This window comes from Malus domestica, chromosome 10, assembly GCF_042453785.1.
Source record: "Malus domestica chromosome 10, GDT2T_hap1".
Taxonomy (NCBI): Eukaryota; Viridiplantae; Streptophyta; class Magnoliopsida; order Rosales; family Rosaceae; genus Malus; species Malus domestica.
In genome coordinates, this window is record NC_091670.1 from 39273539 (window position 1) to 39414288 (window position 140750).

General features: G+C 38.1%; 16 protein-coding genes, 5 long non-coding RNA genes, 1 other non-coding gene and 2 pseudogenes across 34 annotated transcripts; 8 read left to right on the forward strand and 16 right to left on the reverse strand.

The window, feature by feature from the left end:
• Positions 1–872: 872 nt before the first annotated feature.
• Positions 873–3507, reverse strand: LOC114827474 (serine--tRNA ligase-like; annotated as a pseudogene).
• Positions 3508–3876: 369 nt separating this feature from the next.
• LOC114827771 (uncharacterized) lies at positions 3877–5673 on the forward strand. Its single transcript, XM_029110349.2, has 7 exons — positions 3877–4138; positions 4233–4324; positions 4410–4476; positions 4571–4601; positions 4951–5091; positions 5301–5382; positions 5469–5673. The coding sequence occupies exons 1-7, from the start codon at positions 4001–4003 to the stop codon at positions 5500–5502; spliced, it is 585 nt and encodes a 194-aa protein (XP_028966182.1). The 5' UTR covers positions 3877–4000; the 3' UTR covers positions 5503–5673.
• On the reverse strand, positions 5548–8328 carry LOC114827475 (negative regulator of systemic acquired resistance SNI1-like). 10 transcript variants are annotated; one of them, XR_011572316.1, is made up of 9 exons: positions 8187–8328; positions 7999–8092; positions 7851–7921; positions 7630–7699; positions 7161–7226; positions 6901–7056; positions 6212–6329; positions 6000–6082; positions 5548–5838 (listed from the first exon to the last, which is right to left on the reverse strand). XR_011572316.1 is itself a non-coding variant. In XM_070806978.1 (7 exons), the coding sequence occupies exons 2-7, from the start codon at positions 8017–8019 to the stop codon at positions 6603–6605; spliced, it is 447 nt and encodes a 148-aa protein (XP_070663079.1). In that variant the 5' UTR covers positions 8020–8092; positions 8187–8328; the 3' UTR covers positions 6448–6602. The 10 variants fall into 10 exon arrangements, 3 of the variants coding, with proteins under 3 accessions (XP_070663079.1, XP_070663081.1, XP_070663080.1); XR_011572319.1 differs by having other exon boundaries at positions 6212–6341; XR_011572320.1 differs by having other exon boundaries at positions 6212–6361.
• Positions 8329–8788: 460 nt separating this feature from the next.
• LOC139187614 (uncharacterized) lies at positions 8789–9622 on the reverse strand. Its single transcript, XR_011572323.1, has 4 exons — positions 9419–9622; positions 9243–9323; positions 9066–9152; positions 8789–8860 (listed from the first exon to the last, which is right to left on the reverse strand). It is a non-coding gene; the product is annotated as an uncharacterized lncRNA (long non-coding RNA).
• A 493-nt stretch (positions 9623–10115) lies between these two features.
• TRNAE-CUC (transfer RNA glutamic acid (anticodon CUC)) lies at positions 10116–10188 on the reverse strand. Its single transcript has one exon. It is a non-coding gene; the product is annotated as a tRNA-Glu (tRNA).
• Positions 10189–16337: 6149 nt separating this feature from the next.
• Positions 16338–18438, forward strand: LOC103412431 (GDSL esterase/lipase At5g45950). Its single transcript, XM_070806520.1, has 5 exons — positions 16338–16860; positions 16976–17106; positions 17212–17445; positions 17693–17939; positions 18085–18438. Exons 1-5 carry the CDS (start codon positions 16593–16595, stop codon positions 18273–18275), a joined length of 1071 nt encoding a protein of 356 aa, XP_070662621.1. The 5' UTR covers positions 16338–16592; the 3' UTR covers positions 18276–18438.
• A 9147-nt stretch (positions 18439–27585) lies between these two features.
• Positions 27586–29051, forward strand: LOC103412430 (ethylene-responsive transcription factor ERF091). Its single transcript, XM_008350992.4, has one exon. It carries the CDS (start codon positions 28102–28104, stop codon positions 28903–28905), a length of 804 nt encoding a protein of 267 aa, XP_008349214.1. The 5' UTR covers positions 27586–28101; the 3' UTR covers positions 28906–29051.
• Positions 29052–32855: 3804 nt separating this feature from the next.
• LOC103412429 (pathogenesis-related genes transcriptional activator PTI5-like) lies at positions 32856–33896 on the reverse strand. Its single transcript, XM_008350991.4, has one exon. It carries the CDS (start codon positions 33756–33758, stop codon positions 33144–33146), a length of 615 nt encoding a protein of 204 aa, XP_008349213.1. The 5' UTR covers positions 33759–33896; the 3' UTR covers positions 32856–33143.
• A 12613-nt stretch (positions 33897–46509) lies between these two features.
• Positions 46510–47477, reverse strand: LOC139188421 (uncharacterized). The gene is made up of 2 exons (XR_011571829.1): positions 47340–47477; positions 46510–46742 (listed from the first exon to the last, which is right to left on the reverse strand). It is a non-coding gene; the product is annotated as an uncharacterized lncRNA (long non-coding RNA).
• Positions 47478–47497: 20 nt separating this feature from the next.
• On the reverse strand, positions 47498–48420 carry LOC103446528 (LOB domain-containing protein 2-like). Its single transcript, XM_008385666.1, has 2 exons — positions 47738–48420; positions 47498–47531 (listed from the first exon to the last, which is right to left on the reverse strand). Exons 1-2 carry the CDS (start codon positions 48418–48420, stop codon positions 47498–47500), a joined length of 717 nt encoding a protein of 238 aa, XP_008383888.1.
• A 15526-nt stretch (positions 48421–63946) lies between these two features.
• LOC103446354 (WUSCHEL-related homeobox 9-like) lies at positions 63947–67773 on the forward strand. Of its 2 annotated transcripts, XM_070807344.1 has the most exons (5): positions 63947–64217; positions 64808–65119; positions 65367–66206; positions 66808–67025; positions 67559–67773. In XM_070807344.1, exons 2-5 carry the CDS (start codon positions 64984–64986, stop codon positions 67562–67564), a joined length of 1200 nt encoding a protein of 399 aa, XP_070663445.1. In that variant the 5' UTR covers positions 63947–64217; positions 64808–64983; the 3' UTR covers positions 67565–67773. The 2 variants fall into 2 exon arrangements, with proteins under 2 accessions (XP_070663445.1, XP_028966185.1); XM_029110352.2 differs by lacking the exon at positions 63947–64217 and having other exon boundaries at positions 64577–65119.
• Positions 67774–78271: 10498 nt separating this feature from the next.
• Positions 78272–80846, forward strand: LOC103446355 (ras-related protein RABA1f). Its single transcript, XM_008385445.4, has 2 exons — positions 78272–78898; positions 80121–80846. The coding sequence occupies exons 1-2, from the start codon at positions 78678–78680 to the stop codon at positions 80551–80553; spliced, it is 654 nt and encodes a 217-aa protein (XP_008383667.3). The 5' UTR covers positions 78272–78677; the 3' UTR covers positions 80554–80846.
• Positions 80847–81053: 207 nt separating this feature from the next.
• LOC139188455 (uncharacterized) lies at positions 81054–82419 on the reverse strand. Its single transcript, XR_011571881.1, has 2 exons — positions 81895–82419; positions 81054–81257 (listed from the first exon to the last, which is right to left on the reverse strand). It is a non-coding gene; the product is annotated as an uncharacterized lncRNA (long non-coding RNA).
• A 725-nt stretch (positions 82420–83144) lies between these two features.
• LOC103446357 (uncharacterized) lies at positions 83145–85405 on the reverse strand. Its single transcript, XM_008385447.4, has 8 exons — positions 85049–85405; positions 84606–84643; positions 84431–84517; positions 84219–84302; positions 84098–84132; positions 83923–84008; positions 83503–83568; positions 83145–83372 (listed from the first exon to the last, which is right to left on the reverse strand). Exons 1-8 carry the CDS (start codon positions 85113–85115, stop codon positions 83338–83340), a joined length of 498 nt encoding a protein of 165 aa, XP_008383669.1. The 5' UTR covers positions 85116–85405; the 3' UTR covers positions 83145–83337.
• A 1598-nt stretch (positions 85406–87003) lies between these two features.
• Positions 87004–89062, reverse strand: LOC139188832 (protein pleiotropic regulatory locus 1-like). 2 transcript variants are annotated; one of them, XR_011572175.1, is made up of 4 exons: positions 88465–89062; positions 88288–88338; positions 88058–88175; positions 87004–87899 (listed from the first exon to the last, which is right to left on the reverse strand). XR_011572175.1 is itself a non-coding variant. In XM_070806730.1 (4 exons), exons 1-4 carry the CDS (start codon positions 88599–88601, stop codon positions 87826–87828), a joined length of 354 nt encoding a protein of 117 aa, XP_070662831.1. In that variant the 5' UTR covers positions 88602–89062; the 3' UTR covers positions 87004–87825. The 2 variants fall into 2 exon arrangements, 1 of the variants encoding a protein (XP_070662831.1); XM_070806730.1 differs by having other exon boundaries at positions 88314–88338.
• Positions 89063–99795: 10733 nt separating this feature from the next.
• Positions 99796–105318, reverse strand: LOC103412432 (cyanidin 3-O-galactoside 2''-O-xylosyltransferase FGGT1-like; annotated as a pseudogene).
• LOC139188371 (uncharacterized) lies at positions 101753–104098 on the reverse strand. The gene is made up of 3 exons (XM_070805675.1): positions 102936–104098; positions 102445–102861; positions 101753–102353 (listed from the first exon to the last, which is right to left on the reverse strand). The coding sequence occupies exons 1-3, from the start codon at positions 104096–104098 to the stop codon at positions 101753–101755; spliced, it is 2181 nt and encodes a 726-aa protein (XP_070661776.1).
• Positions 104362–105319, forward strand: LOC139188456 (uncharacterized). The gene is made up of 2 exons (XR_011571882.1): positions 104362–104646; positions 104779–105319. It is a non-coding gene; the product is annotated as an uncharacterized lncRNA (long non-coding RNA).
• An 8121-nt stretch (positions 105320–113440) lies between these two features.
• On the forward strand, positions 113441–114577 carry LOC139188721 (uncharacterized mitochondrial protein AtMg00810-like). Its single transcript, XM_070806407.1, has one exon. The coding sequence runs from the start codon at positions 113441–113443 to the stop codon at positions 114575–114577; it is 1137 nt and encodes a 378-aa protein (XP_070662508.1).
• Positions 114578–115151: 574 nt separating this feature from the next.
• Positions 115152–116881, reverse strand: LOC103446358 (cyanidin 3-O-galactoside 2''-O-xylosyltransferase FGGT1-like). Its single transcript, XM_008385448.4, has one exon. It carries the CDS (start codon positions 116739–116741, stop codon positions 115326–115328), a length of 1416 nt encoding a protein of 471 aa, XP_008383670.1. The 5' UTR covers positions 116742–116881; the 3' UTR covers positions 115152–115325.
• A 3300-nt stretch (positions 116882–120181) lies between these two features.
• LOC139188984 (uncharacterized) lies at positions 120182–122155 on the reverse strand. The gene is made up of 4 exons (XR_011572442.1): positions 122012–122155; positions 121799–121928; positions 121319–121385; positions 120182–120373 (listed from the first exon to the last, which is right to left on the reverse strand). It is a non-coding gene; the product is annotated as an uncharacterized lncRNA (long non-coding RNA).
• Positions 122156–126874: 4719 nt separating this feature from the next.
• On the reverse strand, positions 126875–129869 carry LOC103446359 (transcription factor VOZ1). 2 transcript variants are annotated; one of them, XM_008385450.4, is made up of 5 exons: positions 129641–129869; positions 128944–129195; positions 128635–128784; positions 127917–128439; positions 126875–127808 (listed from the first exon to the last, which is right to left on the reverse strand). In XM_008385450.4, the coding sequence occupies exons 2-5, from the start codon at positions 129169–129171 to the stop codon at positions 127255–127257; spliced, it is 1455 nt and encodes a 484-aa protein (XP_008383672.1). In that variant the 5' UTR covers positions 129172–129195; positions 129641–129869; the 3' UTR covers positions 126875–127254. The 2 variants fall into 2 exon arrangements, with proteins under 2 accessions (XP_008383672.1, XP_008383671.1); XM_008385449.4 differs by having other exon boundaries at positions 129436–129807.
• Positions 129870–131384: 1515 nt separating this feature from the next.
• LOC103446360 (OPA3-like protein) lies at positions 131385–134263 on the reverse strand. The gene is made up of 4 exons (XM_008385451.4): positions 133792–134263; positions 133126–133260; positions 132454–132540; positions 131385–131812 (listed from the first exon to the last, which is right to left on the reverse strand). Exons 1-4 carry the CDS (start codon positions 133918–133920, stop codon positions 131654–131656), a joined length of 510 nt encoding a protein of 169 aa, XP_008383673.1. The 5' UTR covers positions 133921–134263; the 3' UTR covers positions 131385–131653.
• Positions 134264–139976: 5713 nt separating this feature from the next.
• LOC103446361 (histone H3.2) lies at positions 139977–140745 on the forward strand. The gene has a single exon (XM_008385452.4). The coding sequence runs from the start codon at positions 140154–140156 to the stop codon at positions 140562–140564; it is 411 nt and encodes a 136-aa protein (XP_008383674.1). The 5' UTR covers positions 139977–140153; the 3' UTR covers positions 140565–140745.
• Positions 140746–140750: the final 5 nt, after the last annotated feature.

Below are 140750 nucleotides of genomic sequence, written 5' to 3' on the forward strand. Positions count from 1 at the left end.
CGACACAAATGGCCTAATTCGACTTCAACCATTGGAGCTCAAAAGACGCTTCCTTAACTTCTTCAAGTTCTGCTAACAACACTGATGAATCTTCGCTATAGAGCGCTGACGATTGATCTTCAAAGCTTTTGATCTTACTGGACTTCAAGTAATGCCGCCAACATTTGATGCTGGTGTCTCTGCAGCATTGGGGATTTTCTTCGCTACACATCAACTCCTCATATCTGAGCTGCGACTCGCAGAAGCCATTAATATACAACAAAAGAGCATGTTACAGATATATTAGTATGATATAACGAAATTGTCCCTAATTAAATTGACCATTCTTACCACAAATATGGCAAAATTTTTTGTTTACGATTTCCACCAGTTGGGTCACCATAAGAGATAGGACGCTGATCAACATCGAAACGAAATTGAGAGGTTGGTAGTGAGTTCCATAAATCTTACCAAGTCCTGGACACAAAGCTCATACGGATGGCATCTTCCGCAAGCCAAAGAAAATTTGCAGCATGATTGGTTCCGGTAACTGAGATATTCGGTCCATATCGCAGATTACAAGGATTCTACGTCTGTATCTTTGGAAACCCTAGCGGCTTAGGATGATATATAAGGACTCGTTTCTTTTCTGTGGACGCTGTTTAAGGTGTAGGATTCTAGCCTTCTAGGGCTTCCCTTCGGCCATGGCCTAATGGAGCTTGGGCTAGGCATTCATTTTCGTAATTGTGCTTCTCCTTAAGTCTGAAAAGAGTGCTTAAAGATGACAATATTTATGATAATATGTGACAGGTGATATATCAATAACCTAATCATGTAAATAAAAGTAAAACCCAAGTTCTAAATTTTATACAGAAGAAAAACCACTTTATAAATTAGACAAGCTTTCCTTCCCTTTGATTCTTTCGTTTGACATCAGCGGCTGGTTTGTCCTTGAAATGTAGGAAGGTCTTTCCCCCCATATAATTTTGCAAAGCTTTCGGTATCTCAACACCATGTTCCCTCTGGTAGTTCTCGAGAATGCAGCACATGGTTCTGGTAGTGGCTGTAAGAGTGGAGTTCAACAAGTGAACGTATTGCTTTGTCTGCGTCTGATCATTGCCCTTTCCCTGCTCCCCGTATTGAATTTCTAGTTTTCTCGACTGGAAGTCTGTACAGTTTGAACATGCGACCAGTTCTCTGTATGTCTGAGATGCCGGAAACCACCCTTCTAGATCGTACTTCTTTGCCGCCGCACCATTCAAAGCCCCCGAAACAACAGCCACAACACGATAGGTGTTAAACTGTCCCACATCGGTGGGGTGAAGAAAACTAAACAAGTTTAAATAGTATTACCCCACTCTAATTAATACCGAGGCCTTTTGTGATAAAACCCCACACCTGAGGATTGTGCAGGTGGTTAAGTGGGGACACTATCAGTGTTGTTAGAGTGGGACGGGCCCGGCGATCCAACAATTCCAACATGGTATCAGAGCCCACGGTTGCGGGCCCGTGCAAGCCAACGAGCTTGTGCTCAAGCCAATGAGCTTGTCACCACCCGGAAGGAAACAAGTCTAAACTCTTAATATAGAAACGACCGCTGAGTTCCAATTGAAAACAAGTGGGCCCAACGTGAGCCGACCTCTGAGTTTCAATTACTGATGTGGATCTTCACGTGTGAACCACTAAATGAGGTTACACGTGAGGGGGAGTGTTAAACTGTCCCACATCGGTGGGGTGAAGAAAACTAAAGAAGTTTAAATAGTATTACCCCACTCTAACTAATACCGAGGCCTTTTGTGATAAAACCCCACACCTGAGGATTGTGCAGATGGTTAAGTGGGGACAGTATCGGTGTTGTTAGAGTGGGACGGGCCCAGCGATCCAACAATTCCAACAATAGGGTAGGTCTAGCACTATAAAACTCCTCCGCATTTTTTAATATCTCCTCATGCATGTCCCAAGAGTCATTTCCATTTGGAGATGTAATGCAGAACTGTTCAACTTTGGCAAACTGATGGTTCCGAAATAGTCCCAATGTATCTTACCATGTGAACCGGCTTCTGTTCCTGAAGCAATTTGAAAATCCAGCGTATTTTATCGGTAGCTGGGATGGATGGATATACTGGCCTGCATGATATGCACAAAGTGGCTGTTCATGTAGCTATCAGATACTTGTCGTCTCCTTCCCCGGTTACCTTGTAAAGTTCCTCGTCAAATTCGTGTAACTGAGCACACTTTGCCATCATACCCTTTCTCATAAAAAGTGGAGGCTCCAATTCCTCATATCCCCTTTTCTCAAGAAAATCAAGAGCAAAGGTTATGAGAGGTAGATTGAGGCCCATGCCGACGCGTTTTAGGTAAAAACCCCTGCCTCCAGCCTCTTCAGCTCCTCTTTCAAAGTCCACAACCCCTAGGAGCTTTACAAGCTCAACGAGATTTTTCAACACTGGCTCCTGCATCCGTTTTTCGCCCCATGATCTAGATCACGGCATTGTTTGCCTCGTCATCACTGATGGGAACCGAAGGATGCACAATGTTTCCAATTTCTTCCATCTTTGCATTCAACAATTTTAAAGCCTCCCCAACTTCAGCTTCTTTCTCTGCCACCAGCCTCCTGTTTTCCTCAGTGTTCTTAATCAACTCAGTCGCATCTCCGCCCGCCTCCCGAAAAATCAATTCTGATATTCAGTTATACAAATAACAAAACCAAGATTTCGACATAGATCAACTTACAAGCTTAACGAAAAATTCAAGTTAACCGAACCTATTCTAAATAAGCATAAAATGTTGATCGGCTTAATCCTAGTATCGAAAATATTTCTTTTCCTAGTATCTAAAATTTAAAAAAAATAAGAACATAATCAAAGAAAAAATATTTCTTATCCTTCGTCAACACGGAGACAATACTATATATGAAATTTACATATACAAATATAGGACTAAAAAATATTTTAGAATGGTGTAAGGGCAACACTTCTCTTCATTACTGTAGTAGAGAGCCACTTACATAGAATTACGCTAAATCAAGAATTTGATTCTTTCCGGCCGACCCTCACTATAGCAAAAAAGTAAATCAATTTGAGTCCAAAGTGAAAGTTAAAATCCATGTTTGTACAACAAAATGAGAGAGGCTTTTTATGGAACAAATACGTCGTTACCATGACTTCTTCAGCTACTAATATAAAGCCATTTACAGAATGTTTTATACATAATCTTGTTTTAATTATTGGGGATTCCATAGTTACAATGAACCTATTCACCTAAGCTCTTCTAGAAACAATGGATTGAATCCTAGTCTAACTCAGACGATTTTTTTTATTTTTTATTTTTTTTATCAAATTATCTAAATTTTCTATAAAGAAATATATTGGAGTTTTCTTTTAAATACGAGCGCTATTTCTACTTCAAGTTTATCCTACGGCCTTAGTATGACTGAATGTGATACCTATACAAAAATTAGGTAGTCTGGAATTGATACTAATAATGCTATTGTGACAATAGTGTGAGTTCAATACTGTCAAGAGTCATACTTTAGAGCCTACTAATTTATGAGTATCACACTCATGAGTTTAATATATTAAACTCATAAATTGGTATTAGACCATGTACGGGGCTTGACGCTTGCCTAGTGCCATATGGTCAAGGAACTTGGTGACATATTGACAAGGGAGCCGGCAACTGAAGCCCTTGTGAAAGCGACCGTAACTATAATGATCATAAAGTAACGAAATTTCTTATCGGGTAAGTTCTGACCCGCACAACAAACGTAATGGTTATTTCAAAGAGAGACTCGATGAAATAAACATATATTTGAAGATGAGGTCTTATCACACTCAAATTTTTCTGCCTCGTGAAAATTACACTCCTATATGAGCTCAAGATATTGAGACCACGCTCACTTTTCCGGACCAACTGTGGAATATCTAAAAGATCGCTTACACCTACTGTAGACTTTATTACACGAATAAAAATTCAAAAAGAAAAAAAAGAAAAAAAAAACCTATAACAAAAAAGCAGAAACATGTACTGCCTGCCGCTGCCAGTGCCTCACTATTGCAAGCACACGCACCAATCCCACAACTTTCGCTCCCGATCCAACCCTAAACCAATCAAAGCCATGAGAGCCGTCGTCCAGCGCGTCGCCTCCGCCAGCGTCGAGGTCAGTCAGTCCACATTCACCCCTAATTTCGATCTGGTATACTGTATATTATTTATTATCCGACGCCTCAACTGCGTAAGATAGCAAATTGCAGGTGGAAGGGCGCATCGTGTCGGAGATTGGGCCGGGCCTCCTCGTCCTCGTCGGCCTCCACGACTCCGATTCCACCTCCGACGCCGACTACATGTCCGTACTCGCTACTAAACTAATTTTTCTCTCAATTTTTATTTATTTTATTTTATTGGAAAATTAATTGGTGAAAATTTTTCAGATGCCGGAAGGTCTTGAATATGAGGTTGTTCCCAAATGAAAGCACCGGCAGAGGATGGGACCAAAACGTAATTTCTCCCTTTTTAGCATTACCCTTAACTGAATTAACGGTTCCTATGCTGCTTTTTATTTATTTACTATATTTCTTATTTACGTTTTCAGGTAATGCAGAGAAACTATGAAGTCCTACTTGGTAATTCAGCTAAAAGTTTTATTTTATTTTATTTTAGAAACATATAAATTACAATTTTTCAATCGATTATTTTCGAGAGGCGAGCCTTGACGCAACAGAAAGGTTGCTCCTTTGTGACCGAAATGTCACGGGTTCGAGTCGTGAAAACAACGTCTTTACAAAACAAGGGTAAGACTACATAGAATAGACGTTCTCCCGACCATCGCAAAGCAGGGAGCCTTGTTGGCTTGGTAACGCCGGTTTTAGATTCGAAGTTAAAGTGAAAATTGAGCGATGCTGGACCAAACGGTCATATGTTATCCATATATGTGTACTTGTGAACTCTAATGCTGTAGTGAGAATGTGACAGTGAGTCAGTTTACATTGTACGGAATCTTGAAGGGCAACAAGCCGGATTTTCATGTGGCGATGCCGCCTCAGAAAGCGAAGCCCTTTTATGCTTCTGTGGTTGAGAGCTTCAGAAAATCCTACAAACCAGATGCAGTCAAAGGTGATGTCTTGTAACTCGAAAGTTGTGATGTAAGTTTGATGTATTGCATACATTGTCAAATAAACAGCTTGATCTGGCTAAACAGTAATGAAGAACTCTGTTTCCGCTGCATTCCGTTATCTTTGGTTCAGAATTTTCGAGTTTTGGCTCTTTTGCTTTGAATGTGTTCGATTTGTTGATCTCTTTTGTTTCTTTGATTGGATGTGCAGATGGTGTGTTTGGAGCAATGATGAAGGTTAATTTGGTGAATGATGGACCAGTCACAATGCAGATCGACTCACAGTCCCCCAAGTGAGCGTACTCCCCTGGTATTTCCGGTGTTTTCCATCACCGTGTTTGCATTCGACTGAACTTAATTTTGCTAACAATCATCTCAGGAACTCGAATGATGTGAGCGAAGAACAATCATGATTTCGTCGATTGGCTCAAGTGAAGATTTAGCAATGGACACAGGAATTTGAATATCTGGGATGTAACATTTGACTTTCTTGATTGAAATGTTAATTTTCAGGCAGAATATATGGATCGATACATCAAAAGGTGGCATTCCTATTAATGTTTATACATTCTTGGTTTTCTGTTTGATCTCTGTCGAATGATCTCACTACAATTCTACAGCCTGACACGGATTTATCCTAGAACAAAAGTAGGCGGAAATGAAGGTTTAGGACCGACCATAAAACACAAAGCGCGCGGCACATTCCTTAGTTCTTGTTAAGCTTTCACTGGATGCTGTTTGCAGCTGACCTGAAAAACGCGGAAACAAGCAAAGCTCAGATATCGGTTCTTCAGATAAAAAATTACAGTTGCCGTAGGTTAGGATCAGAATCTTTCCCGATAAACAGACGTGTTCAAGATTCAAGTTTAGCCAATACGCGTATAAATACTAGAGCTTTGAATCAGGTTACCTGTAACATACTATGACTCTGCTGATACCATCGTAGCTGCCGTAAATAGTGCTTCCTTTCCAATTGACGAGATCTCCATGCGCCTAAACCATGTTTTGGTAATAATACGAGGTTAAAAGTGAACAGTACCGGGAGTGTTTCGTTAAAACTCCCTATGTGCGAAGGAAATAAAGAAACAAACAAGTAAAAACCGATTCTGATTCGGAGCTTACTTGTCTGCTGCCTTCATATTTTTTAATGCTGACATTATATTATTTGAACAAGTGAGCCACTCCTTGTTTCTTCATCGGAAGTAGAGGCGTTTCCAACCAGACAGTTCTCACATGGCAGCTACAAATGAGCCTGAAATAGACTTAGAAAGTCTACGAAACTTACGGTTAAAGTGTAAGACATGCTACTATAATTGACTTAACATCGTTAGTCTCATAGCATAAGATAAAAAGCCAATTGGTGTGTTGATTTATCATAGGATTAAATACGGGTGCGTGCTCGTGCACACATACACATACATAGTATGTCTTCTTAGCCATCCAATCGGATATAAATGTATATCGACTCATCCCAGTTGTCCAACTGTCATCCAACTGGGAAACAAGTTTACATCTAAGGCCTTTTCAGACAATTTTGGGTCATTTCGCTTGCATAATGCCCTCTAAACGCCATCGACTGCATTAACACCATGTAATCAATGGCACATAATGATAGGCAATGTTCGGTAGTCCCACAAGAAAAGACAAGCTATATCTACGTGCTACATACCGTCCATAGACGAACACTTCTGTAACCAATGCACACAGACATATACACAGGCGCACACACAATAAGAATGTTGCGGAAGACATCACATCCTTTGAAGAATCAACCAAAACATCGCACTAGAATGAATAAAGAGAATAATCACCTGAAATCCATGTGCTAAAAGCAACTGTACTACTTCTGTCCTAATCTTCTTTATGGTACTTTTTGCGCTGGTGATATTTGAAAAGCACTTCAACGCTCCGTTGAAAGATGCATCATCATCTGGAGGACCATTTGACCTATGAGTGCGAATGGAAGGCTACGACATGTAGAATACGATTAAGTGAGGACATTAACAGACAACAGGTAATATAAAAAATAAAAGTAATGCCAGGACAATATAAACGCACTCTGGAAACTTACCTTACCAATAAATTTCCACAAGTACTGAACAACCATCTTAAGCTTCCATTTAGGTTCATCAAAAACCTGCAAATGCAACCTCATAAAATAAACTGGTAGAAGAATAAGACCTAGTGGCCAACTTATCAAAAATTGTTACAAATTAATACTTAAGGTTAGTAATTAATGAGATATAAGACACTTAAGAAACAAAAAGAAATTGCTAATGATGCACCAAGTGCATATGAACCCGATTACACTTGAAAACAGAACGGCGGCCACACTATAAGCACCAAGAACAATGTTTCTAAAGCATCAGATTTCAGTAAACAGTTATACAAATGAACTCCCCCTGTCAAAATTTAACAGATGAATGTAACTCCTTAGGTGTGAAGTCAACGGTACTGGCTGTCACCTATGGTAGGGATACAGAAACATAGAAAACCACAAATGGGAGAGGGTGAGGGATAGCAACTAAAACAATTTGAACCTGGAGAAATGGGTCAAGAATCTCTTTATTGTACGTTAGTTCCTCCAAAATCATCTCCAACAGAGGAGTTCTGCACCAAATGTGAAAAGTGTTTTTGCATAGAAAAAATATTAAAATAAAAGGTGATATATAAGCACACAGAGAGAGAGAGAGAGAGAGAGAGAGAGAGAGAGAGTAAGTGAGCTAGCAACTATCGTTCAATCAAGAAAACAAACTAGTACCTGATGCTATCATCTCTGGTAGTAGAACCTTGCGTATCTGCACTCTGCTTGGATACATCAAGCTCCATTATCTGAAAAGTCCAAAATGAGTGACAACTCTGAAATTCATTATACAAAACCTCCATCAAAACATTTCTAAGGGGCTTACAATTACTAGAAACTTCTGCATGGCTATGCAGGTATTCTTTCCTATCTTGCAGCAGCAGCATCAAAACTTTCAGCAGGTTGTGCCACAGAGTTCTCTGAACATATCAGATCATCGGTGAATCCAGCATGGGTTTAATACAGGTTACACATAATGGTCAAGCAATCTTTCATCAAGCTTTTGTGGTTTACCTTCCTTGATACCTTCAAAAGATACTTTTGAGGGTAAGAGTTGTGGTATAAGAATCAATTAATGTATCAGCAATGTGAAACGGGCTCTTCAGTATTCATGGCTTGAAAGAGAGGGAATACCAGAAGCATGTTGAGTAATGACTCTCTCAGAACTACCCAGTTCATGGTTTCTGCATACAATAAGGAGCAACTTAAAACTTCCAGAAAGCTAGAGGTACATAACATAACAGATAAGAAGATATCAATTTACCTTTATAGATACGGGTACGTGGTAGAAAATCCCATTCCAAAACATTAAATAGGTATAGAAACAATAGCATCTTTGCCAAGGACTGCAACAAAAGATCAAATAAGACCAAAAAAAGATGGGCAAATTCGCTTACCCAGGGAAGCAAGACTAAGCAGGTTAAGTAAGTCTATATCATTAAACTACCAAAAACATGTAACTCAATCAAAACCCAAAACCACAGATTGAATGAAAGCTCATGAATGATACGGTCATATTATGCTCTCTGATCATTTTATCAGACATATTCAAAGACTATGCGAATTCAAAATCTTCTCTTATACCTTTTCTATGATCTTACTGCAAGTAAACTAACCTTTGTTTCTGATGCTTGGAAGTTTGCTTCACCAGTTGCATCAACAAGTTCTTGTATCAAAAGTTGGAAACTCTGCAGTTGGCAAGAGAACACTTCAATCAAGGTGAAATTGCAAGAGATGAGCTTACCAAAACGAAGATAAGATTCCAACGGGAGCTCCAAAACAAAAAATATAAAATCAGGTGGAAATATCATCAATCACTAGGATCTTAAACATAATAAAGTGAACTAGCTTTTCACACAACAATTATAATTATGAACCAAAAATCTAACTCACATATGAGTCAACTGGTCTCCCGGAGTAGTTAGCAGCTCCCTTTTCGTTACTAGCGATTTCAGAGCTGAAGGCAAATGGAAACCAAGCCTAACAAGCACACAGAAATGGCGTTTAATTGATACAATATGAGTCAGTACAACATATCAAACAGATGGGGAGAAGATAAAACCTTAGTACCTCTTCAACCACGATTAATTCAGGCACGCTACTGGATGATTTTGATTTATCTGCATCAGAAGACTATACTCGAGGGAAACGCTAAAAAAAATACAGGAAAAGTAAATTTGTAAGAAACTTTGCACCATCTGATTGTATAAAAATATAAATTGAAGACTAACGTTAGCATTGGGCACCTTATCTAAATGGAGAAGATTACAAAAAAAATTCATCTTTTCGGAAAATTTATGCCTATAAATCTATAAACAAGGTAATTTCCTCCAAAGATCCAATATTTTCCCTTCTTTTTGAATTTAAACAGAGAGAGAGAGAGAGAGAGAGAGAGAGAGAGAGAGAGAGAGAGAGGTGGAGTTCCATCTTTCGGTACAATGGAAGCAGCACGAACGGCTTCGAGAAAAGTGATTCCTGTTCACCAATTTCCAAATAAACAAGTAACGATTGAAAAACGCCCAAAAATGTTGGAAGAAACAATACAGATAAAACGGTGCAATTCCCTTTATAATATAGAACAGAGTTGAAGCAACTGATAGAGGAACCAATTTTAGTTCCCCAACTTCATTTTCTTGACGAATTTTCTCAGCAGCCAAACAGGAAATTATCAACAAAAAGGGAACAGCAGAATTAAGACTTACTATCCTCGTAGGCGTCCTGATTGTCTTTAGCTTCGGAAGAACCGAGGATCGCTAATATGTTCTCTTCGATTCCTCCCACGTTTCTCGTACTGCCGGGCTTCCCCATCTTTCCTCTGCCAGAATTTCGAAACCCTAACCTGCATTGGGTTTATGTTCCCGCCAAAAAAATCCAGGCAGACGGAGACGGACTGACGCCGTTTGTGTTTGGAACGAAAGAGAAATTTAAAAAAAAAAAAATGAATTCCGTTGCCGGGACTTGAACCCGGGTCTTTCGGGTGAGAGCCGAATATCCTGACCAACTAGACTACAACGGAGGACTTGGTAGTTCTTTTAAAGAATTATTTTTAGAATTAAGACAAATTTTGGATCTTTGGTGCTCTGCTTGTATAGAAACTTTACTTCGTAAAGACTATGTTGTTCATGTGTTTCATATTTTTCTTTCTATTTTACCAACCAAAGTTTAAATTCTTTCTTTTATAGCTAATTTCCCTGAAGACTGATAACCCTTTTTTTTCATGTTCTAATTTAAGACTAGAAAATATAGCCACAAGAGCACTCGAGATCAAGAAATATAGTCATGCTCAAACCTACCTCAAGTGGCTTAAATCTTACAAGTCTACAAATTTGGGTTAATGGTTTGAGTGTTTTTGCAATTCAGCTATTTTTCAAATTTTCTGCGTAAAAGAGGAGCAATGGAGGGAGGAGGATAGAAGAAACATCGAGAAAGTAAACTTGAATGTGAAAATAACTTAAAACTTCTGTTTTTTTTTTTTAGTTTTTCTCCATATATATTTCTTCTTTACCCCCTCTTACTACCATTTTTCCACACCCTTTTTCATCTCATTTATTTTCTCTTGCCTTTATCATTATCAAAAAAAAAAAAAAAAACCCAGACGAGCCTTAGTTAAGTTTACTAGCCTTCATGCACGCGTCATGCGCGTGTATAATGCATTTTTTGAATCACGACGTATTACTCACGACTTACACGTTTTAAATGTATTTATATGCGTAAATTAATAAAAGAAAAGTCAAATATTTGAAGTAAATAAATAATCTTAGATCATGCTAGAAAAAACTCCTCATAAACCAATTAAAGCAACTGAATTCATGTAATAAAATCGGTCTCTATTGAATTTATATTAAGAATATAGAAAATAATATTTAATAAACAACTAATTGAGTCATATTATTGTTAGCCCATTGTAAGGCTAAGCCTACCTCCCCTCCCACTTAATGTAGATAATATCGTTTGTTCAAAAAAAACATCATTTGACAACTAATTTAATCACATTATTATCCACGTACGAAAGACTTTTTTTTTATAACTGGCATTACACGTCTCTCTTAAGATGTTTTGAACGTGTTTAAAAATAGATAAAATAATATTTAATGGATATCTGATTGAATCACATTATTGCTAGCCTATTGTGAGATTTTACTTATTAAAAAAAAACTGTACAAAAAAATTAATTATAAAAAAACACGGTTAAAATGATGAAAATACCCTTGCCACATTTGATGCATTATTTTGGGTTGCTTTTGAAGTTTTTTTGTTTAAGGGACATTTTTGACACACCCCGTCCCGAAGGAGGGCATGCTGGCCGTCACGTGAGAGTGACGTAACCATTTGCACAGTACGGAAGCTTTAAGATACAATTTATAAGTTGATACACCCGAAGGTGAGTCCTAATTTTGTCCAATCTGTCAGAACACCGTCGAATTCCTCGTAGTCACCACACCTTTGTGATTCCTGAACCTGGAGGGGCGCAAAACCAAAATTGAGTGGGTCAGTAAAACAATTCTTTTCCAAATCCAAACATTTCTCAAAACGTTGTAACCCCTCTCCGTAAAACTTGTATACTTTCCCAGAAATGTAAAATATAAATATACATATATATTCTCAAAACTTCATTTTTACTATCTCAACATTTTTCTTTATCAATCATGCCATGCCATGTCTAATTCAACAGTTAAGTATGGATGCATCAACAATAATCATATCAGGTGCAAGAAAGTAATCAACCGGAGGCCCTCTAATAGCCTTGTACGGTTGAACCTAGAGCTCAAAATCTATCACTCTCACTCTGCCGGAGTCACCTCTGTGACCTGTCCGGCCTTCTGCACACAAGTTACGCTCTAGTGCTTTCTCATCAATCATCTGTGCACATAATCTAAGGTCACCCACCAGTCGAAATCTCACTAACACTCTACGACTGGCCCGTCGCACCCACTCCGCGTGGACTATGCGACCAGCATCTACTTGGATCCAAGGCGAGCGTGCGATGCGGTGAATACTATAAGCACTAAACCATGGTGCAGGATTTGAGCTCAATATACATCAACATCATCATAACAGTATTTAAATACTCACCTGTGCGTCCGCCGCACCAATTCATACATATGCATCATATATCAATTCATATCATTTCATGCATGGCAATTCGATTCACATTTTTCATATAATTCTATATACTTTTCGCATACTTCTATGCATGGCATTTCAACTAATATATCTCATATACTTTTATACATTTTCATTTAAAGCATAATTTCATGCATTTTCAATTTCTGGGAAAACGGCAAGTATATATGTATACGGAAAACAAAACTGCCCACTCACAGAATACATCGACGTGTCGAAGGTCCCTGAGCCTCCCTTAGCCATGCCCAACGTCCGTATAATCCTCGCCTATACGAGAAGTAACCAATTTGACGTTATTTAACGCATAATCCCACTCTTAGCTAATAACTCCTCATATATTGATCAAATTGGGTATATGAATATACCACTGTGACCTACACAACCTCAGGATCATCCCCATATTTTTAAAATAATTTTTGGAGGTTTCACGCGCCCCCACGCGCCTGACGTGGCACGGACCTACGCGCCCCCACGCGCGGCCACGTGCAACGCATGCTGACGGCGTCAGTTAACGCCGTCAGGAATATTCCGTTAAAACCCCGGAATATTCCGTTAAACTTAACTGGATACCGTTACTGCCGTTAGGATATTCCGTTAAAATTAACGGAATATTCCAGTCTCTTCTCCGACGGTCCTTCGCCGGACTCCGGTCGCCGGAAACTGGGTAATTTTTCAAATCCACTATTCTCCTTCGTTTTTCAACCATTTTTCATGTAATTTATACCAAATTGAAGCCCTAAACACCTACTATCACGTTGGACTAGTTTTAGGGCCTAAAAACTACGAGATCAAACTTTTCAAAAATTCAAGAATTCGGCCAAACTTACAAATCGTGATCCTGACGTCCAATTCATGCCAACGAAGCACTCCGAGCTTCCTTGGGACTTCCTTAAGCTCACTGTGAGCTTGGTTTCACCTAAAACAAAGCCAATTCGAAGTTCGTGAACAGTGCTCTTCACGGGAACTTTGAAACTAGGGTTTTTCCGAAGCAAAACTTACCTGAAATGGATACCATCGTGATCGTGGAGGTTTCAGGAGTTTGATGGTGGTCTTAACTCCGTCGTTGGTAGAAGTTTAGGGTGGTTTTGTGGTTGGTTTGGTTCGAACGGAGAAGAAGAGTGACAGAGAGAGTGAGAGAGTCGTGAGGGAAGAGAGAGAGAGACAGCATGCAGAAAATAGGGAGAGGATTGAGGGGTGTGGGGATGTCCTTTTCCAATCCCCAACTCCAAACCGCAAAATTTTAACCTAAAAATCTAAGTTCCATCCTTATTAAATTCCATTTTATTTTCAAAACTTAGGAACCTAGATAATTATCAACTTGAGCTTCACATACTTAGTATTTCTTAAGGGCAATTTCGTCCATTCACAGCCACGAATGTAATATTTTGGAACGGGCTGTGACAATTTTTGTTAAACTATTTTTGTAAAGCTTGTGACACAAAAAACACTGTTCATTTGGCCCTTGGCTCTATATATAAAGATGATTGATTTAAGCAAGTAAATGACTCCAGCATTCCTCAAAATAAATATCGTGAACTGCGCAGAACACAATATATATGAAAGAAAACTTATGTGTTTTATCTGTCGTTCAAAGGCTCTTTGGTAACTACATTTTCTAGTACATGAGATAAGATAGGAATAATAATACAGTGGAGCAATGGAGGAAGGAGGAGATGGAAGAAAGAAGGAAAAATGTAAACTTGAAAGTGAAACAACTTAAACATTCTTTCAATTTTTTGGTTTTTAGTTTTTAGGCATATACATTTCTTATTCACCCGTCCTACTACCAGACGAGCCTCAATTAAGTTAGGTTTATGATCGATTTAAGCACTTAAATAATGCCTGGTCTTTTGAGCTGAGCCATCCTAACTTCCTCCAAGTTGGGTACAAGCAGAACCCAAATCTTTATGATCAATGACAATGATGTTTACCACCTTAAACCGCATTAAAAGAAAGCAATTTCTGGGCAGAGAAATGATGCGATCGAATAAAGTAATCTGTATATTACTACTTCCTCAAAAAAAAGAAATATACGTGCATTACTACCTTCAGCAGCTACAAGATTAATCAATGAGTTTCTTTTGGGTCAAATCAATCAATGAATTATTGAATATTTAAAATTGCACTACCTACTTTCTCTTCAACCACTAAATATGCTAGCTTTATATATTCTCGATCCGATATCATCGGCCAACACATGCAAGATAAAACCCTACAACGTATATATATCACAATATCAATTGGGTTTCGAGTTCTGGCAGACCCAATTTCTTGACCTTATCTTTAAAGATTTGCCGAAAATTATTGAAGCATTTAATTCTGTCCAGCAATAAAGCTGTATTGTTTCACCGCCAAAGGAGCTTAATTATTGGATGCAGCTCTGCTTAATTAGTTTGTTCAGCCTTTCTGTAATTAGGGTTTCTTACAGGAGACACTATGGTCCATGGATGCATATTTTGCATCTGGAAATAAGTAATACACAGAAGTGTGCGGAAGAATATTTGAGAACGGTCCATGGATGCATATTTTGCATCTGGAAATAAGCAATACTCCAACTTGTTCCTAACTTTGTTGGTTAGGCAGGCTAGCCGACCGACTGCATATGCGTGGTCCAGTTTATGCTATTTATGAATTTGTTGCTTAAAACACCGAGACCCGGCTACTGTTTCTTGCTAATTATAGATATATCTCACTTAGAATACATATCCTGTGGTCCATGCACAAAATCGGATCAACATAAGCAAGACTCATAATCACACAAATATTGTGTTTGTGTGTGGTTCAATTTGAATTGGGCTACGTCTACGTATATAGTAGTTTATAATTCACTGTAAATATAATTGTACATTTTACATTCAAGCCTTTGAGAAAGTAAAACCTCGAGAGAAAGAGATAATATGGTGTTGCATATAAGTCCCCGGAGAATTGAGAAAATAAAATACAAGTATATAAGCATATAGTTTCATCCTAATAACATTGAGACCTTGTGATAAAACCCAACGCCTGGCAAATAGGTAGGTGTGCAACTTGGGCAGGTTAGATGGTAACCCAACCCTAACCCAACATTCCTAATTCGGGTTTGGGTTCAGGTTAATTTGGGTTCGGGTTTGCCCAACCTTATCAATTTCTATCTTGTAACACATTATTTATAAGATAAATCTCAAATTTTGAACCAAATAGCATCATAAATATTTTAAAATCAATTTTACATAGACAATACCAACGTTTTAACAAAAGGAAATGTAAAATCAACACAATCATTTATTGCTTCAAATGAAAACCAAACAACAAACTTCGAGTAGCTTATATAATATGAAATGGGATGGGTAATATGTACATGAGCAATTTGGGCTAGCAATGGGGTTGGGTTTAGGTTAGCATGGATGGGCAAAGCATCAACCCAACTCAACCCAATAATTAATTGGGTTGAGGCCGGGCTAGGTTTGGGTTGGTATTTACTTTATTTTAAACCACTCTATTGAGTTTGAAATCGGGTTGGCATGGGCAGATTCGGGTTAACCCAACCCAAGTTGCACCCTTAACAATGAGTGATTAAGTTGGAATAATATTGGTATGGTTAGGAACTGAAGATTTGACATGCTGTAATTGGAAGGTAGAAGCCTCCTTATATATAGAAAAAATGGGTGGGTAAAATCATTATTTGTTGTACATGAAACAGAGACGCTAACTAATGGTCTACAATGTGTGTTAACTTCCATATATGTGTCAAATAATTAATTTTGGACACCCTACAACCCGTTGATATATATCCCTATTTCACTTCAGGTAAGTCCTTCTCTTATTTGTGGAGTTCATGTATGAAGAGAACTGGGCCAACTCGACCAACGCATATGTTAAGAGATTAGTGTTGTTATCATTTTTAACCTTGGTTTAGCAATAACTTTCATGTGCATTTTGCAGGTTCCGCCATGTCCACATTTATGTTTCACATCTGCTTCAGTCGCTAGCATTGAATTCTCTTCCCATTATTGCAAGCCACCCATTTGACAACATATATATGCAACCATCAATGAGAACACTGTCGACGAGTCATAGGGAGATAAAATTTCTAGATCAAATTTTGTAAACTACATGACATGGAAGTTGATGATTGAATTATTACTTAGTATTGATTAACATGATTAATTCTTATTGGTGATATATTATTTAGTCTACAAATTTAGTCTACGCAATCTTACTCAATCAACAATATCAGTCATTTAATTATCACCGGCCTATTAAAGGAGAGGTGAAGGGTGGCAAAAATTCCACAGAAAAACATTAACGCATTAAAAAATGGTGGCGATGGGTGTGCTGATCGTAACGTTGGGTTTGCTGCTTCCTTTGCTCTCAGGAGCAGTCGACATTGGCCGAGTGAGGGAAGTCGCTGCTCGGAACAACGTGACATGTGTCTTAGTGTTTGGAGATTCAAGTGTTGATCCTGGCAACAACAATGTTCTACCGACCTTCCTGAAGGGCAACTTCCTTCCTTATGGGAAGGACTTCTTCAATGGCCGCCCTACTGGAAGGTTCTCTAATGGAAGACTTGCCACAGATTTTATTGGTACGTAACACAGTTTTAATTCATAATTAGTCACATTATGACTAATTTACTCGTATTTGATACGTTGTGTTTATTCAATTAACTTGCATGTTTCCAATTTATGATTAATTACCAGCGGATGCCCTTGGCCACACAAAGATAATCCCAGCATTTCTCGACCCCAATTTGAAGTTGCAAGATCTGCCGCATGGTGTTAGTTTCGCATCAGCTGGTTCCGGCTATGATGATTTGACCGCCAACATTTCGGTAACTGACTATGGAATACTTTTTAACGAGAAATTTTAGTGTGACGGTCACATAATCACAAGTGAAAACTAATGTATATCAATTTTCTTTTTGTTGATTAAACAGAGTGTATTGTCTCTTCCCAGACAACTGAAGTATTTTTTGCATTACAAAGTCAAGCTGATAAAATTGGTAGGTCAGAAGAAGGCTGAGGATATTATTAGAACTGCTGTACTCATATTGAGTATGGGCACAAATGACTTTGTCCAAAATTACTACTTGGACCCAACTCGACCCAAGCAGTTCAGTGTTGAAGAGTACCAAAATTACTTGGTCTCTTGCATGGCCAATGGCATCCAGGTCCTCTTCTTTAATCTCCTAATCTTTGGCCCTAACTAAAATGTTTGAATCCATAAAATCCCTACGAAATGGTTTCGACACACCTGTTTTCTCCTTCTGCATACATTTCTTTTTATCTTGGCCTTTGAATTCAATCAGTCAAGGTAAAGTAAGAGACACAAAGAGAAGTGTGCAAAACGAGAAAAATTGCATACACATATCTGTAATCTGTATTGTTAAACATTTTTTAGGTTTATTTTTGGTGCAGCAAATGGAGAGGATAGGAGCGACAAGATTGGTTGTGGTTGGGGTTCCACCATTGGGGTGCATGCCACTAGTGAAAACGCTAATGGACGTGACAGCTTGTGCTGAAAATTACAACAAAGTGGCATTCTCGTTGAGTTCCAGGATACAAAAGAAATTGGAGGCCATAACCAAAACATCCAGAATGAAAATTGGTTTTGTTGATGCTTATGGTATTATGCAAAATGCCATAAATAACCCAAAATTATATGGTCAGTCAATTTTTCTGCTTACTATTTATTCATAAATTTATTAAAAATAAGTAATTCGTATCTGATTTGACACTATATAATGGAGACAAGTCCAAATTCTGTGTTATAACTAAAAGAAACTAAAATTTTTTGTGAAAACTGGCAGATTTGGCTGAAACTTCAAAAGGATGCTGCGGGACTGGAGCCATGGAAATAGGAGATTCATGCAGGGGACTAGAAACATGCACTGACCCAGCAAAGTACGTATTTTGGGATGCGGTTCATCCAACTGAAAAAATGTACAAAATCATTGCTGACAAGGCTGTCGAAACTCTTTCCGAAACACTCTTTGTATAAGAGAATTTGGATCGGGGTACGCAGTGATATATGTACAAGCAATCGGTTGGTGATTCTTAAATTGTATCGATTGCTGTCAAAAGAATTTAAGTACCATTTGAAGGTTCAACTAATTTGTGTTACACGTGAGTAATTGTAATAATCATTTCCTGGTCCAACATAACGCAATTTTTTCACTATATAACTGTGACACGTATGCTTGCATTTTATTTTGCACACTTGGGTTATAAGATCTTCATGAACGACTATAGTAATTGATCAATTATAGTCCTTGATGATACGACCAATTACAGAGCGGAATGCTAATTTAAACAAGTTCTAACTTGTATGTTTTCTGGGTAGGGTGCAGTGAAGGCCAAAAAACATACTTATCTGGATTTGAGACATACAAATGCACTGAAATTGTACAAATAGAACAATTTTTTTTTTCATTCTTTGTTTGTGGATAAATAGATAATATATCATTAATGAGATTAATATTCATGCTTTACATATCAATTTGCAATTTTAATGTGAGGTAAAAAAAAAAAATTGTAATCTAACACAATGTGCTGGTCTATTATTGCCATTGGAGAGAATTGCCAGCACCATCCTACGCATAAGCTGATGTGCATAACTGTACTATATATAGCTGCACAAACTTATTTGCTATATTTTAGGCTTTCCAAATTAACCAGTGACCACTCTCTCCTCTGTGAGAGCTATTCTCTCCTCCGTGAGAGCCCCTCCTCTGTGTGGGTACTGAAGCTACTTTCAGGTGTTCTTCAAATTCTTTTTATCAGATCTCAGTTTTTTTCACCCTCCTAATTTCCCAACACCCTTTTTCTCTTTAAAGTCATTGCGGAACCCATCCCTGGCATTTAAGTTACCTAAACCAAACAAACCTTTCCCTTCCCCATACCAGTTATTGCTCTCAACAAAATCGATCCTAAATCCCCCTTCCTTGTCAGATAATTCCTGGTAGGGTCAAGATCTGGGCAGTCTATTCCGGTTTGTTCTAAGAGCAACTCCACCCATGGAGCCCTCCCCCTGGCAATCCACTATTCAATCCACCCTATTGAATAGTAACTGCCTTAAATGAATAGTAACTACCATTAATGAACAGTAATTGCTATTTACATCTCCACCCTTGGAACCCTCCCCCTGGCAATAAGCAATTAAAATAATAGTTTTTTTGGTTTGTTTAAATAATAAAAAATTGCAAAAGCTCCGGTCCCCCTCTCTCTCTCTCTCTCTCTCTCTCTCTCTCTGCGACACAAAAAAAATAAAAAATTGCAAAGCCCTTGGGCCACAGGCCCGTCGACTCCCCACCCCCCTTCGCTCGGGCTCCCACCATCGCTCGGCCTCCACACGGCTGGACCTCTCTCCACTGGGCCTCCGGCCCCTTCTTCTCCACTGTCCCCCGAGCAACCCACATGGGTGGAGTTGCTCTAATGGCAGGAAGAAGTGAAAGGGGGTTTATTCCTACCCGTCATAAATGCTCGAAGCAACTAAAGGTGCAGGGCAGATCTATCATTCATGAAGGTGGTCCCAATAATAAATGCAGACAACCAAAATCAGGCGAGAAAGTAAATCTAAATCTTCCTCAGTCCTCTCATGCATTTAGAGCCTAGGCCAACCACCCAGCAATATTCAATTCTGATAGTAATGTAGAGGTAAGTTCTCTTGGGTGGAAAAAAATGCTGGTTAATTTGTCAGTGGGTTGTTGGTATTTCCAATTGGTGTTGAAGGGTTGGGAGGTCAATAGGAGAGCCAAGGAAAAAGGTAGTAAGATTGGGAGGATAATCCCTATTGTCTATCTATTGTATACTGTGTACAAACTGGTTTGTGGTTTCTATCGATTTAGGAGTCAGATGGCTGGGGCGAAAGTGGAGGAACTTGTAGTGCACTTAGAGAAAAAAATGGAGCTTTTTACTATGGAACACGGTGTAAAGCTAGTGGGTACAGCTTTGGTAAATAAGATCCTTAACAAATGGGGAGTTCGAAATGTTCTTAGATCCTTATGGAAAGAGATGGGGGAGATAGAAATTAAGTGGGTTAAGGACAATACTTTCATCATCATTGTTCCGGATGAGAGCACAGCCACAAAGATCATTGATCAGGTTCCTTGGGGGGTAATGAAGCAGAACTTTTCTGTTAAAAAATGGCCACCGGATTTAGCCTTGGAGGAAGTCAATGTGGAAGTAGTCACGTTTTGGATACAAATTAGGGGTGTCCCGTTTAATTTGAGTTTAGAAGAAAATGTCAGGTGTCTGGTCTCTACAATAGGAAAGTGGAGGAAGTAGAAGATCCAAAAAGGGCTAGGGGTTTTTTGAGAGTCAAAGTTGCGGTCGATACTTCGAAGCCCCTTGTTACCGGTTGTTGGCTCCCGCGGGAAAACAAAGAGGAGACGTGGATTGAAGTTAGATATGAAAGACTTCAAGATTTTTGTTATAGATGTGGAAGAATCGGGCATGCCAACAATGAATGCAATTTCGAAGCTGTGAAGGGAGGTATGGCAGGGTATGGGGAATGGACAAAAGCGGCACCAGTGCGAGCCTTTATGGAAAGGCCAAGACCTGTGGTCATCAATATGGGAGAGAGAAGAAGTACGGGGATAAGAAGGAGGGGAACAAGAGGTAGTATTGGGGTGCATAATGAGTCAAGTGCATCTAGGGAGGGTGCTTCCAAACAACCTGTACCTCAGCAAGGATTAGGAAACAATTTAAGGAAATGGCACAGGATGAATAGAATGAGAGATGGACTGTTTCTTAACCTGGCCCAATGGATCAGGGATAGTTGTGGGCTGATGGGGCAGAACCGCTTTGTATTGGGTTTTCAACCGGGGGTGGATCCAAATGAGTATGGAAGAATACCATTTATCGTGATAGAGGAACTAGTGGAACCAAACCATGCACCTAATGGGAATGGAATAGTGGAGCTGTATAATCAAGGTCACTATTCAAGGGAACTGCACAGAAGAGATCCAAGTATGAAACAAACAGAAATAGCGACGGATTCAGATCATGAGTCGAAAAGGGGAATGAGTAAGAGTAAAAGGGATTTGGAAGGGGTAAGTAATGAGGGGGGTCTATCATCCTAGAAAAAAAATGAAAACTGGCGATGATAGAAGCAAAGTAAGAGGAAAAGATGAGAGAGCTGCTGCTAGATTGGGTAAGATGCCTATAAGTGACAGACACTTGTTAATGGAAAAGGAGAGCTATACGGAAGAGATCTTACAGGAGGTCCCGATAGAAAAGCAGGAAATTGGGGAATTTATACAGATGACCCCTGATGGTGAGAATAAGGTAGAGAGGTCTAAAAAAATGGGGTTTTCATCCCGAGGTGGTGGCGGCTGGCCTTACTCAGCTGCAAGATCGCCATGATACACCTGTTTTGGAACTGCCGTGGTCTAGGGTCGGACACAGTGGTTCGTGCCTTACATGGGCAAATAAGGGAACACAGACCCTCGATGATTTTTCTTTCAGAAACCAAAATGAAAGATCATCGAATAGCTGGAGTAAGAAGGCGGATGGGGTACTCGAATGGTTTTGATGTAGCTCCGATCGGGAGAGCTAGAGGGCTTAGCCTTTGGTGGGAGGACTCTGTCCAAGTGGAGGTGATGGAATTTTCTAAGCATTTTATTGATGCTAGATGTGGGTTGGTTGACTCGCAAGTTAAATTTCGGTTTACCGGAGTTTACGCGACATCGTACAGGATGGAGAAAGAGGCATTTTGGAGGGGTATGATTCAGAATTTCAGCCCAGATAATATGTCATGGATTTGTGGTAGGGACTTTAACGAAGTCTTATGGGATCATGAAAAATCTGGGGGAGCGGAAGTGAGATACAACCGTCCTAGATACCTGGAGGAGTTTAGGTGCAAGGTGGAGGTTATGGATTTGGCATTTAATGGACCCAAATTTACTTGGAGGGGGACTCGAAATGGGCAGCTGGTGGAGGCTAGGCTGGATAGGGGATTGGTGAATGCTTGTTGGCAATCCACTTGGCCTAATACGTCGGTTAAAATCAGAACGTCTCTAGGGTCTGACCATAGTCATGTGGTGGTAATTTGTGAGCCTAAGAGTAATAAATCGAAGAAGATGTTTCACTTTGAGGCCTTTTAGGCTAAGGACGGGGAGTGCAGGGACATCGTGAGAAATGCTTGGAATCAATCCAGGGAGGGGAGTCCTATTGAGATATGGAATCATAAAATCAATATTTGTCGTGCCAAATTAATCAACTGGAGCAGGGGAAAATTCAGTAACCGTGGAAGGCAAATTAAAGAGATGTTGGAATGTCTGGGTCGGCTCCAACAGAATTGGAAGGAGAATGAGAAGGAAATTGTGGCTCTTTCCAACAATCTTGATCAATTATGGAGGCAGGATGAGTGTTACTGGCAGCAAAGATCCTGGGTGAAATGGCTAAACGAGGGAGACGCCAACACCAAATTCTTTCATCAGTCTACCCTTCAAAGAAGACGAAGAAATAAGGTGGTGACTTTAAAAAATAGCAGCGGAGAGTGGATTGAAAGCCCAAGTCTGATTAGGAGTTTGGTGGATGATCATTTCATGGAGTTATTCAAATCGTCTGGGCACAGGGAGTGGGGAGAAATCCTCGATTGTGTGCTTCCAAAGGTTACCAATGAAATGAATGCTACCCTTATGGGTACGGTCTCGGTTGATGAAGTGAAATATGCTGTTTTACAAATGAGTGGGATGAAGGCCCCTGGTCCCGATGACTTCCTGGGGATTTTCTATCAGGCTCATTGGGACATTCTTACTGTGGATGTGAATGAAATTATTGGAGAATTTATGCATGGTTTAGAAAATCCCATGAGAATCAATGCTACTCATTTGGTTCTGATACCGAAAGTTCAAAACCCAGAATCCGTTTCTCAATTTCGGCCTATCAGTTTATGCAACTATTCTTATAAGGTTATTTCGAAGGTTTTGGCGAATCGTCTCAAGCCGTTTCTTCCGGAGTTAATTTCCCCTACCCAAAATGCCTTTGTGGCAAGAAGGCAAATCTAAGACAATATTGGAATTGCGCATGAATTATTCCATTTTCTTAAATTGAGGAAAGCAAAATGCAAATTCGAGTTGGGCATTAAACTGGATATGCATAAGGCCTACGATCGGGTGGAATGGGATTTTTTAATGGTAGTGATGGAGAAATTGGGGTTTGACAGTAAGTGGAAAAGCTTGATCCTGAGATGCATTTCTTCTGTGAATTTTGCAATCATTCTGAATGGTCTTCTTGGAACTAAGTTTGTGCCTTCTAGGGGGCTCAGACAAGGAGATCCGCTTTCCCCCTACCTATTCTTGTTGGTTAGTGAAGTGTTATCACTTCGCATCCAGCACGCTAGTGATAGAGGTTGGATCAGAGGAGTCCAAATGAACAAGCCTGGCCCGACAATATCCCATATTTTCTTTGCTGACGATACTCTAATTTTCCTGAGAGCTGAGGAGGAGAACTGTCAGAAATTATCCTAAGTCATTGATGATTATTGGTTGGCGTCGGGTCAAAAAGTTAATAAGTCAAAGTCAAGCGTATTTTTTGGTAACAATATGCCTGAGTCTTTATCACTTCATTTGGCGAACATACTGGGTATGGAGAAGGTTGGAGATCCAGGTGTCTACCTGGGGGTTCCCGCTATTTGGGGTCGTTCGAAAAAAAGTGGGCTAGCCTACGTTAAAGAAAGATTACTGGGTAAGCTCAGGGGATGGAAGAAAGCCGCTCTCTCTCAAGCGGGGCAGGAGGTCCTCATAAAAGAGGTGGCGCAAGCAATCCCTGCATATCCTATGAACTTATTCAAGTTTCCTACTTCTCTATGCAATGAGTTGGATGCCATGTGGGGGCAAAAAGATGGTGAACAACGTATTCATTGGGTTTCTAGAGAGAAGTTGGGATGGGCGAAGGATATGGGCGGGTTAGGTCTTAGGAGTTTCGAGGTGTTCAACGATGCCCTGTTGGCTAAGCAGTGTTGGAGATTAATTGAGGAGCCGAATTCTTTGTGGGGTTTGGTGCTTAAGGCACGGTATTTCCCTAATTGTTCATTCATGGATGCTAAAAGGGGTGGGAGAGCCTCTTGGGCCTGGTCTAGCCTCCTCACTGGAAGGGACATTTTACGTAATGGAGCTTATTGGAAGATTCTGAGTGGAAATGAGGTTAGGGTGTGGGTTGGTAGATGGATCCCATCTATTCCAATGGGAAGACCTTCTCAATCGGGGACGGTACAGGTTTCTAATAATTTGGTGGTTAATTAGCTGATTTGCTCTGAGAATAGAATGTGGGATATAGATTTTCTAAAGCCATTCCTGGAAAGGTCCGAGTTTGATGCTATCCTTGAGACCCATATTGGAGACCCTTTGTTACGTGATCGTTTGGTTTAGCCCCTAGATAAAAAAAGGGTATATTCAGTTAAATCCAGATATAAATGGGTGGTTGGTCGGAATCTGCCCCATGGGGGTATTAATATTAGATCCTCGGTCACCATTCCTGCCCATCTATGGAAGTGTGTGTGGAAACTTGAGGCTTCTCCAAAAATCAGATGCTTTTTATGGAAGACCCTTCAGGAAGCTATGGCTACTATGTCAAACCTCTTCCGAAGAAGATCTTCCCCATCTCCGTTATGCCCGATTTGTAAGAATCAGGATGAAACAATTGTACATCTATTTTTGCAATGCCCGTGGGTGGAGGCTGTTTGGTTCGGGGGAAGCTTGGGTATGACGATTAATCAGACGGATACTTCTTCTTGGGCAGGCTGGTTGTTACAGAGGTTTGATTCAGCGAAGGGATCAATTGAGGTGAGAAACAATATGCTCTCATATATCGCTTTCACTTGTTGGCATATATGGAAAGCCCGATGTAATATGCAATTCAACCAGCAACCAATTCATACTAGGCAGGTTATTTTGGCCATTTCTGTATCGGTCTCTACATTCAAAGAAGCCTGGGGTGGTCCTCGGACTACGCCTCCACCTCGTGGCCTGGTTTAATTGGTTTATGTTTGTTGGTCTCCTCTGTGTACGGGTTTCGTTAAGATAAATGTGGATGCTAGCTGGGGGTCCTGTGATGGACGGGGATTCACGGGTATTGTTGCACGGGATGAGGAATGGAGGTTTCTTGCTGCTAGTAGATCAGGTGTGAAGGCTACTAGTGTGGCTATGGGAAAGGCTATGGCAATCTTGCACGGGTGTATGCTTGGCAAGATGATGAGATGGAATAAGATTATTTTAGAGTCCGACTCGTTGGAATCGATTTCTTGCCTTAGGGACATGGCTAAGAAAGGCGGTTGGGATGCCTTCCCCTCTTTTCTGAATTGTGTTAGATTGGGAAAGGAGTTTCTTGATTGCCGCTGGTCTTGGGTTCCAAGACTGGCCAATTCAACAGCGGACCATTTGGCGTCGCGAAGTAGTAGGGAAGTATGTGATCATGTGTGGGTTGATAGACCCCTATCTTCCTTGGTTCATGTTTTGTGTAACGACGGTTTACCTTATCCGCCTTAATGGTTTGTGGTATTGCGTGGAGGGACGCTTTAGCATTTGTTGCGACATCGTGTTTTCTCTGTAACCTCCTCGCTCTACCCTTTCCAAGTAGTTATTGGCTGTTTGCTTCGGTGTAGGCTCTCTTTGTATTGTTTGGCATCTTTGCCCGGTTATTGAATCTTCTGATTTCCAAAAAAAAAAAAAAAACTTACTTGCTATATTTATTAATAATTTGATTAGAACATTTAATAGAAAAATATTATAAAAGTTTTATTCAGGTTTATATTCTTTTAAGTTTAGAGTCGTTGACTATGCCTTTCGGCTTGATCTGAGGTCATAACTCATCATTCGTGAACGAATTTTACGGAGGAATCCTTAGGTTTTCAGGGCATTAATCCATCACCAATGTTTGTGTTAATCAAGCCGACATTCTCACTCCCGCTTCGTTACCGCCGCTCGCGCAAGTGCTTCTCTCTAGGCAAAGCCCTCCCCTAACGATGCATTTTTACTCCCCACAGGGATTTTTTTGCCTTGTGTTATTTTGACTATTGTCTACCCCTTCATTAAATTGATAATATGATAAGTGTGAGACAATTTATGGGTTATTGTGGAATTAATATGCCACATCGTCAATATAATGAAAGCTTATACAATCAAATAAATAGAAATCATATACTTTTTCAATTTCAAAACCTCATGATGTAATATGATAAAATTAAACTTTGTGGTCTTTTTCAAATATTATGCAAAACCTGGAGGGTGTAAAATGTAGTTAGATCTTTTCTTTATGAAGCAGGGATAATTGAATTTGAATGCAAAGATGACACACTATCCTAGCTAACCAAGCGTTTAGGTCTTAAAAAAACGATATCAAGTTGAAGCTTGAGGGAGCGCATGACATCCTAGCACAAGTGAAAAATCAGCGAGAGATGCCAAACAAACTTAAGCTTTGCAAGAATATGTTCTCCTTTTGCCATCAACAGAAGCAAGGAGAAGTGATCAAAGTCAAACCCCTTGGCTCTGAATACATTTCTAACACGCCTAATTCAAATGCACCCACGGATTTTGAAAAATATTCCACTCCAAATCATGTTCATACGCCGCATCTACATAACAACATCCCTAGCTTGCTTTGATCTTCTGCAAATCCAACCTCCCCTTTTGTCATCAGCCCTTATTATTTTTATTCTCACTAGCTACGTATTATATTATTATTCTAACTGAAGCGTGCGGCTAGTTTATGACATTGATAGCTTGTATTTATGCATCTACTTGTTAATCAAGCTGGCATTTCTTGGGCTCTAAGATATGCCAGCTTATTGCAAAAAATGAATATCACAAGGTTGAATACCGTGGCATTTCTTGGATACCGTGTTTACTGCCATTTCTGGGTTCCTTGGACGGGACTGGATTAGTCCAAAAAATGAATATCACAACATTGGATTGGATGGAGTTTTACAATTATTAACATTTATATTTTCCGTGTAAATTTCAAATGACTAAAGGGTTTTCAACTTCCCTCTTTGAAGTCTTTTCGATGATAAAATAATGTTCTTTTGGAAAAGTCTTCAAGTAAATTAGTATAGGGCAGCACTTTTGGACTTTACAATTTAGCAGTCTCTTCTCTGTGTGGGTAAAAAGATTTTAGAACTCTCATATTATATCTTTTTTCAAGGGTACACAAGAATTTACTTGTGAAATCAGTAGCTTCAGGTGAAAGGGATCTGATTTGCAACAAGAATTAATTAATTATGTTCAGATGAGATATTTTTTCTAATTAATCCTCAAATGATCCAAATCCCTTCCCACCTGATTCTGCCAAGTGCCATCTATATATGATATTATATTGTCTCAGTTGAGTCCTAAAATACAATTCTGAATACTGCAGCCATCTTTCTGCAATTATTTTCAAAGAGTACCTTAAGGAAAAAATGATTTTATAGTAGGTTTTTAGGATTGTTTAAAAGCGAGAGTGTAAGCATGCCAATATGAAAACTCAACTTAATACTCCGTCCAGCTTTCAATTCGTCTTCTTCTTTGTTTCTTATGTAATCTTCATGAATTTGAGGAAGGTGTTGACAATAGAAAACCGTAAGTACATAGAATCTACATCGATAAAGCCGCGGAAATGATTAGAACACCACACAAGTCGATGTGGGAGACTTAATAATGAATCCCACATTTTATTAAACACTTAAACTCCTGAAATCCTCCATGTATTTAGCAGCTGGATTGAGCTACAAGTTTCCAGCCCCTTCATTAAAAGCTTAGCTGTTCACGCGTCTCTCTTTAGTCCTTTATATTGCCCATTTTCTCAATCTCTTCTCTCCCCTCATATCGACTTCAAATTGTGTGAATATGACTGTACATAGTGATATTCATGCAGAAAAGCCAGCATCTGAAGATATTCATGCAGAAAAGCCAGCATATGAGGCTATAGTACTAGAGAACGTGTGGGCGAGCTTTATCGGTGTGGATGGACCCAAAAACGCAACAGAATTGTCTCAATCCTGGGAAGATATGCCTCCTCTTGATGGGAGAGAAGGTTCAATGGAAGTTCTACAAAGGCTACCAAGCCTAGGTAGGTGGATATCAATGGGAACTGAGGCCTGGGAGGAGCTTCTGGACAGTGTTGTTGGTCCTGCACAAAATACGGAGCAGTCTTGCAATGACAAGTTAGAAGGCAATGGAACTACAAATTTGGAATGTGAAGCAAAGGTCGAGAGAGCAAAGAAAGTGGAAATTGCGAAGCACTACCGCGGAGTTAGGAGGCGGCCGTGGGGCAAGTATGCAGCAGAGATTAGGGACTCAACAAGAAAAGGGGCTAGGGTTTGGCTTGGGACTTTTGAGACTGCTGAGGAGGCCGCTTTGGCTTATGACAAGGCTGCTTTGAGAATTAGAGGCTCAAAGGCACATCTTAACTTCCCCCTTGAAACAGTTGCAAAGGCCATGGGATTGGATTTCTTCAGCATTTCTTTATCCTCAATTGGTTCGAATCCTCGGAAGAGAGGGTTGAGAGATTGGGAAGAAAATGTTGAGGAAAGAAAACCTGCAGTGAAGAGGAAGGCAAGCATGCAAAAGATGTGTGATCATGAATTTGATGTATTTGAGTTCCAAGACCTGGGAAGTGACTACTTGGACAGTTTGCTGTCTTCTATTTGACAAAGGTTAGAATAAGAAAGGAAGCAATGCTTCTGATGTGTATGTTGTAAGAATATGAGCATAAGTATGAATCTATGAACTTAGTTATTGGTCTTGAGATTGAATGGGAAGTTTTATTGGAAATGGATTTTGTAATCCATATCACACTGGACTACTATTTAAGGGATTAGTTTCCTATAAGGATTCTGATAGGGGAATCCTTAGGGGATCTGGCAAATATTATGTTGTGTATATATAGTGGCCTTTACTCTCACAGTTGATACGCTCAATCATCGAACTAAGACCTATTATTAGTTAGAGCAAACTGATTACTGGAGAGAGGAGAAGGTGCACTGCTTGTTTGCTGCAGAATCTGAAATTGTTGGTTTCTTCATGTTCATTTGCAGGTAAGTTTCTTCTCCGTGCTACAGGCTTATGAATAGGATTTGTATTTTGATCACTGTGATTCATAATTACATGTTTTGGTATATGTTTATTCTAACATATGTATCTAGCGAGCACGAATGAGTCTGTTGAACATTCTTTGCAGCCCAAATAGAAATGTAGCAGTCCGAAACTATTTGTAGTCATAGTGAAGAACATGATGTGTAACTTCCATTCAAACTAGCCTTTCAGAAAGAGAGAGCAATTTCTATTTAAAAATAAATAATTAAAAAAAAAAAAAAAAAAAAAAAAAAAGGATAGTGACTCGCCAACTTAAGACACATCGGCAAGTGTTAGGATTTTATACAAAAGGTTTCCATGTTATAACCACTCTTGTAATTTACTTCTTTACCAAAAAAAAAAAAAAAAAAACTCTTGTAATTTACCTTTTCAGATTTTCAAAGAGTTTTATATTATTTAATTATTTTACTATTCTCAGTTCGAGAGATTGGTGGGTAATTTCAGGTAGATCAAATTTGTAGATTAAATTTTGTAAATTAGATGATAAGGAAGTCAATGAGTGGATTATTACTTAAGTGTTGATTAACTTACCTAATTTTTTAGAGTAATGCTAGGGAGACTAAAAACACCTTTAATTTAACGGAGGTTTCTCATTGAATGACCAAAGTAGACAATCTCATGAACCACAATTTTAAATTTTAAGGACTAAAATGAAGAATTATGTAAATCTCAAAAACCATTTGAGATAAAAAGCTAAAAGAATAGGACAATATGTGGGTACTCCTCAGGGAGGGACATGGATCCTCTCCAGATTCAATTGTACTGATCCTAGGGATCAATGAATTTGGGCCATTGAAATTTGATCTAATGGCTACAAACATGGACCTACTCTAAAAGTTATAATAACTTTAACCGTTGGATCAAATTTCAATGGTCTGGATTCAAGAATTCCTAAAATTAGGACAATTGGATCTGGAGAGGATCCATGTACCTCGGGGAGTACCCAGTATATTGACTTGGATACGTGGAACAACAAGATAACAACACATGTCCATCTCAAATCTGCTAACACATTACTACCAGCCTTTCATGAGTTCCATCCCATTATCCCAAGCCACCGTCCTTTCCCACCACCACCAAGCCCATCCACCCTCCTCCCACCGGTGACTGCACCCCGCAGTGAGATTGCGGCGACAAAATTTGGGAGGATTACGGATTGGGGTATCTCGGTTAAGGAATCGATGTCGGCTTGATGAGTGAGCTTGAAGCTTGCACCTGATGCCGGAGCCAACGAGGTCACGAGGTGGGGTTGACAAAGGTTGGAAGAGGATAGGGCTTGTTCAGATTTGACATGGCAGAGGTAAAAGGAGGAAGAAGAGGACTGTTTGGTTCTCAATATAGCAAAAATTTAGGCGATGTATTCAATTGGAATTTTGTGGGATTTTAATTCTTTTAATGAATCTAGAGATATTCAATTAGGATTTGAAGTGATTCTCTAAAATTCAAGATGTATTCAATTAGAATTTTAAGATAGTTTATTAAAATCCTTAGAAATCCGGGTGTAATCAATTAGGATTTTAAAGAAGTTTATAACATTTTAGGTGTATTCAATTAGAAATTGATTTTAAAGAATTTGAGAAAATTGAGGAATTAGAGAGAATTGAAGAGATTTTGTAGTGTATTTTAAGCATCTACAAATCTCACATCTTCTCATGAGATTTCATGGGAATTAAATCAAAATTTTATAGGGAATCTCTATAAATCAGTTAAATTCCATAAAAATCCATGGATTTATAAATTTATTAAAGTCTCTTAAATTCTCAATTGAATACACCCCCTTAATATAGAATTGTGAGAAATTTTTTTATTTTTGTTTTTAAAATAGAAGAAGAGAGAAAGAGAGTGATTGATACAGGATGTGGAAGTCGGAAGTTTTTTTTTTAATTCGAGATATGTTAGGAGGTTTTGAAAAAAAAATAGTAAAATTTGATTGTGTGAAATTATATATTTATCTCATATTTCTTATTTATGTTCTGTTTTAATTAGAAAGTTAAATTGATAATTTCATAAGATTTTAATTGATAATAAATATTTTATTAATTAGCAGGGAATAAAAATGACAGCTGTTCCCATTTCACAGGACCATTTCATTTGGTCCGGAAATTAGGTACTCTTCAGTGAAAACCCAAGTATTTTTCAAAAGGATATAACACGTCAGAAAGTATTCGAAATCAGATACCAAGTTGAAATTCTCCATCTAAACTTTGAACCCTCGAGTATATCTACTTTCACATGTTGAAGATGAACCATCTTTTTTCAATTATAAAAAGAAAATAAAATAAAGCAAACCCACTCCATAACCGACCTTGAATTTTTTATTTATTTACTTTTCTCTCTTCCTTGTTCAAAGTCAAGCCATGCTCTGTACCTGGTCAGCTTATCCAAAAGACATTTCATATTTCTTTTTCGGACATGGATCCTCTTCGTATCCAATTGTCCTAATTCTAAGGATCAATGAATCTGGACCATTAAAATTTGATCTAACAGTTAGAACAGAGGCTCACTACAAAAGTTATAATAACTTTAACTGTTAGATTAAATTTTAATGGTTCGAATTCATTGGTCTCTAAGATTAGGACAATTGGATCCAGAGAGGATCCATGTCCTCTTTTTCTTAATAACAATATTTTAAATTGTACAGTCAATGGATGGTCTATATGAATTGTTCTTCTTCTAGTTGAAAATAAAATGGAGGTTGATATGCTGATTAGAAAATTTGGTCCCTGCAAGGGACAAGTCTATTTGCTTTGAATATGAGATTAGACTATTGCCAATCTAAGTTACGTGTAAGGTTTTGGGTTCAACTTGTAATAGAATGGAACAAATTAAGGTGAGAGAACCAATGTGATATTAGGTTGAATTGATTGACCAAATTGGCAATTGTCTTGGCAATTAGTCTTACAAAAATTAGACGGAGAGGTTCATGTGTGTCTACCTACCAACCAAAATAGTGGTCCATTTGACAAGTCAGAAATGCTAAAGAGATTCAAAAGTGGGACACTTCATGAACTTTTTGTCATTTTATATTTTTAGTACAATGTTTTATAACGTTGTTACATGAATTGACGTTAAATTGTGAGGTGACAAAAGATCGATGAAAAATACTTTGAGTGATTCATGTAAAAATTGTCCCATAGTCCACGCATTTCACTACAAAATATAAGCCCAGAGACCCATTTTTAAGGGACTGATATGAACAGTCCTCTTCATTTTCACATTAGGTACTGGACAAGATGATAATTAATTCTGAGTGTTCCTCAAATTGTAGGTAAATTGTCTTTTTAGATTAGAAATGTTACGAGGAATCTCTCACAAGTGGGACTCTTTGTCACATCCAGTTTAACGTCAATTCATGTACCAACATTATAAAACATTGTGTAAAAAATACGAGGTAGAAGATAGTTCATAAAGGTCTCACTTTTAAGAGTTATTTTAGCATTTCTTCTTGTATCTACCTGCCTCATCAAAATTGTGAAGCTCAAAGAGAGAAAACCAAAAAATGTATGTATCTATACAAAATAAGCTCCAACTCATTCAATCATATATATTACAAAACCAATAAAATTCACTTCTTGCAGTACATTTGTATACCCTTTTTTATTTCTTTGGCTGTGAATTATATTGTTATCGTTTGTGTTGGCAAGGCAAAAGAGAATAACTAGACAATGAAAGAAAAATTACAAACTTTCCCACACGCATCTAATAACTCTGCTTTCTATAAAATGAAACTTAATGTCCTAATGTTTAGTAACCCGAAGTTTATAACTAAAAAAATAAAAATAAAAAGAACATTTCTAGAAAATCTGACCCTCCATATTTTGTACCTCCACCGCACTTAATTTACTCTCAGATTCTGATCTTGGCGTCCCAACTGAAAGCATACTTGAACTTCCACTTGAGTCTGAAGTAGTAGTACTGTTTTTACTATTTAAGCTGCAAGGTATATTAAAACTTGGCCTGAATCTATGAACTGATGATGTTGGTGGAGATGATGCAGCCACAATTTCAGCTGGGAAATTAAGCATGGCCTTAGTACCGCGCATTCGAAAAGCTGCTCGATCATATGCCAAGGCAGCTTCTTCGGCTGTGTTAAATGTTCCTAGCCATACACGCGCACCTTGTCTTGCAGAGTCACGGATTTCAGCTGCGTACTTGCCCCACGGACGCCTCCTCACGCCTCTATAGTGCTTTTTTCCGACGTTCTTGGTGGGTTCCAGGCGATTTGGTTGACGATGGATGTGGTGCCTCTGTGGCAATAGTGAGGGGGTGAGAGAAGTGGCTTCATTTAGGACATGGTATATGACCATGTCTTGTGAGTCATTCTCATTCAATGGGAGCTCATTTTGTTGTGAGGAGGCTAAAGCCATAGCTTCCTTAGTCAGTTCTGCCTCCCCAAGTTGCCTTCTCATCGCTATAAGGAGCCTTCTGAAATCTGGCAAGAACAGGTATTGAAGATAGTGGTATATAGGCACAAGACTTGTATTTAACTTTGGATTAAACGGAGGAGGCAAACGTGGGGTCAAAGAATTTTCATTGGCACGAGGATGGTGATGGAAATCGACAAAAAGAAAATTATAAATTGGACTAGTCTTCCACCACTTGATGGTGCACAACTTTTGCCCTTGGCTTCCTTCTGATATTACAAATCATACCAAGCATAATAACTAAAATTTCCACTTAGTAATTCAGGGAAATTGGTACGAAGGTCGATGCCCCAAAGATGGGTTTAAGGGGGTGACAATTGCTATAAACTTGTTATGCTTCATAATCTCAAAATATGCCTTGAGCACACATATGAAACTAACTAGGTTGATTTGTGTTAAATTTGGACTTAACATAAATTAGTTAGAGCAATGTGTTTTCACTCTGTACTCAAGTTTGAATTTCTTTTTGTAGTTTAAATTAATCTAGTGTATGTTTGTCGCTTGGAACACAAACCTTATAACCTCTCTCAAAACATGCATGTGTAAAACAAACCTTATTTACTCTTTTTTTTTTTTTCTGTCGGGTCAGTCAGTTGTGCCAAAATCATGGATCTTTTTCATGGTAAATTAGGTTAAATTGCAAATTGAGCTAAACGGTAAATATAAGCAAATGGATGCTAACTTAGCAATTCAATTGCAATACTTGGCTTGCTGTTACGGGCAATGGGTTGGTAAAGTCAACAAGGTGACTGGCTAGGCGAGGAAAGCATGAAAGACGTTTCTTGGTGGAATTTTGGGATGACGATGATCACATTTGATTTTGGATTCATATACATCGCAACTTCACAACTTCAACTTTTCTTCTGTATATGACGTCGTCACGGTCGTAATATTATAACTTTTAGGTCGTGGGTCGTGTTATTAACCCAATCTGGTCCATAGCTTGACATTTCAACAATTTGTTTAAAATTATGATTAAGAGTTGTCCAAGACTTCAAAATCAATAGTAACCACAAAGAGTCCTACAATTTTTGCGAACGTCGATGAAGATGGAGGTCCTAATCAAAGACTTAGAATAACACATGCCTTGAAATTGAATACTTTTCTGAAGATCTATAAATAAGGCCAATGAAAAAGGTAAATAGTGATTTTGGTGTCACTAATTCAAAAAAATATTTGGACAAAAATGCCCCCAAGACAAAAAACTTTATAAGCATCCCAAAATAATGCATCAAATAAAGTAGGGACATTTTCATAATTTTAATAGTATTTTTTAATTAGTACGTCACAATAGGCTAACAATAATGTAATTTAATTTCTCTATTTTTAAACACGTTCAAAACATCTTAAGAAGCGTGTAATGCCGGCTATAAAAAAGGTCATTCGCACATGAATAATAATGTGATTAAATTAATTGTCAAATGATTGTTTTTTTTTAACAAACAATATTATCTACACTAAGAGAGAGGGGGATGAGCTTAGCCTCATAATGGGCTAGCAATAATGTGATTCAGTTAATTGTTTATTAAATATTATTTTCTCTATTTTAAACATGTTCAAAACATTTTAAGAGGCATATAATGCCGGTTATAAAAAAAAGTCTTTCGCACGCGGATAATAATGTGATTAAATTAGTTGCCAAATAATTTTTTTTAACAAGCGATATTATCTACACTATGGGGGAGAAGGTGGGCTTAACCTCACAATAGACTAGCAATAATGTGATTCAATCAGTTGTTTATTAAATATTATTTTCTCTATTTTAAACATGTTCAAAACATCTTAAGAGGTGTGTAATGCCGGTTATAAAAAAAGTATTTCGCACGCGGATAATAATGTGATTAAATTAGTTGTCAAATAAATTTTTTTTTTAACAAACGATATTATCTACACTAAGGGGAAGAGGTGGGCTTACCCTCACAATGGGCTAGCAATAATGTGATTCAATCAGTTGTTTATTAAATATTATTTCTCTATTTTTAAACACATTCAACACATCTTAAGAGGCGTGTAATACCGGTTATAAAAAAGGTCATTCACATGCGGATAATAATGTGATTAAATTAGTTGTTAAATGGTTTTTTTTTTATCAAACGATATTATCTACACTAAGAGAGAAGGGGTGGGCTTAGCCTCACAATGGGCTAGTAATAATGTCATTTAATCAATTGTTTATTAAATATTATTTTCTCTATTTTTAATGTAAATTCTATAGAGACCGATTTTATTATGTGAATAAATTTGGGTAGTGCTACTCACACATCATTTTTAACCTCCCATACATTTTTATTAATTTTTGTCTATTGATATCTTCTTTAATTCATTCGGTCTAACAGTCAAAAATTAAGAGGGGCGTGTGTGAAATAAAAATGAGTGAGTGGATAACATCCATAATTTATTCTTACACCTATTATTACGGGTATATTTACTAGTAAGGAATGTATTTTGTAAGGTCTTCTATAGTGGGGGAGTGTGATCCCAATAGTATGGAATTCAAACTCATATAGTGAGTCATAAAATATGGAAAAAGTAATAGTAGATGGATCTACATTTTAATATATAAAACCCACCATTATCAAACTCACATCACTGTGACAATAATCTAATACTAATCAAACTCACAGTGAGTGACTGAGGCAGGATTTGAACTCACAGAGTCATGATAAAGAAGTAGATGTGGGAACATTTTGTTATTTAGATATAGGGTAAATTGCCAATTTAGTCATTGAATTATTACCTTAGTGAAAATTAGGTCCCTCAACTATTGTTTTAAAAAAAATCAGTCCTTGAATTATAAAAATATGTCAATTACATCCCTAATATTAAATTCGAAGCTACTATATTCAATTTTTCGTCTATTTAAGTTACGTTACTTGCACGTAATACACATTGAAGGGTAGATTAGTAGTTTTTATGAAGAAATAGTGTATGGTGACACACCCTGACCTGGAATGTCCACTAGGACTCCGAATCGAGTTGTGCTAGCTGACACCTGGAAGGTGACGAAGCCATAAAGTATAGTGATGTGGAAAATGTGAATAAATTTAAAACTAAAAGTGCCTAAATACAAGAGTGCACTGTGAGTGGGAATGAATCTATTTCACACGTGATGTCAGAGCATAAGTAAAGTACAGTAGGATAGAATAAGGATTATACCCTTAAAGGTAACCACCTATGCTGAGATTTGCCAAGAAATCTCGTCGATAAGATAGTTTAGCTGCTAAAACCTGGAGGGGCGAAAGACAAAGGTGAGTGGGCCTGAATATAAAGTTTTATACAAACATTTTTGAAAAAATTGTAACCCCTCGCCATAAAACAAATATAGTTTCCCGAAAATCATACTACGTATAAATATGAAATCAAATGCATGCCAACAATAAATCTAAAAATATGCCACAATAGAATATCTCAACGGTAATATGAATATAATCATAAGCTCAACAATATATACTAGCATGCAAGTCGAAGTCAATTAATGTGACGTGTACGACTGCACCTATTGCTCATCAGTCTATGCTAACACACGAGTCAGAGTTACCTAATGTGATCTGTATGACAGACTAGGTGTAATAATAAACGCTCTAGTGCTACAATCACGTGAAGCTTGTGCTACGATCACGTGAAGCTTGCGCTATGCGTAGTCACCTATGCGGAATTGCCTATTGCAGTCTGTACGACAGGCTAACACCTAGTTGGATCCACAGCAAGCGTGCGGTGCTGAAAGGTGAACATACACGTGAAGGCTAGCCTAGCCTCGGCTGAGCACTCACATGGGGTGTAGCAATGATGAGCAAACTATATGTACGCATGCCATAGTGATGCAATAATTCTAATCAACATACTAAACTTACCTGCGCATCCCCTAGAATCATCTTGGTATTTCGCAACAGTGTAACATTCTCATAACATAATTTAATCATGGCATAAAGTGCATGAATCAATTCAAAAGCATTTTTGGAAACTATCAATCACACACACACACACACACACACACACACACACACACACATATATATATATATATATATATATACACACACACACAGAGCTTAAGGGGAGGGATCCCCATTTTTTGAAAAAAATGGGGATTAGGTATGGGGCCCACTTCACATCAAATTTCAACGATCCAAACGTCTATTTTGTTAGTCTCGATTCATAGATCATCCTTGCAAAAATTCAATTCAATCCAAAACCATTTGCCTATTTAATTATCAATATCAAATTTCATATTTTCTTATATAACAAAGTATTCGTTCATTTCCTTGAACCCAATTAGATGTCTTAAACATTTCCAATTTAGCTAATATTTTGCAAGGATGATCTATGAATCGAAACTAACAAAATAGACGGTTCCGATCGTTGAAATTAGATGTGAAGTGGACCCCACACCTAATCCCTATTTTTTTCAAAAAATGGGGATCCCTCCCCTTAAGCTCTCTGTATATATATATATATATATATATATATATATATATATATATATATATATATATATATAATAATAATAATAATAATAATAATAAAAAGGAAAAGACCCACCCACCTGAGGTTCGCGCTACAATTCTCTAGCACGAATATCGAGACATCACGAACGATCAGGGCCTAGAACAATTATCAAATCATGTCTCAGAATTCTTATCAATAAAATATGTAACTTACATAAAACACATCCCCAAAGACGTTCTAAAATGATTTGAAACCCATTGACCAAAAGTCAATCGTCGGTCAAAGGTCAGCAGTAGGGTTCATAACCCTACATAACTCAATCCAAAAGATCCACACCTTGGATTTCTGATCCATAACTTCCAAAGATCCAAATTATGCTTCTAGAACATCATACTAAAGTTTCATTATGATCAAACGGTTGGATCTCCACCAATTACAAATTCAAGTGGAGGTCAACACTTTATTATATGAACTTACAAATCCAATTCGGAAAGCTTCGTACATCCCTATAGTCCTCAAATATTACATACTACAACGTATTTAGTGACGATCCAATGATCGAATCGTCGATTGCTAAAATATTCAAGTGGCGGACCTTAATGGAACTAGGTTTAAACGACGGAATTTCATCAATCGGACTTCACATATGGAATTGGAGTATCAAATTTAGCCTAGGAAGGCCAGGGGATGCCTCGGCCTAAGCGCCACCGCACATGGTGGTCGGCCTTCCCGACTCGCCAGAAAAATCAATTATTTCTAAAAATTCTGAAATTTCATAAAAATGAAAATCTCAATGAGTAGAGCAAGTTTTATACCTGTGGAAAAGTCCAATTTGGCTGGAAAAAGCCTTAATTCGCCACGAACCCACCGGAAACCCTAAAATGGGTGTTCATCGATTCAACTTATCCGATGTTCCAACGCCACTATCATTGGATGGGTCTTGTTCTTGGATCCAAAGGGAGTTGATTAAGGGTGGTGATGGGTGGTTAGACTTGCCGGAATGACCGATCACTGTCGGGAACCTCCAGGTTCTCCGGTGAGGTTATACACGGTTTTGGCATTAAAAAAAATCTTGATTTTGGGCGGAAATGGTAAAGGGGAGGTGGTGGAAGAAGTTGCAAGTGATGGATGTGTGAATTTCAACTGAAAAATGGTGGAAATTGGCAGGAATTTGGCCGGGTTGAAACTGGGTTTGTGGTGTGCACGGGTTGAAAGGGAAGAAGATGAGGTTCTTCTCTCTCATTCCTGATTGGCTGATCCCTTTCTCTAATTTCTTATTGGTCACTTAAACAAAATAGATGATCGGTCCCCTTACTTTTGCTTAAATCTAATTAGGTTTCTTTCCCACAAGGTGGGAGTTCAATTAATTTATAAGAGTAAATTGTAGCAACGATCCCTCAACTTTAATCAAATTGGAGTAATGGTCTCTCAACTAAAAATCCATTACCATTGGTCCATCAACTTATCAAAATGTGTAGATATAGTCATTTTCATTAATTTCATCAAAATTTGTCAAAATAAGTTATGTTGGAATAACCATTTATATAATTAGGGTCATTCAACTCATCAAAACGTGTAATTATGGTCATTTTCGTCAACTACATCAATTTTTTTTGTCAAAACGAGTTATGTTGGAATGACCATTGCTACAATTGGATTAAAGTTAAGGGACTATTTCTCCAATTGAATTAAAGTTGAGGGACTAATGGTAATGAATTTTTAGTTGAGGGACCATAGCTGCACGTTTTGATGAGTTGAGGAACCAATGATAATGAATTTTTAGTTGAGGGACCATAGCTACAATTTACTCTAATTTATAATCCAAAATATAAATAACCAAATTCATACGTCTGTAACTATACTGTTATAATCCAGACTTGCGAACGACTTCCGCCTATGCACTCGTAGTGACGAGTACTACAAGGATACGCTAAAAGAATGAGTCATACGTCTCTCTAACCAATGGTCAATAAAAGTCAAAATCTTTGCCTCTAGGGGCATTTTTCATAAAATCACTATTTTAAAATTTATAAAATTGTAAAGGTAGGGATGGGTTGTCACATATAGAGTTAACTTTGGAGGGTAATTGGTAGTTTTTCATATGAAATAGTGAAAATTAATTTTGGAACGTAAATTAGATGTTAAATTCGCAACCAATATGAAATGTTAAGAGCTTATAGTGAGAAAATGACGGTATTACAATCCAAAGTGTGTCAAGTTACTTAAGTTAACGAAAAAATTAGTAATTTTTTAATGAATTTAGGGACTTCATCCTTAGATATATAATTCATTAATGATTCTTGTAATTTGAACTCGTTGTTGTACAATGTCATTATCAATAGTGTCATTATTTATTTCGACGTATACAACCAAGTTATAACCATATAGTGATTTTAATAGTATAATATTATACTTTTTTGCCATTTAAGCAGCCACGACCTTTAATTTGACTGCCATAAGCAAATACACCAACTTTTGTGAAAGATTATTGATCAATCCATTCAATTGATTAAACTGACTAGTAAGTATCTATGGAACTCACTAGTAAGCACTTAAATATTATCCAAAAATAAGTGGTTCCACATCGACTTTGAGTCTCCCAACTTAAAAAATTAATGAGATTACCTCGGGATTTTTCATTTCATACTCAATTCTTCACATCCTAATTTTTTTTATGGTAAGCAAGCATGCCCTAAGAGCATTCACCGTTACATATGATGTTCGAATCTACGGTTCCCCAATATCATTTGTATATTAAAACAATTCCGAGAGTAAAGCTCTCTCATTCAGTTTTTACACTGGAGTTTTAAACGGATCATTTCCACTTGGAAGCTGACTCTGATCCTACCTTTTCATCATTCTCTCGCCTCGGCAAATTTTTCCTTCCTTTAGTTTCTATTTTTCTAAAATCTTAATCACAATGGTTGAGTTGAGGATGTGCTTTTTTTTTTTTTTTTTTATCCCAACAATTCATGCATATGCAAGAAACTTATAGTTCAAATGACTAAGAATATATATCACACGCTTGAGGTCTTGTGTTCACAGTGTTACTTGTATAAACAATAATAAGAAGGAAAGAGGAAAGTAAAAACAAAAGTTATTTTTCAAAATTTTAAAAAGGAGCTTTTGAAGTACTGAAAATTGAAGTTCAAAGGATTATGGAATCTCTTAATGTTGATCGGTTGAGAAAATAGGGCAGGCATAAGCTTAAGTATAGTAGGGATGGGCGTTGCTTAAGTAAGTTCGAATATTTGGCCGGAATCGGCAACCGAACTGACGTCTTCGACTACTAAAGTTCAAGAACCAAGATGGACTTATCATCAGAGGTGGATAAAATTAAGGGATCTGAGTCGTACCGGGACCACCCAAAGCTCACACAATAGGCTGTGAGGACCTTCGAAAACCATTCGAGTCTGGGCTATGGTGGAGGAGAAGAGCAACCATGGCTGCAGATTGCAGTGAAGGTTCTGCAAACACAAAGAGAAAGAGGAAGGTTCTTATATTTTTTAAATAACTTGGCTAAAACTGTGTCGCTTTGAGCAAAGTCATTAAAAAAAAATTATGAAAATTGCTTGAAAACTTTGAGTTTTAATGATAAAGACAAAATAAATTATAAACTAAATAGTACCATAATTATTTTTTAGTGTAAAAATGTGGTTTTTCGTTAAATAAATAGCACCGGAAACTTTTCGTTAAAGTTCTATAAAAAAAAAAGCACAATCATGTGAGAAAGGCTTTGATCCACATGAGAGAGCATGACCAGTATCTCACTATTTAAAAAAAAAACATAAAGCCCAAACGACTTTTGAGTAAAGTCAGGCCCAAATTCCAATTTCTTTTCATCCAATCTAATCTCATTTCACTTGACCAAAACTAATTCCCATTGGCTATCAGCCTATCCTTGTTCCCCACCCTACCAACCATCGAAGGCCGCCACCACCGACATTGAAACACCAGTTTGGTAAGCTCCCTCTCCAAGGACCAAATCAGACCAATTTGGAACCACTTGATGTTAAAATTATGGATACGCCATTGTCATTAAAATCCTCGTTCACCTAAGGTCATCTTTTATTTTCTTTTTCGGGAAAAAAGTTTGACTGTAGCAAAACTACAGTCAAAACTCCCTCAACTTTTATTAAAACAACAAGCCTAAAAGTACAAGCAAACCAAAGGTCCAACTACAACTATACACAAACAAAAAAGGGCCGAAACCAACAGAAAAAAAGAAAAGAAAGAAGCCCCACAACCGTGAAACCTAAAAAAACACACAACAGCCAACCGAAAAGTTTCTACTAAAAACTCCTCCATCGACAGAGATCCAGGCCAACCATAGGAAACGTCATCCACCATCGAGCAACGGCATCTTAGACACCATCGCCAACCCCAAACAGCTAGTTGGCACCAAATAGGGATTAGCCAACTACCGAGAAGAAGCTCGGGAAAACCCATGAGCAACACTGCCAAAAACAATAGACAACAAGGAGAACGTGGTAGTGTGGGAAACACCTGAGTCAGGAACAACACCCTAGCTCTACACACGAACTCAAAAGGAACTATGGCTGAAGATCGAACTGAGGAAGAAATGGGGAGAGGAATACTGACGGAAGATGAAGAAGAGGACATGTCTGAGGGAAAAATAAGGAGAAGCATCAGAAGAAGAAAAGGAAAAGAGAAGAACACAGCAGAGAATGGGAGAAAAGAAGAAAATAGAAGAAGAAAAGGAAAAGAGGCTCCAGCCAAAGCCAAAGTCAGCGCCTGAGAAGGTGGACAAGATGAAAACCCTTACCAAAGGGGGAAGAAAACTCTCACAGAAGAGAGAAGGTCTCTCAGGGAAGGAGAGAAAGTTGTTTTTCCTCGACACTTACCGAAGGTCATCTTTAGCCATGGTTCCAATAGATCATTTTATCCTGCAATAGCCCAAAACTCATCTTCAACAAACGGGCTTTCCTAAACTCTGGTATGCACCTTAACAGGCTAAAGAGTTAACATGCTTGCCAAATATATCAAGCCCTTTAGCTAGGTCAAAATTTTGTGTGGATCCCACGTAAGCCTCTTTTTCTATCATCTTTATCTATATGTTTTGTTTAAATGTTTAATATTAAAAAAATTTGACACATGTCACTTAGTATATGGTTGTTAGGAGACTTTTAGTCAAGTTGAACTTGGGCTTTGACAAATATCTTTTTACTTCTTCTGGTTTGTTCACGTACCAAGTCTCTGAATACCTTGTAAGAATTAACGTATCTTCAGAAGTATTATGGTTGGATCAATGACTTAAAGATAATGTGATTAAGCAAATAATGGCTTGCTTTAGTGAAGCGTGGTGTGGAAGCTAGAAGTTTACCAGTTTATCATGAGAGAGAACTTGTGCATGGTTGCATGGTTTTGAAAGATGAATAATTTGGGTTTCCTAAGGGTCTGAGGATGCCAATAGTGACTTAGAAAATTCAAAGGAAACATAAAGGAACCCTTAAAACAGTAGAAAGATGATTTCCTTAATGATCCAAGATTGCCTGCACTTAGAGAAAGATCTCCCCACTTGGTGCGATACAATCCTCTGTCTTATCCGTTTTCCTTCTCTATTGTGTTATGTAATGTTCCTTGCTTACGTTGTCTCATATACCTTTTCATAGGATAATGATAGATTTCCTGGGTTTCCATTACGGAATCCTTTGGTTTCCTTTTTTCTTCCTGTTTTGTACAAGTCTTCCTCTCTTTATTCCTCAACACAGCTATGACTTTTCCTTTTAACGTAACATTGATCGACGTTGTTGCTCCCGTGAAGACTGTATTGCACACTTGGTTTAGACTGCATTCTTCCCTAGTCAGCCTTTTAGAGGTGTTGCTTCTGACAACCCGCCCCTTTGTTTTTCTTCATCATTCTTCAGCATGAGTTAAGAAGGGAAAAAGGTAAATCGCCAAAATGGTCCTTGAGATTTGCATAACTCATCACTTTAGTCCCTGAGATTCCAAATCAATAAAAGTGGTCCCTGAGATTGTCCACCATCCATCATTTTGGTCATTCTGTTAAAAACTCCGTTAAGTGTCCCGGAACTCTTGGCAGAAAGTTTTGGCAATTTTCAAATCTTCGTAACTCAATCGTTTCTTAACCAAATTCGACCCATAATATATCAAAATGAAGATAGGAAAGTTTAGAATAAGATTATACCTATTTGGAAGCCTAATAGTTGCCGGAGATGGCAAAAAAATAGCCTCAAAGTTGACTGGTCCGAGTGAAAACTTGAAAACTCGCCGGAAACTAGGTAAACTTTAAACGTTCATAACGTCTTCAATACTCAACAAAATCAAGTGATTCAAAAATTAAAATCATACTTCTCGACGATACGAAGAGAATGGTACCTTTTTAAACGGCTAACTCATCGTGCTTTGGCCGAAAATCGGCTCGAATATGGTTAACTCGAGACCAAGACAGCAACTTTCGAGATGTTTTTCGGCCAAACCACGACGAGTTAGCCATAAAAAAGGTACCATTCTCTTTCTCTTGTCGAGAAGTATGATTTTCATTTTTGAATCACTTGATTTCGTTAAGTATTGAAGAAGTTATGAACGTTTAAAGTTTACCCAGTTTCTGGCGAGTTTTCAAGTTTTCACTCGGACCATTCAACTTTGAGGCTATTTTCCGGAAATCTCCGGCAACCATTGGACTTCAAAATAGGTATAATCTTATTCTACACTTTCCTATCTCCATTTTGATATATTATAGGTCGAATTTGGTTAAGAAACAATTGAGTTACGAAGCTTTGAAAATTGCCCAAACTTCCAGCCAAGAGCTCCGGGATACTTAACGGAGTTTTTAACAGAATGACCAAAATGATGGATGGTGGACAATCTCAGGGACTACTTTTATCGATTTGGAATCTCAGGGACCAAAGTGATGAGTTATACAAATCTCAGGGACCATTTTGGCGATTTACCCGAAGGAAAATACCCCTTCTTTCTTCACTAATGGACGCCATGCACTAGGCTCTCACGTGAACTTGATATTTTGGATTCTAGTTTCTTCCTAACTGGATTAGTTAGTTTGGTAACACTATGTTTGGATGAGGGAAATAAACTTGGAATTTAGGTAAAAGTCAGAATTTATAAATTGACATACACCAATTCCCTTGTTTGGATTCATAAACATAGAAATTTAGAATTTTCGCGTGGAAAAAAAACTTGGAATTTGGGGCCTTCAAATCCCAAGTTTAAATTTCATGTAAACATGTGTCATTTTCCAATTTCTATGATTGAGAGTTTAGAAATAACAAATTCTGTATTAAATTCCATTGTTCTTTTAGGTTAACCAAATAAGAAAATTCACAAATACTAAAAATTAAAATTCCATCATTTCAATTTTTGTCATTTTAAAATTCCTTAGTAATCTTAAACTTCTTCAGCCAAACATAGTGTAAGAGAAAAAGGATTTTGGTTTGTTCTCTCCCAGACTTACCTACGCGGGATTCAAAGATTGTAGGCTTAGATCTTTGGTGCTCCCAAGAAACCCAAAGTCCTCTATAATCTTGATTCCACACATGCACGATAATCTTCTGTGATCGTCCACACCAGAATCCACTTAGCAAGTCCGGACACGTAGTTTGGGCTCATTTTAATATGTATTATAGTTAGCATGGTTTGTCTATGATGCAATGTCGTGACAAAGCTTGAAATGGTGAATATGCATAGGCTTGTACAGGCCTGGCGCAATTATACGTACACATATTCTTCCCATAAATTATTACTTTATTAGCATGGCATGATTGTAAATATTTTTTATTTTGCACCTTTCCGTGTATTTAATCTTGGCTCGAGGTATTTCATGGACAATCGGGCTTTGAGACGTTATTGGGCTTGCATGTGACATTTTTGGACCACCAATCATGGTTAAAGGGTATTTTTCTTCATTTGTAAGTGAAAGATCTTTAGGTTCGATTCTCGCCAAAGACGAATTCGACCGAAATTATTTGGCTGATCGACTGTGAGGCTTGGCCAAATCTCCACCTCTTAGTGTAGATAATATCGTATGTATTAAAAAACAAAATTATTATTGACACTCCAAAAAACTCGTAACCCAAGCTAAGTTCTAGTATGCTTCAGTGCACAACACATATAATATAACTATAAGCCATGGGTTAACATGGGATCAAATCCAAAAGTTAGCTGATTATGTATTATGTATTTATGAAAGTTTAAGAGGAGAAAAGTTCTAGCTCAGTAGTATTACTAGTTTCCGAGTTCGAATCTATCTTCATACATGAATTAAAAACAAAATAACAAGACAATAAAATAGTTTATGATGAAGGAGGCATTACCTTAACTAATTTTCAATTAAATATGTGTTATTGATCTGCCCACTTGATCCTCATAAGTAATGGGAACGAACATGGGAGCATGATCAACTTTGACAAAAGATAAAAAAAAAATAAAAAAAAACTATAGATGTTAGAAGTAAAGGAGTAGTTTGCCTTCCACGTTGGATCTTTCATGGCCTTTCACTTTTCACTTGGTTGAACTGCTCTGCATCTACAATCATATAAAACATAGAGCAAGTCTCAGTCAAAAAATCACTAATGAGTAGTAAGCCACAAACAACTTTGAATCCTTCATCCCAAAACTGGACCCAAACTGAATTATTTGTATCATAACACATCAGAAATATAAGTGTCAGTGAAGGCGAATCCGGTTCGGATTCTCTTTCTTCCTGGGGTTAGGCTAGGTTTATTGTCCTAGTTGTATTTGTATACTTGGACTCCAAGTCATAGACTTTTATATTGATGCAACAATACAATCATTATTCACATACTTCTACAATAAGATTCCCTCACAATAGACTATTTCAGTTTACCTCACTTCTTCTAACTACTACAAATATTAACCTAATTCGGTCACATATTAAAATTGACAATTTAACATGATAACACATGACAAAACTTCGAATACGAAAAACACAATGCATAAATATGATGATATGATACAGGTGCACGTCAAACAGACAAGTAGTTTCGCCAATCACTTGCTCGACCTTGTTACAACATAATTTGCTATGTGCATGCCCATTATCATACACAACCAATTTTTGAACAAGATAGAGAAAGAGTGCAATTATTGTATTATACTTACCTTGAACATTGTCGTAACTGTGGAAATTGTGCAACGAGCTGTATCGTTGAAAGTTATGGTGATTTTGCCCTTGGTTCATCGCCTGCCTCTGTGCGTTCACAGGATGATGCTGTTGTTGTTGTTGTGGTTGACGATGATGATAAGGTGAATAACGGTCATCATGTCTTTGAGTAATAGTTGATCTCCTGTGGCCTTCCAAAGAAAAATCACCAAAATTTGGGCCAATTTGAGGTGCCCCTACCAAGCCTAATGCTCTTTGCTGTTCTTGCCCAACAGAAGGGTCAAAAACCACTTGACCTCTTCCATGCCCATTTATATGAGGCCCTATATTAGGGAGTCCTTCAAATTGCATAAGCCTTTGGTACTGAAACGTAGGGCTGGACATCAAACCGACTGACCCAAAGTGTTCTGAAGAAGAACCGAGGCCAACTACTCTTCGTTGGTCTGGTGCTTCTTGCTTGACCAAAACAACTCCATGATGAAAGCCTCTCCCTTGCCCTAATACTTGTTGCCCTTGTGACATTTCAGTGGCCTCTTGCCCTTGTAATAGATTAGTATAAGTGCCATTAGTAGAACCATCAATTGCTAAACTTTGATTAGCATAACCATAATTCAGAGAACTTCCATATATAGGTATCACTCCTTCCACATCATCTGCGATATTGCCACTATTGTTATTATTCTCTTGGCCCAAAGCAAGTGGCTCCTCCTCCGTTGTGGATGCAGCCAAGGCCAAAGCCTTTTGTTCTTCATTCAATGCGTTCCTAAGCAGTTCATTCTCTCTCTCTAATTTTCTGTACTTTCCTAGAGGTCCGTTCACAGGGTCTTGGTTCCACATATAGGCTTCCCATATGAAAGATTGTACGGCCGTACCCCTGTGATTTTGGTCTTCTAGTTGCTTAAGCAACTTTGTCATGTTGCTAACGCCAAATATTCTGTGCACTGCTTTAAAATCTTCATCTTTGTTTGTGAAGTAAGGAGCCATAACGCAATCCTCTTCGCACCTCTTCCTTTGGTGTCGGCATGCCGCACATGCATGGCGGCCAGCAACTGGTTCCCCTGCAGAACTACTGCTACCCATTGACATACTTATATAATAAACCTGCACAAATATTAGCTTCGAGTATGTAAAATCTTTATTTTGTTACAGAAGAAAGAGAAAAAGAGAAAGAAAAGCACGTGAGAGAAAGACCAGCAGGGTGAAAGCCGTATATATATAGGGGAGGAAGAAGACGAAGAGCAGAGGGTGTTGTAGTGAAGAATGAATCACGAAGGCAGTGGTGAAATTAGGTTAAGACTTTTTATATGTATACTTCAAGCCAAAATCTATTTGTACCAAAAAATCTACCCCTATGTGTAATTTGGTAAAAAAATCCACGGCAATTATAATTCATTTATTTACATCCTATTCCGTATCTATCATAAGATTTTCTTGAATCTCACCTACCTACAATCCTTATATATCAAGCTAATCATAGTCGTTTATGTTATTGCCAAAAAATTATTTGTTGATCATTGATCAACGGGTGATATTCATTCTTGAAATTTAATGAGATTTCACCATTGGATAAATAGCAAGACAATTCAATCGTCAATTCTTTTGTATTAGGGTAAGTGTTATGTACAACATAGGATTTTATCAGTATGGCTGGTCATAATCTATAGTCATAATGTTTTGATATGCTTGCCAATATAGAAGACAATGAGTATAAGTTCTTCTTTTATATTTTACTAGGTTATAATAAGGTTTACCAATTTTTATTTTTATTTTTTCAAGAGAAAGTCTAAAGCCCAACAAGAGAGAGCCTAAAGATGTTGGAGTATAAGAACGAGTCAATAAGGCAGACTAGGCAGTGATAAAATTAGGGTAAGATTTTTATATATTTACTTCAAGCCAAAATCTATATGTAAAAAAAATCTCCCTTAATTGATTTTATGTGAAAAAATCTACCGCTAATTAGAACTCAGTTACGTGTGCTTTTATTCCGTATCTAACATAAGATTATCTGAAAATTTTACTTACACATAATGTATTAAGCTAATTATAGCCGTTCGTTTTATCAACCTAAAATCTTATTTATCAACGATAAACGGGTGGTATTTATCCTTGTAATCTAATAAAATTTCATCGTCTTATAACGAGCGAAATTAAGCAATCAATCGCCTACCTTTTGGTATTTATCCCTATAACGAGCGAAATTAAGTAATCAATCGCCTACCCTATACATATAACATTGTATTTGATCTGAATGTGAGGTCATAATCTATAGTCGTAATATTATGATCCCATAAAGAAGAAGACAATGGGTATGTGAATTCTTCCATTATAATTTGTTAATAGGTTATTGTCCGGCTTAACTAGTATCCCATCAAATTTAATCATATAATCTGCTAAAACTGAATATCATGCAGGTGGTCTTCTACTATAGTGGTAGATATGAGTGTTTTTCTTGCACCACGATGGGAGTTCGAACCTCGTCGACTCTCTGATCTAACAAATATATCATTTGACAAAAAAAAAAATTGAATATTATATTTAAAAGTATGAGAAATTAGACATAAAGTCAAAATTATATTTTGAAAATAGACAAAAAAATTATGTATTTCATAGAAGGATGAAATTCATCCATATGGCACGTAATATCATAATTATTAACTTAAATTTAATTGCCTTTGTATTTATAATTTTACCCCTCTGTGTTTGACCATGAGTTTCTATCTCCTTATTTTTCTTTCTCTCCTCTTTTTTCTTCAGTATTTCTCTCTTTTTTGTTCTCCTCCTTCTTCATACCTCTCTGTTTATCTCTCTCTCCTCCTTTGCCATTCTCTCCCCCTACTTCTTCTTCATAATTCGCTTTCCTCCTCTTTTTCTACGTATTGTTCTCTAGATTTTAACAGTGTTTGTTCTTTTATGAGAACCATTGGATTTTTTATTTTAGATTTTTTATTGTAGTATTTTGTTTTTTGAGGTATTTGATTTCGAGGTTTCGATGGTTTGGATGCATTTGAAATTGATCTTGCATAAATATTGGAATTTTGAAACAAATCTTGCAATAGTGCTGAAATTTTAAGACTAATCTGTTGCAAGTTATATATTAGTTAAAATGTAAATAATAATTTATTGTCCCACATTGGTAAAGTACATATGTAATACCAATTGTAACTTCTATATATACTCCACTTTGGAGATTAATGAATATATAAGAAATTCCCAAATATTGTCATATATATTTTTGGTATTTACCATGTTTAGTTTAATATGGCATCAGAGCAGTTCGCTCTTGGTGACCTGTGTGCTTTAATTTTGTGCCCACATTTTTCGTGATTTCCTTCGTAAAAAATAAAATAAAATAAAAAAAGTGAAATAGTGTCGCGCTACAGTACAGTGCGTGAACAGCGGTCTGCTTTGTGAACAGTGGTCCTCTACAGTATCGTAAACAGTGATTGCTACAGTGCCGTGAATAGTCTCTGCTACAATGCCGTAAACAATGTCTCTGCTACAGTATTCTGGTAAATTGTTTTCATTCCGCTGCGTATCTTTTGTGCCTTTATTGTTCGTGATTTTGTTCAATGACTCAATATAATCATAGTGTTGTTATGGATAATTGATATTGAGGCCACTGATCATGTGACTAGTGACCCTAGAGTGTTTGATGAGTTATGTGACTATGTTCGTGATTCGTATATTACTAGTGCAAATGGAGCACAATCCCATGTGAAGGGTGAAGACACTATCTCTCTGACTCCAACCTTATCACTAGTCCATGCTTTACTTGTTCTTGATGTTAAGTGCAATATTTTATCGGTAGGAAAACTTCTTGATACCTTATATTGTTCTGCTCACTTCTACCTTACGTATTGTTATTTTCAAGATATTCATACTCAGAAGATAATTGGTCATGGTAAAAGAATAGGGGGTTTGTACATCTTGACTATGGAGGATATTGTTGTTTATGATTCAAATAATCATCAAGTTTTAAGTGCTAAAGTGGATGACAGACATCAAATTTGGTTGTGGCATCGACGATTGGGACATCCATCATTCAGTTATATGAAACATCTATTTCCTTCTTTGTTTCACACTTGTAGTGATTCAGAGTTCAAGTGTGAAACATGTGTCATGGCTAAGAGTCATCGTGCTTCATTTCCTGTAAGTGATTCTAAAGCTACTTTGCCATTTGATTTGATACATTCTAATGTGTGGGGTCTGGCGAAGGTTACTTTTAATGGATTCCGTTGGTTTGTTACTTTTATTAATGATTGTACCCAGTTAACTTGGGTGTTCTTGATGAAGTTAAGGTCTTCAGGTCTGATAACGAATGAGAATATGTGAATCACACTTTGGCATGTTTTTTTCGTGATCATGGTATTATTCACGAAACGACTACTCCGTTTACACCCCAACAAAATGGTGCGTCCGAACGAAAGAATCGTCAAATAATAGAGGTTGCTCACTCATTAATGTTGGATAAATGTGTTCCTAATCATTTGTGGGGTCATGCTATTTTGGTTACTGTGTATTTGATCAATCGTGTTCCAAGTAGGGTTCTTGATTTTCAGACACCGTTCGATGTGCAACAAAAACATGTTTCTCTTGTTTCTGTATCAAAGCTTCATCCGAAAATGTTTGGGTGTATTCCATATGAGCATGTCTACTCTCATCAGCGGAGTAAACTTGATGCATGTGCTTTCTGGTGTGTCTTTATTGGGTATGCTAACAATAAAAAAGGCTATAAGTGTTATCATCTTTTAACTCAAAAAACTTATATTACCATGGATGTCACCTTCCATAAGGAAGCCCTCTTCCGACTCTCCATTTCAAGGAGAGATGGGGAGTGAAGTGCATATTCGAAAAGATGGTATGGATGATATGTTACAGGCAGAGTTGGGAACAGAACCTATTATGTTGCGTGATACTGATCAGTCAGTTACAGATAGTGATCAGTCACCTGTTATTCCCAGAACTATTTCTACTGACGACAGATCAGATGTGCCCAGCGAGTTGCATGTTAGTATGCCTGACGAATTACCTTCTGATGATTGGTTGCCTGCTGCTGATATGTCTAATAAGTTGCCTGATAATGGTTCGTCCAGTGATGATTCTTCTAGCAGTTTGGTACAAGATGGTGGCATACATGAGGTAAATTCTGACGATTCTTCTACTTATCAGTTGCCTTTACGAGCTAATCGTGGAAAACCTAAAGTACAATATGAGCCTGATATGCATGCCAAAGCCAAATATCCTATCAAAATTATGTGTCTACTCATCGTTTGTCCAAACCATATGCATCTTACATATGTCAGCTATCTAGTGTATCAATTCCAACAAAATTGCAAGATACTTTGTCTGACCCTAAGTGGGTTAATGCCATGAAAGTTGAGATGGAAGCTTTGGAAAAGAATTCTACTTGGGATTTGGTTCCTTTACCAAATGGGAAGAAAGCCATTAGATGTAGATGAGTGTTTACTATTAAGCACAAAACAGATGGTTCTATTGATCGGTATAAAACCAGATTAGTTGTTAATAGTTATACTCTAATTGTGTGTTTTCCAACTCACTTGACAAGTTGGGCATGCGTGACATCTTTGCACCAACTTGAGGGGGAGTGTTGTGAGTTATATATTAGTTAAAGTGTAAATAGTAGTTTATTGTTCCAAATTGGTGAAATACATATGTAATACCAATTGTAACTCCTATATATACTCCACTTTGGAGATTAATGAATATATAATAAATTCCCAAATATTGTCATATATATTTCTGGTATTTACCATGTTTAGTTTAATATTGGTATTTACCATGTTTAGTTTAATATGATCTTGCATAAGTACATGAATTTTGAAATTGATCTTGCAAAATTGTTGGAATTTTGAAACTGATCTTGCACAACTACTAGAATTTAAAACTAATTTTGGAGAAATTATTTTTACGTATCTAAAATTAGTTTGTAGTTTTTATAGATGGTGTGGTTTTCGACAAGTCTGTTGGGGGTTTAGTTGGAATTTAAAAAATTTGGTTTGCTTGTTCTTTTTTTCTAGGTTTGTTGGGGTTTGAGGTTTGTTGAGTCCTTACATGATGACTTGGGTTCGAACTCCGTGTTGACTAATCTAATATATAATCTAGCAAAATTTATCGTTTGATAAAAAAAAAAAAACAAATGTATTTAGCTTCCTTATGTGTCTTTAAATGAAAATATTACGGGTATAACCTTCAAAAGCCAATTTGAAAAATAAAAAATAAACCTCTAAAAAAAAATAATCGTAAGTTTGGAAACAGTGCAGGGCCTTCGGACTATGAATCCCGGATGTTTGTACTTTGGACTGAGATAGGCATACAAATGGATGGAGGGTGGCTTTCTTGGCCTGCCTTAGCTTGGGTAATCCAAACCTAACCAAATCAAACATGGTCATTGATCCAGCAGGGTCAAGAACAAGAGAAAGTATAGCAATCAATTTTTCCATTTTTTAATTTCCAACTGAATCAAAACCCTAAATAATTTGCATTAGAAATTACAAAACCCAATTACTTTTTCAAAAATCATTATTTGCCTCCTCTTAGGACACATGGGTACGTATATTCTCCCCTGACTTGAAATCCCAAAACATTTGTCTTCCTCAGCTGTATATTCCCTAACCATGAATATTAAGCCACCACTACTTCCACTAAGATACGAATTACCAGCATTGACATTCTTAGCTAGCATTCATATAAGAAATGGTATTAACTTATTTATGTTTGTTTGTGAGAATGTGGTGTTATAATTTAATATTTCCACAATTTGTTGAGAACCCGGGTAAAGAACCCATAAGAAACATCGATATGGTAAATATTTGTTTTTGTGAAATTTTAAAATCTAAACTTTGATATTAATTTTAGTGTTTGTAATTGTTAATTACACTGGATTGATGTTGCATTATCTTATATGAACCTTTTCTCAAGACCAATTGTTTATTCTGAAAATAAAACTGCTGTGTACGTGGTGGGAATTGCAATTCAACTTTCTGACTTCTATTACTTATAAGCTTTTTACTATCCCAAAACAATTAATTTAGATCGTGCTTCCTCTTATTAATTAAATGTATAACGTAAGAGTCGTCCAAGTTTGGATTGTGTTTCCTCTTATTTGAAGTAAAACATATCCTAATTTAGTGCAAATGCAAATATGTTTAACAAGTAGTCAATGCAAAACTAATCAAGTTAGGTAGGTGCTTCTCAATTTCCAAGGAGGATGTATCCATGATTCGCGGATTAACAATAACAACGATTAATAATGCATAGATTGGTTTATAAAATGAAAATTGATCTCAACATTATTGGCCTTCCACGTGAGAATGTTCGGCCGCTTTCATATAGATAATCCTATCTAGCTAGTTTAGGGTTGGTTCTTAGATTAATTGAACAAACGATATTAACTACACTAATGAGGAGAGACGTGAGTTTACTTCACAATGAGCTAGCAATAATGTGGTTCAGATTTGTCTTTGGCAAGAATCAAACCTAAGACCTTTCACTTACAAGTGAAGAGCACTGACGTAGACACACCAAAGGCTACGGTGGGCTGAAGCACAGAAAGGATTTGTGGCAATATGTATATATATTTTAGTGTATAGTCTAATATAACGGGCAAAAAAAAGTTCAAGAAGAATTATTTTTAATGAAAAACTAGCCTAGTGAGTATTTATCACAACTAAAAATATAAAAATTACCATGGAAATTGTTTTGTCATTTTGTTTAAGATAATTATGCTTTAATTCAGTGGGCTTTATATTATTTCCAATCAATTTTTTGTTAAGATTGCCTTTACTTCTACTTTCATTGTTTTGCTTTGTGTTGTGTGGTTATAATTGAGATCTCAAGTTTTCTATCTTTTTCTTGTGTTTGCATCTAAATATATGCAAATTTGGATGATTCATTCTATTTTTGCAGTTTGTAATTGTGAAGCTTATTGAGTTCATGCCAAGTAAATTTTAAGTATACAAATACAAAAGTTAAACTTAAATTTTTGCATACGATACGTATATAGAAAAAAAAAATTCATCTTTTTAGGGTCATTTTTTTAGCTAGCCCCCCCATAAAAAAATTCTGACTCCGCCTTTTAGTAAGTAGGAATATCACTGAGTTATAGGACTAAGTGACCTTAGATTAATTGTATTAGTTTTTCTAGTTGGCTTCATATTCATCTGATATTAGATCATGAAATTACTTTTTGTGAGGAGATTGTGTCGGTCACCAAGTGTCTCGTTTCTTTGAAAGATAGAAGAATTTTATTGGCTACGGATAGAAATGTTTATATCAGGATTAATTTAGGAGAAATTGTACAGTGCTAGGAATACGGTCTGGTACAGTAAGAGTAATAATATAATTGTCTAAAATTTTTATTTTTCAAGCTTCCAATCAATTATATTCGTACACTTGATGTATGGAACTGTTTTCCCGACATAAATTTCTCCTTAAGCCAGAGATTAACCGACATATCAAGCACACTCCACGAAAAACTCTCATGTGTCGTGCTGCAAAACGTGCATAATTAACTTGAAATTGAACATGTTGTAGTAGTAACATGACGAAAAATAAAGATGTATAATTTTCAGCACTATGAGACTCATTGCACCATCCCAACTCTTGATAAGTAAAAAACGTCATCTGGATGAGAAATAAAACCCACAATGGATCGAACACAAATAGACTTTTCCAGCAACATTCGAAATCAAAGGCATTTTCTATCTCTCACTCACTCTCCAACTCCAAATTTTCTGTGCCAATTTAGAAATAAGTTAAGCATGTTTAATTTGGTCTTCAAATGTACATAGGATATTTATATATTGGTAAATCATGTGCACCAAGATGAAGCATTTAAGCTTATCATGTTGTGTATTTACTACATGCACGTTAGCATTTAGTGAAGGCTGTTGGCGCATTTTTTGCTAAGACACACATACCCATTTCATGTTGCATATTAGACTAATACACCCCATTTATTGTAATCATGTGCGAGTGCAACATAAAAAAGAACTTACTCAGGGCTGGTTTGGTATTGATGTGCTTTGAAAAAAAGCTGCTGTGAGAATAAGCAGATGTGCTGTGAGAATAAGCGGCTGTGAAATAAAGCAGCAGAGCATTTGGTAAACTTTTTTGTAAAAGTGCTTTTGAAAAAAAAAGCAGTCTGATAGTGGATCTTTTCATTAAAGGAGCACTGTAGCTCCATGTGCTTTGAAAAAAAGCCAGTTTTCCAAAGCTGCAAATAGCAGCTTCAGCTTTTTCCTTTGATTTCAGCTTATTCTCACAGCAGCTTCCAAAATAAGCCCTTTTTTTTCAGTTTACCTAACACCTAAAACCCTCACAGCTTTTTTTCATAGGTGCTTTTTTTTTAAGCACCTCACTCCCAAACTAGGTCTCAGAGCCTTGCTTCCAATTGGGGTGGAAGGTACTAACTGAATGGTGGAGTTACTGTTTAATAATTAGCATGGCCTTGTTGTATGTAGAACATATATGGCCTAATATTGCATTGAATAACAGTTTGACAAGCGCAAATTTAGTAGCAAAGTTCAATCATTGCATATTTCATTTGAGCCCATAACCCGTTATTCTGAAGAAAAAAAAAAATAGCATCGTGATCAAGACAGATGCTGTGAATAATGGGCATTTTTAGCTGAATCCTTTCGTTTACAATTCTAAAACAGAATTCTAACACTTGAAGATATTTTAAGTATTTTACTTTTTCGAATTTTGTTTCCTACTAAGTTTTCTAGCAAGTCTAGGGTTGAGATACATTATAAAAGCGTCCTTTCGTGGTGCTAGGGTTTGTTATCTTATTTTATTCCAACAATATAAATTTGAGGTTCTCTCAAATTCCTAAACAATTTCTGATTGCTAGTGGATAGTTCATGGCTTTTGATTTCCCTATTTAATTTATCACGTTGCATCTGTTATAGTATAGTTAACCAACTTAATTAAAAATGAGAAATATATCTTTTATTGGGTTCTTTGGCAACGTAAGATGTGTTTATTTAGATTATAAATCTGAATCCATCATGTCTATTATATAGGGTAAATTGTTGTTTGACTCCTTGAACTCTTACTCCAGTTGAAATTGATCCCCTAAACTATTGTTTTGGTAAATTAACCCCTTGAACTATTTGAAATAAGCCAATTAACCCCTTGTCGTTAAATTCCATCCATTATTATGTCTTTTATCATTAATTCTTACATGTCACTTATAACCACCAATAAAATTATGACGTGTGGACACATAATAATGTGCAATGACAATATGAAAAGGTCCTTATGTAAACATTTCATTTCTTTATGTTTCTTACTATGTTATAAGTTTTTTAATTATCCCATATCCACATGTCATTATTTTATTGGTAGTTATAACTGACAAATAAGAATTGATGATGAAAAGACTAATTTGCCCTTGAATTTGACGGAATAGTGGACGGAATCTAACGGCAAGGATTAATTGGCTGATTTTAAATAGTTCAGAGGGTTAATTTACCAAAAAAATAGTTCAGATGGTCAATTTCAATTGAGGTAATAGTTTAGGGGGTCAAACCGCAGTTTACCCTATTATATATGTGACCTAAATTCACAATTTTACAATAAAATAAGACCGCTAAGAAAACATTACTCTTTAAACCAAAGACTTAGATAAGAATACAGATAACGGTTAGCTACGTTTACATGTTTAATTCATTGTTCTTAATGAAGCCATGGTTCATGGTTATATATGACCAAATTAAAATATGGAACTTGTAACCGTGATGGGGTTGTAGTGATCATGGATTCATCATGATGATAATTGTCTATATAGGTTACAGCTAGGCTCGATCTAGTTGATCAATAGCTTCAAATTTGGTCCAGACAAATTGGTGGGAAGAAACAAGCAATCTGATTGAAAAGAGAAACAGACACAAATATAGGAATCGAATCAATAATTACAATAGACAGGCGTACGCACAGAGAGGGGAGCACAAGTTGAAATTAAAGCGGGGGGATGGGGTAGTGCATTGGTACGCAGAGGAGAGGATTCACCATAATAATTAACAATTACAGACGTTGCACGTTTGCATCAGACTTTCAGAAAGTGTAATATATATGTATTGAATCCAAAGTGCCAAAAAGCTACATACTACATGCGAGTCTTAATGAAGTCTCAACTGGTTGTACCACACACGTCGACTTCAGTTACTCTAAATATGTGATGCCTTCTTCTTTCCTAGTTTCTGCATACTTTTCTGTCCGTCCCCCTTAAACTCACTTATATGCATGCAGTCACACTCACTCACACTCTTAGAGGCCGTGGTCCCATTTTGATCGAAATATAAATACGTACGTTATGGGCATGGGGATAGATATGGATCAAGTGGTACTAATTATTATTTTCAAATTTTGGCCAGTCAATGGTTTTGATTTGCTGGTTTTGTTCTGTATCCAATCTTATATGTTTTTTTATGAAAGTTAATTGAATCTTGAACATTCTCCAATCAATCAATGTACATTGGGGTTTAGGCATTAGTGGTCAAGTATTATGATAGCATATATATGAAATATATTAGCTACCATGAGAGGTCTAATTATTTGTTGGATGAAAATTCAACCTTTTTTTCACAAACTAAAGTGTAGTCGTTTTCAGACATCCACCTTTTATTAGGAATTTAAGCACTCCCTCTCCATAGACCCTCCACCCTTTAAAATCCACCATGCATGGTTCCCACATAAAGTAATACTCTACTAGCTTCTACCACACACGTATGTCTGTGACAATTAACCTTTTTAATTTAAAATTTTTGTTTTACTATTTTTCAATTTAATTACAAATTTTTAATTAAAAAATCTCTACAAAAAACAAAGGAAGAATAAATAACCACCATAACATGGTTCGAATATATTCATTTAAAACATGTATAACTACCATTTAGTCTCTATTTTGTTTGCCTAGCTAGTTGTTCATTGTTCTTCTCTATAATAATAAAGCGAGGGCATTGTAGGGAGATTGAAAGCTTCATATTGTAGAGAGATTGTAATAATTTATAATTATTCTTGGTCCTGTCTTAAGGAAACATATCTCCATATAGTTATAATTCTTGCTTCTAGTTGGAGTTTGATGCTTTCTTTTTGCACAACTCAACATAGATATTTTCAGTTGATTGATTTTTCATATTGACCTCGGGTGGCATATGTGGCTGATTTGATAGAGAGAAAATAAAAGCTATTCAACACCTTTCTATGCACAACCGGGGGCAATGGGCATCAAGGAACGTTGTCTTGGAGTACAAGTAAAGAAAGTACATATGTGCAAGAAATAAAATACTCAACGCCCAAAAAATTATATTTAGGAAATACAACACGCATTAAGGATAAATAAGTCAAATAAATAATGTAATAACCTTCCTAAAATTATAAATTAATCTGATCCCAACTTTATGACTTTGTAGAGATTTTATTGTATAACTAGAATGCAGTGTGAATATATATATATATATATATATTAGTTCAAATGTGCATGTTTACACAAATTCTGATCAGTACTTTTAGTCAATTCATTATAAATTTCAGAAGGGCTTAACTTCACCATTAAGTCAGAGTATGTGATCCATTCCATTGTGTTACACAAATGGTGGATATTCACATGTTCGGTATGAAGACTAACACTATAACGTAACAAAAGCAACAAGACAAAGAACTATATCCAATGTCACATGAAACGGAATGTGGAATCCATAACGAGACACTCTCCAAGTCTATTCGACCTCAAAACGCCAAAGTTGTCCTATTATGTTATATCACAACATAACAATGTGTTTACACAATATTATTAATTAATTACAAATCTCACATTTATGAATTTCTTTTTGGGTATGACTGTCTCACGGTCACGATATGTTACATCTATATTATAACTCGTAATTTATTTACTAATACTTTAAAATATACACATGTAACCAAGGTTTTAAAGACGTTGGGCGCTAGTCAGGCGGCAGGTTGGGGCCTAGCGCTTAGGTGGCTAGGCAGGGCCTAGGCAGACTAGTTGGATTTAAGTAAATCTATTATATTTCGTGTAAATAAGTGTCTACTTATACTAAAATATATATAATTTCATCATAAACTACAAAATAGTATAACATATATATTATGAAGTATTGGAACATAATGAAAACATGGGGAACAGAGATATAACATGTGTTCTTTTAAGTATGTAACAAGTCTCTTACAAGTTATTGAAAAAAATAAAATACAAAGTGAAAGTTATCTATTTGTTGTCTAAGTGAGTCTCGACCTAGGCGGGTGCCTAGTGGTCTAGGTGGGTACCTCAGCAGGTCTAGGCGCCTTTTCTTAATTTGCAAATGCCTAAACATAATCAAGGCGATAGCCAACCGTCTATAGCCATGTAACTCACCCATGTTATGTTACTCAAATTAATAGTGGAATATATTTCTAATATGTATTTTTTGTTATTAAGGAAGAAATATTTAAGTTTACAAAGTTTTTTAAAAGAAGAAATTACGATAATTAAGACATCTAACCACAATAGAATACAAATCCTATTTACAATTATAATAGGTAATATGGTAAGTCAACTTTAGCATAAAAGGAGCGTTCGAATTCAAGGTGCAAATCTCTTATTGTCAAACCTAGACTCGAAAACATTTTGATTTTTGAGACACAGATATGAACAAAAGTATGGATTACACATTTTCTTTGTTTTAATTAGCAGAATTCCAAGACCGTTTTAAAGAGAGTTTCAACCATCCCAGGGTTCCAGCGCAAAGCTTTGTTAGGGCTTGAGGTCACATAAGGATTTTGTTAGCATGTCGGAATCGAACCGACACGACGTAGACTAAAATCCTATCACACTTTCCTCTCTCTGTGTATGTGCATGGGGAATTGGACACGCGTAGCATAGTCCACACACAATAACACATAGATATGCTGCATGCTTTGATCATCTTCCCCCAATACCCATGTGAAACTTTGCTGCGGTATTATGTGTATTTGTCTATGTCTCTGACTTTTGCAAACTACATTATGTACATATCCACAGGAAAAACGCTAGCAAATTTCATTGTATAAGTTAATTGTATGCTTATATAGTAGACATGTCCACACTTTAATATCTTTAATGAAGCAATATATCAATCATTTTTCTGATGTGATTTTTTTTTTTTTTTTTTTTTTTTTTTTTTTTTTTTTTGCTTCAAGGATATATATGTAACCCTCAATCTGAGCTAGGTCAAGTGTAGAGTACTCTAGGTATAAGTTCGAAATCCATCAATATAACATATAATCTCTCTCTCTCTAGATATATATAAGAATGCGAAGGAAACTCTTTTGAAGGGAGACTTTTCATATATTCTCTGTCATATCATAATTTAATGTTAATTTTCATGCTAATATTATAAAATATTATGCAAAAAATATATGTGATAGAGTTTAAAGAGTATAAAGAGTTTCATTTTTAAAAGAGTCTTCTTAGCATTTCTCTATATGTTAATAACATCTCCTAATAAGTAATAAATGTGTGTTCTTGATTTGCACAGATGGATCGAGTTGTTAAAAGAAAAAAGAGCTCAGTACCCAACAAAATTCAAATCACCCCAAAACAGCGCCATCGAGTTATGATTCAGTATCTCTCTGTGATTAAGTACTATTTCTTTGGTCGTTTCACTTGCTAACTATCGACAAACAAATGGCAGCTGAGACTCAATATTGCATTTAACCGTGTAGACAAGTATGAACCCTAGTCCACAAACAAAAAAGAGGTTTCGCGTGAGATTAATCGTGCCTGCTTTAATTTTCAGCAAGCACTTTTAGAAAGTATACCTTAGGAATTGGTCTAATGGCCCTGTGGATCATTAAGATTAAATTAATAATCAGTCAAACACCCTTTTCTTGGCAGGAAATTAATTAGTCAAAGGTTAGAGATTATCAAAATGCTCCTTGCTTTCACGTGTGAATTTTGTTAATCACTCAAATTAGTTACATAACTTATATCATATATAACATGAAACATGTGATACTATAATTATTTTTTTTAACAATTATCTTTCATTAAATTTGAACTCATCGTAAAATATGTGGTATATGAAAAATTTAACATTATAAGTTGTTCAAGTTATTTATACGTTTTAGTACTGTTTGACAAGCATTGTAGAGATAAGTCATGTTGTTTTTTTATTTTTCTAGGCATAACCAATCGAAATGATTGTTGAGGAAGTTTTCTTCTCTACTGATCAGTCTACTGACCCATCAGCTGATGAAGCTAAAACCAGGAAGTGGGGCAAGCACTACAGTCACGTCGCAGCACTTAAACCTTCCTTTGCCTCCAGCATTTTCTTGTAATGGCCATTTTTAGTGTGTGTGATGTTCTGTTCTGAAATTTATTGTTTTTATTTTAGAATTTTGAGAAAACAATTTTAGAGTCGTATTTCAGGTTTATTTTGGTGTTTGGGGGTGAATTTAGAATAGATGGATAAAGATTGATCCTTCGAGCATTTAGGTGAAAATCACTCGTGAATCGGAGTTGAAATAAAAAAGTTACGAGCACCAAAGATGATGGGCATTTTGGTCTTTTACAATGACCATAAATAGTAAGTTTTAGAAATAGAAAGTTTACCATGTTGGAAAGTCAACCTAGAAATCTAGCGCACAAACTCACGATCTCTCATCGACTTGTTTTTCCTTCAGGATTTTTTTCGACCTAAATTTTGGCGGCCATCTTCGACGGAACTGGTTGACACCAACACCGTCAAATTGAAGCTCTCACTTTCCTCTATAATACTCAACCAAAAATCACCTGAATAAACCACCACTGATAGCGTGAGGCCGTGAAGTTCTAGGCTTCAAGGGCTCCGACAACTCTTTTCCCTTTACAAATCCATATGTATTCAATCAAGTATTTAATGAATCCATGGAAGTCTATGGGTACTCAATCAGGTTTTTAAAAGAGTTAATAAAAATTCATAAGGAATCCAAGTGTATTCATTCCGAATTTTAAAAGTTGTTCATAAAACTTTATGTAATTCAATTATGATTTGATTTTAAAGTATTTTAGAAGATTAAAGATTTGGAGGGATTTTATAGTGTCTTTTATGCTTTAAAATTTCAGGCCTATCCCTAAGATTTTTAATGATTTCACCTAAATTTGACATGGTCTACAGAACTCCATTAAATTCCAGAAATTTATAACTCTTTTCCAATCTTTCAAAATCTTAATTGAATACAACTCTTTAGTTTTTAGTTTTAAAGGAATGAAAACTAAAATATAAAAACAAAATGGTTATGAACCTAAATTACGAAATAATATAGGTACATATTTTTCATGCACCTTACCGTCTAATATTTTACTTACTATGCAGATTTGAGAAATTAGAAGAACCTAGAGAGTTTCAACTAATTTTAAAAAAAATTATATTAACAATGAAAATAAATAAATAAATGCCCTCGAGTCAATCCAAAAGCCTACATTACTTTTGTTCAAAATAAACCCAATATGAGATATGCAATTACTCTTACACGACTCACACCACCGCTTTCCAGTTAAACCCTACAAATTACATTACATTGCATGCTCCCTTCTCCCTTTGCCTTGACTTTCAAACACCCCTCCCCTCCCCTATTTATTCCCACAACCACCTTTCCCATTAGAATAATCTCAACATCTCACTTCCACCCTCTTCACCTCTCCCAGGCCAATTAATTCCCCACGCACTGCAAAGCAAAACCCCAAACAATTGATCAGAGCAAGCAGGATTCCTCCCTTTACAAATCTCAAAAGATAAAAGTGTAAAGGGAGACAAACTGGTCAGAACAGTCCTCATCTCTCTCTCTCTCTCTATCTCTCTCTCTGATGAAGATTCTAATTAAGCCCCCAGCAGGTATTATTTTCTAAGTACCCTGCTTTTCGTCCCGGGGGGATTTGGGTTTGTAATACTTTTCAGAGTTCGAGTAGAGAACAAGCATTATTTCATGCATCATCACTTTTCACTTGCTAGTATTAAATCTAAATTCTAAAAGAAGGGATGGGTTGAGAGTAGTACTTTCTCTCTTTTAATTTCACTCCACACAAATTTATTTTCATTTCCTTTCTTGTTTATCTTTCTAGCAGGCGATTCCTGTTGTGGGTTCTGCCCATTTTATATATAAATCAAATTATATTTGTTTAATTTATATAATTTCTCATCAGTTTGTATCCTATTTTTTATATTTTCTTTGGGAGGAGGGAAGGGATTAGGATTCTCTCCCCTACTATTTCCATCCCCTCCTCTCACATTTTCTATTTTATCTTTCTCTTTCTATAAAAAATTAATATAAGATGTTGATATAATTTAACTGTGAAATTTCAAATTTGAAGGGAGAGAAGGGAAGGTAAAAATAGAGATGAGAGAATCCTACTCCGTGGGAAGGGCTCGTGTTTATTTATTGTACAAGTTTTAATTAATAAACAAGAGAAATATTGAACTCACAGGAGTAGGTGATGAGACTATAAGAAGTGATGCTCTGGTGGGCTAAGGAGAAAAACAAACAGCAGAAAAGGGTTTCTCCTTCCCTTTTGGCTGGCTATACCCATAGCTTCCTAGCTACTGTAACATCTAGCTAGCTTTCTCTGTCTCGCTATCCCTCCCTTTGGTCGTCATCATCATCATGGCTTCATCAAACAGACACTGGCCAAGCATGTTCAAGTCCAAGCCTGCTGATTGCAGCACGCACCACCAATGGCAGCATGACATCAGCCCTTCTCTCGTCTCAAACAGCTGCCACCGACCCTCCTCTTCCTCAGGTAACTCCCCAAATTCCTATTTCATCACTCACTTCTTCATAACCGTCTTCAACATTTTATGTTAAAACTCTTTTCAATATTTTATAATTATTTTTCCCGAAATCTGCATTCAAGTTCAAATCTCTTTTCTGTGTATAATAATAGCTTTTTCAATTATTCATATGATATGCATAATTTGTTACTAATTATTATATATGTTTTAGTTTACGTACATTTACATTTTTTATTAATTATGTGAATGTAACAGTGGGAGGGTGTGAAGAACGCAGTCCGGAGCCAAAACCCAGATGGAACCCAAAGCCGGAGCAAATTCGCATACTCGAAGCAATCTTCAACTCCGGGGTGGTGAATCCTCCGAGGGATGAGATCAGGAAGATTAGAGCTCAGCTGCAAGAGTACGGTCAAGTCGGAGACGCCAATGTGTTCTATTGGTTCCAAAACCGAAAGTCAAGAAGCAAGCACAAGCTCCGCAACCTCCACAACTTACCCAAGCAACAACAAACCCATCATCGCCACACCCATCTTCCTATCTCCACGCCCATCTCCGCAGCCACCACTCTCAACATCATCAATGCCGCCGCCCCTTCGTCGTCCTCGTCGTCCTCTGAAAAATCATCCCCCAAAGCACCAAACAACAAGGCTTTCTCCATGGGGTTCTCCACTCATGATGTTTCAATTATCTCTCCAATTGCTTCTGTGAACCAAAGCACTAACTTTTTCCAGCCTCACCATCCTCACCACAACGAGGTCTTGCCTGAATCGCCGTTCTTTTTTCCGGTGCATCAGGGCAACATTAATCCTAATTTGACACAAGGGTTTTGCTTATCTGAGCTGGCTAATGTGGTTCATGTTCCAAATCATGAGCAAACTAATAATAATAACATTGGACCTTGCACTAGTCTCCTGCTGAGTGAGATCATGAACCATGGGGGAATATCAAGGAAAGAATATCACCATCAGGAAGATCAGATCATGGCCATGAAGAATGTGGATAATCAGCAGCACCTGACATCTCCAACTACTGCTGTCGCTGCTTCTACTAATCCTACTGTTGCTGTTCCATCCCCCATGTTTCACAACATTCAAGGTAGACTAACTGAAAATTTCATGTTTTGCTAATTAGATCTCCATATGCAATACTTCACATAAGAAAATTGTCTAAATTAAGTCCTTGTTTAAGGGAAATGCTCTAATCTGCAACCAATTTATCCATTTTTGTCGAATTAATAGCGGTATTCCATGTACGTTAAACAATAATATAGTGCTAGACTACAGCACTTACACACACACACACACACACACATATGTATATATTATTGATACATAATACCAAAATGTATCAAAGTGGGATTGATTTATGATGGGTTTGTATTTTGGGATGAAAGTGATTGCCATGTTTGTAATGTATTACGTATGGAAGGGAGGGTAGTTTTGTCTTTATGTTCGGCAAGAAACTTTTAGCTTGCTAGGTTTTTGCGTTTGGGGTTACGATGGACGTGTGCATGGGTTTTGATTGACCAGTCTGTTCTATAACGTGTTTGGGTTTGGATTGGACTAATTACTACCCGGACAATACCGAACTGTTCACGTACATACGCCCTTCAAATCATGAGATCGGACTGATGAAACGACGTCGCATACTGTGTGATTGTGTGACTTAATGTGGTGGTGTTTGGAGTTTTGGACAGGTAGTGTTGGCGAAGCGGGTGCAATGGCTCCGGGAGGTCCGGCGAAATCAACGGTATTCATAAACGACGTCGCATTCGAGGTGGGTGCGGGTCCCTTCAACGTGCGTGAGGCTTTCGGGGATGACGCCGTTCTCATTCACTCCTCCGGTCAGCCCGTTCTCACCAATGAGTGGGGTCTCACCCTCCACTCTCTCCACCATGGCTCTTTCTATTACCTGGTATACTAATTTCACAATTAATTTTTCTTTATTTTTTTACTTCTTTATGCTAGTTATTTTTTTAACCTTAATATGTTATTTGGTTCCTTTCTATGTATTTTCCCAAATTAAAACAATGTGATAAAGTAGAGATTTAGGTTTAGGCGAGTTAGCTATAGCGTTGTATTTCTCCTTATTCAAGTTCGAATTTTGCTCGTAGTTTATATGAATTAGTTAAGACTATCTTATTGTTTGAAAGGTTGCTCTTTTGTGACCGAAATGTCACATGTTTAAGTTATGAAAACAATCTCTTTACAAAGTAAAGGTAAAGTTATATACGATAGACATCCCCTCCAACGCTTGCAAGGTTATGAGTCTTGTTGGTTTGGAGTCGCCATTTTTATCTTATTGCCTAAAAAAAGTGATTTAAATTTGTTTTGCTTCTTTATTTGTTGCTATCCAGCTATACCGCTGTAATGTGTGTGTATGTTTATATTTATTTTATCTATGCTTTGCTAGTTGATGATCATTAATGTGTTTTTTTGGGATTGCAGATATAGAAGAGGTGGAAGCAAGCTAGAAGAGACGGGCTTCGGTTCTGTGTGTCTTTTCTATATATATGTCTTCTTTAATCTGCGTTAGGGTTTGCAATATTATAAGATAGGGCTTCATTCCGTTTTGTGGATCTAGGGTTATTTCAGAGTTTGTGGACCTATTTATGTACCATTAGTGTACCTGTTTCTGGTTATATAAAGGTTGATTATATATATTTACCTGTGGGGTGTGTTTTTTCTATGAAAGTTTTAACCTGCACATCATGCTCATGTGCATGCAGGAAAACTCAAATTCAAGTGAGATGATATCATCCTCACAATTTTCTGCTACTTTTCGACTCAGTTTCTTTTTGTTGAAGGAATCCAGATGTCTGATACTTTTCAATTGTTTAACATTGTTCTGCATCTTCCACCCAAAATTTAGATCTAACTGCCACGCTACCATAATCAACCGTCAAACAATATCTGGCTAAAGAGAACCGTGGTCATATGTATTGCTTTGCCAAAATTGTAAACTGAGAGATGTATGATATTTAGAAGAAAAAAGTTGATCATAAATTAAATTAGTAGGAATTGCAACCAATTGTGCAGACCAAAAGTATATAAATTAGTAATGAATTGAATGAACTAGTATATCTAGCTAGCTAGGTTATCATAGGGTCAAATATGGCCTTGCTGTAGGCGCACTCAATGGAAGTTTTTGATGAACCCCGAACTCTGTCATGTCCTACTCAAAATATATCACTTAAATTTATATATTTTTATTGATATGCTCTAGTAGTGTTACATATTTAACCTATTACACATTTATATATAATAATAAATATAAATTTAGAATAATAACACTATGTGATCATGTTTTTGATACACACAAAAATTTGCTCGCTCGAGCGCACCTTTCTTACCACATTGATATTCTTTAACCATCCAGTATATGCACCGTTAATTCCATGTCCATGTGTCATCTTTTGTTCATGAAAAACTTAGGGCATGCGTACTTACTATGAGAAGAAACTTAGGGCTTCCTAAGAAAAATGACAAAAAACTACCTTAACTATTGGTCTCATGACACTATCATACCTCATCTTTTAAAATTGACAATGTCATACCTCATCTTTAAAATTTGGTCCAATGTTATACCTTCTGTTAGCTTGGCCATGAATTTCTCAGTTAAATGTTGACGTGGCTTGATTTGGGGCCCACTTTCTATTAAAAATTTAATACAATATTAAAAATAATAATTTACCCTTAAAATAAAAAAATAAAAAAATAAACTCAAACACCCATCTTCCCCGACCCCGTCCTCTTCCCTAAAACCCAAATCCAAAACCCAGATCCCTTCTCCTTCCCCTTCCCCACCCACGCCAACATCTCCCCCCAGACCCACATCCCCCCGCCCTTCCTGCAACCTCACTGTCCTCCTGTTCCTCTCTCATTCGTCTCTATATTCCTTATGATGTCGTTTTCTCTCCACGGACACGACCGGCTCGGCTTTCCCAGCTTCAAGCGGGAAGTTAAGGATCGCTTTGGCGCCCTGGAGCTTGAACGCTGCTCGATCGTAAGTCTTGGCTGCTTCAATCGTCGTGTCGAAGGTCCCCAGCCAGACCCTGGAGCCTCTGCAGTTCTGATCCCTAATCTCCGCCGCGTACTTGTCCCACGGTCTTTGTTGGGCCCCTCGGTAGTGCTTCTTCTTCTCTTCGTTCGAACTCACTTTCTGAACCACCGCCGGCTTCACAGTGGCCTGGTCTGAGTTGGCGAACTAGATCCACTCAATTTTGTTGGGAAGCAAGATTGTGAGTGCGGGCTTTCGGACCAGGTTGGCGGGTCTATGTTGCGAGGAGGGCGGGGAGAGATGGGTCTGGGGGGAGGGGAGATGTTGGGGTGGGTGGGGAAGGGGTCGAGGGTTGCAGGGAAGGGGAAGGATAAGAGATATGGGTTTTGGATTTGGGTTGCAGGGAAGGGACAAGGATTGTCTGTCCTCCACTTCCAGTGCCCTCTCCGTGCCCTCCTGTTTGTGTGGTCATGGTTAAACAACGTCAACATTTTATATTACTATTCATTTTTGTCTTATTATATCTATAAAAAAATAATATAAGATGTTGACGTGACTTAACTGTGACCACACAAAACAGGAGGGCACAGGGAGGACACCGGAAGTGGAGGGTAGACAATCCTTGTCCGCAGGAAAGGGGAAGGGGTCGGAGAAGATGGGTGTTTGAGTTTTTTTTTTTAAGGGTAAATTATTATATTAATTTTTTAATAGAAAGTGAGCTCTTAATCAAGTCACATTAGCATTTAACTGAGAAATTCACGGCCAAGCTAACCGAATGTATAACATTGGACCAAATTCTAAAGATGAGGTGTGACATTGTCAATTTTAAAAGATGAGGTATGATAGTGTCGTAAGACCAATAGTTGAGGTAGTTTTTTATCATTTACCCTAACATTCATACACCTATATATGCTGCCAAGTTCTTGATCCGGTGCGCTATATGTATGCGTAGATCATATGTATACATGTGTATATTTATGTATGAATGAATATACACAGCATAATGAGATTAGGACTTTTTAATGGATCCGTACATATAGAAAGTGAGCAGGGTACCTTTCAGTTTTGGCAATACTTGGATACGATAGATCATCACCATTTAAAAAACATATATGTACACATCTTGCTTCGACAATCCATATTAATCAGAATCATAGGGCCTGAGCAGAAACTGAAAAGTATTAATGTTTGACAAACACCCGGCACTACCCACAGCTGTGTGTTTAATTTCTTCCACATGCATTCTGTATGTGCATGCTTTGCAGTCGATGATCATCAGTCTCTCACCTCCTATTCTTATCTCCTTTTCTCCCCTTCTTTGACAAATTACTTTTTGTCATCTTTTGATTATTAAAAAATTAACACAAAACGTTGACGTGACTTAATCATAACTATTCAAATAGAAGGGAAGAGAAGGTGAGGGAGACTAGGAGGGGAGAAAATCCTACCCACATCAAGAGAAGGCAAGGCAGATTGTAATTAAGTAGGAGAGAGGATCTCGTCGGATATTTTTTGTGGATAAAATTTTCAATGTGATCGGTACATAAGATAGTACACCTCATATCACTATATAAATGGTGAAATATATGTGTTAAAAAGTTAATAACTTAAAAAATAAAATTTCTCACCACTTGCATAAAAACAAGTAATGTACTTTCTGTTACAATGAAAAATTTCTCTTCTTTGTGAGGATCCTGGGGATCCTCCAATCATATCCGTTCATCGTGCGGCAAATTTTTGTCAGGTACTGTTTATATTAAATTTTAAATAAAAAAATTTACAATAATTTATGATTGCACAGTATTAGATAAACGAATGTGATTGAAAGATCTAGCGAAGATGCTTCTGAATTAAGGAGAGCTAGCTCTAGCCTCTAGGTCAACTATTTTTTAGTGGTGCAGATTTGTTACGTGCAAATTTGCAATCTTAGAGGTCAACAGTATATGTAGCTAGTGTTATTACTTGGATTTGATTGAGTGATATGTTTCGATTAGATATATCAAAGACCTGCAGGTCTGGCAAAATTCCTTCCCCCTATAGGATATAGCTACATGAGGCTAGACTTACCCCGTCACATACACTAGTCACTTGTACTTATTTTTTGCATGAACTATCACGTATGATGTGGAAGAAGATCGACACTTACTACACAGGAGGGGGTGGAATGGGATTTTAAAGAATGGTGGTGGAAGAAGGAAGAAGAAATCATGAAATATTTGATCATCAGTTGCTTTGCATCCAGGGTTTCTGGGAGGGATGGTTGTTGAAGGATACTGTACAAGGTTAATATTGGTTGATGTTAATCAGACCATGATCTACCCGTGCAGTAATCTGCATGTACATGCCCCCACGAGTGGGTGAAGAGTGGAGACTGAAGAGAACAGTCACCTTGATGGGACTGTTCTTACATGCTCCCGGCCGGAATTGGATTCTATCCGAATCAATTTTGTGAGAATCTTAAAAATCTTCACATCTTAACCATTTATCGTATATCGTATGATTAGAAATTATTTGATTTTTTTGTTTAAAATTAAACACAAATAGTATTTAACGAAAACTGACCGTACGATGTACGATGAACTTCTAGAATATAGAAATCCCTACAAAATGAATGATTCTCTCCCCCGCCCTCGGCCCCCTACCCCCCCCCCCCCTCCTAAACCCTTCTTAAACCATCTCCAATGGTTGGGCTAAAAGCCAAATATTTTAACCCGAAAAATTTAGCTTTTAGTCTAGAAACAGTTTTTCTGCTCCAACAGTTCTAACTTAAAATTTTAGCCCAAGATTATTAAAGAATGAATTTAGGTTTTTTTTTTGTTAAATTAAATTTAAAAAATAATAATACATATGTAGACTATCGTAAATTAATTTTATGAACATTTTAATCTAAAAAAATTTAAATTCCGATAAATATTGAAAAATTTAAATTCCGATTTCTGGGCTAAATTTCGAAAGAAATTTGGCCTTGGTTTAGTATTTAGCATTTAGCCCAAATTTTCCCTTTGAGTTGGAGTGGGTTTGGGGGGGGGGATTTTGAAGAATAATTTGATTTTTAACCCACCATTTGAGTTGATCTTATATGATTCGAAGGTTTCATGTAAATAATTAATCCGGACCCACCCCCAACCCTTCTGATGTGATTTGAAGGTTTCATGTAAATAATTAATCCGGAAATTGACGTGAAACGAGAGGGGTTAGATTTTTTTTTTTGTTTGAAAAACTTCTGGTAACCAACTTTGAATTCTACACCTTGTTTCACTTTGTCATTAGAAAATCAGGCATCTTTCCCCTAAAATTTCTAAATAGAATTTTACGGCTTAATTTTTCATGTATTGCATAATTGGGAATATATTACATACAATCCTTGTTCTCCAAGGTAAAACTAAAAATAGGACAAAAGAAATATCCTTCCTAACAAAGGACTCTAATATTTACACAATATTTACATTCCTATTCTAAAACCAACTCACGCAACACTCCCCCTCAAGTTGGAGCATAGATGTCACACATGCCCAACTTGACAAGAGAGTCACCAAAAACTCTTCTACACACGGCATGAGTGAGAATATCGGCAAGCTGTTCTTCTGAGTTCACAAATGGTACTGACACAATCTTCTTCTCGAGCTTTTCCTTAATGAAATGTCGATCAACCTCCACATGCTTTGTTCTGTCATGTTGTATCGGGTTTTCTGCAATTTCTCGTGCCGACTTATTGTCACAATACAACTTTATAGCCTCCTTTGGTTTGAAACCAAGACCCCAAAGCAACTTACGTAACCAAAGAACTTCACACACTCCATGTGCCATACCTCTGAATTCGGCCTCTGCAGAAGACCTAGACACCACATTCTGTTTCTTACTTCTCCAAGTAACCAAATTTCCACCAACGAATGTAAAATATCCAGAAGTAGAACGCCTATCAGTCACATCACCGGCCCAATCAGCATCAGTGAACCCCTCAATTTTTAGATGACCAGAATTTCTATACAAGATTCCTTTCCCTGGGGCGGACTTTAAATACGCCAAGATACGCATAACAGCAGCCATATGATCCACACTTGGCTAGTGCATAAACTGACTCACCACACTTACTGCATAGGCTATATCTGGACGGGTATGAGCTAAATAAATTAGTCTTCCTACCAATCTCTGATATCTGCCTTTATCCACTGGTTCTTGATCCGGATAAATCCCTAAGTGATGTTTGTCCACAATAGGCGTATCCACAGGTTTACACCCAAGCATACCTGTTTCCTTTAACAAATCAAGAACATATTTACGCTGAGACAAGAAAATACATCTAGATGACCGAGCAATTTCCATGCCAAGAAAATATTTCAAATCTCCCAAATTCTTCATCTCAAACTCGGCGGCAAGGTTTTGTTCTAGCTTCATCATCTCTTCCGAATCATCACCTGTTATTATCATGTCATCCACATAAATAATTAAGGCTGTCACTTTACCACTTCCCCGTTTCACAAATAATGTATGATCCGAGTGACTTTGATAATACCCAATTCGTCTCATAACTTGGGTAAATCTACCAAACCACGCACGAGGCAATTGCTTAAGTCCATAAAGTGACTTTCGCAACCTACATACTCCGGTTTTCCCTCCGGCATCGTACCCCGGAGGAAAATCCATATATACCTCTTCTTCCAAGTGCCCATGAAGAAAAGCATTTTTCACATCAAACTGTTTTAGTGGCCAATTCAAATTTGCAGCTAAAGAAATCAGAACTCGTACTGTATTCATCTTCGCTACTGGAGAAAATGTCTCCTGATAATCAACACCATAAGTTTGAGTATAGCCTTTTGCTACTAACCTTGCTTTATACCTGTCTACCGATCCGTCTGCCTTGTATTTGATCGTAAAGACCCATCTACACCCAACTGGTTTCTTTCCTTTAGGTAGCTCAGTTACCTCCCATGTATCATTCTTATGTAGTGCCATCATTTCCTCATCCATCGCAGCAGCCTATTTAGGATCCTTCAAGGCCTCCTCAACTCGGGTTGGTGCTTGGATTGCTTCCACATTGTTTACCCAGGCTTGACGTTCTGGTGCAAGGTTTGAGCATGACATATAATTAGCTATTGGATACTTCACTTTTCCTTCAGGAGAAAACCGGTTAGGAGGAACACCACGATTTTTCCTTGGCGGCAACTTATATGTACTCATAACATTATCTGGATTAGTTACATGAGCATCAGTAGTACTTACCTCAGAAATATTCAGAGAAGACATATTGGGTGGCACTATTGAGCTTGAGAGAGAGGGGGTTGCGGGTTCGGTAGCTAATGGTTGCTGGAGCGGTGAAACTATTTCGGCAACTCCCTGCTGACACTCTACATCGCACTCGGCAATATGTTGTTGAGAAGACTCAGCTGGTTCGGTGCTACCTGGCTGAATGATACTCACATTCTCGGCAGTGTACTGCCAAGAGTCACTATCTCCATTCTCGGCAGTTTCTTGCTGAGAGCTTTCACAACTGTTTTTGTCGAAGCATAAAAGACCTCAGACTCAGAAAAGGTAACATCCATAGTTACATACATATGACGAGTTTTAGGGTGGTAGCATTTATACCCTTTCTGTTGAGGAGCAAAGCCCAGAAAAACACACCGGTGAGCACATGGATCGAGCTTACTACGATGAATCTTGTGAATATGAACATAGGCTACACACCCAAATACACGAGGAGAAAGAGTATTAGTTGATATTACTGGAACAAATTCTGTCAATACTTGGAGAGGTGTACGAAAATCCATAACCCGGGATGGCATACGGTTAATCACATACACGACATAGGTGACAGCTTCAGGCCAGAACCGTTTAGGTACAGATGCACCAATGAGCAAGGCACGAGCAGTTTCCAGGATATGACGGTTCTTTCTTTCAGCAACGCCATTTTGTTGTGGGGTATGAGGGCAAGTAGTCTCATGTAGAATTCCTTGATCCCGAAGAAAGCCGGACAACTCGGAACCAATATACTCACCTCCATTATCAGAGCGGAGAACCTTAATAACAGAGGAATATTGTGTTGCAACCATTTGAGAGAATGATCGAAACACCATACCCACATCACTTTTATTCTTCATCACATAAATCCAAGTCATACGAGTGCAATCATCAACGAAGGTAACAAACCATTTAATTCCAGACAAAGTACTAACAGGAGAGGGACCCCAAACATCAGAGTGCACAAGTTCAAAAGGAAACAATCTTTTATTCATACTAGGAGGAAACGAAACGCGATGACTCTTCGCGAGAATACATACCTCACAATGTAAGTCTGATTCTTTTATTTCATGAAATAAACTAGGCAACATACGCCTCAAATACCCAAACGAAGCATGTCCTAACCGACGATGCAATAACCAAACTTCATGTAAATTATTGGTACGGGATGCTCGAACTGCATTAGCTCTGCCAGGAACGACATCATCCACATAATATAACCCTTCTCTCTTAGTGCCACGCCCAATTATCTCCTTGGTCTGAATATCCTGAAGCAAACAAAACAGTGGATACATAAGTACAACACAATCTAATTGCTCAGTAACTTGAGGAATAGATAACAAATTATGAGACAACGAAGGAACAAGCAGGCAGTGATGAAGGGAAAGGACTGGCGTGAGGTTCACAGTGCCGGCCCCCAAAACCGATGTTGTTGTTCCGGTAGCAGTTGCAATACACTTTCGTGAACTAGTTGTCATACTAGTAAATAAATTCTTATCAAAAGTCATATGATCGGTTGCACCCGAGTCTAGAATCCAACCCGTATTCACCATTGTAATAACTCATGAGATAGTAATACACAGTAATCACAACACCACACCAATTATAGAACCACACGCTGCAAGAAAAAACAAGCAGCAGAAACCCAATACACGATAATTGTAGCAAGAAGGCACGATGATTACTGCTTCTGAGGCTTGATTACAGCTTCTGAAACACCACTCACGGAAATACAAACGAGCACACGGCCACGGGGAAAAAGAAGACCACGTAATTGTCGTACGAAAGGTTATCACCCACTGCCCAAGGCAGCAAGCAGCCAGAGTTGAGCAAATCCCCTTTTAATTTTATTATTTGGTCAATACCTTTACATGCTGCAATCATGCAACAAGCAGCATCAAAATCCCTTTTTGTTTTGGTCAGCAACAGCAGCCAATCACGGTATAAAATAGGAAAAATCCACACGCCTCAATACACGGCTACTTTGAAGCAGCAACAGGATCACAGCCTGCAATACCAGGATACACGGCCTAAATTGATTTTTGCAACAACTGCGCAGGAACCAATTCGACCAACACAACAGCGGAAGGAAAAAAAGTTTTACAATTTCTAGGGTTACGGCAGCTTGGCTCTGATGCCAAATAGAATTTTACAGCTTAATTTTTCATGTATTGCATAATTGGGAATATATTACATACAATCCTTGTTCTCCAAGGTAAAACTAAAAATAGGACAAAAGAAATATCATTCCTAATAAAGGACTCTAATATTTACACAATATTTACATTCCTATTCTAAAACCAACTCACGCAACAGATTTCACCCAAAATTCACATAGAGTTTACGAAACTTTATTAAATTCTACAAATTTACAACTCTTATAAATCTTTCAAAATATCCACCGAATTCAACCCCTAAATCAATATTTTAAATGAATGTTATATTTTTTTTCCATGTCATTGCCACATTACCTATTAGCTTAATAAAAATCAATTTAGCTTTTAATCAGGACCCTTATATGTAAATGGATCAAAAGGCTAACAAGGAGTGTAAAAATATTTGTCCATGATCCTAACACTTTGTTATGATTTTAAACTTATATAATAAACCTCAAATAAATCACGTGTCTGTTAGAAATTGTCATAAATACTTGGAAGTAACCAACTATTTTGTCTTTCATAAATCTGAGAAATCACGTATCTTATTGGATATCATTTTTCAATTTTTTTTTTTGGTTGGATGTTTATCGAATGAGTCTTATACCAAAAGAAACTCAAATTTGAAATGGTAAACATTGGATTTTATAAAGTTGATAGTCGTAAGGGACTAGAAGAGTTGACCTTTCTCCTTATATGGTGTTCCAACAACAACAAAAAAGAAGTATATGGTGTTGAATCCAAATAAGATTATAATAATATACATCTCCACAAGAACTTTGGTGTCTATATTTTCTGTAATAACAATTGGACCCTTCCCCTTCGTGTTTTGAGAAAATTGTAAAAATGGTCCCTCAACTTTAACATAATTGGTTTAATGGTCTCTCGACTAAAACTCTATGACCATTGATCCCTTAACTCATCAAAACGTGCAACTATGATCATTTTCCTAAACTCCATTAGAATTTTGTCAAAATGAGTTATGTTGGAAGGACCATTGCTACAATTGAGTTAAATTTGAAGGACAATTTCTCCTATTGGATTAGAGTTAAGAGACTATTGCAACAATTTTTCTCATGTGGTTTTCCATATTTGCCCCTTAATTTAGCCTTACGTGCATGGCACGTGACTCACTTTGACGAAAGTTATAACAGTGTTGATGAAAATGACTATATATGCACGTTTTGATGAGTTATAGGACCAATAGTCATGGATTTTCAGTTGGGGACCATCCAATTATGTTAAAGTTGAGGGATCATTGTTATAATTTCATCTCAAACAACAACTTACTACAGTTTAGTGGTATTCCTATTTACTTGTAAGTGAGAGGTCTTAGGTTTAATTATCACCAAAGGCAAATTTGAACCTCATTATTGTTAACCCATTGTGAAGTTAAACTCACTCCCTCCCTCTATAACGTTCCAAATAAATAACACAACATGATATCACACACTTTAAATAAAAAAGGGACCAGTCGGTTACTTCACTATAGCAGTCACTCTTATGGGGAACAGAAAGACTCACAAAAGCATTTTAACATCTCTTTGACTATCATCGTGTGATTCATCAACATTAGGAATTAAATCCAAAACGTATCGTGTCAAATACAAATTTTTTTGTCCCCAACGACTAAACCGCCTGGCAGGTGGTTTCACACATTATATATACTAAAAACCGGTTGAGCCCGGCACTGGTCAGCAATAGTGAAAGGACGGAAATACCCTCGGGTTTCTTCTTTGTTTTAACTAAAACACTATTATCATCCTCATTACACTTGCTCATTCTCGAATACAAAGGAGCAAACACATGTCGGCATAGCAATACATTTTCTTTAGTTGGTGCGACCAAAAGGTTAAAAGGTTGAGAGCTTTTAATTGGGACCGGGAGGCGTTAATCATTCCAGCTTGCTTTGGTTGGGTTGCTGTCTTCAACCTCCATTTTGCTATATATTTCTCTCAGAATCTAACAAAACCCATTCACCCCATAACTCACATACACACTTCCACCGCCATGATTCTTCATTATTTATAGACTAATTGCCAAAAACCCATCGAACTCATCATCCCAAAACTCCCTCTCATTCCTTCCAAATCGAAAGAAAAAAGACAAAACCCAAGAACAAAAGGACGACAAAGATTCAGCCCATTTTTGCAGTAATTGAATTTTGGGGAAGGAGATGGGGGCGTACAGAGCCGATGACGATTACGATTACTTGTTCAAGGTGGTGCTGATCGGCGACTCTGGCGTCGGAAAATCGAACCTTTTGTCCCGGTTTACGAGGAACGAGTTCAGCCTTGAATCCAAGTCCACCATTGGCGTCGAGTTCGCCACCAGAAGCATTCGGGTCGACGATAAGGTCGTCAAGGCCCAGATTTGGGACACCGCCGGCCAGGAAAGGTTCGGATCCACATTCTCTGTTTTTTTATAAATCTCTAGTTTTTTTCATTAGATCTTGGAATTCAGATTTTCGTTTTTTTTCTTGGGTTTTCTTGGTTTCCTGAGAAAATTGGGTTGTTTGGCTTATATTATATTGCACGGATTTGATAATCTAGCTTCTGGATCGAAGAAGGATTATTTTTTATGAGTCTGTTTGTTTGATGGGTGTTGTTTGGTTGCTGAGAATGCCGAGGAAGATATCATGAAATTGCTAATGAAAATGTTGAAGTTTTCATTTCCCATTGTTTTAGTTAGCTGAGCTGAATTTTACTCCGTTTGTATTTGTTTTTGGAATCGGTCTCGAACCATCTTCGTGAAGTATGACAACTAAGATGCAGTGCTAATTCTCTGCTTGAACTTCTGGTTTGTTTGTATTAGTAGGATGCAACGATACACAGTTTCCGGCGTTTTTACATTTGTAGTTTGTTGATATAGCTCCGTTGCTTTGTGGAGTGTTGTTTAGACAAGTATCCTATACTTAATTAGAACAACGCTTGGCTACTCAAAGATGAGTAGGAACTCATACTCAAAACTCTTTCTTGTTCGAATCACAGAGCTTTGTGCTTATGATCAGAATTGTCCATATTATAAATCATACTGTAAAGATCATCTCTGTAAAAAATGAATTAAAACTAAGGTCCTTTTGTTAATCTATTTTAGCAAATACATAGACGGTTCGTAATGCTTTCACCTATTCCGTTGATTTTTTATACAGTTTGATGATTAAACAACCTTTGTTTTAATTCATTTTTTACAAAGGGGATCTTTATAGAATGATTTATAATATGAACGGTTGTGATTATAAAAACGGAGTTCTATGAATCTACAACGAATAATTTTGAGTAGGAACTCCTACTCTTTCTTTGAGTAGGCAAGTATTGTTCACTTAATTAGGTCACATTTCGCTCTGCTATAATTTTCGGGTTTGGCGCAGTTTACTGCATTTCGAGATTACTAGGTAAGGTGGTTGTTCTAGCTACATCACAAATTGATATGTCATTACGGTTATTAAACCATCGTAATCATATAAGTTCAATCATTATGTCTTTCATCTGATAGATTTGGGTTGATAAGGTTTTCTGACTCTGTTCTTTGAAATGTGTTGATTGTTGTGGTGTAAACTAATCCCGGCCGCAGTGTTAATATCTCACTTGCAATTTTATTTTGTTTTGTTTTGTTAAAGGTATCGTGCAATCACAAGCGCATACTATCGAGGTGCCGTTGGGGCCTTACTTGTCTATGACGTTACTCGTCATGTTACATTTGAGAATGTGGAGAGATGGCTGAAGGAGCTTCGCGATCACACAGATGCCAACATTGTGATCATGCTAGTGGGAAACAAGGGAGATCTGCGTCACCTACGAGCTGTTTCCACTGACGACGCTAAGGCGTTTGCTGAACGAGAGAACACCTTTTTCATGGAAACGTCTGCCCTCGAGTCTATGAACGTCGACAATGCTTTCACCGAAGTGCTGACTCAAATCCACCGTGTTGTGAGCCGGAAGGCCCTTGACATTGGGGATGACCCAGCAGCCTTGCCCAAGGGACAAACAATCAATGTCGGGGGAAAGGACGACGTATCAGCTGTGAAGCAAGTCGGGTGTTGCTCTACGTAAAATTTGCCGGAATTTTACGAGTGCCTTTTGACGTTCTATCGGGCGAGGTCATGTCCATACACAGAGGTTGACCTGACTCTACGAAATTGCTTTCTCGACGGGATATTAACTCTTTGAACAGTATGCTTCGGATGCTCGAAAGCTTGTCTCTATGTTTAGCGCAAAATTTAGGATGTTAAGGATATGTTCTTGTTTTTTCCTGTGATTCGATTTGAACTACTTGCTTCCCTCTGTGTAGTATTATTCTTTCTTGGTTGAGTTTAGTATAAAGTTTGGTTGTTTTTGAGCTGAAAGTCGGCATTCCTTCCGCGAGCGTCGGAAAACGATTAACTTTGCCCCATCTCAAGCACAAGAAGTGAAAACTAGAAATTCAAAACGAAATGGTGATTAATCAGGTTCCAAAAGTTTTCCTTCGTTTTACAAATTTCGTGATTGCTATGGTTTCCACCATCTCCATCGTCGAATTCAGATGAAAAATCGAATTCTCCCGGCAAGATTGCTTCTTCGAAGTTTGATTTATAGAGCAATAAGTGGAAGAAGTTTGGTAGGAGGAACAAACTAAAACAGCCACAGCCAAATGACTCTTGACAAAGATTGTACATACATTCACAGCCATAGTATCTAAGAACACTCCACAGAATGCTCAAGCCGCACCGCACCGCACCGCACCGATGAACCGAACCAGCTTTTCAGAGACGTGACATCTGCATTTATCAGTAGATCGTGGATCAGTAACTTTAACAAGAAGTGTTGGAAAACAATCAAAACGCAACAGCGCTCCGTTTGTCTTCCTCACAGATGCAGACATCTAATTCTTGTCAGGGCTCGTCTTGAAGTACTTCTCTAGAAAGCGCCTTGAATGTTTTATGGCTTGTTTGGATGTGCTTTTAAAATAATTGAAGAAAAAGTTATTTGATTCCAAAAGCCTTAAAGTGCTTCCTGAAAGAATCACATAATTTTCAGAATTTCCTTGTATTTTTACTAAGAATTGGTTCTAAATACATTTCTATCAAACCGCTTTCATCCAAACGAGCTCTTAATATAAGTTACAAGTGCTTTCTACGAAGTGTTTCTGCATGAACAAGCTAGGTGTTTTTACGGAAATAGATTGCCAAAGTGCTTTTGGTTATCTGAAAACGGTAGCTTAACATTCAGCTAGATTATACCACTAACAATAGCTTAATATTTTAGTCCAATTTACCCCAAATGAGTCACAATCCAACAATTCAAACCACCGAATTTCCCAAAAATATCATATCCAATCCGAGTCCCGACCTATTGATTTAAAATTAAAATTACCCAAAATTGAAATTGAAATTACACAGAGGAAGACAAGCTCACCAGGAACTGGGGGAGAGGTGAGGCTCATGGGCGTCGAGCTTCCTCGGATTTGTCGGGAGGAGGAGGAGGATCGTCGTGGCGGCCGACGGAGGGCAGAGGATTACCGCCCTTGATGAACCAACCGAGGGCGAAAAAGGAAGCTCCAGCGAGAATGGCGGTGCCCCAGGCGTGAGAGTACCATTTGCTGTACTGCCTGATGGCGAACTTCCACTGCTCACGAAGCGTCGCCGCGTCTGGGATTTCAGGGTCGGGCGGGTTCGGGAAGCGGACCTTTTGGCCCGAGAAACTACTGCTGGGTTTGCTAGTATGGGCGTTGTGGTTAATCTCGGAAGGAGGAACGTTTTGAGGTGTATCGGGTTTGGGTTCAGTCATGGCTGCTGAGTCGGTTTTGTTTGTGTTTCTGGCTTTGCCCAGGAGGGAAGAGTGCTTTTTCTGTTATATATTCCGTCGTTTGCCACCTGTCCAATTGAACAGTGGCTCACCCTCGCATCTGATGAACTAGGTTGGACCGGCTAACCAATAATGCTTTTAAAATAAAATAATTAAAATAAAAATTCTATTGAATCTGAAAAAAACACTATAAAATTCTTCTTGCAAAACATTTTAATGCTTTCTGTAAAAAAACACATATCGGATGCTTCTTCAAAAGTACTTAAAATGTTTTTAGAACCAAAACAATTTCACCAAAAACACATTCAATTATTTTAAAAATACTTCCAAACGAGCTATATATAAACATCGTATGATCAATAACATTAATATTATCTGAAAGTGACAAGTAATTGTAAAAATGACGTCATGCTACATGGCGAGCAATTGCCATGCTATTCCTTCTGAGGATAAGAACATTTTTTGCAAGTCTGCTAATTAGAATAGCTCTTACCACCAATAAAAGCAGCATAAAACCGAAAAAAAAAGAATGTGATATCCACACATCCTTTTTTACTTCTCTCACACCTTTTTAATTTTCGGCCGTTGGATCAAATGAATTGAAGAAGATCAAAGGACAAAAATTAACAAGGGGGGTAGGAAAAGTAAAAAGGGGTGTGTGGATAGCACATCTCTAAAAAAAATACAAAAATTCTTATACGTTGTAAACTGCTTTTAAAAAAAGAGAGTTTTAACAAAACACTTCTGATACTGTTCACTTTTAACGAAAAACCACATTTATACATTTCTTTGGTACTATTCACTATACCTTTAAAAATGACTTTTCATTAAAAGATAAGTTTTTTTAGACGTTTCGTTAGTTTTCCTTTTTAAAAAAGCCGAATAAAATTATGACTCCAATGGATAGGCACAAATTGCCCAATGAATGTTTTACACAGTAAAATTCCAAAAGTTACTGAAAGGTTTAAAAATCCAACGGGGTTTTACCTACATAATTTTTCCATTAACAATAAAATTGTAACAGCAGCATGACTTTGTTTTGCTTCAAGTAGATCATTTGCGTGCTTCAACCTTCTTCTGTTCTTTGGCTGAAACAATTGGGAGTTGAACAAATATAGTCCTTGAAGATCCAGAACAAGAGAAATCGACACGAAAAAAAAACAGAAAAAACGGAACAAAGAAACAAGCAATAAGTTGTGCTGGTCTAAGAAACATTACCAGCTTTTTCTTCTTCTCTCTTTTCAGCAGCTTCCGCCCTTTGCTCTCGTATAAGCGCTAAACGCTCTGCATGATCAACAAAATGATATCAATAAGAAATTCGAAGCTATAGCGGTGAAAGTGCAAATCCAGCCCATAGGAGCCTCTTGTTCTTCTCTAAAGAACCCGTATCTAACAAGACTTCAGCAGTAAAATGTGCAGCGAAAAATATTGATGAGATTGTAACTCGACAACAAAAATTACAAGGCAAGCTGCAAGCCAATCCATATGTCAGCTAACAACCGTGTACTGAATCAGAGATTCTAACATGTAACCGGTTGTATATCCCCTCATTAGTATCTCTCCCATCATGTGAATGTGTCACGTGATGAGAGAGATACTAATAGGTACTCTTGGCAAATAATAATCACGACAAAATACCTAAATCTTTCCTTGCTTGTTCAGTTTTTCCCTGTTCTTGCAGCCTCATATATCTCTCGCGGGCTCTCTGTTTCTCCAATTCTTCTCTGAAAACAAATGAACAAAAATTGAGGATGTCAAAACCGATTAGGATAAAAGAAGAAATACGAATAGAACTTATATTCCACAGACGAACCTTTCACGCCTTGAGAGTTCAGTTGTCCTTCCCATCTGTAAAGAAAATAACAAATATTACTCTTTCACAAAATTCACCATCAGAATTCACAGCTATTGTCAAAGTAAATTGCAGAACTTACATCAATGTCTCGAGCTTTCACGGTCTTCGGCTTTACCAAATTCGGATTTTCAATCTCAATAATCCCTTGGATCCCCTTCTTCTTCTGATAACATTATTTGGCAACACAAAAAATAAAAAGGTTCACATTTATTACTTACTCATAAAAACAGTATAAACCAACCAAAAAAGTACAAAAACTTTCTACATAGATGACAGTTCATGTTCACTAACCTCCTCATGTCCTTCGGATTCATCTCCAGACTCCTCTTCGGAACTTGCAACGAAATCTACTTCAACTTCATCACGCTTAGCTTCCCGCTAAGGAAAACAACAAATTAACTTTCTTAAACCGAAAAATCAATAGTTTCGTATCACCATATAGTATGTGAGTGTGAGAGGGACAAACCTTCGAAAAAGTCCGCGGACGGCTAGAGGTACCAGCAACTGCAAATTTATATATACAACAACAAAGATGTCAGAATTGCTTAATTTTGACAAGAATTTTAATCACTTCTGCGAATCAAACAAACAAACCAAAGCAATCAAAATTCATATCAATTACCTAAATTCAAAGTCAAATCGTTTTCATGTTCTAAAAAAATTGTAATATCAAACAAACCAACAATCAAAATTCTAATAATTTCAATTCAATCACTCATAAAACACAACTTGGTAAAAAACACCAGTACAATTTGTCAATTCAACGAGCCCAAGAGCCATAATCCTCTGTTTGGTTACCGAGAAAACCCCAGATAGTTGGAGGGAAAGCAAAATTTAAACAACAAACTGGTTACTCAATAAAATAAAATACAAAAAAAAAAGCTAAAAATTAAGGAGTGTTTGTCTTACGAAGATCTTCGGGAGTGGAGAACTGCCGATGGCCGGTGGGCTTGCTCTTGTACTTCCCCCTTCCCATCGTCTGAATTCAAACAGAAGAGGAACGGCACAGGATAATTCCGGTTCAAACTCGGCACCAAAAAGAATCGGAAATTTTGGTGGATTATGGCGATGATTTGGGGGCTGGAGTTTCGATAAAATTCGATTGTGAAATCGAAAAACCCTAGTCGAGTCGTCCCAGGAATATCGAAGGACAAAGGGGTTTGTGAGCGGCGTGTTATGGAGGGAAATCCGTCTTTAATATGTACTCTGCTTTCAGTTTTATTGACTTTTAGTCTCGTACCGTTATTGACATTTCAAAATTATAACCCTACACTTCAAATTTTTTTATATTTTAATCGTCCTATGCAAATCACATAACCTATTTTCAAGGTTTTCTTTTTTTTAACATTTCAACTCCTCACTCCAACCTATTTCAAGATTATTTTGGACATTTCAACTCCTCACTCCAACCTATTTCAAAAATATTTTGTACATGGTCGACCACGTTAAATTCTTGACCTGTAATTTGTTAACTCCATGTTAAGGAGCCTAATGTATTTTTTACTGTTCACCATAAGTTTATAAAACAAACGGGATGTGGATTTGGTTATTACATTTGTGTTTTAATGTTGTAAATGAGCTTTATTCAACATCTGATACACAACATTATTTGATGGATGTCCTAATCTACCATGCCAAGTGGATGAAAGGACAAGTTGACCAAGATGTGTTTGAGCTAGTGACGTGGATTTGGTTGTTACAGAATTGGATGAAGCAAGTGGGATGGGATATAGTCCATTTCTGCACAACCCTTTGTAGAGAATCCTCTCGGTGGTCTTGTCCTAAATTCAGAAAGTAATTGTGTTGATGCACAAAATCGGTGAGGACTTTGGTACAACAGAAAGTGTCAAGTTTGTGACCTTCGCTAGATTGCTCCGGTCACTAATGTGGATAAATATGTAAATGGATAAGGACAGGGAAGCAAACACAAGATGTACGTGGTTCACCCAGATTTGCTATGTCCACGAAGTAGAGGAGTTCTCATTAATTGTGAAGGGTTTACACAAGTACGTAGGTTCAAGCTTTCATTTAATGAGTACTAGTGAATGATTTAGTACAAATGACATTAGAAAATATTGTGAGAGAATGATCTCTATTTATAGAAGAGAGTTTCTAGTTTCATTCTGACATTGACACGTGTCGTGTTGTGATTGACCTCCTGGTTGGAGGGAAACTCTTCTGGGTCATTGACGGTATAACGTTGACCGGTGCTCAGTAGTTTCGGGATTGATCAAGTATGGTACAAACAAAGTGCATCAAAGATGAGCCAACAATTGTTGTCTAAGCAGACTTTATGCATAGATAGTGAATTCTAAGTTAACTTGGGAACGTATAACACATAATTTAAATTTAGTGGTTCAATTATTGTATTAACTAGTAAATATGCATGTGCGTTGCTGCAGGACTTGAATGCACCAGCCTTAACTACATGAATAAGACACATTTAACATGAAAATAATTAAACATAATCATGAACGAACAAAATGGATAGATCCATGAAATTATAAAAAGCATTGCAACAATAGATCCAGGAAATTATAAAAATCCATCCAATCAAGAGACAATATAATAGTTGTGGGAAGGTGAGTATGCAACCAAGAATCTTAAGATATACTTGATTTGTGATTCCATTATAATTTCACACACAAAAAAGATCAAATTTTGATTGAAACATCAAACAAAACAATCTCATATGTTACAGATTGGACCAACTAAATAAAGAATCTATTAATATGATTTTCAGCTAAAAAGAAACTGATTGCAAGTTATAAATTCCATGGGTAATTTGATTTTGCAGATTAAAAAAGTCGAAAAATATTGAAAGTTACTAAACCCCATCACATCAGAAAAAAGAACAGAATCCAAATGTAAACTCTAGAAGAGTGACAATTGCATAAAGAATATGATAAAATTTTCTCTTTGCGAAGAGTGTCCAATGAGTTACATGGTGATGACGGAATTATGCATTGAGGGTGAAAATTGTATGAAGGTAATAATATATTGTCAATTTAAACTCCTCTTAAGAATCATTGTTTCCTAATTAAATAAATGCCTCTGGGATGATGTCGTTATATAGATAATTTAAATATCTCATCAAATGTGAATGTACCCATTAAAGTATGAATCTGACATCTCAATTCAACTCTCGAAATTACTGTGAGAGTATTAATATATCATGTAGAATGAGGTGGGATTATGATAAAAGATAGAACTTTAGCTGATGGTAAAATATTTGATAATTTGAAGTAAGCCAACTGGGAATCCCAAATGTTGTTTATCATAAGCTAAAGTTCTATCTTTTATTAGTAATCCCACCTCATTCTACATGATACATTAATACTGTCACAATAATTTCGAGATTTGAATCAATAAATTCTTAGATTCATACCATGACGGATACATCCACATTCAATGAGATACTTAATCATCTATATAACGATCACATCCCAGAGGCATTCATTTAATTTAGAAACAGTAATTCTTAGGAGGAGTTTAAATTGACAATATATTATTACTTTCAAACAATTTCCACCCTCAATGCATAATTCCCAACAATAACAACAATAACAACAATAACAACAAAAAACCTCTTAGATTTCACTTTCACTTAATCATAGGCATCCACTCATCCGTAACAAATGGAGAAATAAGCAGAAATCTCCTTAAGACAACATAGAGTCCACTACTCACTGTGCCCTTGGTGCAGATGGACCAATAACCAAAGCGTTTTGAGCTCCTCCCATCTGCATTTCCTTAGAATCTTCATGACACACATGATATTACAACCAACAAAATAGCTTAAGCATGTTACAGTGGCAATATAGAATACCCAGATAGACTTAACTTCCACAAAACAATAAGCTATAACTTCCCTACTTCTAACTGCTTATTTGAAATTTCAATTAGAACAAATAATACCGGTGAGGGCAAGAGAATAGGAAGGCCATTCAGAACCACTTCCCGGTGCACCAGACTCAGGCCGGCGAGGCGGTTTTTGGCTAGCCGTGGGTTGAATTCCTACATACTCCATGCTTATCTAATAATTCAAATCAAAATTTTCATTCCAACACAACATTCTTCAAATCAATAACTTCACAAAGCTTATAATTCACAAAAAAATTAAAAAAAAACAAAAGAAAAACACTAACAATTTCAACTCTATAATTTCAGTAACCTTGTGGCTCATGCGAAGGCTTTTACTGCAAGAAAAAAAAAAGAGTGAGCAACAATTAAAACACGAATTTTCAAACAAAAAAAAGAACTACATTCAACTCAATAATTTCACGAACCCCAAAAATTATAGAAAGTAAAGGCAACGACGGTACCTCTCAGGGTTGGGAGGAGGGAGTTCGCAACGGGCGAGGAGAAGAAATCGAGAGATCGTTTGAGGGGTTTGAGACTGAGCTTCTGCCATAAACAATATACCTAGAATTCCCCAAGTTTTCAAATGGAAATTAAACATTTACATAGCTTATATAAAAAGCTAAAATATAAAAAATTAATCAAAAGGTTGAGAGAACTCATATCCCAGTATTGCTCATTGCTGATATTAACACCCACTGACAGCAGCCCTTGATTTGTGGAATTCCCACGCCCAACTCCATGACCTCTGTCTCTGCCATCCCTCACAACCATACCCACTTTCGACCCACCCCTCAATCCCGACACCAACCCTTGATTTGACGAGGAAAAATCAATCCAACCCCACCCTTTCGCAAGCCTCACTCCTCCCTCTCCCTTCCCCTCGCTGCCAATCAACGCCCATCTCCCTCTTTGTAGCACTGCAACCCACGTTAAAACAATCTGTGCGCATGAAGAAAATGGACTTTCGCTCCAGTTTTAAAACAATCTGTAGACCTGAAAATTTTAAGCCGCATAATTAAAGTCTTTACTGTTTATACAACTTTTTAATACAATATTCTAGAATTTTACCATGTTATGTTATTTATTTAGGATGATTGGAACATGGGAGGGCCACATCTAATATATAATATTAGATTATAAAATATTAATTCTTAAATTATCAACCCGAATTGTTGATGTGGCCATGGCTCACAATCTAACAAAAAAATAAAAGTGCGAAGATTTAGATGAAGGTTTAGAGGATTAAATAATGATTGAAGTGTGAAGATTTTATTTTGAAGATTTTATTTTTAAAGGAAAGTTAATGAAAAAGGTTTGAAAACTTTGAGTTTTAAGGATAAGGATAAAATAAAGGGTAAAGTGAATAGCACAATGATTGACTTTTTAGTATAAAAACATGATTTTTCGTTAAAATAAATAGTACCGGGAGCTTTTCGTTAAAATTCCTTATTTTTAATGTCGTAAATATAGTGGATGGCCCAAATGCAGAATTTGAAAGCTGATAATTGCAATATTACTGTTTACATGAAGACTTTGTAAATAAGGTAAGTTAGCTTTTTGTGAGTGTCGGATGAAAAACCTTTATATAAAGAGGTGAATTTACATCATTGTACACGTAATAAGATATCACACTCAAAAGAAAGGAGATAGAAATACAATGCTGTGTGTTGATGCACAAAACCGGAGGGGTCTTGGAACAACGTAAATCCGACCGTGAATCTGCAAGAAAATAAAGAACACAAGATGTATCGTGGTTCACCCCAATGTTTGGGTTACGTCCACACTGATATTGTATTTCTCCGAGATGTATGAAGAGGGAGAGAGAGCTTCTGAAGGTGAGAAAGCTCTTCTCAATCTGAGAGGTTTGAGGGGATGAGGAGGCTTAAGAATTGGCCTTCTCTCTTGTGAGGATGAGGAGTCCCTTTTATAGAATAAGGGCTCCTCACTTATTACATATTTGCCCCTTCCTTTATTACATAATTACATTTGAGTCCCCCGAGTATTTATATGAGATCTAAATACGGAGGCCCTAAATATGGTACAAACAGTAGTCCCCCAAGTCTACAGTCAAGAAAGTCTTTTGGCTGGAGACTTGAAATTCAGTCCGTGTGTGGGCCGAAGTAACTAGATGTCGTCTTGAACTGATACTCGATATGAGGCGGTGCTCAATCTGAAATGATGCTCAACTAGAAGTAGCATATGTTGCGAGGCTGCTCGATTTATGGCTTATGTTGCCTTGGTTGGCTCGGCTTGTGGCGTTGAAGGTGAGGGAGTCCCTTTTATAGAATAAGGGCTCGCTCCTCAATACATAAATATGGGCTAGAGTTGATGCTCACGGCGAGGCGGTTGCTCAGTAGGCGGCGATGTTCTCTAATGATGGTGATTGAGTCCCTTTTATAGAATAAGGGCTCGCTCCTCAGTACATGAATAATAGGTTAGGAGTGATGCTCGCGGTGAGGCGGTTGCTCAGCTGGCGGCGATGCTCTCTAATGATGGTGAGGGAGTCCCTTTTATAGAATAAGGGCTCGCTCCTCAGTACATAAATAATGGGCTAAGTCCCCCAAGTATTTTTTTTATGAGGCCCAATATATGGTACATAGTGTAGTCCCCCAAGTCTTTAGTCAATAGGGTCTGTTGGCTGGAGACTTCAAATTCGAACCATGTATGGGCTGGAGTAGTGGTTGTTCGGAGGCGGTATTTGTATACCCTACACTGAAACTTTGTAGGTGAAGCTTTGCAAGTGAAATTTTGAAGTTAGAGCTTATGTAAATGAAGCTTTTGAAGCTGATTTACATGAGTGATGCTCATGAATGTTTATGTTGATTGACATGAGTGATGTTCATGGATGTTGACATGAATGATGGTCATGAATGTTTATGTATGATTGACATGAGTGATGCTCATGAATGTTTATGTATGATTGACATGAGTAATGCTCATGTATAACTTTGGAGTACTGGACGTACTTTTGATCACCTAGTGGGTGATAATAGCGGCAGGCTGCCGAATAATTTTGGAGTACTAGGCGTACTTTTGATCACCTGGTTGGTGATAATAGCGGCAGGCTGCCGAATAATTTTGGAGTCATAGGGCCTGGCTCTTTTGGGCATATGGGCCTTGGCTCTCCACATAACATTCCAGCCCTTTATTTTCCAGCCCATTATTTTCGTTTTGTTTTATTACCCTTTGATGGGGTTTATACATATGTCTCCGAAAGATAAGAAAAATAAATCACATCATTCAAAAACAAGAAAAGTAGATCACACCATTCTGGTGGGGTGTTTATTCCTTGCTTTTGCTTTTCTCTTTTCCACCGCACCTTTCTTTTGGTTTTGTGTTTTCTTTGCAACTTTGAAGCTTACCTCGCTTGAACCAACGAATAAGACTCATTGGTGACCGCTTGCACATTCCTCTTTTGCTTTTGCTTTTCTCTTTGTTCACTGCATCTTTTTTTTTTTTTTGCTTTTGTTTTCTACAGACATCCTTTGCTTTTTTTCTCTTTTCTTTCCACTACGTCTTATTTTGGCGGGGTTTATACAGATGTCTCCGAAAGATAAGAAAAATAAATCATATCATTCAAAAACAAGAAAAGTAGATCACACCATTCTGGTGGAGTGTTTATTCCTTGCTTTTGCTTTTCTCTTTTCCACCGCACCTTTCTTTTGGTTTTGTGTTTTCTTTGCAACTTTGAAACTGACCTCGCTTGAACCAACGAATAAGACTCATTGGTGACCGCTTGCACATTCCTCTTTTGCTTTTGCTTTTCTCTTTGTTCACTGCATCTTTTTTTTTTTGCTTTTGTTTTCTACAGACATCCTTTGCTTTTTTTCTCTTTTCTTTCCACTACGTCTTATTTTGGCTTTGCTTTCTCCAGACATCCTTTGCTTTTTCTTTTCATTTCCTGAAAAGAGGACCCATATCACATGACTATCATTCAACTGTACAAATATGTAGTTCTAAGTGTAAAACTCTCCGGCTTGACTTAGCGCCTCCGCTTCATAACTCGGGTAATCGGGTTTGGTGGCGTCGGAAACGACGAATGTCTGCTGAAACGTCGACAGTGCGTCTTTCAAGTCGTTCGAAACTCTTGGAATACCTCTCTCTTTCCCTCCGCCGAACACGTCGTCCGTCAACAACTCGTTGGAGCTTCGAGTCGAGTTGTTCGAGTTCCTTCTCGAGGCCTCAGTTCCTCTACCAAGACTCTGTTTGGAAGAAGCCATTGAACAGGGATTGAACGGAAGAAGTCTCATCGCCGCCCACTTGATTGAGAGATTTGAAGGAGGAGTTGTGTGCACGAATGCGCTGCTTAGCAGCCTTAACAAGAGATGCGCCCATGAGCTTGGGTTGTTGGGCAAAATCAACAGCATCATCGGTAGGATTAGCAAGTGGTTCTGGGTAATTTGGTGAAAGTCGGACTGGAGGAGAATGAAACACCCCAACACCATTTATTTTAAAATAATTGTTTGGACCTAAATTGGTCAGCCCAAGGGGCCCACCCCCTTGATTTTGTCCTGGAGCCCATATTTCTTCCATCCCTCTTCTCTCTTTCTTCCTCTTATTCTTCCCTTTCCCGTATACCACTCTCATTCTCTATCTCTCAGCACCGAGAGCTTCACCTAGCCCTCACCTTAACTCCCTCATAAAATCGAACCCAAAAATTATATTTTTGGAATCCCAGCGACTAGAGAAACCTCTGCACTTTTCTCTCTCTTGTTGTAGAAAGGACGACGAAATCCCAGGAACCTCCGGCGAGCACTGCCCCTTTCGAGGCCATTTCCGGTCAAACCACGACGAGTTGGCTGGCATGTAAGGTATCAATCTCTTCGTCTCCCTGAGTACTACAACTTTCCTTTTTGTTTCACCCAATTTCGTTGAGTATTGAAGAAGTTATACTTATTTGAATCTTACCCAGTTTTTTGGGACCTCCGAGGCTTTCGAGGAATTTTCTGGCCAAAACACGACGAGTTAGACGTCGTATGAGGTTCCATTCTCTTCGTCTCTTCGAGAACTACAACTTTCATTCTTGTTTCACTTGATTTCGTTATGTATTGACAAAGTTATGGCCATTTAGAGGTTGTGCAGTTTCTGGTCGATTTCCGGCTTTCTCTCTCATTAGGTCCAGTGACCCACCAAACCCAAGGCCTTTGGGCCTTCCCTGCCGAGCCCAACCCTTTTTGGTTGTGAGGCCTTTGGGCCCGTGTGTGTGTGTGTGGGTTGTGTTATGTGTGTGTGTGTGTGTGTCCGTGCATGTGTGGTGTGGTGCATGTGTTGTGCATGTGTGGTGTGTGTGCGTGTATTGTGCATGTGTGGTGTGTATGTATGTGTTGTGTGGGTGTGTGTTTGTGGGCCGGTGTGTGTGTAAGTGTAGGTTTGGGGTTAAGCCCAAACCACCTCTTTTCACCCTAACCCTTTTTAACCAAAAACCTTAAGACCCAAAACCCAAAACCCAAAACCCAATAGGTCCTAACCCTATTTAACCTAAACCTAAACCCTAATCCGGATTCAAGCCTAAAACCCATTTGACCTAGTTTGATCGTTGACCCTGGTCAACGTTGACTTTTCGGGTTTTCGTCCGGGACCCTTCTTAGGGTAATTTGACACCCTGAACCCGTTTCCAATGTTCGTTTTTCCCAAATTCAATCGTTTGAATAGAGTTTGACTAAATGTGCTATTTATGTGCTCAGGGGCAATTATTGTGACGCTTCCGTCTTCGCTAGTGGCGCAGTTTTTTGCGGCTAAGTACTGTGAGTGGACCCCTTCTAAAATTACACAATTTTATAATTTAATTGCATAAATGATTAGCATGCCTACAAGTTTATGATTTGATTTATGTGAAGCTTGTTTATTAAATATATTGATTTTCGTCTCGTGTTTTTGGTGAGGAATCAATTGTTGGCCTATATTGAGCTATATTTTGATATATCGTATTTTCTATAAAAACCATGAACTGGTAGACTATCTGATGGATGACGATAGGATGCTAGAACATGTTTTAGAAACCCCTCTTTATAGTATAGACGATGGATGACTTTATACTATGAAGTGGTTATTTATGAGAGGTGTAACTATTTGTGCGTACCTAGAGGACACTATGTCGCCTAGGGCGAGGATTTGGTGTTGGCATTTAGGCCGGGAGAAATAATCCCTTGCTACGGGCTGAGGGACATGGATAAGGTATTGGGCCGGGAGTTGGTAATCTCTGGCTACGGGTGCAGAGACCACGGAGCAGGCATTAGGCCAGGAGTTATATTTATTCAGTGATCTTTCTAGCAGCACACCGTGTTTACAAGACAATTTATTAGACGTTTATTGTTTTGATTTCTGCGACGTTATTCCGCGATATGACTTTTGAGATATTTTGGCATGCTAGGATTTTTATTAAATCCTTCACTTACTATGCTAGTAGTTTTCACTATTAAACTTTGGGGGTTGATATGTTGATAACTGTTTTATTATTATTGTATGTATAAACTTGGTCCACTCACCTTTGTTTTGCGCCCCCATTCAGGACTTAGGATCAAGGCATCTAATCCCGGCATCAAGATACTTCCGCAGCAGTATCTTTGAATCCTCTTGATGTAGGACCCACTTCTTTATTCATTCAATTTATCTAAATTCGTTTTAATGATTAGGTTTAGTTGTATGTTCTGAATATGTTCCTAAATTATTAATTCATTGTATTTTAAATTTCTAACTCTTATTTATTTCTTATTCTTAGCTTTTGTATCAATTAATGGCTTTTGTCACCCTCGGGTGTCGGCCAGCACATGTCTATCCTAGTATTCGGGGAATATCAAGGTCGGGGCGTGTCAAAGAATCCTTTTATAATGTCCCAAAGGTATTGAAGGTAAGAGAAGCAATTGTGTTCACTTGTCCCTGTAATTGGGAGATTATATCCATCGAGCAAGCTCGCCCTGGCTACTGAAACGTCGTCGTTGAAAGAGGTGAGCGTCACCGACGAAGGTCTCTGCAACTCAGAGAGAGAGATTGTGCTGGGGTTCTTGATCTTTTCAGAGAGAGGATTTTTTGGTTCGTGGTTTGTGAGAGAGAGAACTGGGGAGATTCTGGACGTTTTGTGGACCACAGATTTCATCAACGGCATTTGCTCCATCGCGCCCATCGTTATTTTTCTACCGTTAGATCTGACGACTGTCCTGATCTCATCGGCCAATCTGGTGTGGAGCCGTATCCAATTAGCTTGCAGCCTTTACTAACAAGCTAGGGTGATCGAGATTCAGAAACGAAAGCTCCAACATGCTTCTCTGCGCCTTCAAAAGTGCTGGAGTAGAATACCCTCTTGAAGATTCCCTTAGGGGAAGGAAACCCAGATCCAAAAAGCTTGCAGCCTTTACTGACAAGCTAGGGTGATCGAGATTCAGAAACGAAAGCTCTAACATGCTTCTCTGCGCCTTCAAAAGTGCTGGAGTAGAATACCCTCTTGAAGATTCCCTTAGGGGAAGGAAACCCAGATCCAAAAACGCGTATTGAAGGCTGAATCTTCCTCCTCTGGCTCGGAACTGTAGGAGCAATGAAGAGTCATCTGTGGAAGATAGCTTCCTACTGAGTGTAACAGATTCTCTTATCAAAACAACGTTCTTTTCTTTTCTCACGAAACCGAGTTAAAGATGCAGCTCTCTGCGGTTGAGTTGGCTTTATAGGTAAGTCATTCGTACCCTGGAAAAAGGAGATGTCATCACAACAGCAATGTGACAGAAAGTAACACTAACTCAGCAAAGGCCAAGATCTTTGCTGCTTGGCGGAGGCGGAACCAGATCTTTGCTACTCGGAAATCGCCTTCACCGACTCGGCGAGTTAACTCACTACTGACCTGTTCGTATCTTCTCCCGTCGGACCCTTCTGAACGAAGCATCTCAGTAAACCCAAAAAAGTTTTGATCTTTTTCCACTTTCTCTCTCTAAAAAAGTTGAGAGAGAGAATGTTGAATGGTTTTAATGGAGAAAGCAGAGAGAGAGCTAAAGTATATGTCTGTTCTGCCTACCCATTTCTGGGTTTCTAGAGAGAGAGAGATGAGATTGGGATTTTGGTTTGGTGTTTCTGCAGATTCACAGTGGATATTGTGGTGAGGTTTCACGGTGTTGAGATGAAAACATGAAAGAGAACCGACATAGCTTTTTGTGTTGATTCCCACAGACGGCGCCAAATGTTGATGCACAAAACCGGAGGGGTCTTGGAACAACGTAAATCAGACCGTGAATCTGCAAGAAAATAAAGAACACAAGATGTATCATGGTTCACCCCAATGTTTGGGCTACGTCCACACTGATATTGTATTTCTCTAAGATGTATAAAGATGGAGAGAGAGAGCTTCTGAAGGTGAGATAGCTCTTCTCAATCTGAGAGGTTTGAGGGGATGAGGAGGCTTAAGAATTGGCCTCCTTTCTTGTGAGGGTGAGGAGTCCCTTTTATAGAATAAGAGCTCATCACTTATTACATATTTGCCCATTCCTTTATTACATAATTACATTTGAGTACCCCGAGTATTTATACGAGATCTAAATACGAATGCCCTAAGTATGGTACAAACTAGGGGTGGGCAAACGGGTCCTGGACCCGCGGGGCGGGGCGGGTCCTAGCGGTTCAATCCAGGTTCGGGGCGGTTCCATATATTTTATATACAAAAACGGGGCGGGGCGGTTACAAATTTCTGAGGACACGGGGCCCCTACCCGGACCGTATCCACCGTCTAATAGTGGAGATTAACTATCCACCGTTCAATTCTCACACACGCATACACAAACAATTCACACACACATTTCTGTCAATTCACCTTCTCCGTTTCTCAATCTCTCCCTCCCAGACTGAATCTCCATAGCTCGGTTCTCCCTCTCGAATCAGATCGTCAATTCTCAGACTCAGTGACTCTCCTCTTTCTCGATCTCTCTCTCTCAAACTGATTGAATCTCTTCCCTCTCGATTCTCATACTCCCTCTCGAATCTCGATAGCTGAGCTCCCTCCCGTCTGAAGTCGACTTTGACCACCACCACCAGCTCCTCTCAACTCCGACCACCACCTGACGGTCTATCTCACAAAAGGTATTCAATTTTCAGGATTAGGATTGAAAAATAAATTAGGGTTTTCTAGATTTTGGGACTTTGGGTTCTTGATTTGCTACTTGTGTATGAGTTTCGAATTTGGTTTGCTGCTAGTGTATGAGTTTCGAATTTGGTTTGCTGCTAGTGTATGAATTTTGAATATCTAGATTTTGTGCTATTGGAGAAGATATGATAGAGTTATGGAGAAGAAAATGGGTGGAGATGTAAAGATAAGTATGCAGATTATGTATGGGTTTTAGATCCAATAGACGGGATAAAGAGCTTTATCACTGGAAATCTATGTTTGGTGCTTTCATTGCTCTGCTACACTAGTAAAAGACAATTGCTGCAACATGCAAAATAAGAACAAGCTACTTCTCTATTAGTTTTACACTTTTACTTAAAAAATTAATCTTTAGCCGTGTGTGTTAATTTTTCCATCTGATTCATATTGAGTTTGTTGTTTTTCAGTGTTGGATGTTTGGATAAAAGATTCATGTTATCATTCTGTTGTAGGTAACAACCATCAAAGTCAACAATCTTTCCTTGTGTGCAAGTGAGAGAGACATAGAGGACTTCTTTTCTTTTTCTGGTGATATTGTTTATGTCGAAATGATGAGGTTTGATGATTGACTTAGTTTAATGGATTTATTGTCTTTCATTATCTTTGTATGAATCTGTCTTATTGAAAGATCATGTAGTGATACTGAGCGGTCACAAATTGCATATGTTACCTTCAAGGATGTACAAGGAGCTGAGACTGCAGTTCTCATTTCGGTATTGCAATTTCTTTGACCATAATGTATCACCTCATCATTTTGGACGTTTGATGTCATTGCAGATGTTAATACGGATGTTATTTCGGTTTTAATGTTTATGTTTTTTTTGGATTTGGAATAGCTCCTGTAATCTGTCTATGAAGAAACTTGAAGCATGAAGCAGCTCATGTAATTTTTGAAAACGTCTGTGCTGCTGTGCACTGCAGTGCAGTTTTATAAAAATGTATTTTTGAAAAAAAAAAAGGATTTGGACCCGTGGACCCGCTCCGAACCGGCCCGTTTGAAACGGGCCGGGTTAGGTCCGGTTCTAAAATCCAAAATCTCTCTACCCGGCTCGGCCCGGCCCGTTACAATTTATAACGGATAGGGCCAGGTTCCTTCAAATTTGGGCCCGGCCCGGCCCGTGCCCACCCCTAGTACAAACAAAGTGATTGCTCCTTTTGATGTTGATGGGCTGGCTGGAAAAATTGTAAAACATACCCTCTGTTTGATGTTGATGAAAAAAATTTACATAATATGTTGCTTTACTTAAATTAACAAATTTTGAAAGTAGACCACCAACTCCACCATTGAGATTAGTTTCTCGATAGATATATGATTGATCCAATATCTTTCATTATTGGCAAAATCTGTTGTCAAGGAATAAATAAAACCGTTCTTAAGCTAAGTGGCAATTTTGTAAATGAAGTAAAACTGGGCTGAAGGCAGGCTAGTGGCAGCCTCATAAATAAAGTGAAATTCGGACACAAACACTGCATATTCGTACAGTGCAATTTCTCCCCCTACTTTAGACTAAAGCTAAGGGCAGGCTAGTGACAGCCTTGTAAATAAAATGAAATTCAATCACAAACACTGCACATTTTTACAGTGCAATTTTTCTCCCTATTTTAGACTAAAGTAATAACAGCTTTACCAATATGGGACACTTGCAAACCTTCATCATTTACAGTTTGAATAGCCTCATTAATAGGATAAAGTTATGCTAAATAGAGATTAGACAAGTCTGCAGTCAAGTGGTTGGTTGCTCCTGAATTAGTAAGCCACACTTGTGGAGGTTGTTGAGAAGTGGATGGTGGAGAGGAATTTGTCATTGCAGTATGCATAGCCTGTATAGATGGTTGCTGAGATTGATATTGTTGGGATGACATTGAATATCCTGGCATTGAATAAGATTGACCATATGAAGATGACATCTATGCATAATTGGACTGAGAACGAGAGCCAACATAATTGGGTCTTTTGTCATTGTAGAAACAGTAGTTATTTTTGCCATATATGTGACAACGAGATCTCTCAGAAGGTTTGGAACCACAAAATGGAGCAATATGTCCTTCAACATTGCATAACTGACAAGTTTGAATTGGGGGTGCAAATGGATTGCTATATTATTGAGCTGGGGACTGTCCAAGTACTCATGGATTAGGGGTAGGAAGAACAAGAGTTTTTTCGATGCAAATTTTCGTCATATTCAGTCTTGACGAAAATGCACCTGCAAAACAATTAACACATTTGATCAAGGATCTAAACCTCACGCGCCCACGAGGTGGAGGGTTAGGCCAATGGATCTCCGATGCCTAAGTCAGTTTCTTTGAGAAGAATAAAAAGTAGCTCTTACACCAAATAAGACCAGCATAAAACTGAATAAAATCAAAAATACAAAAAATCTTACTTTTGTACACTGCTTTTAAAAAAAGCCGAATAAAATTACGCCTCTAATGGATAGGCACTTCAATTGTCAAATTGCCCAATGAATGTTTTACACAGCAAGTATTCCAAAAGTTACTAAAAAGTTTAAAAAAAAAAAACTAATAAAAATGGCTTAAAAACTTTGATTTTTAACGATAATGACAAAATAAATAGTACCATGATTGACTTTTTAGTGTAAAAATATGATTTTTCGTTAAAATAAACAGTACCGGGAGCTTTTTGTTAAAGTTTCTTTAAAAAATCCAATGGGTATTTACCTACATCATTTTTCCATTAACAATAAAATTCTAACAGCAGCATGACTTTGTCTTGCTTCAAGTTGATCATTTGTGGGCTTCAACCTTCTTCTGTTCTTTGGCTGAAACAATTGGGAGTTGAACAATTACAGTGTTTGAAGATCCAGAACAAGAGAAATCGACACGAAAAAAAAGAAAATGTAGGAGTTCGCAAGCCCTTTACTGGTTGAGAGGGCACACTCTTAACCTTGAGTACTTATACTCTATTAAACTTTACTTATTTAAGCCAAGCAGCGCATGCAGCTTCTCCACAAAACTGTCAATGTAGGAGTTCTCAAGGCCTTTACTGGAAAGAAACTCCCTCAACTTTGCATGGTTTCTCCTCACTTCCTTCCCCACCTCGCTCTCCGCATCCATCACATCTCTCACAGCCTTGCAAACACCCTCCTTCGTAAAAACCCCATCTTCCTCTCCCTTCTCAACCTCCACTCCAACTCTCAGATCACGACCCATCACTCTTGCAATGGCTAGCTGATCCGCCACGTTCGGCAGCAGAACAAGCTGGCACTCGCTCACCAGCCCCTCCATCAACGACGATGAACCGCAATGCGTCACGAAGGGTGCTTCAACATCAATGGCTGCTGCACCCAACCCCAACTCACAACCCCTCTTCCTTTTACCCTCCCTTCAAACCCTTCCGGCAACGCTGACTCGATCGCTTCAACTCCCATCGGCGGCTTCAGTGCAGCGAAGAAGGGTAAACCCGTGAGCTCAAAACCCAACAACAATTCTTGAAACTGATCAATTTTCAGAACGCATTCAGTTCCAAACGCACAATATATCACGCTTTTCGCTTCGAACCTTTCAAGCCATTTTGCCCACTTCTCGTCCAACTCTGTAGTCGGGGTCTCTGGCACCAACGGCCCTGCGAGAAGCACCGGCTTTCTCAATTGGGTTTCAAGATAATCGCAGTACTTCCCTTCCATCTCCCTACAAGTCCTGAAAGCCGCCGCGTCGCAGTCGTTCAAGGAGATCATTTGGCGCTCGATGAATTTCCTCCCGCTGCCGAACTCCTTCAGCAGGAATGGCGCCAGCATTCGAGCTTCGTGTGCTGGTAGCTTGATTGAAGATGGTGGAAAAGATGGCGGCGGGTTGACAAGATCGTAGATAAGATCATCTTCCGTCAACACCGATTTCTCCATTAGTACTTTTCTTTCTGGGCTTCTCACATAACCCACAAATGCAGGACTAATAATGATGTAGTTTATAGATTTAATGCCTGTACCTAGCTGACGTAATAGTTTTGGCAACCATGGCGTGAAGTCGAAGAAAACAAAATCAGGGTTTAGTTCACAGATTGCTTGCAGGATTGCTGGCTGTGTGAGGTCCATGGCGGCCATAATGAGAGAGTAGGAAGGGATAGGGACATCGTTTGTGGTTTCAGCGCCCGGCGGAAGGCCGTCGACGTGAGGGACGGTGATGGGGATGAAGGATATGAGATGAGGGTGGAGGTTTAAAGCTTGTAATTTTTGCTGGGTTTTGGTTGGTACGAAGAAGGAGATTCTGTGGCCTCTTTCAGCTAGCTTGTTGGAGAGGTGGAGGTAGGAGGTTAAGTGTCCCATGGCAAACCATGGATACATTGCAATGTGAAGGTATGGCAATGGCTGGTAACCTATGATGCATGGACACAGACACGGATACGGGGATACGACACGATACAACACGGGGATACGTCAAATTTCAAAAAATGAGGACACGATACGTCAGGGATACGGCAATTAAAAATATGTATAAATAAATAAAAATAAATATATCTAAAACATTATAAAATAAGCATTCAAATTTATTACTCAAGTTCAAATTTATTTCAATAAACTCTAAACAGCTAGAAAGATAGTCCATCCAACAAGCAATTAGTCTTAAAACTTGAAAAAGTAAAAAGAACATCCAAACGAAATTAAAAAAAAAAAGTCTCATTCAACTTCCACGTTCATGATGTCTCCTCCATTAATCAAAGTAGTCTCCAATGACGGTTCATCAAGTGAAAGGTTAGCAATATCAAGCATCCCAACACTTTCTTCACCCAAGTTTTCAAAGCCATCTCCTCCAACATCCCACAATTGAGTAACACCTTCTTTGTAGGTTGAGCTATTTCTTGATAAAAGACGAAGATTATTATGCACAAATACCAAATCCTCGGCTCTTTGTGGTGTAATCTTGTTCCTTCTTAGTGAGTGAATAAAACTGTAAGTGCTCCAATTTCTTTCACAACAAGAGGAGGAACAAGGTTGTCCAAGTAGCTTCAACGCTATGGATTGGAGACTAGGTGTAGAAGCTTCATGGACAATCCACCACATTACTGGTTCCAAATGAAACCTATCATTCATAGAATCAATAGCTCCAAAGTCATTCAAGCACATAGAGAAAGAGGCATACTCCACATTGATACTTCTTCTAATTTCCTCATTGGAAAAGTATCTCTCAAAACACTTTTTCCTTTCAGTTGTAAGCTCAACATCTCGGTGTGGAGCAACCCGACTAGGGTCTTCTTGGAGCCATTCTGAACTATAATACCTAAAATAAAAGAAATAGCACTTTAAAAATATAATCATAAAGCTAAAGATTAATTTGGAAGAGTTTATAAGGATATTAGCAAAAGCATTACCTTGGATTTAATGAATGCGCCAAACAATGAAGTGGTGTGCTACTTTTAGTCCATCGCTCTAATAAAATGCGATACACCGCATCAAAAAAGCTGTTTTTTTCATGTAATGCCTTGCGCTCATTCCTGTAGATAGCAGCTTTCACCTTTTCAATCATAACATCCCACCACTCATACACCAAGTGAAGACAAGGCTTATCTGTGTCAGCCATTCTAATAGCCTCATATATTGGAGCTGTAAAGAAAAGAATATAATCAATCTTCTCCCAAAAGTACTCATCCAATATTTTTTGCTTCACCGTCATTGCTTTAACCAAATCATCTTCTTTGTACAAAGCCCAATTCGGGCTAATCACCATTTGTTGTAAACCTTCCTTTACTTCCTTAAATCTTCTAAGCATCACAAGTGTGGAAGCAAATCTGAAAAAATTTTAAATTAGGATAGCTCATAATTGAATAAGAAAAAAAAAGGAAAAAAAGTGGAGAAAACAAACCTTGTTTCGGCAATGGAGAGCAACTTTAGTTTGCAATGTTCATTAAACATAGACAATCTCATGCTATGGTTCATAATAAAATTTTTTATGGACCAAACATCACCAGCAATAGTTGAAATCCAATTGCAGTCATCGTACGAAACATCTGTTTGTTTCGGAGAGCATATACTCTTCAAAGCAAGATTAAGAGTGTGAACAACACAGGGTGTCCAAAAGATATGGGGATAGTGGGCCTCAATAAGTAACCCAGCAGCTCTACAGACAGGAGCATTGTCAGTGATCACTTGAACAACATTTTCATGACCAATTTCTTTAATAGCTTCTGTAAGGAAGTTGGCAATACAATGCTTGTCTTTATATTCACCTTCACAATTAATTGCCCTCAAGAACATTGGCCCGCTTTCACAAGTTGCCATAATATTAATAAGTGGTCTCCTTTGTGCATCTGTCCACCCATCACTGCACAAACTTACACCTTTAGTGCTCCATGTGCGCTTGATTGGTTGGAGGCATTGCTCAATGTGACTCTTCTCTTGTTGCAAAAGAGTAGTCCGTAGTGCATTGTAACCTGGTGGAACATACCCTGGAAGTGTAGAAGCTCGAACATATGAGTTTCGATAGTGCGGATTTCTTGCAAGGTTAAATGATAAGCCACATGTATAAAACATCCTTGCAACTTCAGCATCACACTGATCTCGAGCTTCCTTGTTAAAAGCTTTACTAAGAGGCCCACTTGTTCCCTTTCTCTTCTTTGGATCAAGATTCACTTCGGGTAGATCATAACAGAAAGAACCAGTATTGGGCAAAGAAACATTCTTAGGAGCAGAACTCTTCAGCTTATATTCACACTCTCGAATTAACTTTTTCATTTCTGCAAGATTTTCATCAGTAACCTTGCTGCAAGGTGCGACCCCGTTTCCAGCCATTTTTAACAAATGAAACTTGACCCTAGAGTATGATCCTTTGTAAGTTTTCTGACAATAATTGCATTTAAATTCAGCATTCCCTCCTCCTCTTTTTCCCACTTTTTCGAGCTTTTTGACATACTTCCACAACGGAGTATGATAATTTTCAACAATCTCATCCGGATTAGCATTATCATCCGAATTAGCATTATCATCCGGATTAGCAATATCATTCGCATGATTATTAGGGTGATTCATTTTCCTAAATCAACAAACATATAAAGAGTAATAGTTAATCCACTGTAAAAACAAAGTTATTATAATCTAAATATCCATACCACTACACAATAATATATTATAATATACAAAATACAATAATATTATAATAACAAAAAAAGTTAAAACAGAAAAGCAAAAGTCGTCAGATGGACTATGGGGAATGGATGGGTATTATTATTATAATATTATATTATTGTTCTTGGGGAATCAAATTGTCTTGGAATGGGTATTATAATGTTGTTGTCTTCCAATGGGTATTATAATATTGTTGTCTTCCAATGGGTTGAACTTGAAACTTGAATCAGTAAAGCTGAGACCTGAGACTGGTTAAAAAAACGAAAGCTCACTGGTCACCACCACTCACCAGGAGTTGCAGACAGAGACGAAGGAGACGACGGAGCAATTGTAGACGAAGAAGAGGGAGACGACGGCGCAGTTGCAGATGGAGACGACGGGTCATGGAACAGTTGCAGATGACGGTCAACTGGGATTCGTGAAAGTCTCCCAAGCAGAGTGATTTCTGAGAGGTAAATCCGAATTTTAATTTTTTTTTCTGATTATCCTCTGATTTTAGAGTGATTTCAGTTAACTAAGTTCGATCAAACACGATTCTATGCGGATTTTTTGTGATTTTTTTTCTGATTATCCTCCTATTTCAGTTTCAAATGTATCCGAAAAGTAGGATACACGTATCTGGACAATACGATACGCGTATCTCGTTAGTCCCAACCGTATCCCTTCACTCCAATACGTATCGGACGCGTATCCACGCGTATCATCCACGTATCCGTATCCTCAGCGTGTCAGATACGGGATACGGTCGCTTTCTCCCGTGTCCATGCATCGTAGCTGGTAACTACTCATACTTGAAGCAAAGGGAAACAAAGGCTACGGTTTGTGATAATACTTGAGATCGATTGTGGTTTTGATTTGTTTCCTAGGTCAATTTAAATGAAGAAGATGAAGAAGCACTGCAAGCACCGATTGACAGCTGCACACCACTTGCAAAAGAAGACGTAGTGCCAAAAGCTAAGCTTATAGCTAGTGGACCCCGTCTATGGGATGTATCGGTTCAATTATTGGAGAGTGGACAGCATTTCGAAAATCATTCAATCACATTCGTTTATCGTATATCGTGTTTTTTTCGGGTACTGTTTATATTCAATTTTAAATAAAAAAAATTATAATAATTTCTGATCGTACGATGTATCTTAAATAGATGTAATTGGATGATACCCAGGATCTTCCTAAAGTTGAAACTGCAATTGGAAGTGTCAATTTAGGTAATTCGAGTGCAAGTCAACCCTAATTCTAGACCCGGTAGTTTCTGACACGACATGAAAACGACACGAAAATAACGAGTTTCGAGTCAATACGATAACTTATCGGATCATTATCGGGTTATCCATTAATAACGGGTTCTTAACGGGTACACACGCATGTAACACATGGGTAACCGGTTTCGACCCGTTAAGAAAATATTTATTTTGATAATTTTAAAGTTTAATTACTAAAAATTTATTATAAAATACAATAGCCATATTAATATATACAATATATTCTATATTAAATTTATAGTTTTGTATTATTATTCTATATAATAAGTTTAAAAAAAAAAGTTTTAGTCATTATTTATTTTTATTATGAGAGTTCCTTATTATCATTACTAGGATAAATTTTACTTAACATGTTGTTGTCCAAAATTAAAATAAACTAATATAGTATTTGTATAGGCAAGAACTAAGAAGACATACTTACAAGTATGAAAAATGTGAAAGAATATATAAACACTCGTGATTCATCATTATTCCTCCACGAGTAGATAATAGTTACACTTACATTATCGTTTAAATTTTTAAAATTTTCCAAACCTTTATGAATAATGTTTTTTATTTGAGGGAAAAATTAATAAAATTAATAAAAATTATTGTAGAAATGTAAAATGACACGCCCCGATCCCGATATTTCCCCAAATATCAGGATAGGCACGTGCTGGCCGACACCCGAGGGTGACGAAAGCCATTTATTGAGTGCAATTGCTGAAAACAAGGAATAAATAAGGTATATAAATATAAAAGAATAAAGAATATGCATTTAAGGAACGTGTTCAGAGCATACGACTAACTAGAATACTAAAAGAAATAATATAAAATTGAATGAATAAAAGAATGGGTCCCACACCAAGAGGACTCGAATATGCCGATGCGGAAGTGCCTTGATGCCGGAATTGTATGCCTCGATTCTAAGTCCTGAAGGGGGCGCAAAACAAACATGAGTGGACCAAGTTGATATATATATAATAAAACAGTTATCAACGTACTAACCCCCAGGTTTTATGAAAACACATATATAATGTTAAACATAGGTTTTCCGAAACCTAGCATGCCGTGCAATGTCTCAAATCATTGAGTATTGAAGAAGTTATATCCATTTGAATCTTACCTAGTTTTCGGCGAGTCCGAAATATTTCAAGGCATTTTCCGGCCAAACCACGGTGATTTAGACGTCGTGTGAGATACCATTTTCTTTGTCTCTTCAAGGGCTACAACTTTCGTTTTTGTCTCGCTTAATTTCGTTGAGTAGTGATAAAGTTATGGCCGTTTAAAGTGGGGTGGTTTTCCGGCCAATTTTCCGGTTTTCTCTCCCATTGGGTCCGGCGACCCACCAAACCCAAGCCCTTTGGGCCTTCCCTGCCGAGCCCAACTCTTTTAGTTGTATGTGTTTTGGGCTAGGTGTGTGTGTGGGTTGTGTGGTGTATGTGTGTGGTGTGTGTGAGTGTGTTGTGCATGTGTCGTGGGTGTGTGTGTGTGTATGCATGCCGTGTGTGTGTGTGTGTGTAGTTGTGGTGCGTGTGTGTGTTTGGGCTTAGGCCCAAACCACTTTTCTTCACCCTAAACCCTTTTAACCTAAAAACTTTAGAATTCCAAAACCCAATAGATCATAATCCTATTTAACCTAAACCTAAACCTTAATCCAGATTTCAAGCCTAAAACCTGTTAGACCTAATTTGACCGTTGACCCCCGGTCAACGTTGACTTTAGGGTTGACTTTTTGGGTTTTCGTCTGGGACCCTTCTTAGGGTAATTCGACGTTCTAAATCCATTTCCAATGTCTGTTTTCCCAAATTCAATTGTTAAAATACAGTTTTATTAATTGGACCATTTATGTGCTTTGGGGCAATTATTGGTGACGTTTCTTGTTCGTTAGTTTGCGTGGCTTTTCGGCGGCTAAGTATTGTGAGTGGACCCCTTCTAAAATGCATGTTTTATAGTAGAAATGCATACATGAAAGGTATGATTTGATGATTACGTTTTATGAAACGTTTTGTGAGATAACATGCTTACTGAGGCTACTTTGAATTATTACTATTTTTCCTATAACCCGTGTTCTTATAGAATATATGATGGATGACGATATGATATTTAGAACATGTTTCGAACACCTCTTTATAGTATAGATGATGGATGACTTTATACTATGAAGTTGTTTTTCAATATATATACGTTCAATGGTTTTGTACTTACCTAGTGGTCCTTTCCGCTACGGGACGTAGGGATAGATTCCGGTCCGTCCCGGGCGACGGTTTGGTGGGTCGCCGGACCCAATGGAGAGAAAGCTGGAAAATCGGCCGGAAAACCACCCCACTTTAAACGGCCATAACTTTATCACTACTCAACGAAATTAAGCGAGACAAAAACGAAAGTTGTAGCCCTTGAAGAAACGAAGAGAATGGTACCTCACACGACGTCTACATCACCGTGGTTTGGCCGGAAAATACCTCAAAATCTGTCGGACTCGCCAGAAACTGGGTAAGATTCAAATGGATATAACTTCTTCAATACTCAATGAAATTTAGTGAAACAAAAAGGAAAGTTGTAGTTCTCAGTGAGAGGAAGAGATTGATACCTTGCACGCCGGCCAACTCGCCGTGGTTTGACCGGAAATTGCCTCGAAAGTGGCGGGTTCCTCGCCGGAAATCTGGGGAAGTCTCCCCGACGTATTTTCGTGTCCAAACCTTCATCAAAATCACATTTTAACAACCACTAAGCCTTCTAGACTACAAGGAAGGAAGATTGAAGGGTGTTTTCGACTTACCTCGTCGGAATTCAAGTGCACCGTGACTGTGCACAGTGTGAAGAAGAGAGAGAGTGAGCTCGGAGAGGGGCAAGAAAGAAGGGAGGATCTGAGTGATGGTGATGGGTGCTGTCGTCTTCATTGATGTGGTGTGGAAGTGAGGGTTTGCAGGGAGGAAGGACACGGGTGAGAGGGAGAGAGATGTGTCGAGAGGGAGAGAATAAGGGAGAGAGCTAAGAGCAACTCCAGCGGATGCTGGTTGCTCGGGCGACAAGGGAGGAGAAAGGGCCTGAGGGCCGGTGGGAGCAGCTCCAGCGGGGAAGGGCCCGAGTGAGGGTGGGAGCCCGAGCGAAGGGGGGGTGGGGAGTCGACGGGCCTGTGGCCCGAGGGCTTTGCAATATTTTATGTTTTTTGTGTCAGAGAGAGAGTGTTTTTTGTGTTAGAGAGAGAGAGAGGATTTTTTATTATTTAAACAAACAAAAAAAACTATTATTTTAATTGCTTATTGCCAGGGGGGAGGGTTCCAAGGGTGGAGATGTAAATGGCAATTACTGTTCATTAATGGTAGTTACTATTCATTTAAGGCAGTTACTGTTTAATAGGGTGGATTGAATAGTGGATTGCCAGGGGGAGGGGCTCCATGGGTGGAATTGCTCTAAATGAGAGAAAGAGATACCGGGGGACAAAATAAAAGGGGTGGGCCCCTTGGGCTCACCAATTTAGGTCCAAAAACCATTTTTAAATAAAAAATGGGGTTGGGGTGTTTCATAAAAAATGTAAAAAAAATATACAATCACTCATAATGACAAACTTTACAACTTTCATGAAAGGGTCAGCTTTGAAATCCAACACTATAATTCATAAACCTTAAATTTATATTTAACCGTCGATTGCCATTTACGCTTTATTCATCTTACTGAATTTCATTTTAAAAATTTTCTTTTTTGAAAACATGATCATCTGGCGGATGTTAGAAGATGAACGTTTCAGATCTTTGATATCACGTTTCGATATTTACGGTTAACTGAAATATAAGTTGATGTCGTATAGTTTGTAGAAACTTTATAAACATCAAGCAATATTTTCACTAACGGTAAAACTCTGAATATAATATCAACGATCTAAACCATTCATCTTCCTGCATCTTTTAATGGATCAAGTTTTCAAAAAAGAGAATCTGAAAAAATAAAATTTGATGAGAACAATGAAGCGTAAATGTAAACAACAATCAACGATTAAATTTTGATCTATGATTTATATGATTATAGTGGTGAATTTCAAAGTTAAGCTCTTCATGAAAGTTGTAAAGCTTGTCATTACGAGCGTTATATATTTTTTCTATATTTTTTTACACCTCTACATTAATTTAAAAACTATTAAAGACTTTAGGTAAGTGAAAATATACTTAAAAGAAAAATGCGTTTTTATGTTTTGGATGTGACAATATGGTATGTATATACTTATTTAGTATTATGTTTTTCATTTGATTATTGATTGGTTTAAAATATTTTTTCCTTAACGGGTAACGGCTCGGGTCATATTACCTGTTAATATTATCGGGTGGGGTCAATTTACCCGTTTATTTTAACGGGTGTTACACGACATGACCCGTTAAAATATTGGATATGACACGAACACGAAAAACACGACACGAATGCCAGGTCTTCTTAATTCCAGGAGGTTACGACCCCTATAAACCATTGTGTTTAATCTGTTGTATCTTTCATGTAACCCCAGCCTGCTGTAAATTTCCTTATTTTGAGGAAGAGTGTTGTTTACCCCAACCTGCTGTAACCTTCCTTATTTTGAGGAAGAGTGTTCCCTTGTTTATTCAGCCTTAATTCTCGGGCCAAAGGTGGCGTGTGTGCCATTCCTTTCCCTTGTTGTTATATGTATTAGTTTCCTTTGTAATTACAACACAAGAAATATACAACAAATTTAAGTATTAAATTCCACATGGTATTATAGCAGTGTCCTTGTTAAGGCATGTCTCTGTATATCTGTTCTTCTGATATCCTCAGCCAACAAAAATGGCGGAAGATACTTCAGTAACTCAAAAGGTAGAAAGCTCACTTTCTTCTCCTACAACAAGTTTTTCAAAGGTTGATATCAACCCAAATCAAAGGCTTAGTTCAATCTTGTTGAATGAGTTTAATTATCTTTCGTGATCATGAGCAGTCACTTTGGCTTTTAGTGGAAGGGCTAAGCTCGGTTACATCAATGGAGTCATTCAAGCTCCTGAGATCACGTCTGCAACTTATGAAGCTTAGTTATGCAAAGACCAATTGGTCATGTCATGGTTGCTAAACTCGATGGAGAGGAAGATTGCAGAAATCTTCGGTTACTTAGATTCTTCGCAACATTTGTGGAAGCAAGTAAAAGAGATGTACGGGAATCAAAACAATTCAGCCCGAATCTTCCAACTCAAAAGAGATGTTGAAAGTCACAAACAGAAGGCCAAATCATTTGTGCAACACCTTGGTGATCTCACCACAATGTGGAATGAACTTGACGTCTATCGTCCTCATACCACAGACATTGTTGTGTTAGTAAAATGAGCTGAGGAAGATAAAATCTTCCAGCTGCTTGTTAGTTTGAGCCCAGACTATGAAGATCTTAGAAGTCACATCTTGATGAATCCAGAACTTCCTTCTTTTTCCAGCATGTATGCCATAATCCAACGTGAAGAGGTTAAGAGACGAGTCATGAAGTTGGACACAAAAGCATCCATGCAGGAGTCTCGAGCCTTTGCTTCGAGCCACTGGTCAGTTGAGGCCAAAAGTTACAAAGGAAAACATCCGGATTTGAAATGTGAACATTGTGTTACCATTGGGCTTCTGGGAATATGACATACCAAGGATAGATGTTAGGTCCTTCATCCTGAGTTGAAACCTAAATTCAACAAGGACAACAAGGGATTTTTCAAGGCATCTCAAAGCTCACCTTACAGAGCCAATCATGCTGCAAATGCTGCCTCCATTTCCACTAATAATGTGTTGGATTTCACTTCCAATCTAACCACGTTGTTGAACGAATTTGCAACATATCTTTCAAGGAAAAATGAGAATGGTGAAAGTGAAGAAGCTTCAAAAGGAGGAACCGAGAAGCACACTGCCCTCCTCAGGAAATTTGCTGGTTTTCTAGCCAAGGGTGTTCCACATGAAAACTCTTCAGGTATTCTCAATGCCTTTACAACTGCTCTAAGTACTAGTTTTGTGCATGATTGTTGGATTATAAACTCCGGTGCCACCGATCACATGACAAATCAAATTGAAAACTTGAGTGAGTTTAAAAACATGTCATCCAAGGTGTCTGTGGCTAATGGGAAATGGGTATTTGTACTAGGTAGTGGGAAAGTTCATTTAATCTCCAACAAAGTTGAGTCCACTGCACTTTTTGTACCCTCATTCCTATTTCAACTTATGTCCGTAGGAAAAATTACCAAAGCCCTAAATTGTCGTGCAATTTTCTCACCTCAAAATGTGATATTTTAGGACATAGCCACCAAGAAGACGATTGGTGAAGGTTTTTTTCTAAATGGCCTCTCAAGGGGGTTACAAGTTAGTTCAAGCCATCCTCAAGACCCTCAATTGTGGCATCAACGTCTAGCACACCCATCCGAGCCTATTTTGTGTAAGTTATTCCCTTGCTTGTGTCAAACACATATCAAGTGTGATACTTGTCATTTTTCAAAATTTGCTAGGTTGCTTTTTAGCTCTTCTTTGTCTAGAGCTAGTAAGCCTTTTGAAATTGTACACTCGGATGTTTGGGGTCCTATTCTCGAATCCTTTAATGGCAATAAATATTTTGTGACGTTTGTTGATGATTTCACTAGAACCACTTGGCTATATTATTGAAGTTTAAAAGTGAGGTTGCTAACATGTTTCAAGATTTTCACAAATTTGTCATCGCTCAATTTGATTCAAAAATTCAAATACTAAGATCGGATAATGGCACCGAATACATATCTAGCATCATGACTCAATACTTGAGCACTCATGGCATTCTTCACCAAACTAGTTGTGTTGGCACACCTCAACAAAATGGGGTGGCCGAGAGAAAAAATAGAGATCTTCTCGAGAAAACTCGTGCACTCATGATTCATATGAACATTCCCAAACGTTTTTGGTCTCAAGGTGTTCTCACTGCAACTTATCTCATTAATCGACTTCCTAGTTGAGTTTTGGAGTTCAAATCTCCTTATGAAATTCTCAAGAGGCATCCTATTGATCTATCACATTTAAGGGTATTTGGGAGTATTTGTTTTGTTCACATACAAACTCCTCACCGTGATAAGTTGGACCCTAGGGTTGTTAAATGTATTTTTATGGGTTATTCTTCAACTAAAAGAGGTTACGAATGTTTTAATCCTATCACTAACAAAGTTGTTATGTCAAGAGATGTCAAGTTTGAAGAGGACTCTCCTTACTTCACAAAGGATAAAAGTTCATGTCAGGGGGAGTTATTGCTTGATATTTTTCCGCTGCCAACTCCTAGCTCTGAAGAATATGATGCCACCAAGTTTGATTCTGACTCACAGCCCATCATACATTCAGTAGCACCGACATGTCTTTCGACTGAGTCACTGCCTGAGTTTAGTGACTTACCTCACTTCTCTGATCAAAATCATGACTCTTATGAGTCACATGAAGTTGCTGGAGTCCCTGCATCACAACCTTACATTTGACGAAATCCTTCACGTACTCGACAACCTCCTGCCAAATTTATTGACTATGTGACCTTTGATGTGCGTCATCCAATCTCTGATGTCCTAACATATCATAAATACTCACCATCACATGTTGCTTTCCTTGGTGTTATCTCTATACACCGTGAGCCTACAAATTTTCAAGAAGCAAACATGCACCAAGAATGGCAACAAGCTATGGCTGAAGAGTTAAAAGCACTACATGAAAATCATAGTTGGAGCATTGTTAACCTTCCCTAAGGTAAGAAAGCCGTTGGATGTCGTTGGATCTACAAAGATAAGTTCAATTCAGATGGGTCCTTCGAGAGACATAAAGCCAGATTAGTGGCTCGCGGCTTCACCCAAACGTTTGGGGTGGACTACAAAGAAACGTTTGCTCCAGTAGCCAAGATGAACACTGTGCAAGTTCTTCTCTCTGTGGCAGTTAACTTTGGATGGTCTCTATTTCAAATGGATGTTAAAAATGCGTTTCTACATGGAGAACTTGAAGATGAGGTCTACATGCAATTGCCTTTAGGCCATCCTCAAGCCTCCACTGAATGGGTTATTTGCAAACTGCACAAGACGATATATGGTTTAAAATAGTCCCCGCGTGCTTGGTATTCAAAACTAAGTTCAGTGTTGGAGAAAGTGGGATTCACAAGCAGCAATGCCGACTCTTCACTACCGACTCTTCACTATTTGTTCGCATTAGGTTAGCTGAAATATTGGTCGTCTTGATTTATGTTGACAATCTAATTATCACAGGTGATAATATGGATGAGATTACTTCTCTAAAAAAGGCCCTCCATAAACAGTTTGCCATCAAGGATCTTGGTAGGTTGAAATATTTCCTTGGTATCGAGATGGCTACCTTTTCCAAGGGTTTGTTCTTAAATCAACGGAAGTATGTGATGGATTTTCTCCATGACTCAAATATGCTTGACTGTAAACCAGCCTTTACTCCCTTGGATTGCAAGTTTAAGGTAGATATGGGAGGTGAGCTGCTCACAAATGTTAGCTATTATCAGAGGTTGATGGGCAAGTTAATTTATCTCACCATTACTCGTCTTGACATCACCCATGTAGTGAGTTTAGTGAGCAAATTTATGCATTCTCCTACTGTCAAACACCTTAATGTTATCAAGTGCATATTACGATATATTAAGGGTTCAATTGGACGTGGTATCCTCATGGAGAAAAATGGTTCCACAAATATTCAAGCCTACACTGACGTTGATTGGGCAGGAAATGCCTTGGATCGCAAATCAACCACAGGTTATTGTACGTTTACAGGAGGAAACCTCGTCACTTGGAAGAGCAAAAAACAGTCAGTCATCGCTCGCTCGAGTGCCGAGGCTGAATACAGAGCCATGGCATCAACTGCATGTGAACTCATATGGCTAAAAGGTCTCCTTGGTGATTTGGGAATCTCTAACAGCACACCGATGTCTCTCATGTGCGACAATCAAGCAGCAATGCATATTACATCCAACCCCATCTTCCATGAACACACTAAAGACATCGGGGTGGACTGTCATTATGTTCGAGCTCAAGTCCAATCCAAGGTTATTCAGACTGTTTTTACACGAAGCCATGATCAACAAGCGGATCTTTTTACTAAGGCATTGGGCACTGCTCAGTTTCAACGTTTATTGTGCAAGCTTGGATCAATCAATCCCCTTGATCCAGCTTGAGGGGGAGTATTGGAAATATAAATCAATGTTAATGAAGTGCAAAGTCAACCCTTAATTCCAGGAGGTTACGACCCCTTGAAACCATTGTGTTTAATTTGTTGTATCTTTCATGTAACCCCAGCCTGCTGTAATCTTCCTTATTTTGAGGAAGAGTGTTGTTTACCTCAGCCTGCTGTAACCTTCCTTTGAGGAAGAGTGTTCCTTTGTTTATTCAGCCTTAATACTCGGGCCAAAGGTGGCATGTGTGCCATTCCTTTACCTTGCTGTTATATGTATCAGTTTCCTTTGTAATTACAACAAAAGAAATATACAACAAATTTAAGTATCAAATTCCACAAATATCAAGATCAACCATACCCTAGATTGAGAGGGTTTCAAGAAGACGAGCTGAATTGCAGTGGCAAAAGCCGCGATTAATACCAAATCTTGGTGAGCGGAAGCAGAGAAAAGGTTCGAAAGATCACTCGTAAGCTACGAAGGCAATCAATACCATGTTAACCAATATATGATGAAGATCTTGATGAACACAGAGAGAGAAAGAGCTCAGAACTTTAGAGAGAAAAAGACAGGGAAATTGAGGGAACTGAATATTCTTATTATGTTTTCTTAACAACTAAGTAATACATGGGATGTAGTGTTTATACTTCTCTTAGAACAAACTTATCTAACCACCTAACCAATCAAAAGCTTATAATCTCAGTACAAGGGAGCACACTCTTAACCTTCAATACTTATACTCTATCAAACTTTACTTATTTAAGCCAAGCAGCGCATGCAGCTTCTCCACAAAACTGTCAACGTAGGAGTTCTCAAGGCCTTTACTGGAAAGAAACTCCCTCCACTTTGTATGGTTTCTCCTCACTTCCTTCCCCACCTCGCTCTCCTCATCCATCACATCTCTCACAGCCTTGCAAACACCCTCCTTCGTAAAAACCCCATCTTCCTCTCCTTTCTCAACCTTCACTCCAACTCTCAGATCACGACCCATCACTCTTGCAATGGCTAGCTGATCCGCCACGTTCGGCAGCAGAACAAGCTGGCACTCGCTCACCAGCCCCTCCATCAACGACGATGGACCGCAATGCGTCACGAAGCACCCCACAGAAGGGTGCTTCAATATCAATGGCTGCTGCACCCAACCCCAACTCACAACCCCTCTTCCTTTTACCCTCCCTTCAAACCCTTCCGGCAACGCTGACTCGACCGCTTCAACTCCCATCGGCGGCTTCAGTGCAGCGAAGAAGGGTAAACCCGTGAGCTCAAAACCCAACAACAATTCTTGAAGCTGATCAATTTTCAGAACGCATTCAGTTCCAAATGCACAGTATATCACACTTTTCGCTTCGAAACTTTCAAGCCATTTTGCCCACTTCTCGTCCAACTCTGTAGTCGGAGTCTCTGGCACCACCGGCCCTGCGAGAAGCACCGGCTTTCTCAATTGGGTTTCAAGATAATCGCAGTACTTCCCTTCCATCTCCCTACAAGTCCTGAAAGCCACCGCGTCACAGTCGTTCAAGGAGATGATTAGGCGGTCGATTAATTTCGTCCCACTGCCGAACTCCTTCAGCAGGAATGGCGCAAGCATTCGAGCTTCGTGTGCTGGTAGCTTGATTGAAGATGGTGGAAAAGATGGCGGCGGGTTGATAAGATCGTTGATAAGATCATCTTCCGTCAACACCGATTTCTCCATTAGTACTTTTCTTTCTGGGCTTCTCACATAACCCACAAGTGCAGGAGTAATAATGATGTAGTTTATAGATTTAATGCCTGTACCTAGCTGACGTAATAATTTTGGCAACCATGGCGTGAAGTCGAAAAAAACAAAATCAGGGTTTAGTTCACAGATTGCTTGCAGGATTGCTGGTTGAGTGAGGTCCATGGCGGTCATGAGGAGAGAGTAGGAAGGGAAAGGGACATCGTTTGTGGTTTCGGCGCCCGGCAGAAGGCCGTCGACATGAGGGACGGTGATGGGGATGAAGGATATGAGATGAGGGTGGAGGTTTAAAGCTTGTAATTTTTGCTGGGTTTTGGTTGGTACGAAGGAGATTCTGTGGCCTCTTTCAGCTAGCTTGTTGGAGAGGTGGAGGTAGGGGGTTAAGTGTCCCATGGCAAACCATGGATACATTGCAATGTGAAGGGATGGCAATGGCTGGTAATTACTCATACTTGAAGCAAAGGACAAAAGCTACGGTTTGTAGTGATACTTGAGATCGATTGTGGTTTTGATTTGTTTCCCAGGTCACTTTAAATGGAGGACATGAAGCACTGTGCATGCACCGATCGACAACTGCACACCACTTGCAGAAGACGACGTGGTACAATTATTGGATATATTAAATTAGGGTAATGGAAGGGAGATTAAAATTTTAAACCAAACCATGTAGTTGTTGATAATTGAATTATAGATAATGCAAGGGAATAAATATGGTCCTTGTATAAAATATGGATGGCTTCTTATTTATCAAAATCATGCATTTATCTATTTTAATCATTGTTCTAAAAATCTTTGTTTAGCCATAAGTGGCTGGTCATCGTCCGGATTAATCCTTTGGCTTTTGAAAATAAACTGTCTTGGCGTCAGCCTACCCCGGCTAGACCCACTTAGGTCGCAATGCTCACTTAGACAGAAATCAAATGAAGAACATAAAGCACTGCATGCACCGATCGACAGCTACACACCACTAGCAGAAGAAGACGTAGTGCCAAAAGCTAAGCTTATGAGAAATTTTTAGTTGTGACGAGAACACAAGTGTTTTAATAGGAATGGTGGGAATTTTTATTTTTTAAGTTATTAACTTTTTAGCATACATATCCCACTATTTGTTTAGTGACACGTGGTTGTGTACCACCTTGTGTACCGGTCCCACTGAAAAATCTCTCCTAAGCTTAGAGCTAGTGGACCCCCGTCTATGGGGTGTGTCGGTTCAATTATTGGAGAGAGGAGAGAATCCCGGAAATCCTCCAATCACATTCGTTCATCGTACATCATGCAGTTAATTTTTGTCAGGTACTGTTTATATTCAATTTTAAATAAAAAATTTACAATAATTTTTTACCGCACAATATATGGTAAACGGATGTGATTGGATGATCCTCATATCCTCCTGTGAATTATTGGATATATCAAACTAGAGTAATGGTAGGAAGATTAAAATTTTAAATAAAATTTTGTAAACCAAATCATGTAGTTGTTGATAATTGAATTATAGGTAATACATGGGAATAAGTATGGTCTTGATATAAAATATGGATGTGGGTGGCTTCTCATATATCAAAATCATGCGTTTATCTATTTTAATCACTATTCTAAAAATCTCCATCCAGGCGTTGAACGGCTGGTTACCATCCCGATTAGTTTCTAGGCGTTTGAAAATAGACCGCGTAGACATCCGCCTAGCCCGTCCAGACTCACTTAAGTTGCGATGCTCACTTAGACAGAAATAGATAACCTTTCATTTTGTCTTATATTCTAATACTTTATAATTTATATATCATTTTATTTTGCAATTTATGTATACTAATGAAATTATATATATTTTTAAGTATAAACAGATACTTATTTCTATGATATATAATTAATTAATTACTTAAATCCGTCTACACCACCTAGCCATTTAGATGCTAGGCTCCAACTCACCGCCCGACTAGCATCTAATGTCTTTTAGAACCTTGATTTTAATTAAGATGAAGTAGTGAATTTAGTGAATTATAATTAATCCAATAAGAGAGTGAGTTTTCTCCTCCTTACATCAAGTGCTAGACTTAACTGTTTTGAATGAATCCACAATTAGCGATATCGAAGGAATCTGTTACTTTTGATTGAGTGATTCTCATATTCTATCCCCGTCTCCTTGAATTCCTTAGTTGTTCCTGCGTCAGATCTCGTTCGAACGCTGGACCTTAAGACCGGGTTCAGTCAAACCTGTATGAGAAAATCACGAAGTTAAGTGGCAGCTATCATAATATAACATTAACAGATAACAAAAGCAGCTAGCACAACTCTTTTGCTATGGGATTGCCAGCCCAGTGGTTCACAGCCACACTGCTTAAAAGGTTCGAATCCAAAGCAGATATAACACTACTTGCCTAATTAAATGTCATCGAAAGTATGTTTCTCGATGAAGGGGCTGGTAATTACTCATACTTGCAGCAAAAGGCAAGGGCTAGGGTTTGTAATAATACTTGAGATCTGACGCGAATCAATTAAAGGATTACGGACGTAACCTTTTGTGGAAAAAAGTTTGAAATCCACCAAAAAAATTGAGAAAATCCCAAAAATTGTGTTTGATTAATAATTTAATGATTGCATCTAAATGACTTAAATGAGGTTGAAGGACATGAAGGACCGCATGCACCTGTCGTTCCAGCTGCATACTTGCAGAAGAAGATGCGGAGTAAAAAGCTAGTGGTTCTAAGCGGTCCCCGGTCTTGCATGGTGTTGTCGATTCAATTAGTTGGATATATCGTCATTTAGTATTACGGTGTAGTGATATTTTTCTTCATTTGTAAGTAAGATGTTTTAGGTTCAATTCTCGTCAAATACAAGTTTGAATTACATTATTACTAACTCATTGTGAGGCTAAGCCCAACCCTTTTCCTTAGTATAGATAATATCGTTTTCTTTTATTAAAAAAAAATATTTGGATATATCAAACGATGAATACTAAGTAACATTTTCATTTGCATTTTTTTTTTGTCTTCCTCGCACATTTGCCTTTGACACTACATTTATGTATTGAGTAATGCTAAGAAGACTAAATTTGCAAATAAAATGATGTGTCACCAATAGGAATAAGCATTGGCGGATCTAACATTTTAAACTCCGGGGATCCCAATAATAAAGGTCAAAAAATTTATAGACAAAAATAACATTGAAAAGTTAAATATAATACATTTCATTCAAAAATCATACGCAAAACAACATTACAAGCTATAAAATCCTAATTCAAGCGTCCACAACAAGGTTTCATAGTCTGAAAATGTTCCATGATAGCCTCATTACCAATACATGAAAAAACATATTTCTCAATGTAAAGAACTAAGATGTTACTCAACCACTGATCTCCCATTTTGTTGCGAAGTTAACCCTTAATGATATTCATAGCGGAAAATGTCTTCTCCACTGAAGCAGTTGAAACCGGTAAAATCAAAACCAACTGAACAAGCAAATATACATATGCAAATGTTTGATGCAACCCTTTCTCCACCATTTTCTTAACAAGATCATTAATCCCCGCAATTGAGAAAAATCATTATCAGAACGCACAAAATGAATATAAATATCAAGTTGATCGTGACGTGCCGATCTATCTTGATCCGTGAAATATGTAGGATACATTTGAGCAAGGCTAACCATCTTTTCTTTATCAAAAGCTACAAATGAATCATTCGGACTCAAACATGCTAAGCAAATAAGCAATTCGGTATATAAAATGAGTATGCAAACATAAAACATATAAATAGTAGACTAAAAATCTCCATCAATATCTAACATAAAACATATAATGACACACCCCGACCGAAGTCAAGGCATGCTGGCCGTCACGTGAGCGTGACGTAGCCATGTGCACAGTGCGGAAGCAATATTTATAAGGAAAGTACGAATAATTCAAAACCAAATACCATAGGTTCTAAGATAAGTTTAAGTGTGAATACACAACCAGAGCACAAGGTCTAAGTGCAGTCAAACATAAGATGTACTAATTTAACAACACTCGAAGATAATCCTACATGAGTGATGGTTTGTCAGAACTTCAGCAGGAAACCTCGAGATCCACCAACAACGCTACCTAAAACCTGGAGGGGCGCAAAACAAAGTTGAGTGGGTCAGTAAAACAAACTTTTCAAAACTTTCTTTTCTCTTTGAATATACTAACCCCTCGCCGTAAAACAAGTATAATTTCCCAGAAATGAAGTATATACTCATATACGTAATATATCTCAAAATCATGCTAGACAATATGAATGTACGCCATGTCAAAGTATCATAATTGAATACTCATCATCTCTATGTGAATATGATGGAATAACATATAATCAATTCAACCATCGGCCATAAATATAGTTTATGTTCTTTCATCATAATCAACTCAGCCCTCGGCTGCATATATAGCTCATAATCATCTCATCACATCATGTATATATATGTAAATCCTGCACACAATCAATACCACCTCACGTGGTCTGCAATTCATCACTGTATATAACATAATATGCTATAGTGCTACAATCACGTGAAGACTGTGTGATAAATCGCGAGTCACCTACGAGTCGAACCCACTAAAAGTGGTCTATACGACATGACTGTGCACCTAACTTGGATCCAAGGCGAGCATGCGGTGCGGGAGGTGAACATCACGTGAAAGACTGTGCCCCTAACTCTGGGCAGGAGCACTAATATACGTGTGCAAGTGAATGAGCTCTCAATCATAACCAACATCGTATCTCAATCGTATCTTAATCATAACCAACATCGTATCTCAATCGTATCTCAATCATAACCAACATCGTATCTCAATCATAACCAACATCGTATCTCATCATCGTTACCAGCATAATATACTCACATATAGCTTACCTGGGCCTCCTCAGCACCATGCAACAATATGCATAATTATAATAATGCACATACTAAAATATGATGCATGTATGACAGGATACTTAAATCACATTTCCTTAAAATACGTTTTTTGGGAAAAACGTCAAGCATATATATATACTGAAAAATAACTGCCCACTCACTGATATGTCTCCGGTTCGTAACCCCCACGCCTAGTCTGGTTACTCTCGTCCTCCGTATAGGTCTCGCCTATAAGAGAAATAATTATAAAAACGTTATTTAAAAGCACATACACAACATTCGCTAATAACTTCTCATATATTGCTCAATTTGGGTATATGAATATACCACCGTGACCTACTCGACGTCACGAACCCGTACAAATATTTAAAACAATTTTTGGACCCCCCACTCACCCTCACGCGCCGGGAAAAGGTCGGCTCCACACGCGGTTACGCGCAGGCGCGTGTCGTCTTTAACCTTGGGTCACCGGACTGGTTTCGCCAGCGACGGAAAAGTCGCCGGTTTCTGGGCTAGTTTTCAAATCGTCATAACTTCGTCATTTCTTCACCATTTTTCGTGATTTTTGTACCAAAATGAAGCATAAGACATGTAGAATCATGATATACAAGTTTCTAGGCTTGAAAACCACTATAATTTACCTGAGTAAGCTCGATAGTTCGGTAAACTTTGACAAGCTTCGATCTCCGTACTCTGACGTCCAAAACCTTCCAACAAACTACCCCGAGCCTCCTAAGGACCTCAAGAAGCTTCCTATGAGCTTAAAAACTCCTAAAAATCAACCATTACAAAGTTTATGAATAGTGTCAAACTCGGAGGTGAGTGGTTCGACGTGAAAACTTTGAAGTTCTTACCTGAAATGGGTATGGATAAACTCGTATCGACAAGATGAAGACGATGGTGGTCTTTGTTTCCTCAATCTGTAAGGATTTGATGAACTTTGGTGATGATCCGTGTGTAGAGAGAGAGAGAATGAGTGAATTCGAAGGGAAGAGAGATAGTGTGAGTTTGAGTGTTTGAGGGAATTACAGGAAAAAGGAAGAAAAGGTGTTCTGAAAGAGTGTGTATGCTTGTCCCGTGAGTGTATGTGGTCCACAAGCCACAATCATTCAAACACAATCAAACAAAACGTCCATGATCATCCACTCTTTAAAACTAGGGTAATTTAAACAAACCCTAAAGTTCTAAATCTTTAAAATGTTCAAGGACATTTTATTAACTTCATACTCACGAAAACGATAATACGGGACGGGCTGTCACATAAACATGTTTAGGCGCCCGCTTAAACCTCCTAGGCGTCCGCCTAATCCACCTAGATCACGACTTTTACTTTAACAAAAAATAGATAACTTTCATTTTTGTATTATATTTTTGTAGACATCGAAATTTCGGTGAAATAAATGTTCACCAATACATTAAAATTTTGACATGCCAAGGCATACGTGGTATACACCATGTGTACACAACTTGTACACATGGATGTGACTCATCAAAATCGGACGAGTTATCAAGAAGGACATGTGTCAACACTTGGTGGAAATGAATTATTTGATTTTAATTTAATTTAATCAAAGGTTGATTGATGGAGTCAAATTACGAACCGGGTCACAAATCGAGTCTTGGTTCTTTCGTCAATTAATCAAGCCCACAATCAAGGTCAAATCCATATGTAGGCAAGATTTAGAAAGTCTATAAATACGAGGTTCCAAGATAAAGAAATGATCCAAAAATCATTTCACGCCTAGATGCTGAATCTTTGAAACTCTAAACCTCTCAAGCACTCAAACTCCCCAAACTCTCAAACACTCAAGAAGATTCGGAAATCTATAAATACGGGTTTAATTGCTCATCGTAATTAGAATGAGTATTAAGATTTACTTAAATAATTAAAATTTTGTGGCATAAGTTGTAAATATATTATAATAATTGGTTATATATTTGTCTACATGGTAGTCTATTATTTGAAATTTGAGTTTTATTTGAATGTGTAAAATTTAACGGGTTTTTTGTTTGGAAATTAGGAGTTCAAAGGCCTATTTCTAAACAACCCTAGTTCTAATTCTCAATTACATTCACAACTATATCAAAGTTACATGCTTTCTAATACAAACACAAATTGGATACGTATTACGTACTCACTAGTGAGGTCTAGACTAGGCTTGGTATTTTGGACCCAACCCATTAACCCGACCTGACCCGACCCAACCCGTTAATATTTGTATTTGGGTGGATGCTTAACAGGTCGAGTCGCTAACGGGTGAACCCGTTAAATAACGGGTCACTTTGGGTCAACCCGTTAGACCCGTTAGGACCTGTTAGCACCCGTTAGTTGATGATATTTTAGTAATTTTAGTAAAGTCTTAATAACAAAAAATAAACTTTATGCAAAATAATAATAATAATAATTGTTAACGGGTGAAACGGGTCGGGTTCGGATGATCCGTTAGCTTAACGAGTTGGGTTCGGGTGACCCGTTAACTTAACGGGTTGGATTGAACCCAACCCAAACCCAATAAACCCGACCCGTTTACAGGTCTAGTCTAGACAATGTTACGGGGGTTCGGTTTATCCGGATTATCCAGGCAGGCCAGGGTCCATCTTGGAAATTCACCTATTTATTTGTAATTTGAGTTTAAAGTTTCTAGCATGTAATGGGTTTGAAAGTTGTTGATGAAACTATTTTTTTTTTATTTCTAACTTTCTAAGCCTTATAACTAACCTTCTGTTTTACCATATAAGTCTTATGATGTCAATAACCATTTGATTTTTGCAAAAAATTCTTTTTATTTGTCGGTTCATATAAAACAAGATCTGCAACGAAAAAATCAATTATGTTGAAAGAAAAATTTAATAGAAATAGCTTATCTTTCATGGCTAACATGACATTATCCGTTACTTATTGGGTGCATTTTTACTCACCACTCTCAAGTGGTCCTAATGTTCATCAACCAACGTATTATTATTTGAATGTGTTTAACTTTTGAGATTTGTGTCTATCTACCATACAAATTTCAAAATTTAAACCCATTAACGGTAATAAATAAGATGGTGAACAAAAATATTCTCTAAGTTAGTAGTGATTGGGCCTGGTAGTCGGCCCACTGCCGATTGGACCCAAACTAAAGAAACACCACACGGCTTCGTTTTGATTCCCGCTTGAACCGCTTCGTTCTCTTGGCACAATTAAAGCGTCCCTTATCAGTCTGGTCGGAAGAACACTATTTTTAGCAATAAATCCGAAATCTGCAGACAGAGAACAAGTTTCCAAGTCGGCTCGTTCTTCACCGATTTCCGTAAGATTTCGCCTTTCTCTATTATATTTCATCGTTTTTCTGGGATTTGATTGATGTTAGCTTCTGCATGTTTACAAATTACACCTGTTTGGTTCCCGATAAAACGAAGAGGAAAAAGAAAATGTAATTTTCTTACGTATCCTGTAAATTTTGGGTAAATATTATTCAAATTTTGAAAATGGAAAATTTATCAGATTCTTGTTCGGCTGTGAATAAAACTAGAAAAATAAATTAATTTTGAGAATGATCGTAACTTTTTTGAAACACCCGGTCCCAGCCCGGATGAAGGAGGAGGGGGAGAGTGTCATTTAGTCGATAGCCGGTACTCTCATCTTACGTCGAATCCTTATGATAATAAATCCTAAACGAATAGGAAGACTTTTGAAAGAGACATCCTAAACGAATAGGAAGACTTTTGAAAGAGACTTTAAGAAAAGTCTTAGAGTACTTGGATCTAACGGAAAACGTGGTACAAATTTGAGCACAATGACGTTCTAGGATTCATACAGCCGACCTATTTAGTGAGAAAATGCTTTGTTGTTGTTGTTGTTATTTTTTTTCCTAAACGGTAAATCTGGTAGTCTAGGTTAAAATGTGTTTAGGAATATGGGGCATCACATTTGGTTTATTACCAATGCTTTGATTTTTTTTTAATGGGGGATTTTTGCGTGGAAAGAGATTTTAAGAAAAGATATGGGGTACGTGAAGCTAACGGAATACTTGACGCAAAATCAAATGCAGTGTTGTTTTAAAATTTATACAGCAGACTCCACAAAGCGGGACAAAACTTGGTTTTTGTTCTTGTTGTGGTGGATTTTTGCGTGCATGTTTTTGCCAGCAAATAGCAGATTGCACATATAATTTAGTGTGGAATTTGATTATTTGTTCATAATTTATGATATTCTCTTTATTTATTTATTTTATATTTAATTATTTGAATGGGATTATGCTTTGCCATTGTACAATGCTGAGATGCTTGTTTGTGAATCCCAAATTCCTTTTATTCAGAACGAAATTTGCTATTCGGGAACATTCTTGTTGCTACCTTTAATGACGAGATACTGATGTTGCAGAAAACATTTTGAGCAATGGGGAAGAGGAAGTCATCGGCAAAACCGCCTCCTAAGAAGCGGAATGACAAGCTTGACACCATCTTCAGCTGTCCCTTCTGCAGCCACGGCACCAGCGTTGAATGCCGCATGTGAGTGCCTCTGTTTGATTTCGTGTCTGGTATTTTGAGTTCTCTTAACCATCTGAAGAGGAATCGATAACCCGGAACTTGTTCTAGGAGACCTTCTTGAATGTTAGGTTCTGCATTTTTTAGTCTTGTAACTCGCTTTTATCGTTTATCTTCGCTTCAGCGACATGAAGAACTTGATTGGGGAAGCTTCTTGTAGAATATGCCAAGCAAGCTTCAGCACCACCATCACAGATCTGTGCAAAACGCAGTCCCTTGATTTGAAACTTATATCCCCTTTCGTTCGAGACCTGTAGGCCTGGCATTTTGGACTCAACCCGTTAACCCGATTCGACCCAACCCGTTAATATTTGTATTTAGATGAATGTTTAACGGGTCGGGTTAAATAACGGTTCACTTTGGATCAACCTGTTAGACCCGTTAGGACCCGTTAACACCCGTTAATTGAGGATATTTTAATAATTTTAGTAAAGTCTTAATAACAAAAAATAAACTTCATGCAAAATAATAATAATAATTGTTAACGGATGAAACGGATGACCCGTTAGCTTAACGGATCGGGTTCGGATGACTCGTTAGCTTAACGGGTCGGGTTCGGATGATCCGTTAGCTTAACGGGTTGAGTTCGGGTGACTCGTTAACTTAACGGGTCGGGTTCAAACCCAATAAACCCAACCTGTTTACAGGTTTAGAGACTTGGGAGTTGAATTTTAACTGGATGACATTTGACAATGGAGATTCAGGTTAGTAAGAAACAAATATTAACGTAGGAACGAAGTTACAGGATGGTTTGGCCGCTTTTGAACGCTGATTCGCTTGTGATAGTCTTCAACTCTTCATCTGCCCTCGAAATTAGGTTGTTATGAAAATGTCATTTCTCAGGAATTTATGCCTTTCTTTTATGGGAGTTTTAACAAAACACTTCCAGTACTGTTCACTTTTAACGAAAAACCACATTTATACATTTCTCTGTTAATATTCACAATACCTTTAAAAAAAACTTTTAATTAAAAAATAATTTTTTTTAGACTTTTCGTTAGTTTTCCTTTCTTTTATTGCTTTCTTCTAATTCTGATTTCCTCTGTCTTATTTAAAGTAAAAGTAAATATTATCTGGAAGTTTAAGGTGAAAATTATCTGGAAGTAATTGCCTAATGAATTATTGTAAAATCAGCATTTACAAATTTCTGAGGGATGGTTTTAAACACATACAAACAACATAGAAACTGCATAATAAGATAGATATATTATGTACCCAACAAGACGACATGCCGTCTAAACAAAAGTTTAAAGCCCAAACACAGGATAATTGGCGGCAAATGGTGTTCATTTCATCCATCCAATACCACCCTTCATCATATCACAATTAGCTAATAAAAATGCAGTGCGACGAAGTGACGAAGTGACGAAGTGACGAAGTGACGAAGTTAGAGTATGCTCGAGCGTCGGCGGCATTCCGTGCGACGAGCTCTTTGCGCTGTGTCTATAGAGCCAAAAATGTGCTTGACTTCATAGTAGAAATGCATGACCCCCGCCACACTACGTAATGGAAACTAAAGATTAAGGATGGGCATGCTCCTTACTCCAGCCCATCAAAGTTCTTTCGGTTAGGTTATGTAATAGCCGTTGACGTCGTCGAGAAGGTAGTCGTAGGGTGCACCTGATCCATAGTCAAAAGTCGCATTTGTGGTTGTCCCTCGATTTGGAGAGTGGTAGACATTTCCGACACCAACCTTTGCGTTAACTTTGGCCCTGCCCTTGACAATGCGCTTGTTATCGATGGGGAACTCGGCGGAAAGCCTTCCCATCTGCTTCTGCAGATCAGCAACTGAATCGTTGGTTAGTTTGCCCTTGGAATTTTTCTTCCCATCAACAAGTTTCAGCTCCAATCTGTACAAGGCACAAGCATCGCACTTGTTGATCTCGTACTCGTAAAGGTGCCACTCAAAATGGTTCGATGGTTGAGGATCCATATAGTAAGACCTCTTCAGCCCTCCATACTCATTCATCACTTGCTTCCTCGACTCATGCCAACCTCGTCCGTTGTAATCTGGCAATGACCTCTGTTTTCTGTTGCCGCTCTCAAAAGCTCTTCGAGGCTTATCGAAAAAGAGCCACTCCCTGATTACCTCACCCTCAAGAACCGAAAGATCAAAGAGTTCTGGAATCACAAGGACTTGATCAGATCAAATTCACAACAAAAGTCACTCATGACTTCTAAATAAATTTTACAACAAAACGAGGATAAAAACAGCTAACATGCACTTACCACGTGCATTCCATGGAGACTTCGCAGTAGCCGCTCCCTCGCACTCAGGGATACCAACACTTTTTCCTTGTGCCTTTGCACTAAGAGCAGCAAAAAGTAGGCCGTCCTTCAGGCCTATGCCCCCAGGTCTAAGGACCGGACCCATGCCTGGTGGTCCTTCATTCAATGCCAAAGCAGCATGAAAGCTACTGCAGTAGTCTAGCCACCAGTCCATCCCTTGAGCAGGCCTAGGGCAATCCCAAAGTGCACACTTTGGGCCCAAGAAAGCAGATGGCGGAGGAAAAATACTCGGTAGATAAGTAGAAACCTGAGGCAATGTGTCCTCCCCACTCAAAGCTGTGGCATTAAAACAAGGATAGAAACTCTGCTCAAAGTCTTGATGCAATTCAAACTGATGATAGTCCAATTGATTAGCCCCTTCCAAATTGTTAACAGCAACATTGCGAACTCCTGAAGGGGAGCTTTTGCTCTGATCAGCCAACGGCATGGCATGTTCCTGTTGCCCTTGATTCACACTAAATCCCTGATATATGGTGTTTGCAACCACCAGTGAGTGCTCATATACAACTGATTCACTTTTCATTTCAAAGCGGAAGAACAAAGCACATAGCTATATGGATAAACAACAAAAAGAAATTGAAAAGAAAAAAAACAAAGACAGTTTAACAGTTCAGAAAAGAGCGAACAAAAAAAAGAAAAATAAAGGGTGCAAAACCACCTCATGAAAGACCAAACTTTCTCCAACTTGCAAGTTTTGATCATTCGGCTCGGGTTTCGGTGCAGCTAATGGACTAGTGGCATCATCTTCCTCTTCACACAGCTGCAACAGCCGGCAAATGTCCGAAGAGAACGAACCAAGACTGCCACCCTATATTCGCCATAAACACCAAAATTCACAACCAGACCCTTTAAAGCAAAAACATAACCACATATTTCATAAGTTGATGTATTACATATACGCAACAGGACGCTTCTAATTACATATCTAGTTCCACATATGCACTCAAAACAAAATCAAAATGTTTACCTGCTGCTGCAAAGAAGAAGCCGGGGAGGGCTCATTTAGCTCGGCTTTCCACTCACGTAGCATCTGATGCACTTGTTCTTCGAGGAGTGCAGCATCGATGGAGCGGCTCTCCTTTCTAGCAAACTGGAGGTCCATGAACATGCCCTGCAAGTCATCAACACGGTTCTTTGCTTTGTCCTTGAAAAGATTGTGAGAAGCGGACTTGCAATTGCTCTTTGAACCCTTCATCACACACCCGCCCCCTTCTAAACCCTACAAATCACAAATCAGACACAAACCCATCTCAGATTATCGAAAATCCATCAAGATCAAGGCTTTAGCAAGACACACACAAACCCATCTCAGATTACCAAAAACCCACTAAGATTAGCATATAAACAGAGCCAAAAAACCTGAATTACGAATAACAATCACGAAAATTCACCATAAATCAGACTAAATCAATAAAATTAACTTAAACAGAAAGAAAACCAATACTAATGGAAGTGGAACCTCTACTGATCAGAAGCAACCGCGCACAAATGGTATGCGAATTGAGTGATGAAATTCAGCAGTTAATCCAAGCTCACCACCGAAAGAGAATTGGGATCGGGAGGTCGAGAGGGTTTGGGGTGGCAACGACGAGAGGTGTGGAAGCGAGAAAGCTAAAAAAGAAAAGAGAAAGTCGAAATATTCGAACAGAAAAGGAGATGCTTACCCAATAGTCTCTCTCAAAGTGTTTGATGCCAGTTAACAAATTTTTGGTGAGTAGTTTTTGTGTGGATTTGTGTTGGGGTCTCTCCTGACTTCTGTAGAAGGAAGGAGCGGTGGCTTCTCTTTTCGCTCGCTTTCGCTCTCTCCGTGTCTGGCTGGCGCGCTGTGGAAAGTGAAAGCACAAGTGCGGCCAGCGTGGACGCTGGTAAAAGGGTTAAAGGAGTGGGATGCATGGGCGGTGGCAAATGACATAAGCACCATTATTTTTCTCATAAGAAAATTGCCTTTTGACTTGTGATGATTAAAATATAAATCCAAAAATATAAAAGTCCAGTTAAATATAAGAAAAACTAATGAAAAATGTTTGAAAACTTTGAGTTTTAACGATAAGGACAAAATAAAGGGTAAAGTGAATAGTATTAGATTTGACTTTTTAGTGTAAAAATATGGTTTTTCGTTAAAATGAACAATACTGCGGGCTTTTCGTTAAAACTCCCAAATATATGGAACCACCACGAGGTGTCACAGTAATTGTGGACAAATTTCAGATTCGTATTTCACACTCCACAACTTGAGTTCGAGTCCTGACGTGTGTGAATCGCACAGTATTCACCATAGGGAGGCATGGTCGCCATAAGAAGGCTGAGATGGCTCGGTGAGTCTTTCCGACCTTTGCAAGAGCGGACTGTCTTGGTGAAGCCACAATGGAATTATCCTCAGTCTCACTAACGACAATTTGAAAATGTGTAGTCTATGACATCTAATTTTCACTTTGTTGCACATTTCTTTTTTGATATAAACAATAGTGTGAGAGTGAGAATCAAACTTAAGATTTCATGTCCAACAATAAAGTGCATGGTAGCATTTTTTTAGTAGCAATTGAGAGAAACATAGTTATGGTTTTTTTTTTTTTTCAAATAAAAAGAACTTATTTGATATGGACATGGGAGACTGATTTGGACTTTTGACGCCCTTTATTTATTTCATTTATTGTCATGTTTATTGTTGAGTCCATATCTCCTCCTTTAAAATATCTATGAAAGAATAAAATTGGTACACTACTGAAAGTGATATTTTCATAAGAAGATTATTTTTATCGTATTACTTTTGCTACACAAGATTTTTGCATTTCTCATCCTTTTGTTTATGTATAATACTATTTCATTACAACATCTCTAGTTAATTATTTATTCCGTTGGTATTTCGACTCTAAACTGTTGTAATCGCTCATTCAGGACTATTTTTGTAAAAATTACTCATAAGCGTTTTTACTATAAATGTAATAAATGGTCATGCTCAAAAGAGAAAGAAGAGTTGTAGGGATTATAGGTTTAATAGAATGAAGGCGAAGACAAATCGACCAAGAGAGCATCCACTACTACCAATACCATCCATCAGATTCCTAATTTGATGCCGGTTTGTGGAGATAGAAGAAAATTATAAGGGGGCTTTTTAGCTATAAAATGGCTTCTAAGATTGACATAATTTCTCACTTGGATCCTTGAGATTGTCCACCGTCAATCATTTTACTCTTTCCGTGAAAAATCTCCATTAAGTTGAACGTATTTTTGTTAAATCAACCCTCCACTTGAACCGGTGGTTTCTCAAGGGGAGTGAGCTACATTTCCCTTGTACCTTGCCCTACTACTTTCTCCATTTTCCCTTCTCATTCTGCAATATTGTATGATGAGCGAACCTGTTTCTCTTTCTTATTCTACTGACATCAAAATCTCTCTTTGCACAACCTCTGCCTCCAAATGTGTAAAAGTTTTGCATTCCAAAAACCGATTACGGCTGGAAAGTTAATGTCACACCACCAAAGCCATCATTAACTTGGCATACATCTCTCTGTTAACAAACGTTTATAATTCCGAAGGCAATGAAGCCAGGCATCAATCTAAAAGATGCCCGGCGGTCAAAAGAATCAAGGGCGAAAATTTTATCTCGGCGATGAGGGCATTCTATGAATTAAAATCGGGTTAAAAACCAAATTTATGAGATGAATTTTGTGATATGATCAGGCTGGCTTTACTGACTTTGCAGATTCTGTATCAGGGCGCTTGAAACTGATAATCCCACTAAGTCCACGTCCCCTGGCAAGCTTCTCTAGTTCTTCAAGTTTTTCCTTAAGAAGTTCTACTTCTCTTGATAAGGCTTCGTCTCTTTGCTTCAGTGCCTGAAAAACAGTGAACAACAGGGAGGCAGTTACGCAGCCATAAAATTTGTAGGAAGCATGTAGTGTGAAACAGAAATTGGGTTGTGCATACTGCATAGTATGATATATAATTACCATGAAACCGTGATATGATTGTTTCACATTACAAGTCTAACCAACTCATCACAACGTGATCTTAGGCTTCGTGATAATCCACCAAGATTTTCCCTGAATTAGATATCCCCAACCTTAGACTAGCTCTTCCCTAAAGAGTTGCCTTGGCTTGTAAGAAGATACCGATGCCCATTAACGTCGGCATGCTCTAGGTGTTTATCTTTCATTTGGCTTTAGAAGGATAAGCTATGTATGTCTAGTTCGTCACCAGATCGTACTTTATCCACATCAGAAATTGAAAAGATGATATTGTACTATCTTGTTCACTAGAGAGCATAAGGAATTACCATTTTTATTTCAAATCCATTAGCATTTTGAAAAGGAATGGAGGTCATTTGTTCAAAAGAGGGTAAAAATGCAACTGAATAAAAAATTTATATAAATCATGCGATCTATGACATAATAGCATGTCAAGGTTGCCATACAAATGCAAACCAACACAGTGACTCAGTATCATTTAATACTTAAAGAAGATATTGCCAAAATACCTCCAGTTCTCGCTTGCGTGCTTCCTCCTTTCTGGCTTCTGATCGAGCACTTCTTTGCACTTCAAATATCAAAGCAACTGTTGCAACCTATATATGTATAGAAATTTATGCACATAAGTATTTACAGAACAATCGAGACACGTATAGTTGGTTTTAGTGGGACAACCATGGTATGTGAGTCAGATTTCTGTACACGTTAAGAACAACCCCAACCCCCCCCCCCCCCCCAAAAAAAAAAAAAACCTCTTCTTTTTTCTCCCTCTCATCAATGTTACATACGAAAGAATCCTAGGCCAGCGCATAATTCCCATCGACAAAGCATATGGGACTTATGAAAGGAAGCCATATTTCTCAGACACCCCAATAAGTTTAATCACCTGTTTTTTGAGTCCTCGACCAACAATACAGCAATCAATATTTTTTCTTGTTAGACAGGGGCATGCATGTATACAATTATCACCAAGCAGAATCTTGGTTCTTGACTTCCATCTACATGCTGATTGCAATGAGTTTGATTCCCACACGTCTACTTATGCAATTAGACATATCCCAAATCTACATATTTTATTTTCGCTTGAGCCTTCCAGTGTGCGTTGATAAATCAGAATCAAATCTTAAACAGAAGAGAAATAGCTATGAGTGATTGCACAAACAAGTACCAGTAAATATTACCGAGAAGACAAAGAGCTCGCCAATAAGGTCCACAGCAGCCTGCACAGCCTTCTCCTCATTCAAAGGGCGAATCTTAACATCAGTGGCACGACTATATATGCGCCTTTGCATTCTCGTGGTCATTCGATGGTTTGCCTGAATCCAGTATATTAGAAAGTAAACCCCTTCACATCCATTAAAAAAAAAAAATGTAGATTTCTACCAAACCGGCGTAAGAACTTAATGTTTGTAATATCATATTCATACAATAACATGATTTACAAGCAGATAAAACTAACAGAAACCCGAAAGGATTCCGCAGAAGTGAAGTATATCCAGACGCTCAACTCCAGCACCACTGTCAAACAACAATTTTATAACACCACAGAACACAACCCGTATGTCGAAACGGAACGATGGGACTAAATGCGATTCACAAGCACTAGCTGGGACAATAAAAACTACATCGCCCAAATGGGTAAGCTCAAAAATTGAATTAGCACCAATAAGAACTCTCAACCTTTTGTTCTCAATTCAAACGGGGGCAAGAAAAATTTACCAAAAAAAGTACTGGGATCATATTATTATAACGAAATACAAACGCCCATCTGAAACTATATCTGAAAGTTCAAAGCTTCCGATGGTTAGCTAAAAGATCATAACAGTAACAGCAATAAGATGATTCACCTGTGCGATGCTGACGATGAACTGGCGGAACTTGGGGTGCATTGCAGCTTGATGTTTGAGCCTGGCGGCGACGGGTTTGCTCAGAGTTTTGATGGCCAAAGTCCCGAGCTTCAGGAGCGGAAGCACCATGGCTGCGCAATCCTATCTACAAATACAATCGTTTAGTGCTCACTGTTCCGGCTTCGGATCAAAGCTGATGAGAATTCAGCAGCAAATGCTCAATCGGCGGTCGTCATGGTGGTGGAAATGGGGTGACTGTGTATCATTGCAGCGGGGTTGACTGGTTCAGACTTCAGACGGCGAGTGAGATTCTTGGGGAAGAAGAAGAAGAGAGCTGAGAAATGGAGAAAGTCGGGGGAAAGAGAAGGCATGCGGGAAAAATGGGGTTCGTTTGTTTATTGGTGAAATTGGGGGAAAATGGAAGCTGCGATTTTGTTAGTCCTCGTTACTTCTAGTTGGTTTCACTCACACCAAATTGGACGGTTGAAAGTATAAATTGCCTATTCGGGGACGTGAACCGAATACTTACCTGCTGTTCGGCCCAAAAGACCGAATATTCGGTTTAGGAATTTATTGCTGCCAAATGGACCGAACGGTCCGAACCGAAAGCACCGAATTTGATTTTTATCAAGTGACGTAAATTACAAATTCACCAAAAAATCTTAGATGGAATTGATGCTACTTATTACAACTCATAACCAGACAAATTAGAAAAATTATAAATTCAAAAAAAGTCTCACAATGGTTATGTGGGAATCGTTGTACGTTATTCTAGCTCAAATTGAGAATACCTACACAATACAACTTTGGTTGCAACTAGTTATTGTTGTCTATGAATCGGACTCAAACGGCATCATGTTGTACAAATTAAAGCAATCTACCAACCCTAGATATCATAGTGGGTAGCACTCCACACCTCTAACTTTCATTTACAGTTCCATCTCTCTCCTTTCAAAACACCCTAGCCTTTTACCTCCATAGATGCCGACCTCTGGCTATGGCTAGGAGCCGGTGGCAGCTTCCCTCTTTCTTCTCATAGCCCTTCTTCCCTTCCTCTATTCCCTTTCTCCCTCATCCCAGAACTCTTTCCCCTCCCTTTCCATCCACGACCCAGCCCCCTGACCTCACGCTGACCACCCTTTTTCTAGCCTTCACGTACGTCTTATTCCCCTCCCGGGTCTCCCTCTCGCCATTTTGTGAGCAATTTTCCATGAATTTCAATCTCATACCCAAATTCGAGTCACGCCATATCAAGGTTCTCCTTCGATTTGGCACTCGTTTTCTTGGTGTGGGTTGTATTCATGGCTGCAAGTGGTTGGATCCACCATCGTCAGCTTGTTTTCCATGGTTGTGGTACTTTCCTCGACTAATTTTGTGGATGCGCCAACTTGTGCGCACATATCCAGCAGCTCTCGGTTGTTGTGCGTTTCATTCCAAGCATGTCCACTACCTTATGCAACTTGGTCTTGTGCTACTTGATTTTTTGGATAACGGAATCTCACTTAACTAGTGAATTTGCAGGTGGCCTTGGGTTGAGTGTCCTCGTCCCCACTGAGATGAGTTGGCTTGTGGTTCCCTTCTCGGAGTAGTGTAGTTGTGCATCACTCACCTTGCGAGCTGTAAGATCCCACATCGTCTGGGGGAAAGGATCATTCATACCTTATATGTACATGCTCACCTCCCATTTGCAAGACGCATTTTGGGAACTCAATGGCTTCAGATCCCGTAAGAACTCCGAAGTTAAGTGAGTTTAGGCGTGATAGGAGCATATTTATGCGACTTAGTTAGCTTGTTCTTATGCATTTATGTTGTTATTTCTTAGTCAATTATGTATTTTAAGCTATTTTCGTGTGTTTGTAGGTCCTAATAACAAAGTTGGTAAGAAAGTGCATTTTGGTTCATTTTGGAGCAATTTTGGGCTGAAATGGATTGCATGCATATGGAGCAAGTTGGATGAACGTTTTTGGTGTTTTAAAAAGGGTTTCAACATATGCAAAAATCTGAATAATAAAGTTGAAGTGTGGAAGTGTGCAAATACATACACTTAATGAACAATTTGAAAGGAAAAGAAGTGAAAGATGTCATTTGTTGGATTGATTTACAAGTTGTAATCACATTTCCAGTAACTACACACATAATTGCAAGCTGAAATGATGCATAGCATGTGTGTGAAAGTGTCTAGCAGTAGGTGCATGTGTGAAGAGGTGTAAAGTGGCCAAAAATTGGTGTTTGCAAGATGAAATAATGAAAAACATGTGTGTGAAAGTTGTCTAACAGCTAGTACATGTGGAAGTGAGCTGGAACACAAGGCAAAGAGTGCAGAAAATCAAGTTTGAAGGCACATGGACAACTCCTTTACCGTGCACTCCATCCATTGTTGCAGCAACCTTTCACATTTCCTTTGTCTACCATGTGCACAATATTCTTGTCCACTCCTTGCACTCAATTGCTACACCATTCCTTGTTCCCTCCATCATTTCAGATTTCATGCATCATTTCATCACTTTAACCTCCACTCATTGCACTCATTGATTCACCACTTACTCACATTTCCACCCATGCCATGCATAATCACCATTGTCTCATTTATGCACCAGATTTCTTGCACTCATTTCATGCACCATTACACTCATTACCCCTCCTTGCCGTGCACCATCCTTGTCCACTTCACCCATCAAATTTCATACAACTTTTACCTCCACTATATGCACTCATTGATGCACCATTCCACCTCAATTTCCTTTCTTTACCATGTGCACAATCATTCATGTTCCCTACTTGCATTCATAGCTGCAACACCACTCTATTTTACCCCTTATGTTTTGCTTCATCACTTCACTTTCACCTTTGAATCATTTCAACACCACTTCATGCATTAATTGCTGCACACACCACTCAATTTTCCCTCCAAATGCCGTGCACTACCTCTATAAAATGAGTATGTGTGTGCAGCCATGAGAAGTTGAGTTTTTGCTTGATCATTCATCCCATTTCAATACAACCTTCATCCAAACACATCCATTCATCTTCACGTCCATTCCTCCATACAAACAAACCTTCAAACACTCACCAACACCTTGTGCCGTAGCAAAGGAAGGGAAGGAAAGTGCTTGGACGTGCTTGCTGTCCAACTTGGATCGTTGGAGCGTTTAGGTGTTTTCTTTCTTTTGTTTCCAATGTTTAAATTCATTTTCTTTCGTTTTGTTGTGAACATGAGTAGCTAAACCCCGCCTAGCTAGGGGTGATTTCAAAGCCATGATTATGTGTGTAATATGATTTGATAAATTCCAGTTATGAACTCTTGAATCGTGAATGCATTTGGCTTAACTATTTAATTGATAACTTATTTGTATTTTTTGATTAAGGGTCGACACTTAATTGGCGTGCATAAATCCGATGCTAGAATATAAGAAAGTTTCACATAATCGTTACAAACTTATATTCATAAGTAGTGGAGGTCGCTTATAAACGATCGCGTTAAGTTTAATTCTAGCATGAGTGACATGATGTCATAGTTGCAAGTGCTTTGTCAATGCTTATGATTTTCATTAAACGTAATGATCTTTGATTGTATCTCTATTATGATGTCGTACAAGGAACTTTTGAAGAATGTTTTGGGTTGTCGAATGATGTCATCCAATCTAATAAAACAAGGAAAATCTGAGGGTTAACTAGTGATGTCACAGTTAATTTGGGGCATTGTCGTTCATAATTCAATGAAGTAGTAACTGGAAATCGAGTTGTTTGCATACATGTCATGTGTGGAGAAAAAGCCTCTAGCTATCCCATCCATCATCTTATTTCTCAAATTCGTTTTACAATCTGTCTAGTTTTTCATACTTGTTTGTTTGTTTCAACTTTATCCAAATCAAAACCCCTCTTTTAGTTTCTTGTTTCAAAGTGTTTCAAATCTGTTTTAGTTTGTGTTTTTAAGTGTTTTGATTCAAGTAAAAGTCAAATTTCGTCCAAAGTCATTCCTAGTGTCTAGTTTAAGTTTATTTGGTTGTTTTAAGCTGTTTTGAGTATTTTAAGTTTGCTTTGAGTCTTGTGAGTCTTGTTAAGTGTTTTTAAGTTTAGTTTTATATTTTTGAGTCAGTTTAGAGGTTATTAGCAAGCCCTCCTAATCCCCGGTCCATAACGATCCATACTTATACTTATACTACAATTGTCAAAAGATGGTTAAATTTGTGTGTTAAGTTAATTTTCGCATCAAGGCGAGAGCAGTCATAGGATGGGTGACCTCCTGGGAAGTTCTCATGCCGAAACCCAAGAACAAATCTGTGAGATTGCGAAGTGGACAATATCTTGCTATGCGGGCGCAGTGGTCGCGCTGTTATATTGGCTAAATTGGTCTTCGTCTTTGAGCAATGAGTTATGTAGTCTCGTTTGTCAACGAAGACTTGATGTGGTCTAGCTTTAATGCAATGACTTTTTGTGGCCTCGCTATTCTGCGATGACTAATGTGGGTGCTGGTATATCTCTGTTGTGTCTATCGTTTATTGTAACATATTTGTATTGGTGCAATTGTGCACTTGGTAATTGTGGGCTTGTGCTTGTGTAGCCTGCTAGGGGTTTATTCTTGTTTGTCTAATTGTGCGAATTCACTCCAGATCAATTTTTTGGTCATTGGAGTTATGTACCCAATGACACCCTTATATTTTTTTGTGGTGATTAATGAAATATCACTATATCGTTTCTTGTCAAAAACAAAAAAAAGAAAAAAAGAAAAAAAAAAGGATATCGTAGTGGGTGGAATCCATTTGAGGAAGGAAGAGAGACAAAGAGGATGATGAGGTTTGAATCGGATCGGCCATCATGCAGCAGAGATCCAGCCTAAATTCGCACAACTAACTGTGATGGGTTAGAAAACATCTGGGAGACAGAATGTATGAGGTACTTTATTAGGAAATTGATATTCAAACGATAACTTTTTGGAAAAGGATCCTCGAGATCTATCATTTTTTTTTTAAAATCCTAAGGATCTCATGACCATGATCGTTTATCGTACATCGTGCGGTTAAAAATTATTTTAAAATTTAAAATTAAATATAAATAGTACGTAACGAAAACTAATCACACGATATACGATAAACAGTCACAATTATGAAATTCTTAAGATCTTCAGAAAAAAAATCCAGCGAGGATCCTTTTCCTAACTTTTTCTCCTATTTCTTTTAGATACCTATTTCTTTATTGGTCTGACGTTACACTAATATTTGAAGATGTTCAAGTTTAATTCCTAATTTTCCTGTTGAACTTGATCATGTTATGGATGACATCCTTCCACTAATGAGTTTGACTGTTCACCTTTGTGCTAGCTATAGTTTTCATGAGGTACGTATGTTCCAACCAACTGGATGAAAATCAAATCTAAAGACTTGCATGTCGACTACACCAAACAATGACCTCAATGATCTAACAATTCCAAGTGAAAAATTGCTTCGCAATTATCATGTGGATATTTCATGGAGATATCATAGTGACTCAAGGGTCTACCACTAAAGCGTTGCATCTGGCCGCAACGTCATTTTGACCAATGATTGAACATATCACATATCCAAAGGTCTAGTAAATGAAGTTGCGGCTAAGATACATCAATAATATCACATATGAGATTAATATACCAAATACGATAATTAAGAACAATCCTAGTGTAAAATACTGTTCTAATGATGTGAGAGGTTATGAGCTAAAAAGTGTCAGGTGACTAATTTTCATTGACTACCGGTTTTTTCCTATGATTAAATTGACCCTTCAAGACCCTTGTGCAAGAGTCGGAGCTAAACTGACCGTTTGAAGAGCTCTGTGCTATTTTAACCTAAGCTAGATATATCCCATTAAAAATTGAATTTTGCCATTTTAAAATAACATTTTTGCCTAGGTTAGTCTGCAACTTTGCATATGCTCATAATTTCTCCTCCACTTTTTTACTAAATTTTTGTGTCCTCAAATGTGACCAGTAACATAAGCCTAATGATATAGCAGCCCGGCCCACTTCCACCGCAGAAGACAACAAAGGTAACCACGTCACCGATCCTCGATCCGTGTTACACCTCCTAAAGCAACCCACATCCGTCGATTACCAAAGCATCAACGGCCAAAGTCACTTCTATATCGGGCCATTATTTTGAAACTCGCGCCCAGCGCACAACAAAAACACCCGCCGCGTCAGCGATCCGCAACAACAATAACCCATCAAACTAGGCACAGCCGTCGATAACTCCACTAAATCAACGGCCTCAGTTCGTCGTCTGCCATCTCGATTTTTCACACATCCCGCTATAAGATCCCTCCATAGCCAATGCTCCCACTCACCACTCACCACTCACAAATCAATCAAAAATCCCCAATCCAACCCACCAATGGCTCGCACCAAGCAAACCGCTAGGAAATCCACCGGAGGAAAAGCTCCCCGCAAGCAGCTGGCCACCAAGGCGGCTCGCAAGTCTGCTCCGGCCACCGGCGGAGTGAAGAAGCCCCACCGCTTCAGGCCGGGAACCGTCGCTCTCCGTGAGATCCGCAAGTACCAGAAGAGCACCGAGCTTCTGATCCGAAAGCTTCCCTTCCAGCGCCTGGTCCGTGAGATCGCCCAGGACTTCAAGACCGACCTGAGGTTCCAGAGCTCCGCCGTGGCGGCCCTCCAGGAGGCGGCCGAGGCGTACCTTGTCGGGCTTTTTGAGGACACCAACCTCTGCGCCATCCATGCCAAGAGGGTCACCATCATGCCCAAGGATATCCAGCTCGCTAGGCGCATAAGGGGCGAGAGGGCTTAAGGTTCCAATGGGGTTTTAGTACAGATTGAAAAGAGTATGATTTGCGCAGGCGAGGTGTTTGATGAAATGTTTATTTTTATGGGGTGTTGGCTTTTGCGTTTAGGGTAGAAAATGTAGGTAAGTATCTGAAAGATTGTAATGTTAACATCTACGTTAATGAAATCCAGTTCCTCTTCCGAAATTCGT

Coding starts and splice junctions, on each gene's coding strand:
- LOC114827771 (XM_029110349.2), top strand. CDS start 4,001: ATGTACTGCCTGCCGCTGCCAGTGCCTCACTATTGCAAGCACACGCAC. Junction 4,602..4,950: donor AAACTATGAAGTCCTACTTG/GTAATTCAGCTA, acceptor AGAATGTGACAG/TGAGTCAGTTTACATTGTAC. Junction 5,092..5,300: donor CAAACCAGATGCAGTCAAAG/GTGATGTCTTGT, acceptor TTGGATGTGCAG/ATGGTGTGTTTGGAGCAATG.
- LOC114827475 (XM_070806978.1), bottom strand. CDS start 8,019: ATGCAGAAGTTTCTAGTAATT. Junction 7,922..7,998: donor TGCAGAAGTTTCTAGTAATT/GTAAGCCCCTTA, acceptor TGGACTTTTCAG/ATAATGGAGCTTGATGTATC. Junction 7,057..7,160: donor TGTGGAAATTTATTGGTAAG/GTAAGTTTCCAG, acceptor TACATGTCGTAG/CCTTCCATTCGCACTCATAG.
- LOC103412431 (XM_070806520.1), top strand. CDS start 16,593: ATGGTGGCGATGGGTGTGCTGATCGTAACGTTGGGTTTGCTGCTTCCT. Junction 17,107..17,211: donor ATTTGACCGCCAACATTTCG/GTAACTGACTAT, acceptor TTGATTAAACAG/AGTGTATTGTCTCTTCCCAG. Junction 17,940..18,084: donor AAATAACCCAAAATTATATG/GTCAGTCAATTT, acceptor GAAAACTGGCAG/ATTTGGCTGAAACTTCAAAA.
- LOC103412430 (XM_008350992.4), top strand. CDS start 28,102: ATGACTGTACATAGTGATATTCATGCAGAAAAGCCAGCATCTGAAGAT.
- LOC103412429 (XM_008350991.4), bottom strand. CDS start 33,758: ATGAGAAGGCAACTTGGGGAGGCAGAACTGACTAAGGAAGCTATGGCT.
- LOC103446528 (XM_008385666.1), bottom strand. CDS start 48,420: ATGGGTAGCAGTAGTTCTGCAGGGGAACCAGTTGCTGGCCGCCATGCA. Junction 47,532..47,737: donor TCTTCTTCAGAACACTTTGG/GTCAGTCGGTTT, acceptor TTTCTTTGGAAG/GCCACAGGAGATCAACTATT.
- LOC103446354 (XM_070807344.1), top strand. CDS start 64,984: ATGGCTTCATCAAACAGACACTGGCCAAGCATGTTCAAGTCCAAGCCT. Junction 65,120..65,366: donor CCGACCCTCCTCTTCCTCAG/GTAACTCCCCAA, acceptor TGAATGTAACAG/TGGGAGGGTGTGAAGAACGC. Junction 66,207..66,807: donor CATGTTTCACAACATTCAAG/GTAGACTAACTG, acceptor AGTTTTGGACAG/GTAGTGTTGGCGAAGCGGGT.
- LOC103446355 (XM_008385445.4), top strand. CDS start 78,678: ATGGGGGCGTACAGAGCCGATGACGATTACGATTACTTGTTCAAGGTG. Junction 78,899..80,120: donor GACACCGCCGGCCAGGAAAG/GTTCGGATCCAC, acceptor GTTTTGTTAAAG/GTATCGTGCAATCACAAGCG.
- LOC103446357 (XM_008385447.4), bottom strand. CDS start 85,115: ATGGGAAGGGGGAAGTACAAGAGCAAGCCCACCGGCCATCGGCAGTTC. Junction 84,009..84,097: donor GAACTCTCAAGGCGTGAAAG/GTTCGTCTGTGG, acceptor ATTTGTTTTCAG/AGAAGAATTGGAGAAACAGA. Junction 83,373..83,502: donor GAGAGAAGAAGAAAAAGCTG/GTAATGTTTCTT, acceptor CAATTGTTTCAG/CCAAAGAACAGAAGAAGGTT.
- LOC139188832 (XM_070806730.1), bottom strand. CDS start 88,601: ATGTTTAATTTCCATTTGAAAACTTGGGGAATTCTAGGTATATTGTTT. Junction 88,176..88,313: donor GCCTTCGCATGAGCCACAAG/GTTACTGAAATT, acceptor TTGAATTATTAG/ATAAGCATGGAGTATGTAGG. Junction 87,900..88,057: donor CTATTCTCTTGCCCTCACCG/GTATTATTTGTT, acceptor TGTGTCATGAAG/ATTCTAAGGAAATGCAGATG.
- LOC139188371 (XM_070805675.1), bottom strand. CDS start 104,098: ATGAATCACCCTAATAATCATGCGAATGATATTGCTAATCCGGATGAT. Junction 102,862..102,935: donor CTCTCCATTGCCGAAACAAG/GTTTGTTTTCTC, acceptor AAATTTTTTCAG/ATTTGCTTCCACACTTGTGA. Junction 102,354..102,444: donor GCGCATTCATTAAATCCAAG/GTAATGCTTTTG, acceptor CTTTTATTTTAG/GTATTATAGTTCAGAATGGC.
- LOC139188721 (XM_070806407.1), top strand. CDS start 113,441: ATGGGTTATTTGCAAACTGCACAAGACGATATATGGTTTAAAATAGTC.
- LOC103446358 (XM_008385448.4), bottom strand. CDS start 116,741: ATGAGTAATTACCAGCCATTGCCATCCCTTCACATTGCAATGTATCCA.
- LOC103446359 (XM_008385450.4), bottom strand. CDS start 129,171: ATGAAGGGTTCAAAGAGCAATTGCAAGTCCGCTTCTCACAATCTTTTC. Junction 128,440..128,634: donor AAAGTTTGGTCTTTCATGAG/GTGGTTTTGCAC, acceptor ACCATATATCAG/GGATTTAGTGTGAATCAAGG. Junction 127,809..127,916: donor GTCTCCATGGAATGCACGTG/GTAAGTGCATGT, acceptor TTGTGATTCCAG/AACTCTTTGATCTTTCGGTT.
- LOC103446360 (XM_008385451.4), bottom strand. CDS start 133,920: ATGGTGCTTCCGCTCCTGAAGCTCGGGACTTTGGCCATCAAAACTCTG. Junction 133,261..133,791: donor TCATCGTCAGCATCGCACAG/GTGAATCATCTT, acceptor TACTGGATTCAG/GCAAACCATCGAATGACCAC. Junction 131,813..132,453: donor CACGCAAGCGAGAACTGGAG/GTATTTTGGCAA, acceptor ACTGTTTTTCAG/GCACTGAAGCAAAGAGACGA.
- LOC103446361 (XM_008385452.4), top strand. CDS start 140,154: ATGGCTCGCACCAAGCAAACCGCTAGGAAATCCACCGGAGGAAAAGCT.